We start from the raw sequence: 135,017 nt of genomic DNA, 5'->3' as shown, positions 1-135,017 counted from the left end.
TCTCAGCTGTCCACCGGGCTGTCCAGGCAGGACCACTGAGAAATTCCCAGTTCCTCATTACTATTTCTTACAACAGAAGATCAGCTTCTAAAACCCAGGCATCAGCAAAGTGACAGCAGTGCTATCAGAGGTTTTAACAGGAGGTGAGCATTCATGGTGAATGGTTGAAATACCAGTACATGCAATAGGAAATTCTGAGATTTTCTGAGCAATTACAGACTGCACTTGTAGACTTAATTTGGCTCTCTGCAATGTACACGTTGCTCTACAAGCCTGGTTAGGTTAGATGGTTATGTGCATCCCCTTCACTCTGCTGTATCCAGACCGGAGAGTGTTGAGTGAATGAGGAAGAAATGGAGCATTTACTTTGAAATGATTCAAACAGGAGGAGAAATAAATGGGGAAAAGGAGGAAATGTTGTTTATTTCTATTGCACTTGAGGTAGCTGATGCTATTCCTGATGTCTTAACGATTTTACAAGTTTTTTGTCACATTAAAGTAAGATCAGAGAGGGAGATAAAATTATACTATATAACTTTAACTGGTGTATTTTCTTTAAGGAGAGGAGAGAGTTGTGGTGAAAATGTCAAGGGCCTCCAGACTGGCCATAAACCAAGTGACTTGAATGTGGCATTTTTCTCCGCTTCAGGTATATAGCTCCTACCCTCTTATGTTAGATTCAATGTTGTTAGAGTGATTCCCTTTACCTGTTACAAATATGGCGAATGTCAGATTTTAATAGTCTGAATCTTGTCTTTTAAGCTTTATTTCAATTATTGCTATGTCAAAGTAGCCTTTATAGCACCTACACTTTATGAATCTCATTATAGCAAATCTGTTTCAAATAATCATCCTTTACAATCCAGTATTCTTCCCATGAAAACAAATTCAATGTTCTCCCCATCTAGGTTTAGCATAGGCTTTTTAAAGAGTTACAGTTATCTAGATGCACAGTATATCTCTGCATTTCAGCTGACATGAGACTGACCATTTTTCCTGTACCTGTCACAGATGCTGCCAGTAACTTTACACAGGTTGCCACTGTGTAATACAGGCAGGACAGCTTTCAGTTGTTCTTTGATTACTAGCAAAATAATTGCATTTGTTCAAATACACTGTTCGTAGAGTAACATCTTTTAAACGTAACTGAAGTAAATGCACTCAGTATGTTTATTAAATCATATATTAATATAAATGCAGATAATATATGTGAATATAGCATAGAGCAGTCACTGAAATAAATACTCCGAGGGCCAGATCCTCAGCTAGTATACTGGTATCCATTCACCCATACTGTGCTCTTTTTCATTAGGTTCCACTCTTTTTCAACACAAAGGAATGAGGCCACAAAAAATAGTTTATTTCAATATTGTCACTACAGTATAGGGTTATATATGCAGTACTGCTAAGGCAGTATGTGACTAGATACATACAGCTTTATGTGCATTTTTAATACTCTAAAATGAAAAAAGCACATCAGATAATCTAGTCTGACTTTAACCAGAAGGCTGCTTGTCATAAATTAATGGTTAATGCAGGAAATAAGCCTGAAAGGGACCCTCTGGACCTTCTAATGTAAACATTTGCTGCCACATGCAACTCAAGTAACTAAATACAGAAGTATTTATCCATTTCTTAAAGGTTTCTTGCTGGTATTAACTGCACTGAAAAACAGTCCCAAAATGTCATTACTTGAAAGGGTAGAAGGCTTAATTATTTATAAATTTTCAAGTAATTTCTTTTATTAATTTTATTCTTATTGTAGGATTATTTATACCGATTTGTGTCTGGTCAGGGCTGCCCATGAGTTTAAATAGTTTTTGTTCTTTGTGATGTCCACCCATCATTTGTTGTACCCTGTCCAGCCGTTTTATTTTACTGTTGCTACTAGTTTCCTTTCATAAGATTGGAAATGCTTACTGTTCTCCTGATTATCCCACTTAGCTATTTGTGCATATGTTAGTTTGAATTCACCCTTGTTAAACATGGGTGACTAGTTAGTACACTCACTTCAGGTCTTGTACAGGGTCTTTAATAGAAATGTATGGCCCTGACACATCCTAGGATTGCATTTGATTATTTTTTTTTCATGTACAAATCAAATTAATAGCCTCAAATCAGTTTGTCATCAGTTAATATCCCGTATGTCCCTTGTTGCTTCTTATTAATGAAGCCGTCATTGACAGCAAGAGTTCTTGGTTCCCCCAAACTGAATGTAAGTTCTTTGAGCTTTGCTTCAATCTACTTTGATACAGGATTTTCATTCATACACCATTTTATTGAAGAAGGTCATTTCCACTAATCAGCTTTACCCCATGTTGGACATGTTTCATAGCTCTGTTCCAGCCCTCAGACTGCCATGGCCCTGAGCACATTACCCCTTTGCAGAAGTTTAGTTGGCAGAGTCCAAGGTCAGCTCTTTCACTGATAAGAGCAGTTGTGAAAAAAAGCTAGTAGTGAGGGCCTGCCTCTCCCTTCCTTTGAGAGCCACTTACAAGCTGAGGCTTTGCACTGGCCCCTGCCTGTGCCACCATGCAGCTGCGCAGCAGCCCTATTTGTACTGTCTTGCATCTCTGCAAGCCTGCCCCTGATCCAGACTCGCTGACTTGGCATTCTGGCTTGGCCCAGAACCTGCCTTGTCACTGTAGGCCTGCTGGGTAACCACTGGAACGTGTCTGACCCTGACCACTGTCTCTCAACCAAGCCTTGACTCTGGCTTGCTGCTCCACATCCTGGCTCTTTGTGGGTGAGGTGACTGCTTTCACCTGCCTTGGCATTGTGCTTATCTCTTGGCACACCTTCTGTTGCAGAGCAGCCACCACTTGCTGCTCTCTAACACCCCACGCCACCCCCCCCACCAAACACAGAACCCTCCTAATTCCCTCATAATTTCTATATAATGTGTGCTTTTGGGTGGGCAAGCTTGAAGAGAATGGTAGAGCAGATTAGGTCAGGACACCTCAATGAAGTAAGTGTAGCAAAGTGAAGTAAGAGAAAAATTACAGACTGTGTACCTAACATCTCTCTGAATCTCATGTTGCTTGTGTGCAAGTTTTTGTTGTTTGTCTCCATGGCATGTTCATTGTAATAGTAAACACTTTTCAAGAAGCGCTTTCCTATGTATTTGTATATGTTCTTGCACATTGGCAAAGAGATGTAATACAAATACTTTTTATAATTATGCCCTCCAATTCTTTACTATTTTTTAAGTTTATATTTGTAGGAGGCCAACAAACCACTAGATGGCAAACAATTTCAGCGGGATAATCGACAGATATTCACCCAATATTCTGTCATCAGCTTCATCATTGAGGCCACAGAGTGTAGTCCCATGGCAATTTATAGAAACCTGGGGTGAAGCTGACATGGTCCTTCTATTCCCTGCCTTTCCCTTCCTTTTGCTGTTTTAGTGTTCATGAACCAGGTGTGGGGTGGATTCATACAGGTCATCTGTGGAAAAACTAACTGGGAAGGGGCAGGGGGGGGGATGGGGGGAGAGAGGAAAAAGAAGAAAGTAAGTGGTTTCCAGCCATTTCAGTTCCATGAACCAGCCTATAGACCCCCAGTGCAAAACAAGTATTCTGGGAAAACAACAATCCTGTCTTGGATTGTTTTATGGTACTGTGTAAAGGTACTACATATTCTTCTATTTGGAATAAAATTCCAACGTTCAGGATGATGAAAACATTACATATATATACACCAATCATCAGCAGATGATTTCTGTAAGTTACTACAGATAATCTCTCCGAGTCCTGGTTTTCTATCTACAAGAGATATGGCATGGAAGCATATTTACAAAATGCAAATCCAGATGTTTTACAGTTTTTCAAAATAACAAATCTACCAATTAATCAGGCTTATACCAGACTGTATATGATTACCTTTTTTGGTCATTATCAAAGTTTTGTGTGAATATGTGTTTTAACCTGGATTTTCTTGGAAGTAGAATTCTGTCAAATTATCCCTTTCAGTTGAAATGCTCAAGGAGATCCAGAGAAAGGAAAGGATCCATGTGGATCTTTGTTTTTTGTATACCATCTCCTGCTAACCAGCATGGGAGCAGAACCATCTCATCAAAGTTTCTTCTCTAACGTAGTATGATTTGTGATACCCTAGGATTCCCTACTCTTTTTTGGCATGAGTCTTTCGGTTCAGTTCTCTGACTACAGTTTCTCTATGATTACAAGAGTGCAACTAAGACCTCACAAAAAACCACGGGAGAGCAGCAGGTTGCATTACTGCACCTTGGCAACCTTCATGTGACTGTGGGCAGGAGCTGTCATGTGAACTGCTGACACAGAACATTTTCTCCCTGCTTTTTTCTGCAAGCTATGCCACCTCCAACCTGATTTTTCTGAGACCCATGTAAAAGACAGAGGTCTTCACCTGTCCCTGACAGTTTAGTAGCACAGACCTTCATCTAATGTTCAGCAATCAAACTTAAATAAAATGTAGTCATTAATCATAGGAAGATCCAGCCAGTAAGAAACTGGTGGAGATTCAATCTATAGCTGAGCAAGAGGGACACGCAGGTCGGGCACTTTGTTGTTACCTTCAGCCCAGAGGCACAGGGTTTGAGAGCAGTCAGGTATGAAGTAACCTGTGCTTGAAATAAGGCAGGAATGTGAAAGAGAAGTCATCAAACATGAAGGATTAATGGATATGTAAAATACTCATGGGGTGGTTGTTTTTATTTGGGGAACTAAAGTGGTTTGTAAGTCTTTCTGTAAAAGGCAGGTCATCTGAATACCATCAAAGTGTGTGTGTGGCTGCCAAGTGATTCTGCAGCTAAAGGGGGATTTGGGAACTTTGGGACTTTGTTGGTGAGTATCTGGTAGCTGCAGTGTAGCAGGACAGGAAGGTCTTTATTTGCAATTGCTTCGTCTTTGCTGGTTTCACTGTAGCACCTGAAATACAGTGGGAAACAGATGGAAATGTTTGGGGTTTTGTCACTCAAAAAGGTGGTGCTTTGGAAATAAGCCAGAGCCTGGTGATACCCACTCAGAGAGGAAAGCTTAAGAAGGGGATCTGTCTTATGACAGGAAGGTGAATAACTGCCATGGAATTCTGCTAAACCATAAATGATTTGTTGCTTCGAAGGCATGGTTCTGTCATACATAAGGGACTGCAAAATCTGTGTGAGAATTTGCATCTCTGAGTAGGAGATTTTAAAGTTAGTTGTCTAGAAGTCTTTATACTCTGTAATAGAAAGGTACGCGAGGTTTTCCACAGGAAAACTTTTCTTACTCTTCTGAATTTCTGAAATTCTTCTACTTCATGTTATGCATAGCATTTCATAGCAACAGCTCCTTCCGATGATAAGCTGGAAAAGTGCATGGACAGTTTAATGTGGAATTTTGAAAACAAAACAGAATTTGTCATCACTGAGTTAGAGCCAGATTTCCATTGTGAATATTTGTCTCCATCAACAGGGGATCTTAAAGTGTGTTCAAAATACAACTGTACAATGTCATGAAATGGAAATCCACTGCAGACTATTAAATACAAAGATACCATGTCCAGCTCATGGCTGAAGTCCTTGATCTGCAAGTTTTTGGAAGATGGGCAGATATTCTGGGAAAGTTAGTGCTGGTGCCATTCTCACATTTTTTCCCATATGTCAACTTCCACACTTGCTGGAGCCAAAATACTGAGCTTGAGGGATCTTTGGTCTAACATGAAATGGACTTTTCTTTGGTCTCATTCCTTCCTAATTTTCATGCATATAATAACACCCTGAAGTTGAAGTTGTGGAGTTCTTATTGGTGGAGAGGAGCTGAGGACCAAAATCCACCACACCTTTCCTAGTATATTTGGGCTGGGGCAATCTTTTTCACTACTACCAGTGTCCCAACTCCTGAGCAACACAGCAATTAGTCGCCAATTAAACTAAAAAGCCATTTTCCTACCGCTCAAGATTTGTGCTGACAATGAATTACAGCCTGATACCCACTCCTGTTGCCTACTGGTGCCCACTTCTCTTCTCTGGATAATGCTGATATGAATTTTCAGTAACACATTTTTACTCTCTTCCCAGGAATCTTCCAGTTGTTCTCTAAAAAAACATGCAACAAAGTGTAAGCAAAATCTCCCCATTAAGCAAAGATGTTAATTGCTGTAGAAGTTGAAAGTCCTGCTGTCCTGTCAGTGGCAAGTGTGAGTGATGTATGAGATCCAGCATGCTGGTTGTTACTACCTTTGGAAAATACATCTTCGTATAGCCCACTGGGAATGAATGCATTTACTTTTAGTGGTAGCCTATTGGTTTGTAATGAGAAGCAGCACATGAGAAAGGCCTTAGTATAAGATTTTTAGCGAAAGTGTGATGCACAAAGGTAGCATACCAAGGCAGGAGGTTTGTGTGTCCACCAGGAGGCATAGCAAGCTAGGGCTCCATCTTGCTCAGGCCCCAACACGCTGCACGTACCGGCAAGTGAACGGAGGAAAAAGCTTTCACCTATTTCTAGAATAAGAATAAAAAGTGGAGAACTGGCAAGAAGTAATAAAATGCGTAGATGTCAAAATGTCCTCTTGTAAAAGGCTATAATTTCAAATAAATTTTGTTGATGTTGTTCAGAGTCATTGGAAGTCATACTTGATATGACTGAAAATAAAAATGCTAATCAGCATACAAAGAAATACTGGGGCTCAGCTTCTTAAGGTATACATCAGCAGTTGTTTAAGAGGCCAAATTAGATACCTCCATGTACATATGGAAAAGGACAACGTTTTAATTCTGCAAACATTTATGCATGTCAGTGATCATATCTGTTGTATCTTAACAATATAAAAGAGATTAAAAAACAGCCAGAGGCTTACCAATAAGTACTTGCATATTTGGGACTCCATGGGAATTCAGGCTGTAATAAGCTTATTGGTTATGCATGTCCTCTGACAGCGTAACTGGAGTTAGAAACAATGATCTTTCTCTTTGACACCCCAGGAGCAGGTAGATCACTCTCTCTCTATATATATATCATATATACATATATATATATATATCACTCTACATAAACTATATATGTTTTTAATGTGAACAGTGGTGTTTTAAAAGCTGCTAAATTTTGTAAATTCTGAAGTATTGGAATCAAAGCCTTCTTTTCTGTCATGTCAAAATTAGGTAGTCAGCTAGGAATTTAAAATCTAAACCCAAGCAAACAAAAAGTTATCTTCCCACGCTTGAAGACAAACCTGAATATAAGAGCACAAAAAGGAAATAAAGAGAGCCCCAAACTATTATTAAGGCCTCATGAGTTTTGGGTTTTTTTTAATGCCAGTCTCATGACTTTCTGGGAACTAATTTATTGAAAGCCTTGCTTTGGCAATTCTGTGCTTGGCTAGCTTGGGCTTGACCCAAGTCCCCTTTCTTCTTGGCAGCACTTAAAACAGTTGAGATGTAGCCTATGCTCCTTCATAATCCAAGATTGCTGTGTGCAGTCAAGAACCCTTAAGCATGGGAAATGAAAAAAGTGACCCAAAGCCATGGGACCCAGCTGGTAGTGTGGGCTGTGGGGCTGAGGTGAGGAGCCAAGGGCCCACTCTGCCTCCCTGGGACCAGCTTCTACATGGGTTTAGTGCAGCTGACAGACTCTGACTGGTGTAGAAATTCTGGTTTACTTTTACATTTTGCTAGTTTAGCTGGCAATAATCCAGCTGCTGGAAACTCAGCTGTGTAGAGAGAACGCATCTGACATTTCCAGTTTTTCAGCATTTACACACGCTGCTGCTGCACACCAAACAGACACAGTGCGCGGCCATCTCCGGCAGCAGGTCATGTCCTGCTGGAACAGTGCAGCACCAGCGCCAGGCATTTTTGTGACTGTTCAGCACTTTCAGCAGTAAGGCAGCAATAAAACAATGCTTCCAATGTATTGCACTGGCTTTGTGTGTCGGCTCTTATTTCAAGGCAGAGCACTCTGCTGGTGTATATATATCATATAGTACATTTCTCTTGCACTGCTCCTAGGACTCTTAGCCAAACTACTGGCACAAGGCTGGAGTTAGTAACCCACAGTAGAACCACGGTCGTTCCAAACTGCTGAGGTAGCGCTCTACACTATTGCTTTTTTTTTAATGCACTTCTGTTTTCTGTATAGAAACAAGGGAAACAGAATCATGCAGCTCTCAAGTCTTAAAACAGGCCAAATTCTTTGTTTTAAACTGGCACAGCTGTGAAGTTAGCAGAGTCCTGCTGCATTACACCAGCACAGAGCTGGGCTGTCACTGTGCAGAGGCCTGTGCAAAGACAACTAAATGAATGTCTAGCTCCAGTGTTTATGCCCTATGTGATTAAGCATGATACTTCTTTTAGAAACCTTGAAAGCAAATGTCTTTTAAAGTGTCCTTGTAACATCATGGTCTCACTGACTTGCCTGCAGTTGGGATTTCAGGGCTGGTATTTGTTGTGCTTGACGGCTTTTATCTGTAGGCTGGTGTCTTACTAAGGTGGAAGAAACTTGAACTATTCAGTTATATAACAGAAAAGCAAATGCTTTTCCAGAAATTACTGTTTGTTTATCAAGGGAGGATGGGGGTGTGGGGGCTGTTTCCTGAGCCACCATTGTTGCAGTCCTTGCAGACCTGCTTGTGTCTTTGCCATTTGCTAGCTGGGACATCCAATTAATTAGACTGAACTTGTTTCCTTTTGTATCTACCCATCCTGGGTTAATAGTTTAGAGAATGTGTATAAAAGACTGAAGTTCCTGGCACTGCAAACATATGAATAGTTTTATTCAAAAGACTAGTCTCACTGTGTGAAAGACCAAGATGTCATCACACAGCAGCTAAAGCAAAAACACTTGACTTTTTACATCTGTATTATTACAAAATGCTCATATTTTACTGAAGCAAAAATACTCCAGTTAAAACACAAGGTCAAAGAGTTCCATGCTTTTATTTGAGTGTATTATTTTTTAATAGATGTACAACAGAAGTTAGTAGTTGTAACAGCATGCCATTATATTCCAGAGCACAACCTGTGTCAGGGTGTGCCTGTCCCTCATGCAGATGTCAGCCTTTCAAGCAGCCCATGTGACACCTGCAGAAATGCTAACAGGCAGCCCATGGGCATCCTGTCTTTATACTGATGTAGTGTGGTGCCCAAAACTGAGCTGTACTTACTGTAAACCAGCCTCTGAGGTGTGCTTAGTTGCTCTCAGATCCCCATGCTCTAGCAGGTGGCTTGATGTTGCACAGCTAGGTTTATGCTTGACAGAGTGCATCTATTCTAGAGGAAGAGTGTGGAGCATCCCTTGGAAAGCAGCTGAGATACACCCACTTAGACCAAATACGAAATCAGGATTACCCACATCTTTCTCTGCAGTATCAATGTCTCAAGCACATCTTCCTCTGCTTCACAAGAAAAAAATCTGGGGGAAATCCTGTTTTCTCTTTTCCTAGATTTTTCTTAGAGCTCTGACATCTTGTGTGAAGATGTATAATGGTCCCAGCTTAATTTAGGCTAAACAGTATCTTGTAATCCATCTTTGTTTGATATGCTATATCATCTTTCTTGTCCCATGGATTTGTTAGTGGCCTTGCCTACTGTATAGGAAAAATACCAGGCCAGTGGTTTAGATTTCACTGAATCTGGAAAAAGTTAGCTTGCCAGTTCTGCAAACTAAAATGCATATGAGAAGTTCTTTGACTAAGATGATCAAGACTACTAATGAGACTCATAGGTCTTGTGAGACTGACTTTACTCTGTATTTCAACTTACTGCAATAGAATGTACTAAGCCTTTGAGTAAATAGATTATGTTAGGTACTACACAAATAGTTTTGTAACTGATTTCTGAATATATTAAGAAGCAGATTAGCAGGTAGAGTGTCTTAAACTGATGAAGAAAAATGTTAGCAATTAAAAATCTCTTTCATAGGTTTTTAAAACCTGATGAGAAGCAAATGTCATCTGGTTATACTAACATCTTGAAGAAGGCCTGAACTTTCTATATAGCATTGCTCTGAAGGCTCTAGTTTTGATGAAGAAATTTCAGCAGCAGTTCTCATGTGGCAAGGTGAAGAAGTGAACACAGAATGCACCTACATCACTGTGCAGGTGGCAATGCAGTTGCTGGTTTTACTCAAAATATCTGAATTAAAAGCCCCTATGCAGACTTCGGGTATATCTTGATTTTTCTTGTAAAACCACCTTAACAATACAGCCTCCCTTGCTGTGTTTTCCAGGATGTGGTGTTTCAGTGTTATCATAAAACTACTAATGAAAAAGACACACAAGCAAAAATGTATTCTGCTCTACTCTGCTATTGAAAGGTAAGCAGGTTCCAGTGAGAGCTGGATTCTCTTCTTCCATACAGAGTTGCATAGTGGGACTACTGCCATCAGATTTTGTATATGTGTGAGAATGAATATCAAAACAAGCCTTTGCAAATACAGTGAACTTTAAAGAATCTTGGGTGGAACCGTGACAGACCCTTCCATAGGGAATGGTAGCGCTTCCGAGGATCTTAACAGTTGGCAATTGCATTTTAAGTTAGAAATTTTAATTGCTAAGCAGAGGTATAAACAGGAATCTAACTCACCATTTTCATGGTGTGTTGCATTTGTGAAGAAGGGTTTCAGAGCCCCAGCAGTTGTGCAGTAACATCTGAAATGGATCTCTGCATAAATGAATTTACTTAAAGCCTAAGTTGCCTAGAACAACTGACTTCCTACAGTAACAAAGGATTTTCTGAACAGTTGTGTAACATGTATTTCTTACATTCTCATAAAGAGAACTAAAAATTGACCTTTCAAAAAGAGGGAGTTTGGAGCAATCGCTTGCTTTTCTGTAGTCTCTTTGAAACTTTCCTTTACAGAATTAAACCTTAGAGATTCCTTCCCCTGTTTTTCCTCAAGGCATGTGTAGTTTGATCACTGACATGCTCTCTCTGTGGGCTAAACCTAGTTTTATTTCTAAGAAAATGTTGAGCTCACTGGAGCATATAACGTGCCATAATGCATTATGTTCATTTAGCCCAGTTGTGTATATATAACTGTTGTTGATTCCCCATGCTTCTGAGAAGATGCAAAACCAAAACAAACCCAAACATATTTTCGACAGAATTGGGGTGATGAAGACTTCATCCTAATTACTAACTTGTTTAAATTCTGTGTTTCAAGCTGTTTTTTTCTTTTAATACCTCTTATATAAATAACAAGAATATCCAGAAATACAGTAATTGAGGACAAGAGAATATTGCCCTCCCTCTTATACTCTTTTGGCGTGTTTTGACTTCAATAACATTCTGGAGCAGTGAGTTTCACAGTCTATTTTGTTCTTTGATGAAAAGACAACACTTGGTTCCAAATATGTGAGTTGTCAGCTACACAGTCTGCCTCCTCTTGTACTGCAAGACGGAGAAAATGAAAGCTAACAAACCACATTCTCTATTCTACTTTTATGTTTGCAAGCCTTTTGCTAGATCTTGACCCAGAATTTCTAGGGAATATTTACTAAAAAGTGACCTAAATAATACTGTACTTCCCATTTACAAACAGCTTAAGAAAACAGAACTTAGAAAGGAGGAAAGTAAAGGAAGGGAAATGGGACAGCAACTACACTTTTCCTAAAGGACAGTAGTTATAATTTAGAGTTGTCCTCTGATTTCTTAGGGCAGGTGACAGATACTTACCTCCTTAGGCAGTACTGTATTCACTGGTACTTAGTGTCAAATCCAGTGGACTGACCACTTGCCTCAGTTTAGGCTGCTGAATGCTGCAGTGTCACCATCTAATTTGGGTTAGTCAGTCCCAATCACCTGCTGTTCTTCCCTACTGACCATCCTGCTGGCTGGTTTTTTTGTTAGTCACTCCTTAGTGATGCTGTGCTTTTTCATAGGAGATCACATATAAAAAGGCAAGTAATCCTCATTGCCCCAGGAAGATTGTTTTTTTTACAGAGCTTTTTGTTTCCCTTCTAGGAGCTGCTGCAACCCCAGGCTGAAAAGGAAGTTTTAGATTAGGGTGACTGCTAGAGCTGAGCACATTTATGCTGAGTTAGTTTGCCCAGACTTTTCTCATATTATTGTAATTACATCACTGTTTCAAATTTATGCTATGCTTTTTCTCAGTGGCTGACTTGTTAACAAAAATACAACGAAGCATGAACTTCCAACAGAAAGTTTCAAGCCTGCCCATTTCTGTCCAGCTCCTTTTCTATCAACAAGATGCCAATGGAGCACTGACCCCTGCTTGGTTTTTTTTCCTCTATAATGCTCAGGAAAGGGCTGTTGGTTTGGGTTTTTTTCCCCCCTCCTAAGCCTCAGGCTTACATATTTGAATCTCTTCTTGTTTATTTCATTTTTTAGGCAAAAAGTTCTAATTCAGTTAGAGGCCTTTTTTTCATGCCCCTTCAGTGTCTCCAAATGTCTCTTAATTCTGTAGTCTTTTAGGCTGCAACAATCAGAACTGTACACAGATTTCAGCTGAAATTGTATGATCTGTACATAAATGAATCTTAAAACATTTTGTTGAACATAGCCACATACTGTACTGTCTACATTGACAGCTCTGTCTTTTTCTGGAAACAGCATTGCTAACATATAATATGCCAGATAAATTTTTTACTTTCTCTACCTTATGCAAACTTCATTTGCCATTGTGCTCCCTGTACACCAACACTGATGAAATTCCCCTGGTCTTTTGTAAGTTGAAAATAGAAATGCAGTTTGCAGGGCTCAGCTGAAGCAATGAGGAAAAATATTCTCAGCTGTACTTACACGATAGGAAATTATGTAAATAAGCAAGAAAGGGCAGATCTTCAAGCTCTGTTTCCATGCAAAGCCTCAGTGGTTTTGTCTGGCTCCATGTAGAAGAAACTCCATACGGAAGATGATGAGCAATCAGCAGGACAACCAGAGTAATCCTCCTCTTGATCTGTTAAGTGGGAGCAAGGAACATACTTTGTTTAAAAAAAAACAAAAAATGATTAAATCAGAGGTCTTAGCAGAAAGAATGCTTCGTCCCATCTAACTAAACTCAGAAGATGAGCTATGGAGATGCACGCAGTAGACAGATGTTCAAACTACTCCCAGAATTCATCAACTTCAGGACGTAACAAAATTTTGAACTTTCAGATGGAAAAAGTAGTAAGCAAACCTGCTGGCTTCAGCGTAGGCTGTGAGTAGCATTTAATGCCAAATGTTGAACTTAAAAATGCAGTCTGCAGTGTAATCTGAACATTACTTCAGGTTATAGGAAAAAAAAATTGTTTAACAAGATAAATAACTTGGACTGCTACTTCTGCTTTAATAGTGGTACACAGTTTTATAACTATTTTCAGCCCAGCTTTTGTCATCAAACTAGGTCCCTCTGCAAGTTTTCTTGGTAACTTTAAAACCTATTAGCCAACTTCCACCAAATGCAACAAAAATAGAAGCCTTGGAAGAAAATAATATCCTACAAATTTCATGTAAGTAGCCATCAGGAAAGAAGAAAAAAAAAACCTGAGGCATCCCCAGCTGGGAAAGATTAACTGAGTGATCTAACTTCTTGGTTAATAGGGAATCCACACCAGGCAGAGCTCTCAAGTTAGCCTCAGTCACGGGAAAGAATTACAGCTACACCAAGGCAGGCAGTTACAGGGCTCTGTTTCCAAGCACACATAACCTCAGTCAATCTAGTTCCATGAAGTATTTTGTAATTTCATCTTCAACAGCATCTGAAATATTAAGACTGTCTTTATATGCCATCCTTCCAATCTCTGTTCACCAGTGAACTTCATGAATGGCATGTAATACAAAACCATTAACAGAATTTAGGCCCTTAAGGGGACTAACTCAAACTAATTTCCCATTTCAATTTAATCATATTTCACTGTTTTGGTACTCTTGTATATTCTATCCCACCTTGTTCAACTGCCTTTGAGGTATCCTTACGGGTAGCCAGACTGTGTCTTTTTAAGTATTTTTTCTAAAAGGAAATAAATAGTCTCAAATCTTTCAGACCTTCTTCATACACAGTGAAATGAAAAAGGAGCAGCCTTTAAAAATATACTTGGAGACATAGCACACTGAAGTTCTTAGCATCCTAGAATTATCTTGCCTTTCTCCCTTTCCTGCCTTACATTTCTCTTTGCTGAGCTTTAATGGAGGGTGACTTGTTCTGATAAGGTTCATATTGCAGCATATTAACTGCTACAGAAGCCTTTCAGGGCTAAATTACCTACCAGACTCAAATTTGCATCTTTCTATCTATGTGTACTGATGATAAAGCCTTGATATTAATCTAGTTCTGTAAATGAAGTGCCTTAATACATTCCTCGCTTGCTATGTTTGAGATGAAAAAAAAAAAAAAAAAGAATCTGTGGGGGTATCCACTTCAGCAATAGAGCTGTAGCTGGCTTTAATGACACATGCTTTTGCTACTACCAGCTCAGCCTTTTTGTTCTTAAATTCCTTCAGAACCCCAGTCTATGTGACTTATGACCTTGTACTCAGTACTAGCAGATTAACTCTGAAACGAGCCAGTGATTTCAGTGGAGGCACAACATTTAAAATCAGAAAGCAACTGTATCCAGTCTCTACCTCTTTACAGAATGTTAATGCTGGGACAATTTTTTTCCCTATTTTTCCAGTAGTTTCATGATTAAGGGCTACACAGGATTTAGCTTAAAACAACTTTGCCAAAAATTGCCATCAGTTTTCTTCTAACTAAAACATTTTCTTAATAAAAGTCGGTTGGGGAGACTGCTGTAGAATACCCCTTTAAAGAGGTGATGGGGCGTTTCCTTTGGGTCTGCAGGCATTTTTTCACCTTTTGTGATGCTGCTGGCATGCTATCAAAAATGTCCCATACCTGAAAAACACAAAACTGAACAGTCTACTTCAATCAATTTTCACTCTTTTTTTTCCTAAATATATACAAATATTCCAGGAAATTCCCCTGTTAAAAAAAGGAGTCTTAGCCACCCTATTTGGCTAGAGTTCAGGGGGAAGGCAGATTTCTGTTTTGAGGTTTTGACATGTCCATTTTGGTAGAACAGGGAGATGACACAAAGTCTTGAGAATATATTTTGCCTGAAAAGTTGTAACTCTTCCTTCCACAGTTTTCCTGGTTGTTAATAAGGAAGCAAGTAAATGCAGTAAAATTAGAGGGAGTCAGGACCTAAAAATATTTCAGTGACTGATTCCTAGTAAAAAGCTCTACTTTTTAATATGATTTTGTTTATTCATGAAGTTGTATGGCTGAATCTCAGAAGAGTGTATATGTGCCTTATGAAAAAAAAAACAACCCAAAGCATTTGCTTTCGCTTTAACAGTTGTATATATTTTTCAAGCTTGCAAACACTTGTATCCAATTCTTTGGTAACCATATTCCTTCCCCGCCCCCCACCCCCCGAAATAGTTTCATAAAAAAAGTTGTCTGGATTGGTACCTTTAACTCTGCCTAGTACCTTACATCCTATTTTATTTTATTATAAATACTTAACAGTATTTCGCTGAAGTGAATGCCTCCATGATTATCAATGACTTTGATTTCCAGTGCCGTGGACATGACCCAGCCACAGCCACATGAAAACTAAGATAAATGCGGTCACTAAAGAAACAAGGCTGTCACTGTGGAACAACTCGCACTTGCCATAATAATTATAACTATGAATGAGATAAAAACATTAAGTGGCCAGAAGCCAAAACTGCAGCTAAATGTCAGCTGTTACATGACAACCTTATGTATTAGTGAAGGCACGTTAGGGTGACATGACACAAGAGCAGTGACATGAGCAGGTATGTCCTATCTTGGGTACAGGAAATCAGATAGCTTGCCCCAGCCTTAATTGCAAAGTAGCTTGATTTGTTCACTTGCCCCTTGTGTAATTACCAACAGTTACAAAAATAATCATAAAATGATAACGGTGGTTGAAGTAATAGATGGAACATAAGGACTACATAATAAATAGTGTACAAAAATTAAATTGGTGAATTATTACCACAGAGATGCAAATACTGATTCACTTAGCCTGAATTGTTAAGAACCATATTTCACACTGCTAAATAACCACACTCCTCTACAAGTGATTTTGCTACTTCCCACGCTGAGCAGAAAAGGTATTAAAATTTGGCCCTGGGAACAGCTGACACCACTGTGGTATCTTTGCTGTAGTACCAGAGACTAAACACCTAAGAGAAAAACAAAGATGTGTCATTGCACGAGGTCATCATGTGTGAGAGATGGTTAGCGGTAAAGCCTTCAGGCCTGTCCCTCACCCAGGCCCTAGGCCAGTGTGACATGTTTGCTTCTGGTGGGCACAGTCACCAAAAGGAGCAATATTGTCCTTAAGTCTTTCACCAGGAATTCATTTGGCCTCAGGGCAAAACTTTTGCAAAGAACCTTACAGATAGTGAAGGTGTCTCCTGGCCAGCCAAGTTTCAATTGTCAGTGTTTGAGGCTAAGCCTCTTCAGCTAGGTTACTAAAACAAAAGCTAGAATGGCCTGACAGCAAGCCAGCTGCCAACACAGCAGTTCATTAGCAGATTATCCTGACTGCTGTTTTTCAGATGTTTTGATCAGGCTTTTGGGTGCTGATTTATCCTTTCTGTTTCCTGCATGTTCCTGAAGAGAAGGGAGAATCCCCCTTCCATACAATCTTTTGCAGGCTGGGTCTGTCCTCCCTCATCACAACGCTTGTGCAGGGGAATATCCAGCTGAAGAATCCTGGACCTGGACTCCCTGACATCTTCCCTGGAGCTGAGGCTTGTGGAAGTGCTGCCAATTGCAGGATCATGGCACTGAAGGACACCCAAGTGAGCTTCACAGAACTACGGTATTTCAGAACAGAAAAGGACAAATCCGTGCAGTGTTGTACCATATTTTGCCTTTTGAACTTAATCAAAGCTGAGACTACATAAAACCTGTTACTTTAGACGCTTATTGTAATTTCACCAAATATTTAAAATATCTGTGAACTGGATTCATCTAACGACCACAAAATTCTTTCAATTCCATTTGTTTCTAGCGAAGGCTTTAAAAGGCAATCTAACATACTTGTTGGAAAAATCAATGTGATTAGTGTTCATTAAGGCAACTTATCCTATTATTGTTATTTAAATACTAACAAAAGAACAAACTATTTGGTTTTAGACCATATAATTATTAATAGTAAGATTACCCTGCAATAATTTTAGACTATGTGAGGTCTGCTTCTGTAAACATATTAATAGATTATATGTCTGTGTTGAGTCATATGCATAAATATTCCCAGGCAGAGTGGCTAGCTTCCAGGCTTGTAGACTAACTCCATCTATAATTCTTCATATTAAGGGCATGGTATAGGCACGACTACACTTCTATCCTAGCTGATGGCATCCATCTTCATTGAATTACAGGATAAAGTAAAGGTATGTTACACATCATTTAAGATGCCGAAAAAACCAGAAATTCCTCAAGGTTGTTTTTTGGTTTTTTTTTTTAGTTCTCCTTTCCAAAACGTTTTCTCCAGTAAATGCCTCTTGGATTGTACACTTAGCTTTAATAAAAGTGGGTGCTAACCCACAACTGGGTCTTCACTGGCTAATACTTTATGCCTTTGCAGGTGCACTGAAAAAGAAGAGAAGCATTGGCCCAGAATTCTTTACTTTCAAAAGCAAATCTAGGATGGATTCCTCAGATTGGGGAATGAAAGTTTAAAAATCTGTATTTTAATGAAGAGCTGTATTTCGGCATTACTGCAGGAAGACAAACTTCTATATCTTGCAGTTACGGTATTCTTATCATTAACTTTATCTTTATAATCTACCTCTTAAAGAACTGTGTAATTCAAGTTGATATGGCTATCTGAAAGCTCTCTTTATTGCCTCTAAGTTCCTTCTGTAGTTTCAGTTTCACAGCTGAAAAGAAAATGATCTCTTAACTACACTTTTGTTTTTACTGCCCTGTTTTATCAGACAAACTGCCATTTTACTCCTTGTTAAGGAAGCAAGGTGAGAAGAAAAACACATTATACTGTTGACAAGGAAGATAAGACTATTATTTACCTTGACATTTTTAAGCAATAATATTTTTCATGTAACAGGGTAAGAGATAAAGCATATCCTGACAGTGATAATGCACAAATTGAAAGGAACTTTCTTCCACACACTATCAACACAAACTATGCCCTAGTACAATAATCCTATATTTGAACCAGTTCACAATGGACTATTCGGGAAGAAAAGCGAGACTCTAATTCAGTCAGTCAACTGAAGTAAACACATTTTATCTGTGTGGTGCACTGATAGGTAGACAATTTATTTAGGTGACTGAATGAAACGGGGTTTGATTTTCCGTGGCTGGTTTTTTGTTTTGTTTTTCATTTCCCTTGGATCTTACTGTGATCTGCAGGAAAAAGCTGCCTGAACAGGGAAGAGCATGTTGCAATACTCATGGCAGCTGGTCAGTGGGACTATGTTATCTGCAGAGACTGCAAGACACTTCAGAAGTTTAATGTACTGCAAAATACCCTGTTTCAAGCCAGAATGGAGAGGAAGAATTAGGTGCCATCACTTTTTCCTTGGAGCAAAATGTTATAAACAAAGCTGGAACTCAAGTTTTAGACCATGGGAGAAAACTGAATGTACTTTTAACAGACTGAGATGTTCAGGTTCTGTGGTGATGACTGCGAGAGAGATGCCTCTTTGAAACATACAATGCAATGCATAAAATCATCACAGATTAAACTCATTAAATGCCTCTAGAAGCAGCAATTAAACTCAAGCTTGTACAATTCAATTTAATTTCTTCATAGTTTGTCTTATGTAGTCATCTACTTTATTGGAATATTCTTTAAGTTTTGTCCAAACAAATTAAAAAAGATTTAGTCATTAAGGCTCCCACAGATTCTCTGGGACATGATTCCTTGTTGTTTGCCAGGCTGCTCTCCTCTTCCTCCCCTTCTCCCTACCTCTGATTCATCCTAAAATGTTCTTATTATTCTTTTTGAAGCAGCTTTAATTGAAAATTCCTCTTAGCTTTTCCCCCAACCTTTCTTTCTTTATCAGACAGCCAGAGGGCGAGGTGTATTAATAGCAGCTGCATGACTCAGAGGGTAGCTCAAGTGGATCCCTTTGCACCGAGCTTCGCTGCTTGACCTCCTTGGCTATGGTGCCACCAAGCTCAGGGTGCACCTTCACTTTCTTGCAAACAAAAATAAACTGCAAAAGCGCACGGGGGGCTGGGACTGCCTCAAGGCTTCTGTCCTTAGCAGGATTCTCTCTACTGCTGTCTTGTCCATTCCTGTTGGGATTGTATGCGAAAAAAAGAAAAGAAGGGTGATCTCATCCCCCAGTGTGACTCCTTCCTCCACCCGAGGGATGAAAAAGGAGCGAGGGTCCCATCCCTGCAGCGAGATGAACGAGGGGCACGGGGTCCGCGCTCTGCACTCGAGCTGCATTCTGCGCTGCTTCCCTGCCTGAGGGGCCCCGCCCCGAGCCCCGCTCCCGCCCGCCGCGGCCGCTGGCGCCGCCGGCCCCGTGCCACCCGCCTGCCTTCCCGGGCACCCGGGCTCCCCCGCACCACGCGCCTGCCGCCTCCTCCCCAGCGCGACGGGCTTCCTCGCGGGGCTTCGAACGGGAGACATCCACGCTGCCCGCCGCGCGCTGCCCGCCTCACTGGCGTTTTCCGTCCCCGGCCGCCCAGCTGGAAGCGCTCGCTCTCTGCTCATCTTCCCCTCGCTTACTCCAGCGGAGTTTCAGGAGGGCGGCTTTACCGCTAAGCGCCCGTTAGGAGCAACCGCGCGGGCAGAGCCGGGCTCGGGCGGTGTCCGCGGGGCACTCGCGTCTCCCGGAGCCGGCTGAGCCCCAGCCCGCAGGGCGCCGCGGAGTCCCCGCAGAGAAGCCGCAGCGCGGTAGCGGCCCTCGGGGCAGCCTCACGGGGTGGGTGCTCGCCACCATCCCCTCACGGGAGCTACAACTCTCGCCCCCGCCGTCCCCCCCGTGACCGCCCCAGCCCCTCGCCCTCCCCGTTCCGGCAGCGGGAGCCCCGGCCGGCACCGCCTCACCGCGGCCACGCACGGCTCCTTCCGCGCCCGGGGGCCGCCCGCGCACCCCCAGCCCCCGCGCCCCTCCGCCAGCCCCGGCACTACGGGCAGCGGCTTCGCGCCGCCTGTTGCGCATGCCCGGCCGCGCCGCGCATGCCCAGAGCGGGCGCAGGAGCAACATCTGATAGGGGGGAAAATCCGAACGGCGGCGGCCTCCGCCATATTGCGGAGCTGTCAGCGGCGGCCGCGCTTGGCACCTCGTCCCCGGCGGCGCCGCGAGCAGCGCGGGGCGGCCCCGCAGCGCCTCCTGCCCCGCTGCCAGCGGGGGACTGCGCGGTGGCGGGGGGGACACACACCGCCCTGCCCCGCGAGGAGCGGACACCGCCGCGCCCAGCGCCCTACCCCGGGGTCCCGTTCCCCCCCTCCGCCCGGCACCGGGAGCGCGGGGGAGCGGAGCCGCAGGTGAGGCGGGGGAGCGGGCCGGGCCGCGCCGGCCCCGCGGGGCGCTGAGGCGAGGGGAGCGCGGGCGGCTGTCAGCCGGCGCGGGGGCGGGGTCTCCCCTGCCCGGGAGGGCAGTGCGGGGGCGGCAGGCCGCGGCCGTGGGGGCCGGTTCCCCCGCCGGGCTCTGAGGCGGGAGCCCGCCCGCAGCCCGGGGCCGGGGTGGCGGGGGGCACCGGCGCGCAGCGGGGCGACTTGTTGCGGCGGCACTGCAACGCGCCGCTCGTGTGCGGGGCGCCGCCGCCGCCCGGGGGGCCCGGCTCGCCCACCCCGCTGCCGCTGAGGGGGCGGCGGGCGCTTTGTTGGGGAAGCCCCGGGAGCGCGCCCTCGGCGTGCCCGTGCCGCGCAGCCCCCTCTGCATTATTCATGTCCCCCGGCGCCGCGGCTCTTGAGGTTACCGTAGACATGTGGCAGTCGGGTCGGCCAGCTGACTGTGGCGGTGTGGAAGAATAATAAGGAATTACTTCATAAACGAGTGCTGTGAAGCATCTGTTGCTGTCTATTGTTTTCAACAAACGCACATTTTGAGAGTCCTTAAATACTGAGCGACGTAATGGGCACAGCGGCCCTGAATGAGCCTTTGTGCATTGTTTCTTTTTTGAATGGGTTAATGTTTTGTGCAAGTCGTGGGCATTTGTGATTAACCTTGCTGCTTAACGTCGAGCTCAGATAAGGAGGTTTTAGTTTCAACTTTTTGGAATTCGTGTCTCTTGTCAGTTTTCTTAAGTTGAACGTGAAAAAAAAGCCCAACTCTTTGGACTCTAGGCCAACGCAACTAATCACATTAGTTGTAAGGTGCTATTAAGCTGTATTTTGCAGTCAGTGTAACACCCTAGACAAGTATTTCATGTTCTTTCTGGTGCAGGCTTTTAAAAGATTCCATTTTTTTTAACCGAGTTATGGGAGTGGCAGTTCTGAGTTTTAATTAATTCTGCCTTTGTGCCTGGTTTTTGTCAGGCCTCAGACATCTGCCTGCATCTTTTACCCTGTTTTGTTTTCATCAGGGATGCTTGTCATCGTGTATATGTCGCAGAAGCGTTTTGAGAGCTCATCTGCCTGCACAGCACTTCGCATATTCAGAAGATCATAGAAATACTGTTGTTGCTGTCAGTTCTTATATAGTGCATTGGCACAATGCTGCTGGGCAGCGTGTGTTGAGAGGGAAGACATGGAGCTGGTATATAGTAACATTATGGCTACTGCGATGAGGTAGTTTTTTGATCGTTAAAGATAAGAGACAGGTAGTAACTGTGTGTTAGATTATAAGACTTACCTCTATTGATTTATCGATTTAGCATAAGATGGGCTGTGAGAAAAATAAACTACAAGCCTGTGCAATGTTCCCAGATAAGCAGCCTTCCAGCAAATGGCAATTGCAAGGCAGTGGCGCATTTCCAAGCTTTGTGCCAAAGTGACACTGCTCTTCTATCGGGGAGGGAGACTAGAGAGCAAAAGTGCAACAAACAGCTTTAGAAAACACATGGAAAATGACATAATGTGACATGTCAGGAGCTGTCCAGAGACTTTTCCTTCAGTGCTGACTGAAAGAAACAGTGTAAAAGTGTTCGTAGAGGTGACAAAAAGAATTCTGGTCTGACTATTTCTGCCATTGCAGTAGAGAGCATTGCGGGGCTTGATGATAATAGAACTGCCGGAAAAATGTTGGTTCACGGAAAATCAGGTAAAGCCATAAAGAGAGTGAGAATATGGATCCATCTACAAGATGCAGAATTAAGGGGGTAAGAAGTGCAGAGGTTATGATACTAGAAGGCAGTTCTTGGTAAAGAAAGTTACTTTAGCTGTTGCCAGAATAGGTATATGGCCTTTCTTCTTCGACAGTCTTGCCCTGATTTTTGAGAGAGGGTACTTCTGTTGGCAAAGGTGAAGAAGGAAGTTGTTGAAGGTATTACTTTATTCTATGGGATGTGTTAAATACATCAAAGCTGTCTTGTCTCTTTGTATTGCATTTAGAAGTCTGTGGGAGTAGAGGAAGGGGAGGATTTTCAAGTCTGTAAATGTAAACAAAGCTTTATACAAACTTCTGAAGAAAGTCCTGATTGTTGAAAGATATTGATCTATTAAAGCAGCACTCAATGTATCTTGCATGCTCAGCGAGTTTACTCCAGAGCTGAAGGGGCCTAGGTAAACTCTTTCCTTTCAACACTGAAGGACTGCATCTGGGGGCTAGCTTTACCAGTAGACTGATTCCCAGCTGTGCTTTGAATTTAAACAACCTTTTTTCCTTTCTGCTTTAGACATTTATCAATCACTCTGTGAAATGAAACTTTCAAGTCACATAGTATAAGGAAAACCAAGTATTACGTTGGCCCAAAAAGGGATTTAATAATCTTTACTCTGGAACATTTCAATTTAAGAACCCTAGGTAGTGTGTATGGAGACTGATGCAAGTGGCTGGTTCATATTCATAAGTTTATTTTATGGAACTCATTCTAAAAGACTTAACAGCATCATTCAAAAAATATAATACCTGGTTTTGAAATAGGATATACCCAGAATTTCAGTTATGTTATAATTCTTGCTAACTGTATTTCTAGAGAAGGGTTTATTTCACTTTGAAACAACAGAGTACCTGCATCAGTCACGCTTCTTAAATTCCATTTTTGCTGGTACGTCAGATGTACATGGGAAGACTAGCCACCCTGGCAGAGTAGTCCAGGATCTTCAAAATCTTCACGTTATTTCAAATAGTGCAGTTGTGAGTACTTTGAAGCTAAATTTTGAAGTTAAGGTTACTAAACTATTAACTGTACATAAATTACATAATACACCTATAGCATACCAGTTTATTAACTGTCAAACTGCAAGTATTGCACGAGTATTCTTTGGCTGGTCTGTGTTGCTTTTTATTTAACTACTGTCTTGGCAACTGCCAAGTTTTCATTTGTACTTTTGGAGTTCTCGGGAACTGCAGTTTAGAAGAAACACTTCACTCTTCAAAATATATTGAATTGTAAATACATTTAATGCATAACGATTGTGCTGGTTATATTGCAATTATTTTTCATGGCGGCAGCAAGCCCATCTCAAGTATTTCAGGGAAGGTAGGGTTGGGGAAAGTGGTGGTTTTAAGAAGGTAAAGATACAGTACTAAAATAAAAAAAGTTGGTATATAAAACTCTGCATGTGATACCTAGTGCTGGTCAAGTCTCAATTATTACTTTGGCTGTAGAATTCAGCTCTTTATTTTTCTTACTTGCCTTTTCTTGTGAGATAGATGGTTTGTTTTGTTTTCCCCCTTGGCTTGCTTACATCGCAGACAGTTGTGTAATGACTTCTCTGTCTGTCTGAAAAAGATGTATGCAGAAGTAAAGTCTGTGGCGAATGAACTTCTTTATTGGACTGCAGCAAGTGTGTCGTTAGGGAGCTGTTAGTGGAAAAGATTACCTGCCCTGCAGGCATTCACAAGCTGCTTTGGAGTAGGGAGGTGTTTCTGTAGAAAGCTGAGACCAGTTAGTCAGGTACCGTGGCCTGTAAGTTCCCTGTTGCTGCCTCCCCAAAGATGTAAAACTTTTAGGTATCACAAAAAATGGAACGGAGTAAGACTTTGAAAAGAAAAAAGGTATGTAAATTTTAAGTAAGTTCCTGTGAATAAGTGAGTTAATTATATTGCTGTGGCTAAAGCTCTGTGGTCCTTGCCATCTGTATGTAGGAAAACAGATGGTGAACCTCTTGCTAGAGCTTAGGCGGCACACTGCTGAAGAGACTGCTTCTGAGAGAGGGTCCTAAGCTGTCAGATAAGGTCCTGCTTTTGAGGGCTAGTTCTCTGACAGCCAGGCGTCCTGCTCAAGCCTTCTGCCTCCTATCCCATCCTCACCTGACCTCAGACCCATGGCTGTATGTATGAATGTTTCTTTTGAAAGCAGCTGCTGCATGAATTATTTGACAGAATTTTGGCATCAAGCATTTTGTGCACCATCATTTTCTGAAGAACGCTTTCTTTGTCATCTTTCAACAATTGCTTTATTTGTTGGTTTCTGTGGCATAACTGGAAACATGGATGATACTGATTTAAAAATACTAACTGCTTTGTTGTGAAATTAATTGAAATCACAGCTCTTCGTTTCAAGAGAATTCTTGAAGTTTTGGACGATTTTTTTGCTTGTTTATGGTGTGGAGCCTGCTGATACTTTGGTGGTTTAGTCCAGGGTCCAGATTACTGTGTATGCTGTGAAGGTCTTGAGCGTTGGATGTTGTAGCAGTAGAAGCTCTGCAAAGTTACAGCGCTGCTAATACTGACTTGAAAGAAGCACCTTTGTGAATTGGAATGCCAAAGTGATGAGCCTTTATGTCCAGTAGGTCACAAGCTCATTTCAGAATGCAGGAAATGACAGGAATATATCATTCCCAATCCCAGGTGGCTAGTTTTTTTCCTCTTATTTGCAATTCCATGTCACATGAGTGTTAAGATAAAACCACATAGAAGTAATCAGTTGTTTCAAAGATAAAGATTTAGTAAAACTGATAATAATTGCATCCACTAAATGTAAATTCATTGGAAACTCCTAAGCAGCACAAGTGTATTACCACTCCAGTAATAATAGTAGAATATTTTGCCTGGCAGTGATTTTTGGTTTCTTTTGGCCAAATATTTTCCTTGTATTTAATTTGGTTTTAATGTTATATGGTGCCAATAATTGGGAAAGATAGGGTGATATTTTCCTGTTCAGTGTTTATTTGATTTTATTTTTTGCAGTTTTAAGATCTATGAACTTCTTTATTTTTACATATGTATAATATTTAGTTGCAATGCTTTTGTGTCAACAAACTGATTTGAAATGATATGATATTGAGTATGAAAGTATAGACACAGGCTGTTTTTTGCATTTGTGTATAAAATGGAAACAATGGTCCATGAATTTAAGTTGTAGACCCTATCACTCAAGTTTGATTATTCCCTTCCCCCCTTATTATATGGCACAAGTCTTTATGATCTGAAATAGAAACAAGTCCAGCATAGTTGGCTGTAAATTTATTAAATTTCATTCTTTTTTTTTTTTTAAGAAATGATAGATTATTTTTTTTACTCTAGTAAAAGATACTACAGCAAACACTTCAACAAAAAATACCTGGGTGTTATTTGTTTTGCATAGATTATTTTTTTTTTCTGCTGCGTGTGTATTGTGAAAGTCAGGCCCATGAGATCTGTGACTCTTGACAGTGAGACTTCATTTGTATTGAGTTTTGCGCAAGAGCTTTCTGATAGCTTTGTTTTCTTGCGTGTGAACAATAAATGTTAATTCTGTAAACTCACTTAAATTGCATGTCTACTAATTGTGATTTGATGACATAGAATTATCCTCAAAAACTTTGTAGTCATGTTTCCGATTTTAAAAATTACATTGAGATTTTCAAATATGTTTCCAAAGAAGTAATTTAGAAAAATGTTTGGGTAAAACCAAAAGCAAAAAGTCAGGACGTGTTTATGTTTATGGCAGAATTTGCAATGATAAAATGTGTGAGGGTATGACAGTCATTTCAGGTGATAGACATGGTCTCTCTTAGCAAGACCTCTTGATAGAAAGTTGATAACGCAGATCTCGGCCTCTTGCCATGTGTTCTCATTTGTCTCCTGGAGACTGGACTTATCAGTCATCTTACCATACTCCTCCTTTTCAATGCTAATGTAATGATAGGCACATAAAAATGGTTGTGCTACTTTCTATTACTTTTAGTACTGTTGAGTTGGCACGCTTATAAAATGGTAGATGAGAATCTAATTTAGTTTTTGCATTGTTAATTAACTGAGTTTAGGGCTTCTGTCTACCTTCAGTTTTGCAAGCAATGAGCCTCTGCAGGCAGGAAGGTGAACACAAGTATTAGTACACCTTGGAATCCTGCCTACTGTTAGCAGGTCTTAGAGCCAAGCTTATTTTGCTTTTTGCTACTCTTGAATTTTTCTGAGGAGTATATTGGGGAAAGGGGGGAAGAAGACAAGGTAATCTCTTCTGTGAACTGGAAGCATGCTGTTGAATTTTATCAAAAGCCAGTGCTGTAAGCACCCAAAACCCCATTTTATTTTATTTTTCCTCTGAAAGCTTTTGTGGCTAAAAGAAAAGGGGTGTGTGTGTGTGTAGGAAATTGTGTAAAAGTATATTCATTCTTTTCAGGAATATATTGAATAATATCTTAGAACATTAGTCTTACTGATACTGCCTAATACTTCATAATATTCTCTGCGATTAAAAAAAAATAAATCTACTGGAATGTAATTGTCTTTATGCTAGGTAAATGTAGTATTATACATTTATAGCTGTGCTACATTAATTATATCATAATGAATATAACTTAAAGATTCTGTTTTAATTTTGCCAAACAAAATTTGCTCCATATCTGCATTATACCATTAGATCCCTCTTTCTGTAATCGTTAGTCTTGAGATTAACTTTTCTTTACCAGCTATCAACATTGATGCTTCTTGAATCCTGTTTTCATCCTTTATCTCTCTTTCCAGTCCCACTTTTGAAACGTATCTCCAGAGATTAGAAAAAGAAATAAAAATGAACTGCTGGTGCACCTTAGGTTGCTGTTCAAATGTTTCTAGTATTTACTGTATTTTTTTATTGCCAAGAGGCAAGAAAAAGATACGTTTTTATAAATATATGTAACAGCACTTTATATTTGCCTTTTCTGTTTATGAATGAAAAATCATTTATGCAAAAGATTGTTTTTGATAAATTAATTACTCCAAACATTTTGGGTTTTTTCCTTGGTGTTTTTTTTTTTAGCACTTCTGAAAATTTTGTTCTTCTGATGCAGGCATGGAGTTATAATACTGGAATCTTGAATTATTCTGAGTAGTATGTCACTTTCACTTTTATTAGTGTAAATGTAATTCCAGTTAATATTATTTTTGAAGGCAGTGCCATCTTCGGTACTCTTTGGAGACCAGCAGCAGGACTGATTCATGGAAGTCATTACTTTAAATGTGTGTGAGAAGGTGACTAGCTGCTTGATCATTCTGAGTTAGAATGAATCGAAAAGGCTGCAGGATGCTGTCTACAAATAACATTGCAAGTATTTTTTTCAAGGCATAAAAACTTTTTTTGAACAGAACACAATAGTGAATACTTTCATTACCACATAGTCATAACTTACAGCCTTTCTGCTTAAAGTAAAAAAAGCCCTTTTTTAAGCAGAGCAGATTTTCTTCCTTTTTTTACTGTGGTGGTATACTTGCATTTCATTTCTTGTGGGAAAAATGACCATGTCATTCCTTCACTGAGAGAAATGGATGCTGTTATAGAGATGAAATGGAGTTTTGATGCTTTAAAATTATGTTAGTTTGTTTTTTCATGGTGTTTCAAGTTTGACGAGAGTTGACAGATTAAATTGCAGCTTTGGAGTTCCTTGTACAAATTCTACTTCCTCGTAAATAATGTTAAAGCTTTTAATACTAGAAGGTGTCTGATATCAAAAATTTTAAAAAGAATTTGTAGCACTCATGGAGCTGTTGTCTCTTTATTCTAACATTAGTGGATTAACATTCTACAAAAACTGGAAAAGAGGTTACTACTTAGAGACCTGTAGATTCTGGTTCCGGCTAACTTAATTGCTTTTTATTTTTATAAACTATTGAAAAGTGTATTTTGTATGTGTAGAGCACTTGTTTACCTGCTTTGGAATTTGTACTATTTGCTGTGACATACATGAGCTCTGTTTTGATTAATTAAAAAACAACCCCTTTAATTTTGTTGTTGACAGGAGAGAAAGAGTTTGTAGAAGATCTAAGTGAACAGGAGACTAAAGAAAACAAGAAAAATGCCAAAACCAGTAAGTAGCTGTTTTCTTACTCATCTAAAATCCAATAGGGTTTTCACGTTTGAGTGGTGGTCTTGTAACAGTTCTAGCTGTTTTGACTCTGCTCTTTCTAGATTTCCTAAGATCTGATAATGTGCCATTGGAGTTGAGATAGTTTAATAACAACAGGAAAAAAGATCAAGAAAGCTCGGTACTGCAAGTTGCATGAAGCATGCTTGGAGATTGGGTCAGTACTTAGAAACCACAATGAACTTAAGAGTCCATTTGGCTGGCAGGAGGAATGACTTCTCAGGAATTGTTGACTTTGGGATGAGATGACATACAGTAGTTAATGGAGGCATAATTTGAGCCTTGTCCGATGTCTGAGAATCTGTGGAAGGATTTGCTGCAGGTTTTGGCAGGGAAGACAGAAAATGTGTCTGTGACAGCAACAGCGCTAGGTTAGGTGGTAGTTTTACCATGGTAGAGGATATAACCTAGAAAGGTAAGCGTTGAAGGGAGGGAAGAAGCAATGTTTGTTGTCTCCTATTCATCTTGGCTCAGCTGAGAAAAGGGTTCATCCATTTTCTGTCCAGGGGAAAAGAAAAAATCTCCAACTTTAGTTTCGATAATAGTTCTAGAATTCTTTGAGGAGATAATTATTCAGCAGCTTGATTCTTTTGCTACTGATGTAAAAGTAGTTGCTTAGGATTTCCTCCGCCTTGTGTTAAATGACTTTTGGTTGTCTCTTCCCCTTATATCCAGTGAGCAAAGCATTCATAAAGGGAGCTGAATTGTCAGGGGAGATTATTTCTATTAAACTCAATTGGTTTATGTAATAGCCTTCAGGCTTGCTTTGTTTACTGATATTTTCATTGAAGTAGTAGATTAGGAGCAGGGCAGATACATTACTAAGAATAAATATGTCTGTGTGCATGCATGTACATATATACATACCTATACATAGATCTATGAAAGGTTTTTGCTATTTATCAGAAGTTACCAGTGTAAACAGTCTATATTGCATGCCAGTATTTGGAACTGGTACAACTTAATGAATAGTGTGAGCGTGGGAATGTCCAAGGGCTAGAAGTTCTGTTCTGAGCTTTGCTGTTGGTCTAATGACCAACTGGCCATATCATATTATTTCTGTAATTTCTTCTTTTCCTTGCTGTGGATTGGGGATTGTATTTTAGCACTTTCTGAAGTTGAAAGTTGTTACTCGTATCCTACCCCTTTCTTACAAGAAAGCTGCACTATTATAGGCTGGAAAATGAATTAGTAGCATACTGTTTTCTGACCTTTGTGAGTCCTGGCTGTGATAATGTAGTAGTGTGTTGACAGAGTTCTCAATTGGAAAACTGTATTTTAAGAATGAGACAAAAAGTCACTGTGAGCTCATGTGGTTCCTGAGACCCCCAACTCCATGCAGCTACAGAGGAATGAAGTCATAGAAGTGATGACTACAAAAAAAAAGACAGCCTGAGTGAGTGGTATTGGAACCATGAAATTTAGGCAGGCTGGGTTCCCACTATTTTAAGGGCCTGAGAAAATTGTAGGAAATACAGTTACAGGGTTGTTCACAAGAAAAGCAGTATCTTTAGAACTGAGATTGCAGAGGTGTTAGAAGAGCTCGCTATCCACCCTAGGAATGGAAATCAGCTAGCAGATCTTAGGAAAGAAGCTGGACTCATGCCAAAGATGAGATATTTTTTTTTTTTTTCCCCTTTGATAAGGGGATTTATATAAAGAGTTCTCATATGCTGGGATATTCTCTTTGGTCTCCTGACGATGCAGGCACATGTGAGATCTTAGAAGGAAGCCAAGTGAGAGGAGCTGTTCAGAAATGAAATGAAATTTATTAGATTTCTTGAAAAATGTCTTATGGATTTCTTCCTGTGAACTCTAGGTTGCTGTAATTGTAATTAGTAATCAGTGGATGAAGAAGTAGCACACATGCCAAAGATTAAGTAATTTTACCTATAAAAATCAGACCTCAGATTTTGCCCTGGTTGCTGCTTAAGTGATAGATTGCTTTGGAGCGCTTCATGTTTTTTCTTCTTCTTCCCTTTCCCTCCCGCCGCCCCCCCCCCCCCCCCCCCCCCCCCCCCCCTTCTTCTTTGGAGACTATAAGAGCCTGATCATTGGTTATGTTTAATGAATACGACATTGTTCTTTGAAGAGTCTTGCTGTTCAGCTAGGGTTTGATAGTACTGGACTGTAGAAGGTCCCTTGCTCTGAACATTCACTGTAGCTCTTACCAGTTGTCTTTTAAAGACAATCCACAATAATCAAATGTACTTCTAGCCTGCAAACTATTTGTGCTTCAACTCCTTGTTCTTTATTTTTGACAGTTGTTGCAGTAAGACTGTCAGTGTTCAGTAGTTTTATTATTGGAGGTCTTTTAACCTGACAACTAATGAAATAATCATGGATAAAACTAAGAAATCCAGTTAACATAATCGGTGAGAATGAAAAATGTTGACGGTGTTATTTTATAGCTCTCTTCTCTGTATTATTGTGACCTATTTAGGCATATTTTTATTTCCAGATTCTGCTGTAGTGATCCAATTGATACTTTTCAGAAAACCTGGTCATCTTCTAAATATGTGAACCAGTGCAGTACAAGTAAATTTTCTCCATGTTTTCTGAATGAATTACATTTTTTTCTTAGGTATAACAAATAATTAAGCTATAGATTTGTTTAAATGCAATCAGTAAACACTAAATCACAGAAAATACAATGGAATAGATTTCAGTTTCACTTCTGCTTTCACGTTGAAAAGTTTCGTAGTATTCCAGGCAAAATTAAGTAAATGAAAACCAGTGACTGGTCTTGGCATAATTGAATTTCAAAGCAACGATCTTTCATTTTTCCTGGAAGTCTCAGTGTAAAATAAGGTTCGTGCCACTGTGAATGATCTTCTTACATGTGGTAGTAAAAGGTCATTGTTCTTAGGCGTTTGGGATTTTCTGTCTTGGGCTACTAGGTTAAATAGCTTGAGTGAAAAGGCTACTTTGACTTTAATATAATGTCCTGAGGTATGAAGGCAATATGTGTCTGGAAAATACACATTATTGAAACACTTCCTTGTTTGATTGCTTCTCTGTTCACTTTGTAACAAAGTGGCTTTCCATTCTTTCAAGTAGTTTACTCGGGATCTCCTCTACTTTTAAAACAAAATAGTTCTGAGACTTAATATTCTCAGTTCTGCCTAGCAGTGAAAAATTAAGTTTCACTTAGCTTCTGTTGTGATCCATCTAAAAAAAAGAAATGTGAGTGACTTCATTTAATTAGGTCTTTGCTGCTGTAATCAAAATTGGAGCTGTTAATAGGCTGTTTTCAGCGTGCTTAGTTCTCTTGCTTACTAAAGAACAGAATATTTGTTGAATCTTATTTTCAGTGCTTTCTTCCTAAAGGAACAGATTCAAAATGTTTCTCAGATTCTCCCAGATCTTTACCAAAAATAGAAACATAGAAACTAAAATTAGACATCATTAGTTACATAACTGTTAATCATTTCATAGGCTAAGAAGATTAGATTTAATTGACTGAAATATTAGTTTCATGTATCGGGTGTAAGAGGAATTAAAACTATCAGCTTTTTTTTGTTGGTACTTTGCAGCATTTCTATATAAGACTATCTTTGTCTTTCTGTACAAGACAAGGCATGAAGGAGAAAGCATGCTAGATAGGAATGGGGTAGATGTCAAAATTACTAAGATTAAAAAAAGAATTGTTTTTTTAAACTTCAACATTTTACAATATTGTGTATTCAAAAGGAGTAGATAACAGATTCTGGAATAATATGGATGTTTAGAATTTGAATATTTATAAGATCAAGTTAATTTCTGCAAAATGGTTGAATGGAAATAGTCTATAAATTCATTGTTGACTGGAGTGTTCTTTTACAGGAAAATCTTTGAGATGTCTAGTGCAGTATTTTAATTATGGTTTGAATATGTGATTTATTTCTGGAGCAGAAATAGGTAACTGATATCAGTTTGGGGGACTGCTTTCTTTTTATTTGTCTGTTAGTAAAATCTATTTACCATTTTTTCTGTACCCTCCTGTTCCTAATGCTGTTTAACTCTTACCTTTTTACCTTATTCATCTTGCATCTCTTCCTGTGTCTGCTTTGAGGTTGATATGGAGAGTGTGCTGTGTATATTTGTAGTGGGACTAATACTGCTATTCCTTAACACAAATAATTTAATATGCAAACTTAATACAGTAATTGACCAAACTAGTGTGAAAAAAACGTTTTTACTATATGCAATATTCTTTATTTGTAAGATTTGAACTGATTTCTTGGCTTTTACATGTGATTAATTCATATTGCATTTATTAAAACAAAGCAAAACTATTGCAGCCTTTTTAATGTAATTTTAAATGGCTTTCTTGCTAAATATTGGTACCTACTCAGTTTCGGTTCCTGATGAAAGCTGAAGTGCTACGACTAATTATCTGTAAACGATGGCTCAAGTACAGTAATAAGAAGTATTAAGACTATTAAGCTGACAAGTGTTGTGCATATTCTGTGGACAGTCCGTGTTTGAGGAGAGGTCCAAAGATTAATGTGGTAACTGTAATATCCCAATAAACTGTGGAGGATTGAGGTGAGATACTACAAAGGAAGTATAGAAAAATATTTGCTGTGTCCTTAAAGTAGTGAAGGAATACAACAACAAATGTAATTCCCATATGAAATGCATGCTTTTAATATGTGCACATGGGTGTTCCAGGTATGTTCATTGACTGTGTTCTGTATTGGTTTTGATAAATTCTTTCATATACGTATTGCTTTAGATTGCCACAGCTTGCAAAATAGTTCTTATAAAAAGCAATTCTCTTCATAACCCATTAGCAACACTTGTATCTATTGTATGTATCTATATGTTCTTACCTTTCCCTTGACTGTTTAATTCATTTTGGAGCCCGTCTGGTAAAATACGGATGAACTAGTCTGCTAGTTCTGGTGCCAAGGACCTGCACAAGCTCAAGAAGTGGGCCCATGTGAACCTCATGAAGTTCAACCAGGCCGAGTGCAGGGTCCTGCACCTGGGCTGGGTCAACCCCTGGTATCAACACAGGCTGGGGACGAAGGGCTTGAGAGCAGCTCTGCAGAGAAGGACCTGGGGGTACCGGTGGATGAAAAGCTGGACGTGACCAGGCAATGTGTGCTTGCAGCCCAGAAAGCCAACCGTGTCCTGGGCTGCATCAAAAGAAGTGTGGCCAGCAGGTCGAGGGAGGGGATTCTGCTCCTCTACTCCACTCTGGTGAGACCCCACCTGGAGTGCTGCATCCAGCTCTGGAGTCCCCAGCACAGGAAAGATGTAGACCTGTTGGAGCAGCTCCAGAGCAGGGCCACAGGAATGATCAGAGAGCTGGAGCAGCTCTCCGATGAAGAAAGGCAGAGAGAGTTGGGGTGGTTCAGTGTGGAGAAGAGAAGGTTCCGGGGAGACCTTGTTGCAGCCTTTTGGTACCTAAAGGGGGCTTACAGGAAAGATGGGGACAGACTTTTTAGTAGGGCCTGTTGTGATAGAACAAGGAGTAATGGTTTTAAATTTGAAGAGTGTAGATTTAGACTAGATCTAAGGAAGACATTTTTTACAGTGAGGGTGGTGAACCACTGGCACGGGTTGCCCGGAGAGCTGGTAGATGCCCCATCCCTGGAAACATTGAAGTTGAGGTTGGACAGGGCTCTGAGCAGCCTGATCTAGTTGAAGACGTTCCTGCTCATTGTGGGGCTGGGGGATTGGAGGCGATGACTGTTAATGGTGCCTTCCAACCCCAACTATTCTATGATTCTATGAAGTGAAGAAGGTGACTTCTACAGTGCATGGTTGGAAGCATTTTTATCTGAGAAAAGTTTACAAATAAATTAAAAAGCTATGTAGGTGCACCCAGATATTGGGACAAAGGGGTTTTGTCAGAAATGAGGAAAACCCGTAGTTTATGTAGCAGTGTTCCCTAAATGTTTGGTGATCCTTTTATGGTAGAAGGTTTCTGTCCCTGGCTACCATACATAAATCAGTCAAGCTAAATAATCACTTTAAATGCTGTGAGGTAGGTTTTGGTATTCTACACAGAGATTTGGTGCTCTAGAATAGAGCTTTTGCAGTGGCATTTTCCTAAATGTCCAGCATACTTTTTTCTGTGCTATGCTAAACTTCACTGTGTTCTTTATACCCTCTTACAGCAGCTTTATTTATAAAATGCACTCCTAAAGGTAGCCAGATGAAGAAAACTTTGTGCTAAGCATATTCTTCCTCTTAGACTTCTTAAAAAAAATTCAAATAACTGATTAACCTGCCATTGTATCTTGTCCATTATGGCATTTTATATACAGGCTGTGCTTATCTAGATGCTTGGCTTATGTACTTTAATGTACAGTTGCATAAAGGCAACATATTCAGGATGAAATTCTGCCAGAAAGAAGCGAGCCCTAAAGGTGTTTGCATTTTGCCTATAGGTTGTGAGTTTCCTTTTTAAATGCCACCTTCTTTCCAGCATATGAGTGCCCTTGTCCTGGTTTTACTGGATGAACATCAGTATAGGCATATATCTAAATTGGGACCTGAGAAGCTGTCCTATGTCCCCTGCATGAAAACCTCCTATAGCTCTGTGGGTTAGGTGTTGGAAGCATTGGAGGTTTTTTTTTGGTTGGTTGTTGAGGGGTTTTTGGTGGTATGTTGTTTTGGTTTGGTTGGTTGGTTTTTTTACTGTGTACATTGCAGTGGCCTAAGTCGGTGATTTCTGGTGTTGATGTGTGGGGGCTGGTCTAGGAGTGCTGTATTGCTGAGTGTCAATTCTGTCATCGCAGAGCTGCCATTCAGGTATGATGGTGCCTGATCTGTGGAGGAGGAGGGGGGGAGTATCTTTCACCACATGGATCTTGCCACAAAGTCTTCAGTTACCCAGTTGCTAAGACTAGAATAACATTTTTTAAGTATTTCCCAGACATGACCACCATGATATTTTAGTATTTGGTATTTGTGTGGAGATCTCAGAGTCAGTAATAAGTGATATAAATTATGGCACCAAAAATAATGTTTGTGTATAGAGGCTTTTTAACCTTTTTTTTTTTTAAAAAAAAAAAAATGTTTGCTAAGGCATACTCCTGTGAATTGCAGAACCACCTAGAGAGTTCCTTGGTTAGTTTACTGGAGTAGGATCCTTAGAAAGCATCTACTCAGAGTTCAGTCAAAATCACATATGAACAAACCAAAATAGACTTGCCGTAGCTCTTACCCTGAGCCTGTGCACAGCAGAACAGGATTTGTCTAAGTCTCACAACTGAGCAGCTGAAGTAATTGGTTAAGTCTTGTGTAGTGCTTTGTCATAGGTTCTGAAGTTTGCAGGAAGAGGTGTAATCCTGGTGAGGGCAAGACTGAAAAGCAGGCATTCAATGGGTCCTGTGGTATGAGTAGTGAGTGGTTGCCTTCCAACACTTGCTGCAGGAAACCTTCATACATTTCTCTTGTCACCATTGCCAGAGCTCCTTCCTGTTTCTGTGTTTCTGTGGCAAAGTCAGTTCAGAGTAATTTTGTTCAGATTAGTGTCTGTCTTCATAATTTGTGGTTCATGTAATTTTCCTCTGTCACCAGTGCCTTGTTATGAGTGTTGCTTCAAAGTAGCTGGATTCCCAACAGCAGATGACGTGAGTGGAAGTCTGTTGTTGAGTTTACTGGGCCTTCTTTCTCTGCCTGTGTTTTCCCAGTGTTATTTAAAATGTGGAAACTTCCCCCATGACTCTTCTTAATGTGTTGGTTAGCTGTGTTTTACAGACAATGCAACTGACACCAGAGGTTTGATTTTTGTTGAGAGCATGCTGTGTGGCGGAGGTTTGGATTAGATACGTAAACCTTCTAGGCTCAGTCTCAGGTTTTGCCAAAAGTAACATTATTTTCCATGCCTAGAAATAACTGAAGCTGTGAAACAGTGTTATAAGCTTGGTACTTGTATGCCAAAAATCTAAGTCAGTTCAAATGCCTTCAGAGGTAAAATGATCAAGTGTAGTGTTAGCTTTGAAAGTCTGAAGTATCGTATATCATAAAAGGTAACATTTTAATATTACTATAATTTTCAACTTCTAGTAGAACTGAAAGTGTAAATTTTAATTAGCAGTTGAGTGATCTGATAATCAGAAATTCAGAGAAAAAGAAAACTTCTGAAGACTTAAATGGTTACTGTAATGCATGTAGGTGACCAGGTACTCCTAATGTGTGTTTGTATTTATCACAGATGTAGCAGCTGTGTACTCCTAGAGCACTTAGGTTTTATTTGAGGTGGTAACATCTAGATGCGAACAGAATCTGTCAGCTGTGTTGAGTTTGCCTCTGTGTTACATCTACTATTTTACTATTTGAGTATTTTAGTTCTTGTGAGGGATATAGACTTTCAGGTAGTAATTCTTGCATTTGTAGTAGATGACATTTGTTACAAGGATATTTATGTAAGAAGTTTCTGCTGCAACTCTTTAAGTCTGCTGCAATTAGCTGAACTTGCTGTGCTTTGTAGATCTTCTGTGACACTTCTTGCCTTGGCAGTGCTGCTGTTACATAACAGAGTGCTGTGGCATTTAATAAAGTTGCATTTTAGCTTTTACATTTATCCTTTGTAACTTGCTTACTTGGAGCTGCCCTGAAGCAGCCTTCATTTTCAAAACTGAAGAACTGCTTTAAAAAATTAACTTCTGCTTAAGGGTCAACCCCTCACACTTAAACCACTGCAACTGGCAGTGAGTTAGAGCTACCATTTAAAATGGGTTGTTCTGTTGGAGAATAAGCAATTATTTTTTTTTTCCTTTTGAAACAGGCAGAGTGGTGCAATATACAGAAAACACCTCTTCTTTTCCCTCCTCTTGACACACACCCTCTGAATTTTTTTCAGTAAAAACTTACTATCTTTTACTCCAAAGCTTTCAACTCTTGTTTTTTATCAGTGCTTGCACACACAAAAAAGTGTGCTAACCCCTTGATACCTTCCTTGTTTGCAGGACTATAGCCTAGAGGTCTTCAAACTCCCACTACTGGCTACTGTTGTCTTGTGTATCCAGCTCGTGCCTAAAGTTGTTTACCGTGACACTAAAGAAAGGAGTGAACAAGCTTTATCTGTTGTATGGGGACAAACTTTATCCACTTTTCTCTTTCACACTTTAGATCTCCCTTTTGTGTTGTCTTGAGGAGACTTTTTCCAGGCTCTTACTTCTCAAAGTATTCCACCTGGTGGCAAAATCAGGGAAATAGTTAATGGAAATGGTTTACACAGGCACAGATCAAGTAGTGCAAGAACCTGTAATACAAGTCCTAAGTTATTCCTGTTCCATATTTTATGGTAGAGAGAGAAAAATTAGAATATATTTGTGTGCCTTAAGTTTCATGTTTCTGGATTTTGCATTTCTAGTGAAGATGATTTGATTTAACACTTTATATTTGTATTCACTAAAGATAAATAAAATGTGATCCTCTGGCAGGGCAGTAGGAATGGAGGACATTCTAACAATGAGAGGACAGTACTGTGCATATAGTACTTCATTCTGTTTCATGAAAATTTTCACTTCTCTGTGTACCAGTCAAAGAGAAATTGAGACACTGTTGTACTTCCAAGTAAGGTAGGCTTCCAGATATTTTCTGGAATATTTGACTGCTTGTTTTAGAACAAATGAAAACAGTGACTGTCAGGAGTCATCTGGAAAATGGCCCTCTCTTTCAGGGGAAGGAAGAAGTTCATAATAGTGATTTTCGGTCTTGTAGTAAGGGAATTGAATGGGATCATTCAATTATTAAGTGTTAAGGGAATCTAACTTCTATTGTTCCTCCTTCCATTGATGAAAACTCTGCTATTAGTCTGTCCTGAGGCGCACAAGCTCTAGTCCTATATACTTTAAGACTGCCAATTCTCTTAATTTTAGAAATTGCAAGGCAGGAGACTGCTTGTCTTTTTATATTGCCAAGTATAAATACCTTTAAATGATATGTCTATGACTAGGAACTTACTCTTTCATACGCATTTGGGAAGCCCTCTGAATGATAATGCCCAGTAGCTGAATGTCCCAGTGTTCTTTGAGTGTTCAGTAGTCAGTCAGCTATCACGTTAAATTGATTTTGCGCTTTCTTCCCTGGTTTGACTTTCAAACCTAGTCTTAAATATTATCCTGAATACGCTTTTTATACTAAATGAAAGATCAGATTTTTATGATTCAAGTTTTCCATTTTTATATCTTCTGTGTTCTCTGTGTATACAACATGATTAAAATTGCTGAATTTACTTACCATATATTGTTTCTTACAGGCTAATCACAGAATATAGAAGCGTGACACTATTACAGTATGATTTAAATGATGCTTTATTTTCTGTAGATCAATGTCAGAGTAACCACAATGGATGCAGAGTTGGAATTTGCCATCCAGCCCAATACAACAGGCAAGCAGCTCTTTGATCAGGTAACTTATATATATTTCTGTGTATGTATGTGTACAGACACATAAAACTATTCTGGTTATTAAGGCATAGTTTAAGAAAGTGGAAGTATTCTTCTGTATAGATTATGTTTTTCCTTATGTTACCTAAACTGTGGTCTCAGTTTAAACTTCCTCATTACTTCTCATGGAATGTATTAAATTCAAAGACTACTCTGTGTAAACAGATTAACAGTGAGGCTTCAACTGAATGGTGAATAGAACTGCTTTGAAATTAATTTTTTTTTATGTCTAATGTTACAGTTGTAGCTGCAATATAATAGAACTATGCATATAAGAAATTTATATAGCCTTTACTATTGAATAATGAATGTAACAATTAAAGTTTAAGGAAAACTAACATATTTTCTTTTTTTCCAAGAACAGAAGCTGTAGATACTTTTTTCACTTCCCAAATATTAGAAAAGTAATGTTTTCCTATGATTCAGTTTGAAATTTAAGTTAAAAAACTCCGTAAGTGGAAAAGTTAAAACGATGGCTTTAATGTGCTTATGGATTGCAGACCCATCAGAACTACAGATTCTCACTTGTCTGTTGTACACCAAATGGGCTAAATGAATGATTTCTTAAAAAGGACTGTTCTCATATTTATTTCATGTGATGTTAGCCATCAGAATCTTGAAAACAATTTTTTGATCTAGGTTGTGGTGTTTTGTAGAAAATGTTAAGAATAGGAGCTTGTTAATGTGCTTTTTTGTTTTTTCTCAAGAAACCAATAAATATATATCTAAATCCAAGATGTAAGCATTTAGATAAAAATGCAGATGTATTTGAATTACTCTTCAAAAACACTTTAACTGTATCAGCAGTTATGTCTGGTAGAACTGTTGTGTCTGTCCACTATAGATGCATAAAGTATGTAATGATTGGGTATTAAGAGAAAGTAATGCATTGAAAGAGTTTTTCAAGAACTCCTTAAAACTTTTAATTGACCTTTAAGAGTCTATTAAATGTGTTAGTATATAAGTTGAAAGGAGGATAACGTTTATTGGTTTGTAACACTGAGCTTTTTCTTTTAGATAATTTGCTGGTTTTGTTTGAAATGACTGACTGACCTTCAGTGCTTTTACCTCTTGCCCAGTTCTCTTAACATCGGTAGCAATGTATCTTCAGTTTCTACATAGGAATAGACTTAATGATTCTTAAAAACTTAGAGAGGGGCTGTCCTGCTTTTTGCCTAACCCATACTATCATCAAATAAAAAGTCCAGTATTCTGTGGCACAGAAACCTGAAGCTGTTAACTTGTCTTTTGCCAACCTTTGCTATCATCTGCCATGCAGTATTGGGTGGGGTGACATTCTGCTGTGTAACCTCTTGTGCCCAGGTAATCGGGTTCTTGGACATTCACAAACGGGGAACAAAGATACAGGTCAGAACGCTTTTTCATGCTCTCTTCAGCTTTGTTCCTCAGTTCACTGTGTCGCGTTTGACCGATCTCACCAGCTCTTGCAATCAGCTTCTGCAAGTTTAAATTGAAGAATTGTTAGATCATGCAAAATCAACCAGCATAGTTGTGTGCGAAGGATTTTGAGCATGATGTTAGAATCATATGTGAGTTTGATAGAGTAATGTCAAGAGCTGAACTGTATTGCAAAATCAGCGTTAAATTTTTGGACAAAAGTTATGCTGTTCCTCTGTAGAAAGAGGATTGAATAGCACTGTTATTGAGGGGATTTGTCTTCAAAGTTTATGCAGAAATGGTGGACGTGACAGCAGACTACTTGATTATTGCTCTCAGAAAATAACCTCTCTGTGAATTTAGCTGTTGTCTAGTGTTCCCCTATGGTTTTGGTGAACAACTTGTCCTTTTTTTCTGTCAGTGGTTCTTTCAAGCTTTTAATTGGTGTTTTCTGGAGTTGTTGATTTGTTTCCCATTCCGTAAGTATATTTTCATCATCTTCATCGGCTAGCAGACATGAATTCAGGATATGACATCTATGGCGTTCCCTTTTGCTGTTGTGAAAGTCGGTAAAGTTCTTACTAATTGCATAAACCCTTTTTTTTAACTACTCGTATTTCAGAAGGTGTCTTAACATACTTATCATTAGTCCTTCTGTCTATCCTGTCAGTGGTTAGAATAGGCAAGAGGAGATCTATCCTCTTTTAGTCAACCAATTTAGCACCTCTAACTTTCCTAGGAGAGGAGGAACCCTGAGGTATGTTTCCACACACGGCTGTTAACGGTGGGGGTTGTTTTGTTTTGTTTTCAATAAGATGTTAGCACTGAGCATCAGTGCCTCTGGTTTACTGTAGTTGCCATTCAGAAAGAATGAGAAGGTTGTCTCCTATTTCGGGTTGTACTCCACTGTCCTTTCCAGGTATCTCAGAAGCCTCCCTTATGATCTTCAGAAGCTGACTCAATGAAATTCTTGCTACGTTGTCTTTGTGTGTCTGTTTTAATTTGCCAAAACACGTCTATTTCTCTAGTTGCTTTTCTTCTCCAAGAAGTTTTTATTGACTTATATAGTCAAATTGTAGGATGTGATGGTGGATAAATCTGGTTTACAAATGCAATGAAGACTTGCCTTAAGCCGCTTAATGAAGAGTCAGAATCAAACTCATAAGTTTCTCATTCTGTACTTAACTTTTCATGTCATGCTACTGCAGCACATAAGTGCTTATATTATCTTGGTATAAAGTTGCAGAGAATTTGTTTCCGTTGAGCTGAGAGGCGGTGATAGATTATACTCTTTCCTTATTTGTGGAGTCTGAAGTAAAAAAGGCTAATGTATAAGCTGGTTTTAGTGTTGATTTGCAAGCATGTGTAACTGCATTGCAGTAGACAAGTTGTCTGTATTGAATGTGCAGTGTGCTTCTCAGTGGAAGGGCTGTAGTTAGCAGGTGAGAGCAAAATGTTCTGACGTGAGCATAAGCACTTGTCTCCTTGTGCCTTATGGGCAGAGTTGTTGAGCATCTGCAGTTCTTACTACTTTTGCATCTTGGAGAGCTGATGAGGTACAAAGGCTCAGCTTGCACAGCTGCAAAGTAAAGAGCATTCTCAATCTGATAAAGCCATAAGTAGTTTGATCAGCATTGTATGGATTGTGCCAAAAGTAGTAGCAGGTCTGAAGTTTCTGTGTTGGGACACCAAATTCAATGTTACTCAGGTCTATACTATAACATAAACTTGTTTTGAACATTTCTGATGTTCTAAGGTAAATGATGTAGGAATTCTAGAGAAGATAACTGAGGTCACTAAAGGAATCAGGTTAGATCAATGAACATTCTTCATTCTGTGCTTTGGAGCTGGAAAGGTGAAAGGGTAGAGGAAGAAAAAAAGGTGCACTCTTGAATGATTGTTAAATAATAATACAAATGCAAGGCAACAGAAGTAAGTTTGCACAGCTATCTTGTGACATTTTCTAATTTTCAAAATCTTAATTTTGCAACCCGATAGTACTACTTTAAAATGGAGGAGGATCTATGTGTAAAATTCTATTTACTTCACATGCATCTGAATGCTTCCATAAAACAGCCTTCAGTAAACCAACTTGCCAGCATGGTCCAACCTGAGAACATATGTAAGTACTCCCATACTGGATCTTTTGGAGCCAGCGTTTAGTTATTTAATAATCTTTGCTGGACCTTTCTGATTGATTGCTTATTGAATGAACGTGTACTTTTACTATGCAAAAGGCTTGTAAGGTAGTTCCAAAGCTTCATTAATACTCTGTGTAGTAAAAGTGCTTCTTTTTGTTTGCTTTCAACCTGCTATTGAATGATTTCTGTTGATTCTCTTAAGTCTTAAATTATAAGGAAATAATGAATGTTATTCTCCATTTTTCTTCTACATGCCATGCAGGTTTTATAGACCTGTATTGTATTTTTCCTTTCTTCATTTCTCTGTCAGTAGCCTTAGTTCTCATCTCATCATGCAGAAAATGTTCCATGTCAATGATCATTCTTTTCAACATTTCTGAAACATTTTCAGTGCTGCAGCATCCCGTTTTAAGTTGATGTGACCAGTCCATATGTAGTATCAGAGATTTGGGAATAGAATCATAGAATCATTTAGATTAGAAAAGACCCTTGAGATCATAAAGTCCAACCATTAACCCAGGACTGCCAAGTCCATCACTAAACCATGTCCCTAAGCATTGCATCTATGTGTTTAAATTTTAAACATCTCCAAGGAATACCATAGACATGTATGGTAATATAACAGCTTTGTTGCTTTTTTCCTTTATAATAAGAGCTTTGCATAATTAAAATTGTTGTCTTTTACATACAGTATTTTGTTTTTATTAAATACCGTCTTTTATTGAGGTTCATCTTCCTTTTTACTGCTCATACACAGATCTTTATGGAAAGTTTTCTACAGCAGATTTTGTCATGTCAGTTTCATTCTTTTTTTTGCAGATTACATATGAAGTCCTGGAGGACTTCCCTAGTGGTTACTCTACAAGTCTGTTGTGAAAAGAGTTTGTTTTTTTTTTTTTTCTCTCCAACTAGTATGTCCATAAGAAGACCTTCCCTCTATTCAGGGAAAATTTTGTTTCTTTAGTAGCCTTTGGTGATAGACTGATCAGAAATCTTACAGGAAATCCACGTATGATTTATCAGCCAAATCATCCTTATTCCTTTTATCGTTAACTCTTCTAAGATATCAGAAATACTTTGAGAAAGCAATTCATCCTCATTACCTCATACTTGTCCACAAGTATTACCTGTTATTACTGTTTCACCAGTTGTCTTCTGTTGAGGTGGACTTGTCTGTAGGTCTGCAGATGACTTCCCATATGTGCTGTCAAATATCAGAGTCCTGTTTACTACGTTGTGTTCCTCAGGTGCTGAGTTTGATGTATGCAGTAAGCTGCACACTCCAGTTGGTAGTTTGGCAACACTGTGTTCGAGTTTTAGAGCTCTGAGAGGTGAATGCTTCCCTGAACTTGATATTTTGCTACTATTTTCATTTTTTTTGTTCTTGTAAAACCTGATTACATTTCAATTTGAGATGGTTTCTGTATCTTAGTTACCATTAACAAAGTGCTGATGGTTATGGATCATTTTATCTTCAGGTGGTGAAAACTGTTGGTCTACGTGAGGTCTGGTTTTTTGGGCTACAGTATGTGGACAGCAAAGGCTACTCAACTTGGCTGAAGCTAAATAAAAAGGTAACAATTCCCTAATATTTAGGCAAGTCTATGGTTTGTGATATACTTTTATAAGGCTTGCTGCTTTAATGTTGTAGGTGAGATGTAGCTGACTTCAAATTTAGTTGACAAGTTGCTTTTTATTTGCTTTAAATGACAAAATACATTGTTTGGTTAGTTATACAAGAATATGCAAAGCTGTATCAACATTTAATTTGAGAAGGAGATACCATTTCCTGTATTTCCAGTACCATGGTGATACATGCATGAGGAAAACTTAAATTCATACGATAGTCCTGTTTTCATGTAGTAAAATGTAATAGAATGTTTTACAGTGGGGGACGGGTGTGTGTGAAGTATTTGAGCTTTGGGAATTTGCATGAATACAGCTATAGATCTTTAAACGAGGCACCAATAATAGGCTCCTAAAGTTCTATTTAGGTACCTATCTAATAAGTAGATTGTAGGATAATTTATGTTTTGTTTTTTCCCATCAGCTCTGAGCACCTTGTATCTCTCAGCTTTTGGCAACCAGGCCATTTGACTTGGAATTCTATTTATGAATTTGAATGGTCACTTTTCATTTTAAAATTGGCTGTCATGTTATTAATGGAACTATATAGAATAAAGAGACTTTTGAGTTCAACTTAATCAAGAGTACCTTTTTTGTCTTCAGTATTTTGGGGGTAAATTGAGAGGTTTTTAGGAGCAAGTCCCACTGCCTGCATTTATATAATCTTTCCTTCTCCTCTGTGGTAAATCCAGCAAGTTAAACCTGCTAACCACCAAAGCTGTCTCCTAGAATTTCATGTGTGTCTTGTTTCATATGCAATATACATTGTAGTGCTACAAATATTTTGTAAGCCTAAAGAGAGGCTTGCCTCCAGTGGTTGGAGACTTACAGGATTTAGCACATTCACTTATGAAAAACACAGAAGACGTTGCTCTATGAAAGCCTTTAGCAACTTAAGTTGCTGGTGCAGTTCAGGAGCAACAAGAGTGTGCTAATTTCTTTAGTTTTGACTAAGGCAAGTTTTTTGGGTTTTTTGTGGTTTTTTTTAAAAAGCTTGTAACATTTCATTAAGTGCATCATAAACTGGCTCTAACTTGTAAATATTTGTGGTAAATACAGGTAAGATCCGATAAATCACAGAATAGATGTGGAAATAAGGTTTTATTATGGCAACAGCACAACTAATTGTTCATTGGTGAGATTAAATTGAATGCTGTGTATGTAAATCAGAGGCAGATGGACAATAATGAAAAGCAAGCAAAACTTAAAATTGACATATGAAATGTTGAATATAATACTTACGCTGCCTTATTTATGTGTTTAAATGGCTGCATTATATTTACAATTTTTGCTGTTTCCTACGAGTCAAGCAAACGGATCATTTCATGCATAGTGAAGAAGTTCTAGAGGGACTACTAAGTGCGCATAAAATTAAATATGTAATAAAGTGCTTGAGGAATTGGGATTTATGAGATTTACTATGAATGTACTTTTAAATAATAATTTTATTTGATGTTAAATTTAGTTTCATTGTGAATGTTTTTGCTTTAGTCATAATCAGGGCTGAAAGCTGAGCCCAAATGAAATGGAAAATTCTACATAAAAATGAGGTTTTGTTGAAATTTGAAGTAGACATTTACTTAAGATGACCACATCGGATTTCTTCACAGAAATCATGATTATAAGGCTTATGCATTCTAGGAAAAAAATGTGATTAATGCAGGTATGATTTTTGCATAGGAACAGAGCACATGTATTTAGTTCAATAGTTCAAAGACTTTTAAAAGAATCCACTTTACACTTAATGTACTGTAGTTCCAGCTAAAGAAATCTTGTTAGACTCTAGTTTGTTACTTCCTGCAGTTCATCCTTGGATATAGTTTTGATTTAAAAAAATTGTGTTACAACTTCTTTTTTTTCCCAGATCTTTACTGTGATAAATACAAATTCACATAAGCCCACAAAAAACCTCTTAAACCAGCCTTTGAGTAATATTTAAAAATTGTCTGATTTATCCAAATTGGTGTACTTGATTCAGTGCCACATGAGCATTTAGTGAGTTCCACCGTGGGCTTGTCAGGAAGCATTGGATTTCAGAGTAGAGGAGCTAAAGAGTTCATTACTAGAGTTAATTATATATTAATATACCATTTAGTGCTCTTTTTATTTTTCTTTATTCCTCTCTATCAGGTAACACAGCAAGATGTAAGGAAAGAAAACCCTTTGCAGTTTAAATTCAGGGCCAAGTTTTTTCCAGAGGATGTATCTGAAGAGTTAATTCAGGAAATAACTCAGAGACTTTTCTTCCTGCAAGTCAAAGAAGCGATCTTAAATGATGAAATATATTGCCCACCAGAAACCGCAGTTCTTCTGGCTTCTTATGCTGTCCAGTCCAAGTATGGAGATTACAGTAAGGAGATACATAAACTAGGCTACCTAGCGAATGACAGACTTCTCCCTCAGCGGTGAGTGAAACAGTTTTTGCATCATCTGCTTATATAAACTTGATTACAGCACATTTTTTGATAATTTAAATATTAAGTGATGATGTGCATTTAATGGTAGCTTCCTTAAGAGTGCATGTCTTGCTAGTAGAATTTAGAGATCCTAATTTAGACTCTTAAATAACAAAGAAGCATCTCAACCATGTGGTTCTTGAGACCTGTTTCCTGTCCCATCCACAACCATCTGCATGGATATTTAGTTGAAGAAATTTTCAAATTAGTACAAAATTATCTAATGTTCCTGGAGGCTTGCTTCTGCTAAATTACAATAAAAATAATCTAATATAGAAGTCAATAAGATTCATTTGATACTCCTTTTCTTCAGTTCTTGATGGTTTTGTACATTAAATTATAATAATTTCCTGAAAATAATTATAAAGTGCATTGCAAATAAAATATATTGCATAAAAATGCTAGCCTGGACAGAGAAGTTAGAAACTAAATTGTTGCCACTGTTGTTGAGTATAAACTTATTTTGTGTCAGCTGATTATCTAATTGGTTAGGAAAAGTAAGCACTGAGATTATAGTTCTGTTTCTTTATGCAACTGAAACCATGCTCCTGGCGTGTTTTGGCAGCAAGAGAAGTATTGCAACAAAAATGTATAGAGTTAGACAATTTTTTTATGTGTGTAGATGAATCCATAGTGATGTATCGTGGACAAATGTGTGATTAATAAATGCATAACATTAATGCATCTTCAAAGAAATGAGAGCCATGGAAGAAATCGAGGTTTCTTTAAAAAATCATATGCTTTGTCTCCTTGGTTTGAAAACTAAAAGTGGAAACTCAATCATTAGTGTAACTAAGCTTGAGAATTTTCTAGCAAGCAAAAAAGCCTTTTGAAGGATTGTGGTAAAGTACTGAAAAAAATATTTCTGAAAATGCTTGAGATTTTAAAAAATCCTGGCTAAGAATTTGTTTTTGGCTGTGTACTGCCTTCTTGTGATGGTGAAGTCTATACCACTTTCGAGAAAAGTACTCTTTGTTAGGAAAGCAGGGAGATGCAGAACCAGTAAAACTGTCATTACTGAATATGTTAGTTCACAAATCTTGGGTTTTGCTCAGTTATGATGACAACCTGTCAACACTGGAGTACTTGTGTACAACACAAATTCAAATACTTAAGATGCTCCTTTTCAGTAGACAAATGTTCAGATGATCTCCGAGCATATGCTTTCAACCAGTCGTGTGCCAGTCTGTACTGAGTGAGCATGTTGCTTTTGTATTCATTCTAACGCAACTATTCATGTTTTGTGTCCTGTTACCATGAGATTTCCAGAAAACCAGCAAGTGCATCATAAAAATACTTCAGAACAATATTATGTCAAAAATACTTGTTTCCCAAAGTAGACTAGCTTTCAAAATTTTACTGAAAAGGGTGAGAAGATTTGCAGTTCCCATTAATTGTAGAGTCATAATGTTCACTTGTCAAACTACTCCGTATTTCTTGGCTCAAAACTGAGCTGGGTAGCACAAGGCATCAAGTCCTTGCTGAGTTACTCTGTTGCAATAGTCCTGGCATATCTGCTAGTGATGTTTCATCAATAGCATGTGAAGAGGGGATGGAGGGAACCAAATGACAACGTGGCTATTGCCAAAGATACTGCCAGCTATGAGGATATCATAGGAACACAGAATCATTTGAGGTTGGAAGGGGAGCTCTGAAGATCATCTAGTCCAGTGCGCCTCCTCAAAGTTAGTCACCTAGAGAGGTGATCGATGCTCCATACGGTTAGTGTTTAAGAGGCGTTTGGACAGTGCCCTTAATAATATGCTTTAACTTTGGGTCAGCCCTGAATTGGTCAGGCAGTTGGACTAGATAATCAGTATAGGTCCCTTCCAACTGAAATAGTCTATTCTAATTACAGCAGGTTGTTCAAGGCCTTTTCCAGTTGGGTTTTGAATATTTCCAAGGATGCTGCTGCCTCTCTGGGCAACCTGTTGTAGCGTTTGACCACCTTCGCAGTAAAAAAATAAAACACTGTGTGCATGTGTATTTCACCTGTAGGCATTGTCTTGTGTCTTTCAACTCAAACTCAATTCTAAAAGAGGAAAGTGCATAGAATTTCTGTAAAGTAGATACTTTTTTGGAAATTTTGGAAATTTTAATTTGGAAAGCTCAATTCACCATGAGGGTGACTGAGTAGCTGGCACAGGTTGCCTGGAGAGCTTGTGGAGTCTCCCTCCTTAGAGATATCCAAAAGCTGTATAGACATGGTCCTGGGCAACTGGCTGTGCGTGACTGCTTGAGCAGAGGGGTGGACAAAGTGGACAGAGGTCACTTCCAACCTCAACCATTCTGTGATTCTGTGAAGAAGAGCTTGGGAGCAGGGCTTTTATTTTCAGGTGGGCACTTGTGGGGCATAGTGCTGGGATAGTGTACTTTGCAATATCCTGTTTTGTCCCTTTTTTTTTTTTTTTTGTTAACTTTATGCTATACCACTGTGAAAGCTTTTGAACATTTTGTGAATGTCTGCTGGAGGAGTAGAAGAAATAATGGTGGAAAGCAGCTCGTAGTGTAGATACCACAATGTAAAAATCAGGCCTCATTTAATTACAGAAATTCTTTAATAAATTAACATTGTCCTAGAAGACTTGGAATTAATTTTTTTATGTAATAAAACTTGTAAAAGATTGCCAGGATGCTTTTTGGTTATTACAGACAGAGCAAGTTGTTCTTTGTGTATTCTGTAACAGGCTTCCGTAAGTATTAAATTTAGGGCTTATACTTACATGCAAGGCTAAAGATGAGAAAAGAAACAAAAGGTATGTCCTGTCATTGCATGTTCTTGTGTCATTTATCTGTGAACATGTAAACTTGGTGCAGGTACAAAACCTAAAACACCTGCCTCAGTTTTGAGGAGGAGAGCCTTGACAGGCATGCACACTAGGCAAATCAAAATGTGATAATGGCTACCAGTGAAAAGTGCACTTCACTAGATATGGGGCAAAGTAGGAAATAGAGTGGCAGAAAGATGCTATAACAGATGAAATACTGCATTAGTATCTTCTGCATCACTTAGTCTATTCCTTATTGTACTTTGCTAAAAAGTGCAGGGAGAAGTAGTAAATCCTTACTTTCATGAGTAAAGAAAAAGGAAGGAAAACAACTGTTCTGACTTTTAGAATAAGATTATCTTGTAGTCTTTCTTTTTTTTTAAATTGTCATTTAAAACAGTTTTTCTAGGAATGCTTGAAATGCTAGGTGCATGGAATAAAAGCATAATAAAGTTGTCATATGCATTTGATTTCTTACTGTAGTACTACATTGAAAGTTCTAGTCAGTCAAAATACAATTCCATCATTGCAGCCTGCCGAGTGTAAACTTCAAATAGTTTTCTGAAACTGCTTCGCTATTGATTTTATTTATTAAAAACCGAATCCAAACTGTAAACTCAACAAACTAGTCTGCTAACTTGTCTTGATATGTTACTTTATCTTTCAAGCTTGAGTGTATCTATGCATACCTAGAGATTAATATGCACCATTGTCTTATAAGGATTTTATAGGCCTGCATTTTCAGGTGTTCCAAACATACTAGATTTCATGACTTTACTGAGAGTTGAGATACACCATGGTATGACTTCTACATTACAAAGAGTTCAGAATACCATGAAAAAAGAAGTGATTTCACACAATTGTAAGAGCGTATTTGTTGATATTCAAAGTTTCTGTGTTTGTCTGGGTTAAAAAGATGAGCAGCATATAGGAAGACATGTTCAAGTTTATTCCATTAAAGCATGTGTTATGCTGCATAACCAAACTTCTTTTTGTAACTTTAAGATACTAAATTTGTTGTCATTGTCATTTACTAGCAACAACTTCTATTCACAGGGTGTTAGAACAGCACAAACTGACAAAAGAACAGTGGGAAGAAAGGATACAAAACTGGCACGAAGAGCACAGAGGAATGTTAAGGTAATTATGTAAAAAATGTTCCAAGACCTTTAAGGGTTTTTATTATTATTGGGATGTATTTGGGGAGGTGGCATATTTTATTTGGCAACTGCTTGCTTTTACTTTGACCGGGGTAGGCGGTTATCAAAAACTTCCATGAAAGCTTCAGTGAGGTTTGAGATTCCAGTTAGGTTATTGGCTTACTTACATGATTTCTGGTAAGGTTGTCAAGTGCCTTTGACCACAGTTGTCTGCCTTTTAAAACATATTTAGTATTTCCTTTGCTCACAAGGTGAAAAGACAAAGTGTGATGATTGGACTGTACTTTGGTATTACACTGTAGAGCTCTATAAGTAGCTTGAGTCAATGTACGTGTGAATTTCAAAGAGAGATGTAATTACAAACCAAATTTTACACTAGTTATTCTGCAGTACCCTTATTCCTGCAATGTACTTTTGATTTTTCTACACTATGCCATTTTTTTCTTCTTTCATCAGGGAAGATTCTATGATGGAATACCTTAAGATAGCACAAGACTTGGAAATGTATGGAGTCAACTATTTTGAAATAAAGAATAAAAAAGGAACTGAATTGTGGCTAGGAGTTGATGCTTTGGGTCTGAATATTTATGAGCATGATGATAAGTAAGTGGCTAATACTAATTTTGCAGTTCTGTCCTAGGAGGTTCTATCTGAGATTACAGAAAAACCACCCTATTGTGTGTTAAATAACATCTAGCAAAACAGATTCTCAAAGACCTTCTAATCTACGTAAAAAATACAAAAAGATATAGATGTTAACTGCCAGAGTATTTGAATCTTGAACATTAAATACAGATGCAAAAGAAGGGAAAGGAAGAGCAGTTCTGTGTAAACTGAATTTTATGTTGCTTAATATGGCTATATGGTAGCTAGACCATCTTTATATGGCTTCTTTCTGTACCTTTCCTTCCCTCAAGACTTTCTTTTCAGTCACGATGAAAAGGACATTGAGAAGCTGAGCAACATATTTAATGAGAAACATTTTGTAAAAGCAGTAAATAGGTTTTCATGCTCTAACAGCTATAACTCTATGAGGTGAAAGCTTTTAGACATCAAAGAAAATAGATTAATCTTGTGTCCTGATAAAGAGATCAAACATTCTGTGCTACTTGAAGAGAGGTAAAGGTGAAATGTACAAAATCTGAAGAATCTGAGAACAGAACAACAAACTTATTCTTTTGTTTCTTTCCAAACACTTGTTAATAACATCTGATATCAACAGTCCTTTCACAGTGATTTGAAGTTAAAACATGATATGTCAAAACCCAGATAACACCTGTCAACTGAACTGAAACTTAATGTTCTTCAATGTATATATACTCTGTAACAAAATTCTCTAAGCCTTAATTGCCATTAGATGGCAATATAACTCCTGAAAAAAGGAAATATTCAGAAAGCATTCAGATCAGATGAACAATCAACCAATTTTAGTATTCTTTAACTCCTGATAGTTAGCAATTAAATGCTTAAACTTTCCCTAATGCTTGCAATTAAGATAATATGAATTGAAAAAACTTTCTGTGCTCATAGAGAGAAATATTTACAGTTACGCAGTTGTTGTGTAACACTGTAATAGTTTCCGAACTGAATTTATTTTATTTGAGATGCAGGGGAAACACATTTAACTTGAACTTTAGAAATGTAATAACACATATCTTGCATCTGAGTTTAAATAAAGTACAACATTGCTGAAGGCTAATTTAATTTAGTCTTTGAAATGTTGTAACTTTTCTCAAATTTAAATATTCTTTTAATTGAAAATAGAATTATCAATAGCTTATAAAGAATCAGTACATGATTATGATGTTTTGCATCTATTAAATGGTAGTAAAATAAGTCACAAATAAAAGTTTCTTCTGTTACAGTGCCATGTAGTTTATATTTGTTTGATGGAATAAGGTGTAAAAAAACCAAGAAAAAAGTCTAGCAAAATATGCTTGAATGGTTGTTAAGTTTTGTAAATGTAACTGAGGGTGATAGTGAAAATGGTGCAGAGTTAAGATTTAGTAGATGTAAATAAAATGCATATCTTCAGTGCTTCTAATGAGAACTTTTTCTCTTTGAAGGCTGACACCCAAGATTGGTTTCCCTTGGAGTGAAATAAGAAACATCTCTTTTAACGACAAAAAATTTGTCATAAAGCCAATTGACAAAAAGGCCCCTGTAAGTAGTGTGTAGAATAGTATGCCTTAGTATATGAAAAGATTTAAGCCTGCAGGGACTTGCTCTGGTATTATGGCATGAGTATATTTTTTTTGTGCCATTTATTATTCTAATTGGTAGAATAGTCAGAAAGCAAAAGGATATTTTTATTTTCGAAGTATTGTCATGTCATGTTTATTTTCTGTCTTCATTCTGGTTGATACTTTTAAGATTGCTGCTTTTTTTTAAAATTTAAGTCAATTAATATTTCGTGTTGTGTTGAAAAGATGCTAAATTCTCTGGCCTCCCACCTATATTTTTCTTTTTTTTGTATTACAGGGGCACATTTCATGAGACTTTCTAGGTCAAAACTCTTCAGAAGTAAGAGTAGAGAACAGTCTTACTTTTTCAGAAGTGTAGCTAGTTTACAAAAGATAATTTTTATTTAACCTCCACAAGGAGGCATCCAGGTGTAATTTTGAATTTATCTTGCAAGTTCCTGACAGTAACTAGATGTATAGATTATGGTGTTGGATTGCTCAGAGGATGAATGTCAAAATACTTTTAAGTTTAAATTTAAAAAATGCAAGCATGCAGTAATGGTTTGAATCTTGTCACAACTGTATTTTTAGATTAATGGATTTGCTGAAATTATTTTTGCTAGGATTTTGTTTTTTATGCACCCCGACTGAGAATTAACAAGCGAATTTTGGCACTGTGTATGGGAAATCATGAATTGTACATGAGGAGGAGGAAACCTGATACAATTGAAGTGCAACAGATGAAGGCCCAAGCTAGAGAGGAGAAACATCAGAAACAATTGGAAAGGTAATTAAAAAACTTCCGTGAAAGAGAAAAAAATTCTTCTACCCTTTTAAGAAAACTAAGTCATAGAATATCAGACATCTTGGCATTCTAGAAAAAAGAGCTGCTTTTCTTTCTGTAATATGTGAGCAGGCTTGTGGAGTGGCTTGGCTCACCTGTCTTAATAGAAAGCAGTATCGGTTTTGAGCTTTCAGCATAGTAATAGTAGCTGTACCCTTGTTTCTCATGTTTTTGTGAAACAGGCTTAACTCTGTTGCTTGATCCTTAGGGACATTTATACTCTACGGGTGAACGTTTAAAGCAAGTTCAGAATGTCATGGCTTACCTTTTGTATATTTTAAAAAATACTGTTACCATTTCTAGTCCAGATGGAACATCATGTCTAAAATGCAGGTGTAATTGTGGATTTACCTGGTCGAACCATAACCAATGTTGCTAATCAATTCTGTTCATAAATTGGTTTTATGCAAAGTATTTTGAAGCAGAAATTTGGTGGTTCTTGCATTGTAAACAGAATTTGAAACACTTAAAATAACGTGCTTCTGCTGTAGTTGAGTAAACTGAAAAACAGGCTACTAGCATCCTTAGGCTAGAATTTAATCTGAGGTTAGAAAAACTTTTACTATTTTTTTTTTCAGGGCACAATTAGAAAATGAGAAGAAAAAGAGGGAGATGGCAGAAAAAGAAAAGGAAAGAATAGAGCGTGAAAAGGAAGAATTAATGGAACGCTTAAGACAAATCGAGGAACAAACAATGAAAGCTCAGAAAGGTGAGCTCTTGCTGGTCCTGGATTTCTTATATCTGATAACAATATTTAGTTCAGTTCCACAGTTCTGCTGGTATGTGTGGGTTTTTGTTGCTTTTTGTGTTTTATTTATTTATTTTACTAATAATAACAAGAATTTAGTGGTGTATTATTTGAGAGATTATTTTTCAGTGTTAAGAGTTATGAGATGGTATGCATGTATATGTGTGTATATTAGGAATTGGTTTTATATTACAAATATAGCAAAAGTTTCACTCTAATAAAAAGGAAATGAATGTTTACACAGTTCAACTCAGAATTATGAAGTGCTTGAAGTGCTGAAAACCTGGAGCTGGAGGGAACAGGGAAATTGGAGAGGAAAATTCAAAGTATTTCCTTTTAGGATTTTGTTGAATTTAACTTTTCATTTGGGTTGTTCCTTCATTTTCCTATTCCCTTATAAGTCTTGAGAATTTTAAAACTAAAATCTTGTCAGTTTTTAGTGAATTAATGTGGTTTCACCAATCACAGCTCTGTGTTGAACCACCCCATAGAGTCCCTGCTGCTGCTCCTTCCCAGTTGCTCCTCTCCATGTTCTTGTTTTGCTTCAGGTTGGGTTCACCTTCATAAAAGTTTTTTTCCTCTCATGTTCATAACTGTTGGCTTCAGGCATTATAGAGAGAATTACTGACTAAACCTGTGCACATAAATAACATGTGCCTGGCACTATTCTCCAGCTCTGCCCCTGCATTTTTCAGTCTTTCAGTGCAGAACAGGTTGGACACATCCAGACAGGTAACACGTGAACTGTGCCTTGGAATTGTTTAAGTGAGAGCTATTTAGTTCAGCACAAAACAGTGTCAGGGTGATTCTAAAGGTTTAACGATATATATGCTTTCTCATAACTTCTGTAAGCGATATAGCGTAACTTCTGATTCAATATATAATGTTTATGTGTTGCTGGTCTTTTTAGCTTTCTATTCACATATGGAAAAGGGTTTATATAAATGATGTCTGCATTCTTTAGTTGACTTGGTAGTTACGTGTTCTCCATCTTCACAGAAAGATTTTGAGTAGCATTTTTAAACATTTATGCATTTTATTTCATTTGCTAAGTACTGCTTTAGTACAACTCCACATACTTGTAATACCGTTCGTTTAATTTTGTAACTGAAGTCATAGACCTCAGAAACAAATGGAAGAATATTGATTACACGAGACGTACTTAAAACTACAAGTGTAAAGATTAAGCATGTGTCAGCATACCTGGGGAGGAGCTTTTATGGTATTAAAGCCTGTGGTGAAGGGTAAATGGATCGTTCCATTAACTGAGCAGTTGTTTAGGTTTTCTGGTGAAGGAATCTATGGCAGCTGTGCCTAGACAAAAACATAGTGGAAAATTTGTCATTAAAGTCAGCAAGGAACTTCAGGAGGAGTTTTTTTCATAGTCACTTCATTTTGCACATCAGAGGAATGTATTTTGCCTGTGCAAATCTTACCTTGCAGAACTGGTAGATTATTACTACGTCCTATTTCACTCAAGGTTGTTCTGCCCTTTAGATTGCAGTATTTTGCTAACCAGGCAGCTAGACAAATATTATCGCTCCCTTGATCTGAAATTTTCCTGTTTGCATCTTTTTGGCTCTGTTCTACAGAGTTTTTCTGACCCTTCCAATGGGTCTTAGACCATTGTGCTGGAGGCACGTGCCTAAATTGCCTAAGTTGCATTAAGGAGTCTTTGTCAGGCATTTCAATAGAATAGAAGAGGGGCTTGCTCTTTTACTGAAAGAGTATGATTCAATGTATATAAAGTCTCCTTAGTAGTAAGAGTGAGGGCGTATGTGCATATACGTACAAATACATGTACATGTATTTGGGTGTTTACTTTTATCAGTGAGGTGATTAATTTTCTGAAATGCTGGGCTGTGATAACTGTCAGGTGAGATGAAGTATATCCAAAGTATGTCTTGCTGGGGATGGAGGGAATCAAGCACAGAGCATAGCTTCAGGTAACATGCTCAACAGCTCTTCATAGCTTGAGGCAGCCTTGTAAGTCTTTGTCATCTTTCTACGTTATTTTAAGTGTGTTACAGTTGTTATCTGTGTTATGTATGAGGAAGAGCTAGGTAGTAATACCTTATCTGCAAACGTTCCTTTTGGCAGAGCTAGAGGAGCAGACTAGGAGAGCTCTAGAACTGGATCAAGAACGAAAGCGTGCAAAAGAGGAAGCAGAGCGGCTGGAAAAAGAGCGTCGAGCAGCTGAGGAAGCTAAAGCTGCTCTAGCCAAGCAGGCAGCTGATCAGATGAAGAACCAGGAGCAGCTAGTAAGAAGCTTTAACCCTATTTAAACCTTTTGAAACAAGTTGGAAAAGATAATTGAGAATTTAGCCTTTATTCTTGATTATATCTGTTTTGTCAAATGGCTAAGCATATTGAAACACATGTAAAAGTATGGAAAATACTGTTATGGATTGTCATGAGAACTTTTTTAGAAAACTGCATTGGATTTGCCAGTTTTTGCAAGTAAAAAATAGAACCCCAGAGCTGTAGGAAATTAAATGAAGTGGACATTTCAGAGTGACAACACTTATTACATTCTCCTTCTAATAGTGTCAGGCTTATTCAGCTAAGAACAAGAGTAGCTTCCTTCTGCAGTCCACTGGGAAGCCTGTTCTCTGAGGCAGGTCTGTTCTGAAGCGTGGTGGTGGTGGTGAGTTGGTGGCACTGTAGTTTGGGGTTTTGAAGGGTTTTTTGGGGGGTCAGTGGGTGGGGTTTTTTGCCTCTGTTTCCAGCATTTACAGTATCTTCTCAAATTCTGTGCTAGACTACTTCTAAATCAAGATTTGCATGTAATAACTGAGAAAGGCATGAAAATAGAACAAATGATTTCTCAACTGTAAAACAGCTTTCGATTTTCTGTAAACGTAGGACACAATTCTGAAGGCAAGATTTAGCTTAATAATACTGAGAATGTGGTCCAGAATTATAATCTTATTGGTGGAACTATTAATATTGTATTAAACTGAAATAGCCCTAAATGCTGGTTTGTAACTACAGCTTGCTCTTTTCCACCAGGCTTTGGAAGTGCAAAGACAATTTTTTTTTTTTTTTTGGACTTATTTCCATCTGGCAAGAGTATAGACTCATTCCCTCTGTCATGTATGCTTAAAATTTTGGTTTTTAGCAGAGAAGTGATGGATGGTACTCTTTTCAAGTCGGATCACAGCAAAGGCTCTGCTTTCTTCCACTGCACAACCAAAATGATGCCAAATTAAAACTTCTATTTGATTTGTTTGTTTCAGGCAGCAGAACTTGCTGAATTCACTGCCAAGATTGCACTTCTAGAGGAGGCCAAGAAAAAAAAAGAAGAGGAAGCCTCAGAATGGCAGCACAAAGTAATGAGCTCATGCTGTGTGAAGTCAGAACTTCAAAGAAACTAAGGGAAATGAGCATGGAAATCCCACTGGAAGTCCATGGGGTTGAATCTCTCCCTTTCCCCGTAGGCTTCAGAGAAGCCTTTCTTAAAGGTTTTTGTTCTCCAGTCTACTGAAGCCAGCCTATACTTCTATTTAGCTAATTTCTTCATATTAAATAGTCATGATGGGGGGAAATTCTCATCAAAGGTATGGTCAAAGATTTGAAATGGTTTCCTTATGTATGGCGATGAAATCGGTTGGAGCTTTGTGTTGGAAAAGAAAACACCTCAGGGGGGAGGTGTATAAAATCATGAGTCGTGGTGAAAAGACAAACCAGAACAGTAACAAAGGCACATCAAAGGCAACTGGACAACAGTTTAAAGCAAAATAGTATTTTTTTCTCAAAATCTGCAATTAGCTGTGGGATGTGAATACTGCTTGTGTGGACAGATTTAAAAAGTGATGAACAAATTCTGGTTGAATATGAAATTTGGAGACATTACCTTTGATTTAGGAAGTCCCTGAGCCTCAAATTTCAGGAGGCTAGGAGAGCTCTAAAGCAATCAGTATAACTGCCCTACTCTCTCATCCTTCTCTTGTCTACTGCTGGAAATAGCTGGGCAGTACAGCTGGTTTTGAGTCATGTCTTTTTTTACCCTGCATTCCTATTTAAAAATTTTCAGTGCTTAAGCTTGTAGTGTCATTTATAAAGGACAGTTTCTGTGTGTCAGAAAACATCATTTTTCTGAAAATTCATAAACAATTTTTTAAAATGCTAAATACTCTTTACTATATTTAGGCTTTTGCAGCACAAGAGGACTTGGAAAAAACCAAAGAAGAACTGAAATCTGTGATGTCTGCTCCTCCTCCACCTCCTCCCCCGCCAGTTATTCCTCCAACAGAGAATGAACATGATGAACATGATGAGAACAATGCTGAAGCCAGTGCAGAACTGTCTTCTGATGGTGTCATGAATCACAGGAGTGAGGAAGAACGGGTAACAGAAACACAGAAAAATGAACGTGTTAAGAAACAGCTCCAGGTAATGAAGATTCATAGCTGTATCCACGTAATTCAGGCTTTGGGTTTTCATTCATTATTTGTCAAAAGTCTCATTGAAATTACAGTGTGCCAAGGGAACATCCTTTTTGTAATTTACTAGGTTTATTACTAATTTACCAACGAATATCATTCATAGTGTTCTAGAAGCAGAACAGATAAAAAGATTGGATGTAAGATTGTGCTTTACAGCTTAAAAGTACTAGAATGTTGTCACATTGGACAGTAAACATTTCTAATAATTATTTAATGTCCAGGACACTAAATGTTAACACATAATGCCTTCCTTTCTCAATACTGAACTTCGTGAAGTGGTATGAACAGGTGCTTGCTTAATAATAGTATTTGTTGTGTTTGCAATCATTCACAACTGTTGTAAATGCAAAAACTGAATTATGCCCATTTTGGATTAATCTCATTTCCTTGAAACAGAGCATTTCCTCCTAGACTAGTCTTACCCCTCAAAGTATAATAATCTATGTTAGTTGCAACCCTTTGCTTTGTTATGAAATGTCTGTTTGGGAAGGAATAAAAGAAATGGAAAGCTGCTTCTTTTTCTGGCAGCAATATCTTAGTAGTGGGTATGTGTAATATCCTTTTTGCTAAGTCAGTTGCTGAACAGGATAAGGGAGATAAACAAGAGCTGTCTTTACTCAAGCAGAAATTGAAAAACAAGGTCATTCTCCTGCTTTATCCTGCTAGTCCCTTTCTTCTTGGATGTTATGGCATGAGGCCGTTTTTTTCTTAGTTTGATGCCCACACTTGCGTAAGGAAAGAATCCTGTTTTCTCTTTCCCTCTGCAGTCTTTCTGATACACCTCACAACTTGAGTTACTGAACAGCACAACAAGCATTTCATAGGTTGGCATTCAAGAAATCCTTATCCAAGTTGCAGAACAGTTGTTATCAGAAATTCCAGAACCATTAGAAGATTAGTCAAAGCACTTAAATGTAAATATTTTATTCAACAGGCTTTAAGTTCTGAGTTGGCTCAAGCCAGAGATGAAACCAAGAAAACACAAAATGATGTCCTTCATGCTGAGAATGTTAAAGCAGGCCGTGATAAGTACAAGACTCTTCGACAAATCCGACAAGGCAATACAAAGCAGCGTATTGATGAGTTTGAAGCAATGTGAGAGCTGTTACTTTGCATATATGTTCCTCGTAAAGCTGAACCACCAACAGAGAAAAAAGCAGGCCTTTGCAGATTTGATGGATTGCACCCCATTTTGCCAAAGCACTTAATACCAGTTTGACTACAGTGGCTAGAAGACAAATTTAGGGAAAGCTATTCAACCACAAGGCAGTCTGTCATCCCTAGGTTTCTTGGGGGGGAGGAGGGTGTGGAGAATGATAGCAGTTTTTTCCCAATCATGTTTTCAGTTTCATTGTTTCCTTTTTTTTTCTTTTTTTCCCTTTGGAAACTGATGTGAAGTATATAATGACTGACAAGTGTATATATTGCTTAAAAATTAAGAAATAGAAGAATGGAACTGAACCTAAACTGGATAGGTGCTATTTTAGTATGAAGTTTAAAACTACATTTTTCGATGTAGCTACACCATTAAGAGTTTGATATTGCTGACTTTTAGGTTTGGTGGTTTTGTGGGTTATGGTTTTTTTCCTCCCAAGTGAAATTCTTTGGTGTTTCATGTCCTGTCATCATTGATGGTTTTCTTTGCCTGCCTGTTCACAAAGGTCTGGATGGCAGGTGGTAGTTCCAGGAAATATTTTTAAATGGAACACTACCTGTGGGCAGCGCATGGCTGCCGATAGGCTTGAATAAGTATTGCTTTTCCTAGGTGATCCTTTACAGATGTGCAAAACGTTCTAATGCAGCAAAGGAAAACAAAAATGCAAAACTTCATGTGCTATTTGCTTGTAATTATTTTATTTGCAGTAGAGAGACCTGGACCTTTCTGGCAAGGGAGCATATGAAAACATCAGTCCCAGGGAGGGGACAGTATCCTACCTCACTACTATGTACATGATGACTGGTCCTTCAAACACCATGAAAAAAACTGTTTGAAATTGACTTATCGCTACACAGTGATATCATAGAATGCTAGGAGCCTTTATTCCTAGGATTTTGTTTTACTTTAAGATGGATTTATAGTGCTAAATACTGTCTTAACTGCCTTATGAATTTAAATTGTAAAAGCATCTTTTGTGTTTTAAAGCTGTAATGTGTCACTGGTATACTATCTCCTGGGAGGGGTGCAGATGTGGATGTCAGTTAATTTGGTTTCAAGTTTCCAAATACAAAATGAAAGTTCCCAGAATTGAAGTAAAAGTGTTCATAGCTTCAGTTTTCAGTGAAGCTAGTATTGTAATTGTCATAATGATATCAGATCATTGTTTAATAAGTCCTTTCCCTCTTGGAAAAAAAAAAAATACTTTTTTGAGAAACTTAACTTAGAAATTGAACTTTAGATTTACAGTTAACGTGGACTGCAGTTATTACTTTTGTTACAGTACTCTAGTAAATGTCTACAGTGGAAGAACCCTGCTTTCTCTGAGGATGGTTCAGCTCTCTTCTGTTTGATATTATGCACTCATAAATTTACACTTATCTATTAAAATTTGCCATTTTATTAAACATTTTTTTCATGCACAATAGGTTTAAATTTCTTATGAACAATTCAACTGAGTTTTTTTTTTATTTTGCAGAGTTAAAGATTGGCTATGTGGGGTGACATCATGAAAATAAAATAAAGATACGTTAATATATTTTTGGTTTGTGGGGCTAAACATATCTGGTTGACCTTGAAGACTGATGTGCGGATGGTGTGCACATGCTTCAAAATGCTGCTTGGTGGAAGCTAGTGTTTCTACTTGCAGTGCATTGTAAGAACAGGTTTTGTTTCATAGGCTTCATACACTGAAGCTTAAGCAAATTTCTAAAGTATTTGAACAGTTTGCCATGGCAGGTGAAATACTGTGCTTCCAGTGAGTTTTCATTTTTCCCTGGAAAGTGTGCACTAACACTGATACATCAGTTTCAGTGTTGGGAAAAAATAGCAGTAAAGTTTGTTGTTCATAAATCTACAATATCTAGATTAGGGCTAAATGGATTAGATCCATTTATAAAGCTGTGTGATTTTTTTTTTTTTTTCTAAACAACCAGGAACAACCATTTGTAATATGGATTTTCATGATGAACAAAGTGGTAATAGCTGCTGTCACCAGCTGTTGGGAACACTTACTGGTGCAGAAATACTAAGAATACATTTAATGATTACTTGGTGAAGTAATTTTCCACATGCTTTTTCCTTTAGCATCATGTTTTGTGTTGTACAATTAAGCTACAATTACATCTACTATTTTGGATAACATTCATTGGTTAACAATAAAGAGATACAGTTAATTTCTCTGAGGTCCATTGTTGTTATTTAATGCCCTTTATTTCTGACAGCTTTACTAAACACACTGTAATAGCCTTTTTCCAGAGCAGTATACACAAATTTTGATCATCTTTTGTTTCATGCTCTGGTCAGAATGAAATAAAAAAAAATACTCAAATTGTATCCCTAGAGGTGGTACTCTGCTTAAGAAATTACCACATACAGCTGGGAGGAAGCACTGGTGATTGATTGTTGATTCAAAACAGGATGTGAATCATCAGAGCAAATTGTCTCTCGAGAACAGAGGGTAATTCAGCCATGTAAGGGCTCTATTGGTAATGTAAGAACTTTCAATCACTTGCTACATATTGCTTAGCCCCTGGTTAAGTGAAGTTTAGTTTAACAGGTCAATGTCTAAAGCATCGAGAAACCTTGACATGTTTTTTTGATGCTGCACGTTATAGTGGGTCGTGCTGTCAAATACATGCATGGCCGTATGTTTTAGGTAATGGCAAGTTTATGGGCTTTTTCACCTGTCTAGTACACTTGGAGAAGGCAGGAACAGTCCTGTGTAAGTAGGTATACAAACTAATGTGCTAAGCAGCTCTCAGAAATTAGATCTCCTCTCAGGTGACATTCCATTCTGTCTTGTATTTGTTTGGCCTTTCACTCAATACAAGCACATGACTCTTTTTGTTACTCCATATGGCAGAATTGCTATGATGCATCGTTAAAAGTATCAAGTACATGTTTTAATTCATATTTCTAGTTTATACTTTCTTGGAGTCCCTCCTGCTGAAGCAGTAGATTTGAGGTTTCTCACTTGTTAGAGAGCGTCTGTGTAGGTATGTAATTTCAGAATATTGTGCTTAAAAGGCGAGGTAAGTGCTTTTGAAAGGTTTATATAAAATGTGCTCTTGAGGTGGAGAGAAAAGGATGCAAAATAATTCCGGCTTGTAAACAGGGGCACTAATATCATCACCCAACATGCCTCGATGTGAAACAAGATGTTCTGTCTCACTGAAGTAGTCCCCTCTGCACATCAAAACCTACATTTTTCTGTTGGTTGTACTCTTCGAGTATGTTTCTTGTATACTGAGATTATTTTTTCCAAAATGGAAAGAAATTAATGTCTGACTTTTTAAACGCAGTTTGGAAAGCATTATTGTGCTTTTTGCCTCTTTCTTAAAACATGTTCTCTAGGGCTGTTCCTGCTTAAGCACCTCTGAGGAAAAAGGAGGTTTGTTCTAAATGAAACATTTTAAACTTATAATTGAGGTACTTTCTCCATAGGTTTTCTTAAGTTTTTAAAAGAACTAATCATTTAGATCTATATTTTAAAACCTTTTGTTTTTGTAAAGGAACTTTATGCAAGCATTTTCTATATCTGTTTCCACGTGGATAATCTAAAAAGTTGTTCTCCAAGACATCAGATTAGTTTCAAGAATTGGGGATTGTAACAAAGATGTATCTCAGTGGGATGAGGTTGTTGATGCCAGTGCTTATAAATGTACTGAGTAAAAATATCAACAGAAGAAATTTGAAAGCTTCCTTGCCAAAGAGCAAAGTTCACTTACTAATAGAAGTTGTCTCATACACACAACTTAATGTATCTTGGCCGGGTGATAAGATTTTCGTGGAAAATGTAGTAAGTGTCAATGGATCAGCATACAAGCTGGGGCAATTTCTTTGTCCCCCTCAGAGCACGTTCCGTTGTTTGTGCTTAGAGATGGAGAGTACCTGCCTCCCAGCTGAAATCCCAGGCTGCCTGGTCAGCTGTGTGGGTGGCTAGGAGATGGCTCTGGCTGGCCACCGTGGGCATCTGCCAGGTGGTGTGTCCCTCTGCTCTGCTGAGCAGGCCAGTGCCAATTCTTGCCTCAACCAACTGGTCTGCAAGCATGTGAGTTTTACGTGACAGGTCCTTTTCCCAGGTTGGGGACCCAGTCAGCAGCAAGAAGGGGCTCAGGGCTGAAAGGGATGGCGTAATGGTGAAAAGTAATGGTAGAAGGCTGTAAGGAGGAAGAAAAAAACCCCAAACCCAAGCAAAACAAAACCAAAACACAGATGTGGTAAGCTAGAATCCTTAACTGGCCTATTTACTCACTTGTGTTGAGAACTCCTGTTCAGTGTACTATTGCAGCATCCGTAAATTCACCGTGTGTGACCAGTAATTCGTTCAGCAAATTGAGCAGTCAGTTTGCTGGAGGGAGTTGCGCTTTTCATTTCACAGAGGTGAGCCCTGTTTTATAGGCGTAGGCCAGTTACCCGATTTTGGTTTGATTCACGGTGTCTGTCACTTGTGTTCACTTTACTACCTGCAGACTCCGAGCTGATAAACTGCTCCTTTGGAGTGCAGTTAAAGAAACTTCAACTTGTTTTGCTTTTTCCCCCTTCCATGCGAAGAGGCTGCTGACATGTCAAATGTATGTGTTTCGTTTATGTGAATAAATTGGACTCACCAAAGCCCAAAGAGCCTGCCTGCTCTGCTGCCCCCCAACCTCCAGTCCCAAACCATCACATTTATTCACAAGAAGGGACCGCTATATTTGCAGCAGTGGCTGCAATACTCTATAGGTACTCAGGAAGAGATAGATTATGCCCACACGGCTCATAGTTCAGGGAAAGACAAAGTTTAAGTTAGTGAAGGGAAACGGAGCATTTCGAATTGTTGGGATTCCTCCATTAGTTGTTTTTATTGGCTTTTGTAAATAACGTGTCAAAGAGTTTCTGTTCGCAGCAGTAGGCTTTAGGCAGCGGAAGAAATGAGGGGAGATGGAAATGCACATCAAAGGAGGCGGCCTGGTTGGTGCAAATATTCCTAATGCACATGTGTGTAAGAGTTAATGTTCCCTGTGCTCTGGATAAGTGGGTCAGGCGAAAAGAGATCGAGGTCAGAGGTAGGACAATTGCATTGCTGCTTCTTTTCTTTTTTTTTTTTTTTTTTTTTTTGCCTGTTTGTTTAGGGTTTTTTTTTTGTTTTGTTTGCTTTTAAACTCTTATTTATGCAAGAGGAGTTGCTACTATCTGAATATTTAGCTGAAGGCTTTTAGAAAGCCTGCTGCTCAATAGTGAAAGGTCTTGGAGTTCTTAAGGCCATGTGGACCCAGCCTGGCCTCTGTATACTAAACTCTTATTAAACTTCAGCAGAAGACATCCTCTGGAGTCTGATAGTTTTGCCCAAGAGCATCTCTGCATTGATGAGTTGTGTACAGGCGAGGTTCTAGCTGCCGGCTGCTTGTTCCAGCAACGCGAAACCCATGTGAAACAGTAACTGCATAGAGGGCTCCATGACCACGTACACTGAACTCCGCTGGATCTCTTATCAAGTCTGCAGCTCCCCGCAGCCTCAGCTTTCATGCTTCTTATTCACCCTTGACTTCTTCGTTAAACTTGATACGGTATTTAACTTCTTAACCTATAACTTCAGTAATATTCTGCTAAACCGAGCTTCCAGTACATGGTTAACTACCGTCTCAAATGTTTTCTTAGAATACATTGTGCTGATGAGTTGAAATAATTGCACTTTACCTTTATTTAAGCAGCACTTCTGATTAATTAATTATCTCTATGAATATGGTAATTACAGTTGTATTGCCAGAAATAGATTCATTTGCATCGGGTCTGAGGCTGAAAACTTTTCTGCTGAGTGCACTTAGGTCTTTAGCAAAGTAAGTTGAGAAGGCGTAGGGTTACATCCAGAATACACAGACCAGTTGATGCTGCCGCTGCTGCCTTTATTGCTGGGAACAAATTTGTTTACATTTGAGTGAGCAGGTTCAGCGTTTCGGGACTTGAGACAGGACAGCAAGCTTGTTCACACATCAGAAAAATCTCTAAAAATACTAAGAAATCTTTGTATCATTAATTGGCACTTCTGGTGCATGTTTCCTATCCTTGATAGTTCTTCAATTTAATTCACGTTTTGAATTCTTGAATCTCTTCTCTTGCAAACAGAGTTTTGGGCATCCATCTTGTGGCTCAGTGCCGCTTGTTGTATTTCTCTGAACCATGTGAAAACACAGCTGCTCTTCTTTCTTCTTTTGCGTTTGGGATCTTACATTGTTGTTTTCAGCAAAGCCAGCTAACTGACCATATTTAAATTTAGAATGATTACTGCTACTTTTTAGAATAATCTTTGGATTAATTTTGGCTACACGCTTTCTTATCGGGCATGCATAGTATATGCCAGCTTATAGAGGAAATAACTGTATTTAGCAGTTAATAATTGCTATGAGCATTCTGGAGGACAGGAAATGTCAGAAAGCAGATCTGTTAATGCATGCAGGAAACTGGGGGAGATCTGAATCAGCGTTTACACCCACGAGGTTCAACTTTGAGCCTAGCCCGGGTCACACACCCATGGAAGCACGTGGGAGAGAAATTCTGCACTTTCATTGTGCAGCTTGTCTGTCTGCCTGGACTATGCAAGAGAAAGCGCTGGATCGGGGTGGTTACGCCTGCTCAGACGGCAGAGCAGCTGAGCACCACTGCATGGTGCTATGGCTTTGCTCTTCTGCACAGCAGTTGTCCTGGATGTACAAGTACTGAAAAGAAGAAAAACCATGAAATAGTTGACTTTTTCATGTGGACTCTTACTTAAGAGTTACGGTTATATTTCTGCCTGGCTTTGAACCTTGTCTGCAGATCACCCTGGCAGAAGCTTAACTCCTCCATAGCGTAATCGCAGGTATCTTGAAGGAGTTAGGTATCCAGTGGCTCTTCAGCTCATCCGGACTTCGAGAAGCAGGTGTGAGGGGGGAAAAGATCTCATATCAGTCTCTGTTCATACACAGCCATGAAAAGAAAGTCTGCAGAATCTTCTTTCTAGCAGCGGCTTCTGTATGCTTTGGGTGGCCCTTTTCATACATGTTTTTCCCAGTCTCTGAACGCGTTCTTACGTCTCACCTTGCTTTACTGCTGCTGGCGTTTTTTTGCTTTTGGTTTTTGTTTGGGCTTTTTTTGTCCTTGCCTAGTGTGTCATGCCATGTATTTAATCTGAAAAATAGATTTCAGCTTAGATCGCTGAGAGCTTTAATGCAATTAAATAACTTTGTTTCAGTATGAGAATGCAAATTAACACAAGGAAGGAAGATGTTGCATAATTATTAGTTTTAAAACATTGTAGGGAAAAAAGTCTAAGCCTTAAGACTTACCAAAAGAAATAGGTTGCATTAGTGGACTACTTAAGACTACAGGGTGAAAACAAGAGGCAGGCAGCTACGTATGGCAACGCAGGCTTTTGCTCAAAGTAAATTTATGGTAGCAAAGTACTTTGGTAAAATTCACCAGGCTTTTCATTATTTATTGACTGACATTTGCTGGATTCTTTAGCGACCACTGGAGAAGAGAATACTGTGTATTTCTTTGTTCAGTCGTGTTTCCTTGAATTACTTCTGTTGTGGCTTATTCTGTCAATTTAAGGGTTAAAATGCCTTTTTTTTTTTTCTCCCCAGTGATTTTGTAAAATTATGTTTTGCCTGTGACACTGCAACTAGCTTTGCAGTCTGGAGTTTAGTGGATGAAACTGTTTTCTGAGGGGAAAAGTATTATAATTAGCCTTGCATTTAACTGAGCTTGGTAATTGATATACGTATATACACACATGTGTATATAAAAACGTTCTTATATAGCATGGGTAAACTGGAGATTTCTAATACAGTATGTGGCATTGGGTCTTGCAATGGCTGTATTAAAGCAAAATGCACAAGTCACTACTTGTTTTTATATAAACTTTGACATTGAATATTTTTTTAGAAATAAGGCCTTTGAAAGCTAACTGCGTTTAAAATTTTTTAAAAAAAATATTACAGCATGCACAGTAAGTATGATTCAGTTTTGTCCTTGATATCAAAATTGGATCTATTTACCTGCATGTTTGCTTTTATCCTCCTGCAAACTTATTTTGGGGATCTCTCAGTACCAGGAAGCATTTTACTGGTTTCAGTGGTACCTTCCCAGTCTACAGCTTTACTTGCTGCCAGAAGCCTGTTTTTCCTCCCCGCCCCTGGCCTGGAATTGCTGTCAGACTTTTAAGACATGAGTGGGTTTAAGTGCTCCTAAATCTTAACCACACGGCTTATTTGGTTACGCTCAAGCCCTGGCAATTCCTACTGACTCTCTGTGCCAGAAAATGATTTGTGTGGGTCACGGGCTGTGGTATAAAATTTGACTTAGTGTTCCTATGTGTGACGGGCTGTAGCTGCACTCCTAAACGTAAAAAAGTGCTGTTGAGGGCTTGTTTCTTTCAAATGGGAACTAATTCCCTATGCTTATTGAATGACAAAGAGAATCTGGTTATTAAGTCTTTTTCCTGTTTCCTTTTGAATAAAATTCTGATTTATTAATACTGACAGCTGAAGTGTTTCTCTAAAACAATCGGAATGAGAGAGGTTCACACCGTAGGAAGGCTGAATTTAAAATACTGATTATTTTTTGCCTATTCAAAATATATTTAAGGAAGTAATTCTGCAAAAGGAAAATATTTTTCAAGCCACTTCAACAATGAATTTTCATAAAAATCAACATGGAAAATACGGATTTTTGAAACATATTTTCACCGAAGTAAATTTTGACTCATTGTTAAAACTTCCACCAGAGAACTTTAAACTTTAGGAGATAGATAAATTTTAGAGAGATTCTTTGTGCTGTCCTCACCTTTTTCTCCAAAAGGCTCATGCAAGGCAACAAACTGAATAAATTAACCCCCAGAGCTTAATACAGCAATCGGCACATGTGCTGTGCTAAAAAGAAGAGCTGGCTGAAGTCATATTGGCTGTGATTGAATGTTCTACAAATACGTCCTATATTGTTTGTATTTATGCACAAGACATCTTCTTTCAGCCACCTTTGGGAGCAGTTTTAACGCAGTCTTACCAGTGTCGTACTTGGCTGTGGTTTACGTTGTCTGCATTAGCAAATTAGTCCTTTAAAATTACTCCCTGGGTGGATTGTAGGTTAGGTTCTTTATAATGATAAAATTTAGCATCACAACTGTACTGGTATGTGCAAGAATTTGACTCTGGGATAGAAGAGTAGTTAAAGAGAGTTGGACCTGCTCTTCAAGCTGTAAGACAATGGAGATGGGTTCTGGGTGTCCTTGGAGGCCTTGTCCACAAGAACCACATGTTTCTTAAATCGTTCTTTTTCTCACGCTCCCTCATTCTGCCAACGTCTTAGGAATGAAATTCAGTCAGAAATGAAATTCAGAGTAGTTACAGGGAGTGAAGTGTAGCTCTCATGATGTTGCTGCATATTTCTATTTATTGTTTCTGTGTAGTATCCTTTTGCTAAATCTACTTGATCTCTCTGTGTCTTTTTGTGCAGGTTACAAAAGTACGATCTCTTGCAGCCCTTAGGATAGGAACAAGGTAAAGATCAGCAGAAGACCTGGGGTCTGCCAAGGCCTGCTATTGCGCTTCTGTAAATCTGGACAGTTTACAGTGCTTTAAATTAGGTGCTGCCTGGTCCGCGAAGAGTTTTTTGGAAGGACCAGGAAGTGCCGTTACAACATTTTGTTAATGTTTCGTTCTGTCATGGTCTCTCTAAATCATTCCTCTGTTGTCTTTCCCCAGGAGAAAATTAGCTTTTTTGAAGTGTTTGAGCTGTTGTTCTTCTCAGAAAAAACAGGAAATAATACTAATATGTTAATCTTTAACACGTAATGGGATGTGCTAGAGTGAAAGGTGGTGTGACTCTTCAAAGTGCTTGGGGATCTTGCAGACTTTGGCCTGAAATGATGTGGTGTGGGAAGCCTGACTCTATATCCAGCCTGGGTAAAGTGAAGTAAGAGTAGATACTTTCCAAGTTTTATTGGTTTTCTACACAATTTCTAATAGCTTTGATGATACATGAATAGTGTCAGATAATTTTCTAATGTAAAACTCCCAATTTAATGTCTGTACATACATTTCGAGTGTAAGCACCCGTTGCTACTTGCCTTTTTGTATGCTATTGGGATGTGCATACTGTGTATACGTAACTGCATTGAGTTGTGCACCCTGCACAAAAGCCTGAATAAATGGGTTTTAACGTTAATCCAAAGAATCACTATTCATTTGATGATCAGTGTTGCTTGTTGCTAGTGAAATAGCTTTTCACTTCTCTGAGAAGTTCATTATGTGGCACCAATCCAAAGGGGAGTTTCCAGGTAAACGTCTTGTGCTGTGATCAGATAAGCCATGGGAGGCTTTATTTGCAAAGAATGGATCGCTCTTCAAGGAAAAGATGGGAGATGGTAATTAAGGAATCTGGTACTTGAGTAGATGGGCACCTGAATTATTCCCAAATTCAGCTAGCATCCCATGGGAATATACCAAACCTTGGAAACACTTGTGTCCCTTGCGGTGCCTTCTTGCACGATGGCCTCCTGCATTGGGAACTGTGCAGGCAGATCAGTCAGAGGACTTAGATGTGAAGCAACGGCTGCCGAAGCGTTATGAGCAGAATCGTTAGCTGCTAACTGCTGGGTGAGGGAGCTGCCTCAGGGCTCCACAAGCCTCCCATTGAACCGGGATGCTGCCTGAGTGCTCGCTGCTGGGCCTCCTGCCCTGGTGGGGAACAGCCCTCCACCTGGGCTGGTGGAGGAGGGGCTGTGGGCTTTCCATCCTGCCAGGGTTTGGATCCTTCAGGACTGCAGGTGGGCAGGGCGGGCTGTGGGTCATGGCCAGCCTCCTGCTGAAGGCCCCCGGCTCTGCAGGGCTTGTGCAGAAGGAAGCCTCCCCTGCCTCTAGCTGGTGGTGGGTTACACTAGGGCACCACCAGTTGAAGCGAGACCCTGGCTCAGCCCCTGGTGGATGAGGTTTTGGGTTCCAGATGCTCAAGAGGAACACAAAATCCAGAGCTGTGGGATTTCAGGGGCTGTTTTGCCTTTGCGTGTCTGGGCCAGCACCGGGACTGGGGGACTGGCTTGCTCAGCATTTGAGTGATTCTTCTAAAACAGTTTCTGCAGGCCTCCTCTCCCTGACCCGTGTGGTGGGTTAGAGATGTTCCTGGTGCTCAGGGGAGCCAAGGCATTGTGATCTCTGTGAATTTTACTTCTAGCCAGATTTTAAAAGTGTTTCTGCAATAACTGCCACTTGAAGCAGCCTTCTCTAAGTTTGTGTTTGCTTCAGGTACTAACAGTGGAAGGTAGTAAGACCCTTTCATGGAAATCCACGTTCAGTGCAACTGTGAAATGTTCCCCAGGATTTTATTTACTGTTTGGTGCCTTTGCTAATATCTGCCTGTGATGTGTTTTGGCTTCTCTTGTCAGTGTCAAAGTTCTCTGGAGGATGCCCTGCAGAGGGGGAATTGGGCAAGATGAAGTGTGATGGAGCTTAGCAGCCAGATTTAAAAACAAAAACATAACAGAAAGTGATTTTGATGCCATGAAAGCTTTGGGCTCTTTCTTGCTGCTTGATCGTAGCTTTGTTCAAACTGTAGCTGCTCCCACCCAGCTATAGCACCCCATCATTATAACAGCTGCTCGTTAGCTGGAAGGGGCAGGTTCACCCCACTGCTGGTCCCTGGCCTGAGCTGGCCCAGGAGGGGGTGGCAGGTCCCCACCGGTGGCTGCAGCAGGACCCAGCCCAGGGCCATTGCCTCATCCACTGCAGCAGCTGCTTTCTGTAAGCCTTGATGGCTGAAAATTGTCACTGTCTTCCACACGGGGTGGCAATCGTGCCTCTGGGATGACCACAGGAGGTTTCTCAGTCAGTCACCTTGGGGCGGGGGGCTGGATTTTGCTCTGGTGAGGATGATGATGTTGTGGAAATAGCAGCCTGGTATTTACCCGTAGGTGAAGTATTGTTGCAGCAGAGTTGTATGATGAAAAACGCTGTCCTGCAGGGAAGGAAAGCGTGAATTCAATCATGCCTGTGAATACACAGAGTGAAAGAGCAGTGCCAGGTCTGTAAGGCAGAAAGCAACTTGGTCACCACTTGAAGTGGTTTTTTCCTTCCTTGTCCCTGCCACCTCCATGCTATTTTCATACTTGGTGGCTGGCCACTGGTTTTGCTGGTCCTTGCAGAAGTTCATCATGGGTCTTTCCGCTAATTTCACAAGTGCTCTTCACATTTGCGGCGGCAGCAGGGTCTGGGTGTGAAGCAGCCGGGCTGCAGCCAGCCGGGCTGGGCAGGTGGGCATGTGGTGGCTGGGGTGTGTGCAGCCCCAGCTGCAGGGGGCAAGAGCAGGAGCCTACACACGGTTTACATTTTTTTGCCCCCTTTCTGCAGTGGCATGACTCAAGTTCTGCTACCACTTTGTTTTCCATAGTGGATGTGCACTGGCAAGTTGGTGGATGACAGCCTGCGTGCCTCCCCAGCCCTGGCAGCTCCTGCGGTGGTGCTTGCCGGGAGGGGGTTGTCCCACTGCATTAAAGGTCAAAAGGAAAGGGGGGGGGTGAACAAGTTAACTTTCATGGAGTCTGATCCAGGTTTAGAATAGGGTAGCAGCCCCATTTCCTGGCAGCACGTGGCACGCTAACACTTCCCATTTTTACCGTGCTGACGTTTTCCTTTCTCTGAAACAATTGTATAGATGCAGCCCATGCCAACCGTGAGCAGCTCTGCTGTGTCCCCTGTGCGTGGCGTTTCAGTGTTAATTAAATGACTTTGTAGCAGAAGGCACCAAGAGAAATTGATTTCCTCTTGTATACAATAAATGGATAAACAAACACGACATCATGCCTCTCTGCAGTTCCTGGAGCATCTGGCTCTCAGCCGTGGTGGCCATGACGAGACCATGCAGAGGCTCAGCCCGTGGATGCTGGAGCAGGTCAGTGCTGAGAATCACCGTGGTCTGCACCCTCCCAAAAAAAACATTTCACTGGGGCTTACCCCAGCAGGTCAGTGGTTGTAGGCACTCTGTGTGGCTCATGCCAGAGTCACCGACATCTGCTGGAGCAGCCAGAGGTGCTGCTGTGGTCCGTGAGGTGGCTCTAGCAGCAGGGCAGCTAAGAAAGCACACTGCCCCAGACGGGGAGTTTTCCTGCTGAAACAGCATTTCTAATTTCTGAAATTAGCAAAATACAGATTAAAATCAGTTTAAAATTAAAGTTAGGGCAGTGAAGCTGGGGAAGGGGCTGGGGCACAAGTCCTGTGAGGAGCAGCTGAGGGAGCTGGGGGTGTTCAGCCTGGAGAGGAGGAGGCTGAGGGGAGACCTTATCGCTCTCTGCAGCTGCCTGACAGGGGGGTGTAGGCAGGGGGTGTGTGTTGGTCTCTTCTCCCAAGTAACAAGTGACAGGACAAGAGGAAATGGTGTCAAGTTATGCCAGGGCAGATTTAGATTGGATGTTAGGAAAAATTTCTTCACAGAAAGGGTGGTGAAGCACTGGAACAGGCTGCCCAGCGAGGGGGTGGAATCACCATCCCTGGAGGTGTTTGAAAAACATGTAGATGCAGTGGTTAGGGACGTGGTTTAGTGATGGACCTGGCAGTGCTGGCAGGTTAACGGTTGGTTCTGATTATCTCAAAGTTCTTTTCCAACCTAAATGATTCTGTAATTTTAAATCCAGGTTTGTGCATGCCTGAATGCTTTGTATAGGTGGATGAAAACCAATTTCCTTCTCCCTGCCTCCCAAGCACCCCTGGCAAGACCCCAACGCAATTTTCCCCTTATCAGGCTGTTGGCCGAGGGGCGGAATATCCAGTCACCAAAGCTGCAGCTCCAGTTCCAGGGTGCAGTCGGGGATCTCTGTAAGGTGAGTCCACCTGACATAAGGAACCTGCCTGGCGAACATCCATCACCAGCTCCTCATCCCCCATGCTCCTCTGGCTTATGCTTTGCCCAGCTCATGTAAATTAATAGTGGCTTTTAATTTCCATCGTACCTACCAGCTGCTCTTGGGAAGTTCAACTGGGGGGGGGAGGGGGGGAGTGGGGCAAGAAAAAAAACAACCCACAACACCAACTCTTACTATGGAGGCCATTAAACAGAGGGATACCAGGAACATCTGCAGACCTACACACACGGGGTGCACACATGTATGTCCCAGCACCTGGCTGTTGGCTGTGGTGAGAGTGGGGCACCCCTGCCCCTCAACCCACCCCTCTGCAGGGCAGAACTCCCATGAGAACTGGTCTCCTGGGTCTCCTACAAGCTGGTTTTAGGCAAGTCCTCCTGAGCCTGGAGCCTCTTCCAAGCTCTCCTCGGAGGGGCAGGAATTTCACACCCCCAGGGATGGGCAGAGAAATGCAGGGCAGCAACTCCTCCCTGGTGGTGGCTGAAGGACTCCGGGAGCTGCCGTGTGGTTGGGAAGGCATGGTGAAACAGGCTGTGTGACAAACCTGCTCAGCAGAGGAAATTTGAATCATTTTCAACACTTCTGCTGCTCCTTCTGCCATGCTGGGTGTCTCAGGAGTGGGTGCTGGGGTTACCGAGCACAGGTCCTCTGTTGTTGCACTGAGAGCAGGATGATGGTGGCATTTAATGCATGTGCTCTTGATGTGCCCAGCTCCTTGCCAGCTTTTTCTCTACAGTCACAGCAAACCTTTGGAGTGAAGGGGACAGTTCGTGCACTGGAGCAGAAAAACTCTCATCCCTTTCTTCAGTGCAGAATGAGCTCAAAGATCCTGTGAGGCTGAAGGACGGTGCCCAGACCAGCCAAAGAGATGCTTTGTCCTGCTCAGAAATGGTCTAGCAAGGAGCCTCCCTGTGCGGTTGTACAGCAGCCTCTCTTGTAGCTCCTCTAGACAAGGTCATGCAGGTTGTCTAGTTCAGGTTTCAGCTCCAGGATGACTGACAGAAGCCCTTCACCTCTGAGGTAACAACGCATCAACCTGCATCAGGAGCTGCTGTGATGCCTGTCAGGCTCACATGGAAGCAGTTTCAAGAGACATTTGTAACCTGATAATGACTCAACTCGCCAAGCCTGTCTTGTATGATGCAGGCAAGCAGGTCCTCATGGGACTAGAAGACTTGACTGAACTGGGGAAACTCACTTTCCTTGATCAGCCCAAAGGAGAACTCAGAGCTGTGCAGAGGCTTGGGCAGTGGTGCAACTGCCATCCGAAGAGACCAAACCAGACAACATAAGCACCATTGGTGTCTTGAGCAGAAAAAGGCTGGGTTTGGTTGGCATTCTTGAAGCAATATCACAAAATGAAATCCAACCTGAGCCGGCAAACCACTGAAGAAACCAAGGTGTCCAGGGACATCCCAAATCACACTTGCCTCTTTGCAACTCCTCTGAATCATCCAGCATACCGGTTTCCTCAAAAAAATAAAGAATAAGCATGACTGTGGTAGCGGCTGTGAGGTCTCGCTAAACAAGGAGTTACAGCTGGGGGTACTGTTTAAACCAGTTCCTCAGTCAGGATCAGCTTCAGCACTTCTACTGTGCTTCCCTCAGTGTTTAATGTGGCCAGGGACATGCTGTATGCACTGTATGGGACAGAGCAGGTGGATCTGCACTTTTGTGTGCTGCAGTGAGCTGCGTGCAGCATCACAACCACAAACATAAGCCAATGAGTTCAGTAATGAAGTAATTTTTAGGGCACTTGTGGCTGAAAGCTGGCTGCCAGTGGGGCTCTGGGGGTGCTTGGCCCCCTCAAGGGAGAGAAGAGCAGGATGGTCACCCGGCATCCCCCACCAGGTACCATCCCGCAGCTTAAGACCAAGAGCTGGAGCATCCTACGGTCGGGAGTCAAATAGGGAAGCAAGCAATGCAACCAGGGAAGCAGCAACTATTTTTTTTTTTTACAAGAACCAACTTCAGTGTACTAAACAACTAAATAACAGAGAAAAGTTATAACCTGTTAATTAGATCTTGTACTGGGCTTACAACCTGTGCTCTGGATGTGCCCCAGGCCCCGTTACTCTTACTCTTTGCAGGGACAACAAGCTGATGCTTGTGGCAGGGCCTTGGGCATCTGCTCAACCCCACCTTCTGCTCCTCAGCTCTCTGGATTTACAGCTCTCAGCTTTGGAGCAGCATAGCATCAACATGTCTCCCACCTGCGGTTTGCTTCTGCATCTAAAATTCATGAAACGTGTTTTTTCTCTGCCCTTGTCCTAAGCAACGCTTTCCAGAGAACAGCAATTTGCAAGAAAAGCAACCTGTCATCTTAACTCATCTGGGTGGAGGCTGCAGGTCAAGCAGAGCAGGACAGGGTCTTCAGCCAGCCCTATTCAGCCTGATAAATACAGCAGAAGTAATTCGCACCTCTGAGACCATGAAGTGAGTCCGTCCTTTATGTGTGCTTTGGGGGATGGAGCCTCTGCCCTCCAAAATTGCATTTTCTTGCCAGGTGAATTATATGATACTGTTTTGAAAAGTGTGCAAATGATGCTATTTAATTTCCTCATCTACTAAAAATAGAAGATTTCTGGATCTGTCATGTGGAAACACAATGTAAATGCTTTAGAGAGACTTTCAGCAGCTGCTAGAGAAACCAACAGCGCTGCACTGTGCAGAGCAGCAGCCAAAGAAATCTCGGCTCTGGTCATCGATCCATTTTTTCTTTCTGGAGACGTGCTCACCCACCCCGAGTCCTCCCCCTGTTTACATACATGCTTTTTGCTCAAGCTCCAAGCATTGATTTACTGAAAAGCAGTTGCCACAGTTCAAACAGCACTTCAGAAAAAATGATGTATTTCCACGCAGCAAGTGTGAAGGCTCAGCTGAGCTGATGGCAATGGGCGCACCTGGGCCAGCAGTAGCACTGCCTGACCTCTGATGAGGCACGAGGGGGCCGAGTCCAGTAGCAGATCAGAAAAATGCAATGCACGCAGAAAATGGTGTGTTACAGACCAGGAAGCCTCATGCTGGAGCTTGCAAAGGAGCCACCACCCGGCACCGAACAGCGTATCAGCAGCGGCACGGGCAGCACCGGTATTTCCTGGGATGGGAAGCACCTGCTGCCCCTCACATCACACGCACGCAGCCTCCCGTCACTCCTCCGCTCTGCTGCCCTGTGCGCGGCCGTGGCTCATGCACACCACGATGACTTTTGGGGTCAGCATCCCTGGAGGTACACTGCTGTAATATTTCCACCCAGCTGCTGGGGAGGGACCTTTCCGTTTCACTCCAGCGCCTCTGTTCGCCCTGGAAGGAGGCACAGTCATATGATACGCTCATGCTGGACACACTAAAACAGCACATGCTCACAGCTGTGCGAAACATACGCATGAAGCAAATCACCAGTGGTCACAACTGATGAAGGGCAACGCTACGCTAGGTTGTTTTTTTCTTTAGGCCAACTGCTCATTCCATCTGCATTTGTATCGCTCTGCACTGCAGGGCTGGCAGGCTGCTCTCGCACCTGCACACGGGGCTACGGGGGGAAAGAAAAGGGGTCCCAGCAAGTCTGGCACGCTGGCCCTAGAAGGTGATGCAATTGTGCAAAAATACAATTCAACAGCTCCATGTATTCCAAACAGTCGTTTTATCACAGCTTATAGCAGCTTCTGCTGTATCCTTGCACTCTATCTCTATTCTATTGCATAGGTTTCTATCTATTCTGAATTCTGTTCTATTTACCCTACAATATTCTGAGCTAGGCCACTCATAATTGTGTGATGGAAGACGAACAGATGTGTAGCAGTACTTGAAAGGAGACCAGGTCCATTGGCACAAAGTCTAAATCCAAATTCTGCTACTACATGACTGATGCGGCTATTCAACCCCAGAGTTTTAGTTTTCTTAGTAAGCAAAATGAGGGGAAAGAGCCTATTAAATATGAATTACTACATTACAAATTAACTGACAATCTATCATTGTTTATAGGTTTTAAACTCTGTTTAAATTTGCTCAAAGTGAGCAGTTTTGTCATGCAGGTTGCAACACAGAGCTGTCTATAACTCACTGCTAACTGCTCTTGAGACTTTTTTCTTTTTTTCATGAAACAAAAGCAGCCCATCAATGAGGAAAATGAATCTTTATTTTTTTTCTCTAAAAGCAGAATCCATGTACATGGTTTTTTGTATGGTTTAGAAGGTGGTTTTAAGATGTGAATAGTCACATCACAGAAATAATACAGAACAACCAGTGAAGGAATGAAGAGCCAGTTTGACAATTGCTTTATCAAGTAGCCCAAACATTATTAACTAATTGTTTTGGGGTTTTTTGCCAGAAAGGACTTCAGGACAGCATTAAAATCTCACCTACTCAACACAAGTACAGAGATAATGAGGGGAAAAAGAACTACAAAACACAATTATTGCTGCTGTATCTGCAATTCTGTTTCCTTGCAGGATGTTCTGTAATACTCCGGTAAAACATTTTTTAAATACCAGTTTCATTAAGAATGTCATGCAGATAAAAAAAAGTAACCAACCAGCCAACCTAATGTAGTAAATTAGACTTCATCTGAGACCAAAAGAAAAAAGCTACAAAAAGCGGAGAGGTTTTGTTTTACAAGGTGAAGAGTAGATTGGAACACCAAGGATGGATGTGCTTAAGCATCCAAGTAGATTTGGTTTGTAGGTGTTCTCAAGGACCACAAAATGCAATCCTGGCCAAAAGACCTGCCAGCACCAGTGAGATCTCACCTCCGTCTGGGAGCAAGTTATGCCAACCCTTTAAGACCTGAAAATGGAAGCTGGAAAATTATTTATAGCATACGCATGACCATGAGCAACACGCTGTATTTGATATAGTGCCTTTATAAACATCTACTGTGTACTTCATGTGTACTAGTGTATTACCTTGTAATGCACTGCAAGGAAAACCCAGCACACGGTACGATCATTCACATGCAAACAGACATTTAATGTGTGATCAGGTGACTAGATCACCAGTTTCTGACAAAGCGTTAAGATATATGAAATGTATTCTAGAACATGTAAAGATGAAGTCTAAACATCTCATGTTACCTAGCAAAAGGTTAGCTGGAACAATCATTTAACACAGATGATTTTAGGATTAGTTACACGGTTAGTCTAAACAATGTGCACATACATATTTAATTTGAACAAAATTCTTAAACTATGCTTCTCTAAAGTTTACAAAGTATATAAAATGCATGATTTCACATTTATAAAACCACAGCCCTTTTCTAAAAAACTAAACAAGGCTATAGACTTTTGTTTTAAGTTTAAACGTACTGTTTTTTCTTTTCAGCAGTTTTAGTTCCTATGATAAATAAAAAATATAAATGGCACTCCACCACGGCCTTATAATGCATGGAATAAATTATCAAGAGTCACACTGTAAATCAAAATAAATAATTTCTAAATTATTTTTATTTTAAAAAATGGTCTCTTTTTAATTGCACAGTATTTTAAATTTTCAGTAGCAATGAAAAGTCAGTTGGGTATTTTTCTAAATGCTCCAGAGAGTATGAAAGCATTGTGTCTCATTTTTCAAGCTTTACACATCAAAAACACCTTGGTCAAACCATCAACTGATGAAACTGATAGATGTTTCAGTAGTCTCTTACTGCAGCAAGATGCTGTGCTCTCTCTCACCCTAGGCGTTCAGTCCTCTGGTGCTCACCTTACCGGGGCGAGCGCCCCCAGCTTTCCATTCCAAGTGAGGTACTCTGGTTTACACTGATAGCTTTGATATTTTTGGAAAAGTGTTAGCTATGACTTTCACAGCAGAAGATCATCAACAGCTCAACAACAGTCCACATACTCCAAGGCTACAAAAGTCTCCTTCCTTCAAGGGCTTCCCCAGAGTGGCACGCCTTCTTTTTGGGGCATCACATGAACACATCAGGCTTTTGGCTCTCCCCAGAGCTATTCTGCAGTGGAGAACCCGGCTACAATTCAGACGTACCAAAGAAAACAGGACACCTGAGAAGATACCTATCTTACCTCAGACTATTAACAGTAGTCTTAAACCCACTTGCCAAGTACCTGTGAGTGTGATACACGCACATGTACACGTTTTTTGTTTGTTTTTGTTTTTTTGGGGTTTTTTTGGTTTGGTTTTTGGTTTTTTTTTTTTTTAAAAAAGAGACAACGAAGTCATTAATACTGTCATAGCCCGGGAATATTTAGCTCCAAGTTAGGTATCCATGGGACATATTTTAGAACTCTAAATATCGGCAACACATTGTGTACAAAACATTTGTAGACAGATGCCTAATGTGAATGTGCATTCAAAATACTGTGTATCTATATACTATTACTGATGTAGCTGTAATAGCTTGAGACTGTATCTAAAAATAGGGAGTTTCTGCTAAGTATCAAACCAACTCTCAAGTACCGAAGAAAAGGGAAAGTGTTGCCCTCTTCTTAGTGTTGGGACAGGCCTAACTTGAAGGTACTTCATCCTTCGCTGCAATTCTAGCACTCAGCTGGGGCAAAGACAGTATCACTGAACCACCTCTATTGTTTAAGTAACACGGGATGTTACTGTTCACTTATTTGCATCAATGCAATTACGTTGACAAATGTAGTATTTGACCAGTATCATTGCGTTCATGTTTATTACTGGTGCCCTCTCCAAAGCCTGTTAAATACATAGACTGATCTCTTCACCGTGTGGAGGAGCTCACAAACAACTCCTCATTCTCTCTATTATCACAGCAAAACCAAAGGAAATACCAACACCAATGTTTTGTCCACAGTAAATTTGCTTTACCCAACATAACAGAGTCTAAGAGGAACTAGCATATCATTGCACAACATCAAAACCCACCAATTTACTTCTACTTTTAAAGCATTTTCAGTGCTTGAGTACAAAGCACAGAACCTATTACAAGAATTCTCTAGCAATCACCACACTTTCAGGGATTCAATACTGCATTAAACGTATGTGGAGGCAATCAGTGCCATGATAACCCAGGCCTGGCCACTGCAGCACACAGCCCCACACGTCTCCTCACACCGTTTTAACAACGTGGCTAAGCCTGCTGAGCCAACACTCTAGGCCAGACAGCTTCATGTACATGGTAGGAAGCATTCTGATGCTCATGCGATAGGGAAAAAGACAAAATGCCTCTATTACATACACGTTTCTGTTCATGCTTAAAGGAATTCAACTTTCGGCAGAAGTAAATTCCTACATAAAAAATAAATGTAGAAACCCATTAAAAAACACAAATATAATACTTGCATTATTAAAACAGATGCATCTACACTATGGTGTAGTACTTGAGTGTAATTCAATTTAAAAAAATCTTAGTGTACAACTAAGATGAGACCCATTTCCCAGTCCAAACCTCAGCATCAGCGCTGCATCGACCTCTACATTAAAACACGCTCTACAGATCACGACCATCCAAATCCAGGGAAAAACTGTTGCGACAGGTGAAGAGGTCCTCTCCCTAAACAGGTAAAGCAGGACAGATGGCATAGAGCCCCTCTGGTACCGCCGCTGGGACAGGCAATGGCAGATCCCGCAGCACATCAGCAGTGGAAGCTGCACGAACACTACGTCCTGAATTGGTTTGCTGAACATGGTTCAGATTATTGGATATGTCTATAAGCACAATGCTCTTTAGAAGCATTTACTGTATACCCAAACCCTACTCGCTGCAACACACAGTGTCACACAAGTAGTGAAAACATCTTCGTATTCAAAGGTGCTTGGACATCATTTTCAGGCAGCATTTTACCTTTATTTTAGTGAGTTCCCACTACAAAGATTTTAGAGGGAGGAAGAAGATGCCAATAGTTTCTTTTTTCTTTTTAATATGTGAAATTGAGACAGACAGCTATCTACTTTTACTTGCCTAAGTCTACTCTATGTCTGAAATCTCTAATTTTTAAATAAGGGATAAAATGTTGCCCAAAAGACTAGTTATAGTTATACATTTGTGTTTCTACTACATCTACAAATCAAAATAGTTCTCAGTTAAAAAGATACAATTTGTATCAACAGTAAAAGGTACTTTCTGGTTCTTCAGGGCCTTACTTTAAATTCCAGCAAGTGTACCAAAATTATCAGCAGTAATAGTGTAAACTTGTGATTTTTTTTTTTTTTAATGCTGAACATCATTACAATGGATGGAAACCTAAAACTGTCGGCAAGTATATCTGACATCAATTGCAAAATCTATTTCTATTATATGTATATATATATATATATATAAAAGCTTACGAGGTGCTAGTAAAACCCATGACTTAAAACCAGAAATATCCCTTACTAATACTAAAACAGACTTGGTTTGTCTGTTTCTAAAACTACACTATTTGTGGCAAGAATCAGGCCTAAATGATGCAACAGACCAAAAACTAACTTCAGGAACACATAACAGTATCTTCTCTCTCTGCAACCCTCCCCTCCCCAGGCAAAACAGAAAGAAAAAAAAAGTTTAAGTTATTATTTTGAGCTACAATATCATTACCATAGTGCAGTTAATAATGTTGCATATCCTCAACACACAAAACCTTTTCAGGCCAGCCTTGATAAATAGCAAGAAAAATCAAAACAGTATCTTAAATACAAAATTGCATTGAGATAATTAAATTCATTTAAAAACAGGTAAATATTTTATGAAAAGCATATTTTATCCAGTACACTTGTGCAGCAATACAAAGAAAAACCCCCACATAAAACAGCTAAGCAGGACCCTACAATTTCAGGCCCCCTTCTACTGACCAGAAATACACACAGCTTGGTAACAACACACGGGAACTGAAACAGGGTGGCCTGGTTTGGGGAGGTTCTGAGCATCTGCAGCTTCTCTTCAGTTCAACAGGCGCTGCAAATTCTCAGCACCTCTGAAAATCAGGCAATAAGGCTTTTCTCTTACCCATAAATTAGTGAAAAAAAAAATTTTTTTCCTTGTCTGATTGCATTTGATTTTACTAATCGAATGCATCAACAATACAATTAACTATTTAAACAAAACAAAGCAAGCAATGAAAAGTGCCATACTATAAATTACCAATATATTGTTACCCATTTCACTGTTTAACTGGTAACTCAATTATTTGTTTAAAAAAAAAATGAAGTCAGTGCTGTAGTAAATCTTTGTTTCCTATAAAAAGATGATTATAGCACAAAAAAGCTCACAAAAACCAAACATACACACGGTGTTGTAAAAAGTTCAAAAACTTGGCTTGAAAAATTGCGTGCCAGAAATAGCAAAATCCTCTTTCTGCAGGTTGTTTTAATACCACGCAGCCCAAGGACAAAGACCCAGCAAGTTAAAAACGAAAACAAAAATCCCAACATGTAACAAGGATAGAAAGTGCTGCATATAAACCCCTGATGCACCAAAGATTATAACCAGAGACCACATTTTTTTTTTTTATATATATATATATATAAATTTAAACTGGAACATTCTCCAGCTGTGAAAATAGCCATTTAAAAATTTTCAGACTAGAACACAAAACATATCTGGTACTTCTGATGCATGGGGCTATACACACAGACTCCATGATACAGTATTTCACATAAACGGATTACTATATAACCTCCTTGCTGAGAAGGAGATCCCAAATGCTATTGTAGCAAACCTCCCTCAGCGTTAGAGCTGAGCTGAAAACTACTAGACACCACAAAGATGCATCATCTCTCAATAACCTAGCTGAGATTTTTCCACTAAGATAGCTGCAGCGAGCTGCTGAGCGTCCATCACGTGAGGGTTCTTCTTCATAACGATCCTCACAAGATCAGGGGGGAAGATGTTGCAGAGGTTAATGTAAACCTTCTCCCGGGTGTCTTGGTGCCTTGGAGGGTCTTGAGGAATTCCACAGTAAGGTACGCGCCAGGTCTGGTCCTGCTGTTCAGGTAAGCTTTGGAAGGCAAACTGCTCGTAACACGGCTGTGTGGGGTTACTCGGCAAGGAGTAGGTCTGGCGGTAGCCATATGCATCCAGCCCATAACTCTGCCTATCCCAACTTCCAAGCCCGTCTTGGCCAGAATAAGGCTTTCTGTGTCTTAATGGAGAATTATCATATAAACGCGAGTCTGAAATGCTGTCTATTCTCGTGGACACGAGGGCTCTCCCCAGATGCATGGTCTTTGAATGTGATGAACTCTGAGACGTAGAGTAGTCATTTGGACAACTAGAACGAGCACCAACTGTGGGATGCTGTAGATGCACAGCCATGTATGGAACTGGAGGTTTGTGGTGATGCTTTGGTTCTTCGTGACTATAGCTTTGCACTCGTGTGAGAGGTTCGTGGTAGCTCTGTAGGAAGGGCTGAGTGTTAAGGCGGCCATGGGAGTGCATATGTTGGCACTTCAAATTCTCATCTAGCTGCGGGTCCGGCGAACTCATGTAAGAGCGATCACTGTAACCCACGTACGAATCACTACTGCCACAGCTAATGCTCCCTTCGCTGCTGCAATCAGAAGCTACAGAGCTAATCCTATAATCTGTGTCCAGGGAGAAGCGCCTTTCAGGACTACGCGGACCAGATATACTTAGATTTGAATACGCACTCAGCATAGAGTAATAACCTACGTCCACAGGAGACTCACATTTTGGATACTGGTCATAAGGCATTGGCGTTCCATGATTTTTGGTTGCCATCATCACTGCAGGATACTGTCCCTGTGGTCTTTGATCCTGAGGTGGAAAGTGAACTCCAGATGGAAGGCCGTTAGTTAAAGGTGCAGTACTTTGGGATTTTGCAGCAGAGGAACTTGGTATACTAACTAAAGAAGGTACAGACCTGGTTTCCAATTTGTTTTTGGTGGGAAGCTTTTCCTCTAAGTCTTGATAGACTTGAGTCCTTATACTAGGATCAGATTGCCTCTTTGGAGCAGCACGCTTCAGCTCAGAAGTGCCGTCATTTTTAGTGCTACAGGGAACACTATTGCTTTTTACCAGTCCTCCTTCACTTGTAGTTTTGGCAGCTGTGTTTCTAGACATGGCACGAAGTTCATCAGCTACAGACCGCTGAGGCTGATTTCCTCTTTCTGGATGATAGTATTTGCATTTGTGCCCATAGGTACATTTCTTCCCTATGAATACAAACATAATCAGATAAAAAAACCTTCAACCAAACTCTGTTAATCATCAAACAATGGAAACGCTCCTCATTTAAAGTTTTACTGATGATTTGAAAAATCTTGCAAATGGTTTTGTGTGACAGGGTGAGATCTAAGATCTCCTCTTGTATTGTGGAGAAAAGGAGGCAGTGGCAGTGTGCTGCAGGTCGTACTCTAGGAATGCAGACCAACACTATCAGCCACGTTTTGAGCTGAATGTGACGCTGTCAGCATGTCTGTACACACCTGCTCTACTGGGCCAAGGAGATATAGAGCAGAAAACTTAATAGGAAAGTCCCACAGAGTCGTAACACCAGCAGGTTTCAGCTCAGTCAAGACGGTGGTGTTCCCATAGGGATACTCAATAGCTAAACTTGAGACAGCTCCATCAATTTTTTGGAAGAAAACTTGGATGTCTTATGACCAAATCACATTAGAAAAGGGTTTTCTGAAGCCTGCAGAATTTAGGTGCTGGTTTGGATCTATTCCTATGAATGATTAATAGAGTTGTTCCTTTAGTTCAACTAGTAGATAGAAATTTCTCTAACTAGCACATGAATAAAATCGCTTCAGTTTCCATCATCAGCTCAGCATTTCAACCATTCTCAGACTAACACAACAATGTAAAAACCTCTGTGAAAAAGCTTTTATTTTTGGCAGTATTAAAGTAAAGCAGGAGCTTGGTCTCCAGTCCCAGCAGTACAGAAAACTGGTAAATTAAACCAAATTACCGTATGGACATGGTTGCTTCTTGTGTTCTGGTACAATAGGCTTCTTCCTAAGAAAATTGTCCAGACTTGGACCATGGCGGCCAAGAGGATCATCAGGAGGCATAAATCTATAGAGCATAAAACAAACAAACAAAAAGTATTATGGAAGCAAATGAGCCTCTTCATATTCCTCATGCAATGAGCAAGAACCTCATGACTGTGTTCTACACCATAACCTGCCATGCTGACATTTTTGAGCCCGAGTAGTTTGAGAGCTGTTTTGAAAGGCCACCTTTCTGCTGCAGGTACTGCCTGAGAGATGAGTCATAGAAATAGACTGTGTGGACACCCCTAGTCTGCTTCAGACACCTTTACTCGAGCTCAGCTGACCGCTCTGTGGCAAAGCAGAGCTACACACCACCAATTCCTAAATCAAAGTAAGGGCAGCAATTTCTCAAAACGCCACAACTAACTTTGCAAAATCATGATTGTCTGGGACTTTTGCATCAGTATTTAGGCACTCAAATACAAGTGTCTACTTGGCAGAGTACTAAGTCTTTCCCAATAAAAGAAGCCACTAATAGTAATTGCAGTTGGTACGTATGCCAGGGTATGAAGATACTATGGATGGATCGAAGCAGACAGCTGAACCACAGACCTCTTGAGGTTCATTCTGGCATGGGTTTTCTATGACTCTAGGATTTTAGGGGTCTAACCACGGGCACTCAAAAATGCTGGTGGAGTATATAAAGAGAACTGGAATATTATACCATAGCATACATCAAATATACATTGGCATACACCAACACAGGAGAAAAAGAGCATAAAAAGATATAAAGATATTGTTACAAAAAAGCACTAGCAAAAACCAGAGTTTGAGTACTTTTAATTAGAAGACCAAATCTATGACTGACTATTCCTCCTGTTTTCCTACAGGTACCTAATGATTTGGGTGTAAGGTAAGAAATTCACGCAAGTGTTCAAACTGTCCTTTCCTCAATTATTTTAGTGGCATGTATAAAGAAAGAATGACTTACTTGTCATTAACAAATGAATACATCAGCAAGCGTTCATCTATGAACTTCTTCCATTCAGGCTTTTCATTGGCTAGATCCCTGTAGTTATCATTAGAAACAATAATGCCATCTGACTCAAAGGCCAACTTCACTATGAATCGGTCATCATAGCACACCACCCTTCTCCCTTGCACTCGGCGGGATGGTGTGAACACAAGAATCTTCTCCTTTTCTAATTTACGCAAGATTTCTTGATCTACAAGGAACAAGAATTGAAAGTTAAAAAAGAAAAAGACAGAAAAGAAAAAGACAAAAAAGACAGAAAAGAAAAAGATGTTTGTTTAATCTCCAAATACATTAGATTTGATGAAGAAAATCCAAGCATATAGGACTAAACATATCTTAAATGGTTACAGTCCAGCAGAAAGCATTTGATGAAGTCACAGTCAGCAGTCAACTAGCAATACTTTTTAAAAAAAACCCCACAAACAAAACAAAACCTCCTGCTCCACACCATTTCTCTAAGACTAACACAGGAGACCTTGTTCACGTTGCTGTGGTTCAAAAGAAACACTACTTATCAAAATGTCTATGAAAAAAACTCCTCCAGTTGAAAGGGTGGTTTTAAACATTAATGAATGTTTCAGTCTAGGAGGGCTACACCCAAGTATAGTCAAGGGTTTCCTGTAACTGAGCTCCTTGGTAAAAACAGACCTCTTCCATCTCTTTGTGGTACCCAGCAAGAACTGAAATAATTTCGGTAGCTCATGTTAATGGAACCATCTCATTAAAGTCTCTGGCTACAAAGGGAAGGCGTTACTGTTAGTACCCACAAGGACCAGAAAACCCATGTTCTATACAAACACTCAGGCTCTTCACAAACATTAACAGCACCCCCAAAAAGACCTCTGATGTCATCCTATAACCAAGAGCAAATGTGGTTTTGGTGTTCTTTTACCTACAGTAATAGTTCAGAATGTATCTTTCCTTGAAAAGTTTACAAATTTATATATAAGGTCTCATCAAATCCAAACAGATTTTTCTTTAATCCGGCTAAGTAAGCACTTAATGTTCTATGTAATTCCTTCTTGTCCTACACAGTCTACCAATCACCTATCCAAAAGCATTTTCTCTTTCTCTGTGTGGAAACTGGACATCTCAAAGAGCTTTGAAAGATGCGCTCAGGCTACTAAGGCGGTTGTACAGAGCACTGGGGCACATACCCCTTGTGTTGATTCTCCAAACTATCACTCTCCTCAGAGCAGACAAGCTATGGAAGAAAAATAAACAAAAAGCTAGGCAACATCTAGAATGGCGCAAGATTCTTGCACAACGAATGAGTCATGGCTCTTAATAATGGTTGAGATCTCAAATAACTGTTTTGTAGCACAAGAAACTTGACAGGGAACATGTTCCATCTAGGAAAAAAAAAAAAAAAAAGACTCCAACATGAAGAAATACAGAATTAACATTACATATAAGCAATATACTTGATACAAACATTTATCTGCTTAATAGAAAAAGCACAAGATTTTACATGAAATCCAGCCTTCTGGTTCACCCCCTGTCTCCTGTCATATGGTAAATGATGAATAAGAGTGTGATGGAAGGTGATTTTTTTCCCCCACTAAAAAAGAATAAAAAAATCTGCCATGTGATGATTGGCAGGTAATAATAAGAAAGATGCAGCTGTTGTTTAGTCCAAGAAGCTTCTGATAGTCCAAGAATACTGACAGTCTAGAACCATTCTCATGTTAGTCATCTAAGACTTTTTCAAAATTCCAGGTGGCGGCGTATTTCAGGTGCATGTGTCTGGAAAGGGAGTGTCAGTGCAATATAATTCACCAGACTGGTAGCAAAGAGGCTCCCTGCATGCTGGTAAGAAAACTGAAGAACCTCTGCTTTACAGAAGATACTTGCTTTGATCTTCCCCCCATTTTCAGGGTCTGTGATGACCCGTGGCAAACAGATTCTTCATTGCTAGACACCTGGTCAATTCTAAGTCTTGCTACTTTCTTGAAACTCCTTTTGGGGCTTCTAGCCCTATCCACAGCTCTAGTAGATGTCACAATCTATATGTAAATAGCCAAATCTTTATTACTTAGCCCATGCTCTTCTCATACCTCAAATACTAGTACAGTGAAAGAGAATGGCATCAAGAGAAAGGCTTCACGCTGCCTGTGATGAGGGGACGATAACAACTTTCCAAACATTTTCCTGCATCAACATGATAGATTCTAGTAGCAACGAAGCAAATGAAATTAAGTGTTGTGAAGATCTTTCCAGATTTGAAAATGCACATGGTAATCAAAACATGTTTCCATATTATTTTACAAACTATAGCTACTACTCTCAAAAGCTTCCCCCCCTTTTAAAGGTAGCCATGTTAAAAAAAAACCCCAAACAAACAAAACAAAACACCAAACCAATATGCAAACAAACCCCCCCCCCCCAAAACTCAATCCCCCCTCTCCCCTAAATTCTAGAGGTTTTTTTAACTCCAAATTCTCCTCTGCTTCAACTTTAGGGCACAGGGAGGATGACTCTCCAGCCTTCACACAGAATCAATTAGTCCAATCAAGAAATAAATAACTCTACACCAGATTCTTCTTCTAGATAAACACCTTCAGAATTAAATTTTTTGAAAGCTGTCTCACTTGTCCATAGTAATGATGCAAAGAGGAACTGTTTCCTCTCTGTCAGGATAATTCACATAACCCCAAGTGTGGCACTGACTCACCACAGCTGACCGGCAGAACCTGCTTACTGCAAGAAAGATCACCCAGAAAATCAGTAATTTCAAACCTCTTTGCTGCCAATACTACATGAATGTAATAGATTTTAAAAACAGCAATTAGATGCTTCAAGAAGTTAAGTAGCAACGTTAATGGAAAACTTATCAGGGAAACAGAAAAGGATGATGGGGAGAGGGCATCGCTTTGTCTGCTTCCCTCTGGAAGACCATAATGAAGTCATTACGCCAAATATACTTTCTATAATAGTGTTTTATTTCTAAAGATTTGTTCATCTGAGCAGTAGCACTCATACTGTGCAAAGCATCAAACCAACCAGCGAAGGTGGAACAGAGCTTACCTGTGATAAGCGCATCAGGTCTCGACTGTTCTTTCCTCCATGCTGGCACAAACACAGTAACATCCTTGTGGCCTCTTTCCAAAAACCAGTCTACTGCCAATTTGATTCCTCGACAAGAAAACACTTCTTTGTTCCCGTGGCTGAAACACACATTAAAATTCCTTATTATATGACTATGCTTTTCTATGACTATAAACTGAGCACAGTAAAATGCAGTTCTCAAAGCTGTGCTCTTGGCTTCTAAAGGCAGCTGCGAGTCAGACTGAGCCTTGCCCAAACACTGCCATCACTTGCAAAATGGTGTGGGAGAGGGATACTAAATCTTCCAAACATCTTTAGCATCTGTACACAGATTCAACAAGAAAGGGAAAAAATCTAAGTAGGGAGTGTTAAATACCCTCATAACCCAACCAAAATTATGGGGTGTAACAGGCACCACAGAGACCTGATGAGGGAAAGCAGGAGGCCTGAAATACCAACATGAAAGAGTGCTGTGTGTTTAGGAACGGCTGCAGATGAGTACTGAGCACCAGTGTGCACGGCAGCAGGGGAAGAGACAGCAAATTCCCGCTGCAGGAGCTCTGTGAGGTCCCATCTGAACAAAGAGAGAAGGTCTCCAAGCCCAAGGGGATGGCAGGCACTCTGCAGGACAGATTAGGCAAACCAGAGAGACTGTCCAAAATCAACACAACAAAACTAAGAATTTGCTTAGTACTGCACTTCAGAAGGAGAAATACATTGCGTATTAAAAAAGCTGTGGAGAGGGTTTAAGCAGAAACTGATCAGACATAAAGCAAAACAAAAGATGTGCGTCTGTTGGGCAATTACTGTCTGAGGTAAAGCAAGAGACGCAATTATGTCATGTTTTACAGGCAGATGAGTCCTCAGCCAACTTCTACATCCAGTTTCGGGTATGATGGATTACAAAAGACACTGATGAACTGGAAAGAATCCAAAAGAAAGTGAACCAAAACCTATGGGGAAAGGCTGAAGGAAGTGCATTTAGTTCATCTGGAGAAAAAAGGCAGCCTGTAGAAGAAGAAAACAATCTTCAGTATACAGGTGGTAATTAAAAAAAGAGGACAGTGATCAACCATTGGGTGTCTAAGGAAAAGTTTTGGTAACAAAGGGCTGCAGGGTGACCTCCATGAGAAGAGGTCAGGGGCCACCCCATGCCCGGCATGCCCAGCTCTAGCCAGCTCCACAGCAGAGGAGAAAGGAATGAGGGAACATCAAGGCTAGAGAAGAAGGTGTTCCAGGAGGAGCAGGTACACCCCCACAGCAACCAGCAGCTGGTGGAGAACAGGAAAAGTGCAAGAAGGAAGGAGCAGCAGAGAAAAACTGTGCCATCCCGACCCCAACACCCCACACTGCTCACTGCATCTCTGAAGGGACTGAGTGCCACTTGCAGCCATGACAAGGGACGGGTGTCTGGAGTGATGCTGTGGCAGGGAGGACAGGTGTTTGGAGCAAAGCAAGACTGGAGAAAGGCAAGATATTTTTTCCCCTAAGTATTTTAATGTTTGTCTTTTTTGTTATCCAATACCTGAATCAGTAATTAAGTATTTATGTTAATTGGTTATAAGTTAAGTTAAATTCCCCTAGCTGAGTGTTTGGCATGCAACAGTACTGGTGAACGATATCGCTGTTATCTTGACCCATGAGTTTTCTTGCTCCTGTTCCTCCTGTTCTGCTGGTGAGGCAAGCTGCGGCTGACCCACCATAGTCCTACTGGGTAAGGACAGAAAAGTCTTTAACTAGCGTAAGGAACAGTTAAGCTATGTTAGAAAAAACTTTCTAACTGATCAATGGGACAGTCTGCCCATGGGTTTTGGGACCTCCTCACCAGACACTTGGCAAAACAAGTCAGATGGCTCCTCTGGGACAGTCTGGGTTCTCCATGCACAGGAGACCACCAACTCTTGCAAGGTCTCTTGCAACCCTACAGCTCTGTGTAGCGGAAGAAACAACAGCAGCATGGCAGCAAGCCATTACCTGTCACTTGTTGTATATAGCAGGTATGCCACAATCTGCTTTCCAGAAAAGTAAAAGACAATTCTTTCACTGTGGAGTGATTTGTGAAGGGAACAATATGATAATGGATATTCATGGGGATCCTCCTACTTAACTAACATGCTTTTGAGGCAAATAAAACCACCAGAAATTAAAAATTTTTTTTTTCATTCAGTAGGACCTTTTTAAAGTACCTACTATTTCCAGCTTTCTAAAACATAGCACTGTTTTATGGTCCTTTGTATTTTGAAGGAGTTTGAGTAATTGTGCAATGGATGAAGTGCCACAGTAAAAGTGAGAAAAGTTTTGGAACAATGTCCAGATTCCAGAAGCCTGCAAAGGGGGTGGTGTAAGCCTTCACCTGTGTCTAGGTGTCAAGAGAGAATGAGTCATGGCTAATACCTCTCACAAAGCATCATCCTCAGAGGCTGTGTTGAAGGTCACAGGCCCCTAACAAAAGAAAATGAGGAAAAAAAGGAAAAAGCGAGGGGGGGGGGGGGGGGGGGGGAAGAGGGAAAGAAAGAAGAAAAAGAAAAGGGGGAAATGAGCCCACTACTATCATCTGGATTTAAGTGAGGAACCGTACTACTGCTTCTAATGGTGCTGGAGACAGGACCTGGAAACAATCATATACTAAAGATATTGCAATTGTTGCTGGCCATGATAACCAAAGTTTGTAGATTTCAGCACACATGAGGTACTCCAAGGATAGCTTAAGTCCATCCTCTGTGCCTATAGGGCTATATTAGGAACACTGTCAGGAGAAAGACATCTATGTATTTCAATATGCTATTTAGCTATGGTTATAGGCCTCTGCAATAATACATTCCCTGTTTTGTTTGATAATATGTAATACACTATTACATTGTAATAACACCATAATAATAAAACACATAGCAGTATTTTTTCCAGGCTTTGTTTTACACAATTTTTCTTGTGCTTGTTTGGCTGAAAAAGCAGTATCTTTGTGGATTTCATAACTTCCCAGCAATGGGAACTGAAACCACACACCGATATCTCACACTGAAATGCACACATGCATAGAAGAAAAGCCCAACAGCATTTCCAGCCGTGGCAAGTCTAATTACATCTCCCTGTAACAACAAAAAACCAGGACTCCTGGTGTGCATTTAGGACCCTGTGGGCAGCCATGAGGCCTCCTTTGCAAAGCCTGATACAAGAAGTTACTGTTCATGCTATCAGCAGGTCACGTGCAGCCATATTGCAATCCCTTTCAAAACAATCGGGAAGGGTTGTTTCAGCTACTAAATTCCACTGAAATCACTGTAGTGTTATTACTCTAAACAATCTCCATGGTTTCAAATGGATAACACCACTTCTCACTCCTGACAGCGAACAAGCGTTTTGTTAAGACATTTTAATAACAGTATGTTTCTTCCCCTAAGTCTGAGAAATCATTTCTGGAATGAAATCCTGGCCTCTCTGAAAGAAATGGATGTTCCTGCCTATCTCTTTCCATCAGGTTGGAATTCAAGTCACACTTTGAAAGGCAGAGGGAAGACCAGGCAGTTCAGCTCCTTAGTTTGCTCTTGCCTAATACAGACTATTAAAGTTCTTTCATCCAGAACATAAATTTTAAATATATTTAAACTCTACAAAACAGAAATCGGAAATGCATTACAATGCATACTAGCTTTTCTGCATTGCTGAGCAAGTGGATTTACAGCTCGTATAAATCTTCACTTTTTTTCCGCTCCTTTTCAGACACATGCCTAAGCTTCTATCTGAGTGGATACAAATTACAAGAAATTTAAATGACTAGTGAGAAAGTCTGTGAAAAAGATGTGCAATTAAAATTTGTTCTTTTCTTCTGTTTTGTTGTCATGCAGATTGGATGCTCTCCTTTTTGTGATCTTTGTGCTTTATCAGCTTTATGATACATCATATGGTGAAAAGACTGAAATCATGCTGCTGCTTCTGACTTTCTTCCCCTCTGATTAGTTGTAAAAAAGAGGGTAACTGTTTGTATTTCTTTGTCAAGAAACTTTCTTTTAAAAATCTCTTCCCAATTATCAGAAGTATGTGAAAGCTCAGAGCAGTCAGGATGACAGCTGTAGCCCTGGGTGAGACATTGTATACTGCTTTGGTTCTGCTTGCTGACTATGTTTAATCTACAGTCCTTTAGTTGAAGGAAAATAAAGTATATTCCTTAACAAGCACCTATTTCTCTTTTATACCATGCATGAACGATCCTTTTAATCACCACTTTAATATTAGGCCTGTTGATAGCTGTGGTTTTATTTTTAAATGAATGAAAAAGAAAAAAGGCAGTATAACACTTCCTGAGCAAAAAAATCAATCAAGAATTTTCTAGGCTAGGACAGTTAGCAGAAAGTGATAAAACATCTGATGAGAACATTTTCATTTTCTGTTACCTTCCTAGCCCCCAAACTAGATTTTCAACTGACTGTCTTGAAAAGAGTTGTTGTACACACTCCTAAAACACTGACTACATACAATCGTTGCAAGACTTCTGGCATGCTCTAATGCAATACTCAAACCAACACAGAGCACTACAGAAAACACACACAGTGATGACAATACACATTATTAGCTGACATCTACAGTGTGTGTTGCGATACACATACAGGTTTTTATACATATATAAACTGAAAACTGGACGCATCAAGGTACTTCCCACGTAAAAGTATATTGATTGAAAGCAAGAACAGAACTAAACCACAGATCTGCTTGGTAAATTTAGAGTTACAAAACAATTTTCTTCTATCATGTCATAGGAGGAAAACAGTGTTCAGTCCATAGCATAGAAAGATAAGAATTTCCACCCTGTATCATATTAGTGACTCATTAGCCTGGCAGCCTGATTTTGTCACTAGTCTCATCGCTTGTTTGGTTTTTTTTTTATTTGTTTAAAGCTCTATTAATTTCCTAATCACAGAAACAATTTGTCCCAAACTATTTCTCAGTAACCTGGGCCTTCTATCAGTCCTGTATTTCTTCCTTTTATATATATATATACACACGTATGTATATTTTGGTGCTGACACAAAGCCGATGAAACAGTTCCCAAACATTTTTTTTTCCATTAGCCCATGACAAATTACTCCAGTGCTTTGTGGTCTTTGAAGGAAGAAGTTCCTTGGAAACTATAATATCTTTCAAAACATCTTTTGCCTGTAGGACTTCCAGTGCTGGGGCACTCTGTGGACTACAGCAAGTGCAAGTCACCAGACACACACTCAGCAGTCAAGAGGTCAAAAACAGGCAAAGAGAAGTTACACTCAAAGCTGCCAGTGATTAGCTCCTATCCACATCACTGTTACTTGCTGGAAAAATATTTTTATCTATTCCTTAAAGTGATTTCTCAAAATAATCTCAGAAACTAGGCAGCCGGTGCCACTGAAAGACAGATGTCTGAATCAAGGTGCCCAGATACAATCATGCCTACCAAGTGCAACAACACACAATCTGAGAAGAGGCTAATGCAGCTAAACTGTTTGTTAAAATACATATGCCATTAAATTACCATATGAAAACTACGTATGGCATAGATAAGACAACCAAACCATCTTTTGGTTGACAGTTGTGCAAAAACTTGTATGCAGACCGGGTATCCGCAAACCTTTTACTATGGCCAGATGACCTGCCTCATGGTTAACGCACTGGGACAAGACTCAGCTGCCTGCCCAGAAATGTCTAACGCTGGTTAGGCACCTTCGAGTATCTCGCACCTCCTCCAGCTGAATGCCACTCCTGAATGGCACTGTGGTCTCTGTCACATCTGCCAGGCCTGGCCGTTTCTGATGCCACCAAGCACCTAAAACATCTGCAGCTGGAGGGATGGCTGGGCATGAAAGCTGTAAGAAACTTGTAAAGCACCTGTCTTTGTGTGCCAACTTTTAACTAAACATTTAACTAAAAAACAACCCCCCCAAAATCAGCATCTACCTCTTACAAATAAAAATTAAGTATGCAATGGTTATCTCGTATGGTGTTTTCCCTTGTGCAATGAAGTACCAACAAGCATCATTGAAATATACAGGTCAAGGTTTTCCAAAAGGGGAAACTGAAGTGCATCACCTCTGTGGCCTGGGGATCCTAAGGGTGACATTTGCAGAAGAATCTAATTGCTCAAAACAAGGTTAATTGATTTCAACCTGCAAACCCAGATGACACATGATCAAAATACTTCAGTTCTTCTGTCTATGTAATTCTGAAAGCGGTTGTCTTAATAGTTATAATACAGCAAGTAAAATACCTGATTATTTGCTTATCAGTGTCATCTTCATGTTGCACTCTCTGTAAGCACAGCAGACTTCTTTTTTGCCTACATGTTTTCAACAAAGTTTTGTATACATCTAAAATTTAGAACCCATTCTTTTCACTGTTAGCAAAGTCTGAAGGCACCCAGGGTAGCCAGGGAAAACTAACAAATATGGAACAAAAGCAAATGAATAAAATAGTTAAACAGCTAAAGTTTTCCCCTTGTCTTTGTGACTAACAACTCTGTTCCTCATTCCTTACTTCTTGGTGGCAAAAGACTGACTTTGATTACAGCAAACAGAAGTATCACAACAATAACCAGTTTTAGGCAATTTTCAGCAACCCAACTTTGAAAAGGACAAGCAAAGGAAAAGGACTGTACAAATACGCTGCAGTGCGTTTCTCTCTTCAGAATGACTTCCCTCTTTCTCAACCTCAGCAGTGAATGGAAGTCTTAAGACAAAGGGCCAAAAGAGAACCTCAAAACCTTGCCTCTGCTGCCTTGTGGAGAAATCGGACCTTCTCCCCTCCATCTCAAACTGCAGTGGCTCAGCTGAGGAAGCTGGGAATGCATGAAGAGCAGATCCAAGAACACACTGGAGAACAGACAGATGTAGGGATGAAAGTTGACAATTTGCTGTTTCTGGATGGGCAGAGATCACCTTTTGCCCACCTCAGTGATGTTACGAGAAAATTTAGGATAGCTTAAATCATCACACAGGGATACAGAACCACTATTGACTGAAATGTGTTACCTGTCTAGTATCTGTGTCATGCAGTTTACGCTAGATAAGGTCCTGAATGCATTTTTATGTCAACAGACAAATGCCTTTGTCACTCACGTGGACTAAGGTTCTAAATGAAGATTTTTGCATTACAACATCATTACCTACGTGCAAGAAACCCCCAGCCTTATGAAGAAGGGTTAGAGCTACACAGTTCTCTGGAAAGCCAACATAGGTACAGCACGACTGAATCCCAGGTCCTATCCCTTAGTCCAGCCTCACTCTCAGCTGTGGGAAGTGTCTATCAAGAGCTTCACAGCTGCCTTAGGGGATTATCTAATTTGCTGTTCAGCTCATATTTTAAGTTTACACACACACACACACATATGCATGCACAGGAAAATCAGTCTCATCTGTAAAAGCGTTCTCACAATAGATTTTGTGTGTGTTAGGCTTAAACATGTAGTCATCTTTGCTCTTCTGGAAAAGGATTAAGTCAACACCATGAAACCTAGAAGAGCAAAAGAACAAGATCAGATTTGAAGTATCCCATAGAAACTAAATAGCAATTCTTCAAATCATACCCTACAAAAGCCACCTTTCTCCTATCCAGTTGAAAAACAGGGTTTGCTTGGTTTTAAAACTTGAACAAATTCATATTCTTCAACCAATATCAAAGCTTTACACTTGAAGTACACAAGATACATATGATCAATCACTTTCAGCAATGCCATTTTAAAGTACAAGGAAAGCTTACCAAGCATTACCAAATGGCAGAAAAAATGAGAGTTGTTTTGCTTTGGGTTTTTGGGGGGGTTTTTTGGTGGTTTTAACTACAATTTGCTAAAGCAGCTTGTCTGGAACAGTAATCACCAGACCAGACCAGTATACATGCTGGCTAGAGTAAACTACTCCAGTCCAAGCCTCCTTTTGTTCTGCCCTCAAGGAACTCACAAATCCACCCATCATCAGTTGACTAGATGCACCAGATACACAAACATGAACATCCAGTCACATAATCAGACACATCATTCCTCCTTTGTGTCAGACTTAGCCTAGCTGTTCTCCCAACCACAAAAACACTGGGTTTCGTTTACAGGTCTAATGGAAAAATAACCCTTTCTGACTTTCCCCCCCCCCCCCCAAGATTAGGAAGCTGAATCAACTCCTTTTGCAGCTGTGCAGCCACTAGATGACATGCAGGTAGGAAAGCATCCCTGGCAGCGAGATAGATGTGTGGCTGAGAGTAAGTCACTCTGTCACTCAGATGTTTTGTGAAACCACATCCTTAATTAGTCATGCAATGGAAAGACAGGGCACCATTCAGTGTTTGATCCTTCCAGAGAAGGACAGCTGTCTCATCCTACTTGTAATATTGGACATCACTCACCTCAACCTTCTCCACAAAACTTCTGCCTGCCCCCCCCCCATCAAATACATCCTTTAAAGGAAAATTAGCAGTTATTATCTAGAATAATTCCAACAGTAAATGGTATCATCAAGTAAGTGCATTACAGCAACATGGGAGTAAGAATACAGATCACAGTCTACCCATTTCTGCGAGAATATGAGAGTTCCCAAGAATATCCCTGAAAAGACTATCTACAGTCTTGCTTAGGGAATAGGCGCGTATCCCTTTAGCAACTCCAAAGTGAACTCACTGGTCACAGCTTAGAAATGCAAAGAGGAAAGAAAAGGATGGACTGGGCCAATATAGGTTAGTTAGTTGTAATTTAGATATTTAGACACAGAAATCTGAACAAGATTGCCTAAACTGCAGGTGAATTCCTGTGTCTCTCCCACTGCTTTGACCCCTGTTCTGAAATCTTTCCTTTTAAGTATTTAAAGTGCTTATTTACTATTACCTATTTTCTCGAAGGGGAAAGGACAGATCCTGTCAGTGAACAACTGGTTGCACAGCTGGCATCAGCAATAGGGGCTCATCTTTTGCAAACGTGGGAACAGCTTTGGCAACCAAGGACTGATTTCTAGGAAAAGGTGGGATCCACTTGACCAAGCAGAACAAAAGCATCTTTGCCAACAGGCTGGCCAACACAGCAAGGCGTGAGCAATCCAGGAGGTTTCTGGAGTGCATTGATGGTAACTTCTTTTAACATGGGTAAGGACCCAGCATACTGAGGACCCAACGAGGGAACCTGCTGGACCTCGTACTTACAAACAAGGAAGAACTGGTCAGAGATGTGAAGGTTAGGGTCAGGGTCACAGGCAGCCTGGGCTGCTGACCACGAGTGGTGGAATTTGGGAAGTGAAGAAGGAGCAAGGCAAAAAGCAGGATCACAACCCCAGACTTCAAGAGAGCAGATATTGGCCTGTTCAGGAGAATCCTGTGTGACATGACCCTGGAGAGAAGAGGGGCACAGGAGAGCTGGCTGATTTTCAAGGATCACCTCCACCCAGGTTGGTCCACCCTGATGTGCAAGAAGTTGGGCAGAAGTGACAGGATAAGACTTTCCTTCAGCAAAGGTTAGGGAACACTGAAATGGGACAATCCCAGGCTGCTGGGTGTCGATGGAATGCACTCAAGGGTGTTGAGGTAGTTGGCTAATGTCATTGCAAGGGCAATCCTGGTAACCTTTGAAAGGCAGTGGTGACTGGGTATGTTCCTAAGGGCTAAAAGAGAGCAAATACCCCTTCTGTCTTCAAGGGAGGCAAGGACGATAATTCAGGAACCTACAGGCTGGTCAGCCTCATCTTGATCCCTGTAAATGTGATGAAGCAAATGGTCCTGGAAGCCCTTTCCCAACAAATTATGTAAATTGGGTGATTTGGAACAGTCAGTTCCAAATCCAACAGTCATGGATTTACGAAGGGAAAATACAACTGACCAACCTCATAGCCTCCTAATACTCTATTGTGGCTTTAACAAGTCTTTTGACACTGTCTCTTACAACATCCTCACTGACAAACTAATGACATATGGGCAAAATAAGGAGACAGAGAGGCGGACTGAATTCTGGCTGAACTGCTGCACTCAAAAAGGATTGTCAGTGACATAAGGTCCACCTGGAAGCCAGTCAGTATTGCTGTACCTCAGGGATGGCTACTGGGCCAAGCATTGCTTAACATCTTCATTAATGACTTAGATAACAGGACAGAGTACACCCTCAGCAAGTTTGCAGAGCACCCAAAGCTGGGAGGAGTACACCAGGTGGGTGTATCGAGATTCAGAGGGATCCCAGCAGCGTAGAGAAATGGGCCAACAGGCACCCTCCAGCAAGTTCAACAGAGCGAAATGCCAATCCTGCACCTGGGGAGGACTATCACCAGGCATCTGTACAGGCTGGGGGCCAACCCACTGAAGGCAATTCTGAAGAGAAGGTTCTTGGGCTTCTGGTGAACACGAAGCTGACCATGAGCCAGAAAGGTGCATTTGCAGCAGAGAAGGTCAACAGCCTCCTGGGCTGCATTGGGAAAAGTGTTGCCAGTAGGTCAAAGGAGCTGATCCTTCCCCTCTGCTCAGCCTTGGACACATCTGGAGAGCTGGGTTCAGTTCTAGGCTCCCCACTGTAAGACAGGCATGGGCAATACAGAAGAGAATCCACTGAAGGACAACAAAATTATCAAGGGACTGGAGCACCTGTCACACAAGGTGGGGCCGAGAGAGCTGGGACTGGAGAAGAGAAGGTTCAGGGGGATCTTATTCATGTGTATAAATATCCATTGTGAGGGAATAAAGAGGACAGAAACTGACTTGTCATTGGTGTCCAGTGATAGGACAAGATGCAATGGGCACAAACTGGAATATAAGAAATGTCATCTAAACAGAAAAAAAATAAAACTTTCTTACAGTGAGGGCATTCAAACACTGGCCCAGAGAATATGTCGGGTCTCCATCCGTGGAGACATTCAAAACCCAACTTGACATGGCCTTGAATTGACACTCCTCTGTGCAGGGGATTGGACTAGAAGATCTCCAGAGGTCCCTTCCAAACGGAATGATTCTGTGATTAAATTTGGCAGAAAACACATGAAGAACTGTTAATCTGATTCTTGGGTACAGAAAGACTGTTATATTAATAGATTTAATCTAAGGCCCTGTAGCATGCTTCCCCATTTGGCTCATTTTCTGTAGGTGGTCAAGAAAGCAAACTGAGCATAGGGAGGCAGCTCCTAAATATTTATGCTAATAGCTGAATAAACATTAAGGAAAAGTGACTGATCTGGAGCTACTTCTGGAATGTGCTCAGTGCAGTTTGTGGGAGAAGTTGAACCTAAGTCCACCCACCAAGTCTGAGCTGTGCTAACTAGCTAACACTTACACAACTGTTTCAGATTTACGTGAAATACAATCCAAACCCATTTTAGAAGTCTCTGGATAGCTTCTTGTTTGAGTACCAGAATAGTGTTTGTTCAAATAGACATACTTCCTTTACAGGTCAAGTTGAACAAAAAGATTAGGAATGACACATCAGGTAGAAGGAACTCACAGGAATACCCCATTAACAAAGTAGTAATATCCTTGCTTTATGAGCTAACACATTTACTTAAACAAAACCTATCATTTTGGCGTAAATAAGAGCTGTATTTGAGATTAGTTTTAAAGAGACTCATTTAAAGGTAACTGACTTGATTAGGAGCTAAAAAACCTAGGCCTTTAGCCCAGAAATGTCTTGCATGAACTTTTATTACTAAGCTAATGAAAACCACATCAAGCTGTCAGAAAACTAAAATTGACCTTCTCAACCATGGTGCTAGTAATCAGATAATCCTTATGAATTACCCAATTAGTTACTAATCAATTTGTCACTTAATCATTTACAGAGCCACAAACCCCCCATCTCTCAGCATGTGCCTGCCATTTCCTTCTCTCTCTCTCATCACTGATGAAGCGTGAACCCCTCACCTCCCCACAGACAAGTTTCTTGCTATGCACCTAGATGACTGGGGTCAGGATGAGTGAATGCTGTAGGTAAATGTATATCTATGGGCATTTAAAGTGAAAATCTAAAGCACAGTAACCTCAGGAACTGATGGCAATAAAACCTAACTCCAAATCTGATAACCAAGACCAATTTTACAGACAGAGTAGTTATTATAAAATAGCCTACCAAAAAGTATCCCTTAAACCACTTAATTCTAAATCGCTGTTTCATAACCCTGGAGAATCTTACATTTGCTTTAACATCCTCTATCTAACTGGATAGAGCGATTACCCATAGCAATGGTGCCTACCAAAAATGAATTAAACACTAGATCGGCAATGGGAAAGAGATTTGATAGCTGCCTACAAGAGGAGACTGACATTAACCTATAGTTGTTCTAACAGTGAGTACAAATCACTGAACTCTTACAGACCTCTAGTCTGATTAAAAGATTGCCGTACTGTGTGGTTGATGAAGATGCTTGCAAGGGAACCAGCATACAGTCTTCAGCAATTATACCAAACAGCAGTGCTTGAACAGGACACAATCTTTTGGTTTCCACCTAAACATAAAAGCAAAAGCTTCATGATCACATACCTCATTGCAACATTGCTGCCATCAATAACTATTGGCCTCAGGTTGTCACCATCCTCCGTCACATCCTCCTGCAGTGGAGATTCTGACCTCTGAGACTCTATGGAAGACGCTTCACGCATTACACTAGTGTTAGCATTAGTTACAGTCTGATCAGTCTCAGTTTTATTCCCAAGTTTGACAAGTTCTCCCAAAATATCATTTATTAAAGCATCAGTACCAAGTTTATTTAGTACAAGTTGAACCTGCTCTTCAGAGTAACCCAACTTAAGTGCAAACTCCAGTTTGGTTTGATATTCTTTCACCACATCAGGGGGCTTTTTTACTTCCTTAGGTACTATCTGAGCCTCTTCTATCCTAAAGTCTTGCAAGATTTCATTTCGTTTTAGTATGTGAGGCTCTAAGCAAGGAGACCGGCACAGCTGTCGGTGAGTCTTAGGCAGTAAATGCGATTCTGATGCAGAATTATTCAGTCTCTCTGAATCATTGTCAGAATTTGTGCTTTCTTCAGAGTCACAACTAGAGCTTCCAGAAGTCTCTTCAGATACCTCTTTGTCTACATCTTCTTTCCTAGAATTAACCTTATCCATCGTTGGCTTCTCTGCCATTGACCAAGGTTCAATTGCATTTATTTGTGTGCCAGTGCTCCCCACATAAAGGTGGCCTAAGTCATGCCCCAGATGATCCTTCAAGCCCATGAAGCTGCTGCATGTACTTGACTCCACTTTGTTGTTTTTCTTGTATTCTTGAATATAAAGTGTTCCGTATTCCTAAAGAAAGAACAAAAATGTTGCAACTGGTTATACATATTATTTGTTTTCTATTTTCTTGCTGCTTCCTCAGAACTGCATTTATTCTCCCCCCGGAGAGAAAAAGGACTTTTTTGTTGGGTTTTTTTTTAAACACTGAAAACTTTTTTGGGCAAAACTTTTCCTAAGGAACACCCATAACTAAGCAGATAAACCACTGATCATCTCTTTTTGGAGTGTATAAAATGCTTTTACTTAAGAATTTCTAAAAACGGGTTTATGAAAGAGTAGAAACCACACTGCAAGTATACCTACTGTAATGCAGAGACAGCTGTCAATATTTAAAGGAATAGAGATATTTCTTCTAGCTTAAGACAGTATTGTGACAATAAAAAAAAACAACCAACCCAAAACAGGTATAAAATACAAGTGCTAGGAAAGCTTTTTAAACTAAATACTTTAAACTCTCCGTTGAATAGAAAGAAATTAGCATAATACTAGATTATCTGGCTTATTATGCAAATATAAGACATCATAACACAAAATGAATTAGTAACAGAAAACATGATTCAGTAAAAACTTATTGGCCCTAAGACACACCATCAGTTCAACTGAATACACTCAAACTATTTCTGAATTCCCTTTTACAGTGATAGTTAAGTCAAGAAAGACTAATTGCTCTCAACAGAGTGCTGCATTACTAACACACACAGCATTTAGAGACACGGATTGATCTCACAGCCAATAAAGCCAATGGACGTCTTTGCACTGATTGCAACAGACCATTCATCAAGCCAACGAGGCAATAAAATTAAAAGCTGATTTCAACCCTTGGACTAACGCAAACCTTTTCCTGAATCAAAGCTATATATAGATAGAAGCAACATAGGAAGAACAGAAGAAGAAATGCTGCTGTTTTCTGGACTTCATACAGTTGCCACATAGGTTTTTCTGGACAAATTTTGCATAACAGTACTTAGAACTTAACTACCCATTTCAACACCAGGATTACTTCCACAATCTACATTTAAAGGCAAGATTGCTACCTCCTTCACTTATTTTATTCTTTTAAACAGGAATCTTTGCTAACTGCTTCAATAAAGTAAAAGATAAATTATTTCTCATAGATAAAAATGGACCATATGGACCAATTGTACTCAAGGTTACCATGAAAAAGAAGAATTTACATTAAGGGAAGACTATGAAACAAAGAGTTCTTTCACACTTCCATCTTGCAAGGCAGAACATAAAAGCCAGATACAGAGGCAAAGGACTTCACTTGAACTTGACAGATACATTACAGACACAAATCTCATCAGGGAGGATACACTGAGAAAAAAAACATTACATCAAACAATCTCTTGATCTATACTAGCACAAATTACAGCTCTATCTCATGAGCAGCCAAAATCGTTGTCAGCAAATACATTAACTCTCCCGTCCCCTTACAGGTTAGCATTTAAGAACGACCCAGTGTTTTTAGATTTAAGAACAACTCAGTGTTTTTAGAATACGGTATACTTTCCTCTTCTTGGGATAAAGATCTGAGAGTGCACACAAGAAAAATTCATCCAGTCTTAAGATTAGAGAGAATCAAGCAAAAAAATCCAATCCGTGGTTCAGTAAAAGCAGACTCTGTAGGCACTGAGAGGCAAGACATCACCACTGCTGTGGAGCTTTTTGGTTACGGGGCACAAAAACTTGCTTTACCTACGCATTTCTAGTTCAAATAAATAAATCTATCATCAGCATTTTCATGTCCAACACCTTAATCCAGGCAAGACTGACAGGAAAGAAAATACTCTACAGAGTTTTATTTAGATCTGATCTTGTTACAAGGCAGTAGGGCTGTAATTCTCAGGCAGCGTATCAATGAATATTACTCTCTCAACTCAAAAGCTTTAGGTTTTCAAGCAACGCCACAGATGAAACACAACGAGAATTTAGGAAATGAACCTTTTCACACTGTGATTTATTTACTAAGGTAATGCACTTGATAGCGCAGTGCTAGCAACAAATCACAAGGATAAAAAAAAAACAAACACTGTGGCCTTCACAGAACTGACACCAAAAAACAAAAAAGACAAAAAACCAACAAAAAAAACCCCAAACCAACAAAAACCCCACCACCACACCCACCCTCAAACAAGAAACCCCTATTGGAAGTGAGGCTGCTTAGCAACCAGCCTGTAGTTGCTAGGATGCGCTCCTTTAACATACCATCATGAATACTAGCACAGCCAAAGAATAATTTGGTATGAACAAAAGCCCATGAAAGAGAGTGGGACTGAAGTGCGTCTGGTTTCCCCTTGGAGAACAATGCAGCTGCCAAACCGATCTGGAAGCCCCGACATCATTGTTCCACCAAGCCCACAATCTGCTCTGACTCGAGGAAGTCTAGTTAATGGGCAACACTTTTAAGCTGGACTGAAAAGTTGAGCTGGCTCATGTACTGCCACCACAGCATACAGGGAGATAATGGGTCACTGCCTAAATCCGTGTACTGTGAAATGTCATTTTAGTATTGAACTAAAAGCAGAGGGAGGTTTTTTTCTGGGAGGGGGGAAGAGGAGATTGCATATTAACAACGTGGCATAAACAAAGCTTGAAGTGCATGCCTAGATCAGAAAGAGGATTATTTTTTTTTGGTAATATTAGTTAAAATAATACTTAAGTCATTCTCCAATCACTTCTTCCTTGAAGTTTAAGTGCTTTACAGCAGCTGCAATCGTAACACCCTCCAGTGGGATTCAAAGAAGTCAGCAGCATATGAACGTGTCTGAAGATCGGGTATTACATGAGACATACTTCAGACGATCTGCACATCAACTGCATATGAAAAATGACCATAAACTGAGCTTTGTCTGTTCTTGGGAATGTATACATAATCAGCCTCGCATCTATCTGCTTTAAGTCTCCTGCCAATCTCCATCTTGCTCCAATATGTAATTGGGTTTTTTTTGCATAGAACTCTAGTCTAGTTTGTCAGAAACTATTTAAAGATTAGAGTAATAAGAGCAGCAGCTTTCAAATCTACACCAGATAACATACAGTCACCATACTTTTACTTTAAAAGGGTAGTTAAATTATGTTTACACTGTAAATCCAAAGCTAAAGATTTCTCTGGCTTCCTGCATAAGCAGTACACTATTCCTGGCATTTGGCATTAACCCCTGCATGCAAACTGCATTCATTTTCACACAAATTTTTACAATGTCTGTGAACTTTGTACACTGTATTTGTGGTCAGCAGCACCTCTCAGAAACACAACACTTTGGAGCTCCCAACATGATGTCCTTTATGAGATTCATTGATTAGAACCATGAAAATCAGATGTCACTGTTGAATGCTGCTTGAATTGATTATTTTATCTTGATTTGGTCAGTGAAGAGCAACATGCCAGTCAGCCTATTTGAATGAATTTGTATTCCAAATAAACACTAGCGTACCTATATATAGGACAGTGAAGCTCATGAAAACCTGAAAAGGTCACATTTATCCAAGGAGTAACATCAGCAAAGAACAACTCCTTGCACTCTTTATTTACAACAAACCCTCATTACACAATACGGTTTTAAAGTATGCTTACTGATACAATGCAATATAGCTAAGAAAAATATCCGCTATGAATTCTGACTCAACTGAGAACCAACGAAACAAAAAATCAGCCAAAAAATTCTTGTCAAGAAAGTATTCAGCTTTTGGTTACGCTCACCGCAGCTGAGTAACTGAATTTGTATTTATGAAAAGGTTATTAAAATGGGTAACGCCCAATTTGGACATACTACACCGTAGAGTTTTAAACTACAGCCTGTTTAAAGCTACAGTATCTCACACTATGTTCACTGTTAAAGGCCTAAAATACTGTACTACTGAGTCAAAGACATTTATCAAGTATAAATGTAATATAGATGAGCACTGTGCTACTACACTGTAGAAGTGTAATCTTTTCCCATTTCTTAGAAGTCACCACTGTTTTCCACTAACCATTAACAATAATCAGCCCATTATTTCACCTTCACACAAAACAGAAATATTTCTCAAAGGGATGTGGGCAAGTAGATCATCTAATCTTTCAATGTGTATCCAGAATACTTTCCACTTACAACTGAGCATAAGAAAAGCAATTAATGCAAATTTAATTCACAGAGGAAAATAACAAGGAGTAAAATAGTGTCATGTAGGCACAGTATAACAGAAATGGTGTATTCTCAAAAGACTGTCAAAAGTTTCTGAAGAGACATTCTACAGTGAAATAGCTGCGTGTTTTCACACAGGCAGACTTTTTTTAAGTCTTCTAAACACAAAATGGAAAATATTGAAATCACAGTTTGTTGAAACACTGTCATTACTTGTCACAAACAGAAGTGCAGAACTGATCAGAAAAGAAAAAAATGAACGGATCTATTATCCAAATGATAAAGATACAGCAACAATGCAAATAAAATAATGAATATGTAATAAATACCTACTGCTGTAGTTTCTATGTATTTAATTACCATTGTATTTCAGTGAGTGCTGTTGTCTGCATCACTCTATCCAACAAAGGAAGGATGTCCCATTGAACAGATTGGTTAATGCTCTGGGGCAACAGATGTCTACTGGAACTGCAGGAGACCAGCAACTGGTGGCCTGCCCATCTTCTGAAAACTTTCAATAGACTCATGCATATGTTCACACAATAGAGCATGTGGTAGAAATGCAAACCTCTTTTTAACCCTTTTATATGCCCTCTTTCCCTCCCAACTGATATATGAAGGTCTTTGTTTTGGTTTTTTTTTTCTTTACAGGATCCTTGGAACACAGGCTCATGGAGTACACAGTGTTTGTTCTTCAGCCTAACATTCGAACTCAAAACATAAAACAAAACAGATTAGAAAGTTTATAAAAATAGCCAGGCTAGATCTGACACACTCATGAATAGCTTTCAAAGCACAAAACCTTTGACTGGAACATGTCCCCATCTGACAGCATCTGAATGCTCTATCTTGCGCTACGGCATCTTCATATAGCCCACAATGGAGCTCTTCCTATTTTCACAAACACAGGAAATATCACCCATTGTATGGTATAATAGAAAAAGGTGTTTGTTTCTTTTTTTCTCTTAAAAGCTCTTTCTACCAGTCACAAATTAAAGTAAATAATCCCTTATTTGCAAAAAAAAGGGTAAATACCTATAACTTAAAGTTGAAACCTCCCCCCCAGGGGGCTAGAGGAGAATTTGTTCTGTTGATGGCTACTGCCTACCATTTTCAAATTCTGGGAAACACACCATTACCGATGCTTTTGAAAGTTCCTTAATAGAATGCACTGGGTGAGATCATTGCTCTTTAATATACTTGGTCTTCAGACAAACTGTTTTTCTTTCCCGCTTTTTCCAAGAGACACCCAAAGCGTGCAAATCTCAGCCGATACATGCACCCACTAGCTATGCTGTCCAAACGCAAACTGATATGCTGAAACACCAGACAGGTGAAATGTCCCATTTCTGCAGAGAGAAGCCCATATACTTACGATAGCTGGAAAACACACAGACATTGGTTTCTTGTAGCTGTTCCAGAAGCAACTCCTTAACACGATTTCAGCTGCAGACTTCAGGCAAGCAAGCAGAACAATGAATGGACGAACAGATGGACCCGCGATGTCTTTGCTTAACCTATTACTGAGCGGCCGCAGAGCCAATCACGACCCGTAGAGCTCACAATTAGCACGCCGGGCAGATGCAAGGCAACCTCCCCACCCTGCATCAGGTTCGGAGGTTTCTAAGATAAGCAAGTTGATGTCATTCTCAGGGTCTGCCCCGGGCAGCATGTGTATTAACGAGGGGTGTGCAGCAACAATAGGCCATACAAAAGAGACTAGCAGGCAGCTGCTGTATGAGAGCCAGAGTCATTAGGGAGCAGGCTGCCAACAAGAAACACCTGGCTTGGGCAGACTTCAGCTTCTCCTCATTGTTTCTAATTCATGAAACAAAGAAAGGAATTATTTTTAAGTAGTAAAAGTTGTGAGTTCCTATTAAAATACATCAGTCTTAAGGAATATAATCCCTTCTATTATGGAAACAAAAAGTTCTTTGTGAGGAAAAATATTAAAGAGAAATAAATCTATCAGTAGCTATTGTAGTCCCCTATTCTTGTTAGCAAAATTAATCATATTGGTATAAAGTGCAAGAAGGTATGAAAGGAGCCCACGCTAAACACTGAAATGTATTCAGAAACCCCTTTCTGAATTTCCCGACACTTTTGTACATCAGTCAATAAATGTAATAAACTTGCATTTACACACAACACTAACAGTGTACTTGTGGATAATTTGAATGGAAGGTGAAACTGATTACACTAAACCCATGTAATATTAATATGTGGAATAATGGATATTTTTAAGCACTGGCATTGAAACATTAGGGCACTTGATAGAAAGGAACTAACAACCACTCTTTTGTTCTGGAGTCACTCATATTTGTTTGCAACAGAACTTCTTTCCCTTTTATTTCACAGATCTGTTCTAGATGCCAAGATCTTCCTGTCTCTTTGCAGTAACAAAATATTTGAACAAAAGTCAGGAGCTAGGCCATAGCCAGCTTTTTATTGTTTATATTTTTATTGAAGTAAGCCACATGGAAACATTAACTGTAGTCCACACCCTCCCGTCCCTTCCCCTTCCATGCCCAACACTTCCAATATCATCAAGCCCTGTAACACATACATTTAGTGATGCAGTAGTAGCAGCAAGGTTTGATGCTTGATAAAAAAGGTGGAGTAATGTAGACTTTCAAATAAGAAGTTGCTACTGCTGGCAACTTCAGTGAAGACAGCCCAGCACAGAGGAGGGGATTCTACGTTTGCAAGTGTTCATTTGAATGACTACTAGAAAAGAGTATTTACTGAACTTCAGCATCATTACATAACTAAAAGCAATACTGAGAACTACAGAGGCAGCTGTCCTATGCTTTGAGAGGACAGGCAATCTGCTGGGAAACACCTACTGTGATTTAAAAGAAGAAAAGAATTAGAATAGGTTTGTTAGAGCTGTTTTGAGTAATTTCCCAAGCTTTATGTGGATATTAAAGTGATTCAAGATAGAAAACGAAATCACATACCGTCTATTCACAATAAATCACAATGTTATTACACTGATGCATTTATCATATATCCAGATATTAAGCTGCAAACCAAAAACCCCAGCTATAGTCTCTCTGCACTGTCCATTAAACATGCCTCAGAACAACTACTAACACCACTATTTCGGAGCTTTTAAGTCAGAGGCAGGAGGAGACTCCTCACTAATTTCTGCCACTGTGAACACAAAGAGTGAGAGAAAGCTACCCACGAGCACAGTGGGACGCCTGATCTCCAGCACTGGATTAAGCCTCTTTGCAAACAGCGAATAAAAGCAGTGATCTGAAAAAGCTAATCAGACCCTGCTGTGGTATTTAGAGTACCTCAGTTGCCGGTATTGGATAATGTTAAGCATATTAAAACTTCTGTAGGCAAAATAGGAAGCCAGTCCAACTCACCTATGCCCAAAAACTGCAGTTAAATGCAAGCAGGATCACTTGGCTAGTCAGTTGTTGAATATCAGGCACTTCTTTTGCAATACCAGAAACACTTGTTTTGCAAAGGACATGTATGACACTTTATGCACAGCTGTAACAAATCGAGAACTCCATAGCACAGAAGTGGCGTACTTCAGGCTCTACAAGCACAACCAGGGCAAGTGTATGATCTGCCTTAAAAATAAGGCTTTAAGAAATTTACTCGCAAATACCTGCCACCCCAATGCCTTCTACAGTAACAGTAATAATACCCCACACCTCCAAACCAACTCTCCATACTTCAAGTGCATGTCTTCAGGAAACCAGGTCTACTTGCAGATTAATGTTCATGCTAATGCCATGCTGCAGCTGACTATGACCAAAGTTGGAACAGATACAATCTGAAGACTTATGTTATATTATTTAATGTACAGAAAATATTCTAGCAAAGCTGTAGTTGCATGAATTAAGAAGACATTTTCTAATTCTACCTTGTGGACCATGTCAGTTACTGAAACCAGCTGTTCTGGAAACATCTTCTCAGTTCTTCTGTAAAAGTTGGGCTGTCCATGGTTTAAAAGGTGTCAGATCATCCTATTAAATCACACTTGCGATGACAGAAAAGCATTTGTATTAAGGTTTAACCAGTACACGAGGCTTCCTTGTGGGAACGATGAGCTCAGCAAAGAAACCTTAGCAAGAAACACTATGGCTCTCCCATCACATCTGTGAGAGGCTGTAACAGCATCACTAGAAGGTACACAGCATAAATGGGCAAAGCAAGCTCTACTTATGCTCATCCTTCCAAATCCAATAACCTGACCAGTTTAGTAGTCTCCTATTAACAGATCTAAAAAGACAAGATGTCAGTAAGTTAAATCCAGTCACCAAAATACAGCAAACTTAGCAGTGCTTCAAATTTCTGGTCTTGCAAGATCAGTAAGCTGTGAAAACCTAGTTTTGTGGCTCCTAGAGACTGGACATTGTGTGCAGGGCTCACTGGGTCCCTAATGCCACTTCATTAAACAGCAGGCCAGCACAAAATCCTGAACTGGCTGGAAATGATGGGCTCAGGGACTCCATGGTGGAAGAAGATTTCCAAATGGCACACAGCAAGGGGACGGGGCACTGCAGAGGGACGGGAGCCAGGGTGAATCTCTCAGCTGGGCAAGGGGTGGGAACGGAGAATGTGTTTCCCCCCATGCCCCCGCCCATGCCCCCCCCCTGCTGCCCAGTTTGGTATGAAAAGCACACATGGCAGGATCAGAAAGACCAAAGGAGGGAGAGCTGGAGCAGCTGGGAAATTCAGACAGTGTAGGCTGAAGATATTAGGGAAACACTACTCTATGGAAGGGGGAGGGGGGGGGAACCCACCCTAAAATAAAAAGCTGCTAGTTCCAGCCAACTCCTGTTGTTTCAAACACATTGGAAACAAAGCCCTACTTAACAAGATATTATTTTATGCAAGCATACAAAATGGTCATTCTGTAACTTAAGTGGTATTATTGCAGCAATTAGAAAGACAACTTGTCCCATTAAAGTATTTAATTATCTTTTATCGTAGACCTTTATGCTAAGCCTCCAGTAACAAATGATGCATTTGTAAGAATACAGTACACAAGTTAAATCAACCACATATTTATGAATTAGAAATGAAAGTTTATGCTACAGACAAAACTCACTGCTGTACCATTGCAAAATATTCTACGTTTACTGTTGGAATTGGGAGTTGCAAGGGAGACGCTTATCTTTAAAATTATGAGGTGGCAATACAACAGAAATTCTTCTTTTCCAGTTAGTATGTTAAGAGATGCAAACTATCTTAAGGAGACCACTTTAAAAAAAGTCTATTTAGTTTTGAGGAATAGTAAGTGGTGCTCTAAACTGTATCTACACACAGTCATAAAAACAAAGACCACCATTCTACAGTCACACAGAGTGAATTAAATGACCGGTAAAAAGTGCTTAGAATTCAGAAAAACACAAATGGTACACTGATAAATATGAGTAATGCTTTGGCTAGAGAATAACTAGCCTTTAAAAATAACATTTAAAAAGGCTCAACTATTTTTAAATGCAACATAATTTCTCTGTAGAAAAACATGCACTTTCAAATGCACTAAAACAAAGTAGCAGAGTTCTTTCACTCTTTGAAAAAAAGACTCATTTGACTGCACTTACCCTTAAAATTTAAAAAAGCAGAGATGCATTTTCCAGCGTCTTAAAAGAAGGTTAGGAGGTCTACAGGCTCTAGTATAATCCCAGTAGATTGTCAGTATTGACTGCATGGAAGACTTGAGCAAACCACTGCAACATTTATCATGATATCCTCTAATACCTTTCGAAGAGAAGAGGGCAAGTTTTACCACAAGTAGTGATTACTTTTTTGCTAACCTTGGGTATAAACAGATCCAGTCTTTCCTTGTCTGTGGGTAGACGAAGGCTGTGACCATGAGATGACAAGATGCCTGCCTGTAGCTGCACCTAACTGCACAGTCTGCCTACATGAGGAGCCCAACAGGCATGAGCCATACCAGCAAGCCACACAGAAGGCATAAAGCTGCATTCTGCAACAGCAGAAACACTGGTATCACCCATCAGTACCACACTGAGAAGTTGCTCCTAAAATGAGACATTCTCTGAAGCAAAGACTTTGATTTTGAAAGTGAATAGTTTTGATTATGCTTACCTAAGAGGATAATTAAAAAGCAGCTGCCTCAGCACCGTAACTTCAGATATCCATTGTAGGCATGGATCCCTAAGCAATGCTCCTGCCATAGTATCACAGAACCACTGAGGTTAGAAGAAACCTCTGGAAGTCAGGCATGGATCCCTAAGCAATGCTCCTGCCATAGTATCACAGAACCACTGAGGTTAGAAGAAACCTCTGGAAGTCAGCTGGTCCAACCTCCCTGCTCAAGCAGGGCCACCTACAGCTAGTTGCTCATGACCCTGTCCAGACAGCATCCAAGTATCTCCAAAGACAGAGACTCCACCACCTCCCGGGCAACCTGTGCCAGTGCTCAGTCACCCTCACAGTAAAAAAACCCAAAACATTTCCCGGTGAGAAGAGGGAACCTCTCCTGTTTCTGTCTGTGCTCACTGCCTCTTGCCCTGTCCCTGGGCACCACTGAAAAGAGCCTGCCTCTGCCCTCATTGCACCCTCCCTTTGGCTATTTATACGCATTGGTAAGATCCCCCTCAGCCTTCTCTTCTCCAGGTTGAACAGTTCCAGCTCTCTCAGCCTTTCCTCACAGGAGAGATGCTCCCTTAATCATCTTTGTGGCCCTTTGTTAGACTCACTCGAGTATGTCCAGGTCTCTCTTGTACTGGAGAGCCCAGCACTGGACACAACACTCCAGGTGTGCCTCACCAGTGCGGAGCAGAGGGGAAGGATCCCCCCTCACATGCTGCACAACTCCACATAATGCAGCCCAGGACACTGCTGGCTTTCTCTGCCACAAGGACACACCACAGGCTCAAGGATTCTTCCCATCTTTAAGTGGAAGCTCCAACTCAAGTGTGGTTAAAACCTGGCACAAAAGATGAGTCACTAACCGTACCAGCACAAGGGCGTGTGCACACAGACAACATGATCACAGAAGCCTGGCTTCCAAGGGCAGTATTTCTTGGGTTTTTGGGGGAACAGACACCCAAGAGCATTCCACCAAATGTGCAGGGGAAATGTTTTTCTTCACATAAGCAATGTGACCATTTCCACAGTTTGGCCAGTTAAGGTTCAATTTTGCAACAATGACTGTGCTCATAAGGGTAGATCCCTTTACTCCCTGCTGTGATATAGCCATGTGTAAGAACCACCCCATTCTGTGAGTCTTTCTTTAGGACAAGGCCTCAGTTACCGTTTCCTGTCTGAAAAAAAAATAAAATCTTTTTATTTAAAAATGCAAATGTAAGGGAAAAGCACAACATCTGCCACTAGCACCAAAACATAAGTCTAAAAGTCTTTAGTTTTCTTTAAAACTGCACTTAACATCTTGTACTTCTTTCTGCCCTTTTTGGGGATGCAAGAGCATAAAACACTTAAGCTTTTAAGAAAATTACCCAGATTAAAAATCCTTAAACAGAAAAGGCAAAAAACCCCAAATCAATCACCTGCCACTGGTTTTCAGATTCCAATCTACAGACACCGAAGGGTCTATCCTATTTTTACACACTTTGCCAAAGAAACCCAAGAAAATCCAACCTGCAGTTCAGCTACATCAATGCTGGGCCTTTCAGCTTTACTGGAAAAATTTCAGGGGGTTGCAAGCCAGAAAACATTGAAAGCCCTTGCCATGCACTAAGATGGCTGTCGAGCAACTACTCCTATCAACACCAGGGCAGTGTGGAACATGCTGCTGATTTCTGCAACAAATGGGGTAACAGTGTTTATTTTAAGATTATTGCTGGAGGGCATTCTGCTTAATTTCTTTCTTAATTTTATTACTTATGAATTGAAGCAGAGACACTGAGGTACAAAGGACTTTAGGGAAAAGTTTCCAGCAATACATGTTAGATTTGATCTCTTTCCACTTCCAGAATGAGTCACACTGTCTGGATGCTTTCTGAGCATAAAAATTTGAACTAATTAACTTTCCCTGTGACAATATTGGGCAGCCAGACAATGCCTACAACTGTACAAAGTGTACGCCGTCATGCTTAGCAAAGTACTTTTATTCAAATTTGTTCTGTCAGAAGAAAATCCTCTAACAAAACTAACATGGTTATGTTAAATAAAAAAGTATTCTCTTCATTTAAATACAAATTTAAGAGACTTAGCCAGTCAACCTAACATCTTTTATCTGTGCCACAGACTATTATTAAGAGTTTGAAAGGCTCGTCAGGGGAAAATAGGCCTCTCAAACTGTCTACTGACATGGCCAGGTTGTGTTTCAGGTCATGCTGTTGGCAACAGAGCTCCATAATCTCCAGGGTTCCTGGATGAAGTTCAAGGTGTTAGTTGGACTCTGCATCACCCTAAATGGCTTCACAGGGTTATGCTTATTTGAGAGACAATTCCTGTGCCTGTACCACAGGGCTGCAGTTGTCATTTTGGACTGGAGCCTTCTGTGAGAGAGCTGCCAGCAGCAGATTTTCTGCAAGACTTTCGGCCTTGCTATTTACTCTCTATTGGAATGAAAGAGCCAGAGAGTATCTTACGGTCCAGTTTTTTTGTCCAGATTTAGTAAGTTAAAAATCAGGGAAGACAGAGATGGTCATGTGGTTTGTCAAGACACACTTAGTATATAATTATTTCTTACTTTGTGGGGAAGCTTTTACTAGAGCTGACATGTAGCAACAATAGCCAGATCTTATAGAAAGTGGGCTACTGTAGCTGCAAAGACAAGTTAAAAAATAAATAGAAAATAACTACACATAAACTCTACCTGTCATTTAGGTATGGCTGTTCTTCAGATTTATTGTATCCCTGAATTCAGGGCAAACCACCAGGAAGTCCCCATACTGAACTATGTACACCAGGCCTTGAAATCCTAGTATTTTATACGTTAATAAAACAGCTTGCTCACTTTTGTTTAATAAACTAACATATCAAAAAGAGACAATCTGCTAGTGATTTCACATAATTTTAGGGGGTCTTCAGAGTTTCAGAGTCTTTCCATTCTGAGCTCAGACATTTCAACTTCTAAAGCAGAAATTAATATTGCAGACCAAACTTCCTTATGTTTAGTCTCCACTTTATGAAGCTTCCCCCTCCTCTTTTTTTTTTAAGTTAGACAGGCAACTAGATTTTAGTCCTATGAAACTTGCATAGATTCCTTCATTAAAAGTTAGTATTTCAAGCCCTTTTTGGCCTCCAGAGCTCACACTTTGCTTTTCAGAGTCTTACCACATCATTGAGTTAGATCTAACAACAACAGATGCAAATATGAAGATTTAATTCAGAACTGGTGATACTATTTAACATTTATAATTAAATAATTGAGTTTGGAAGGGATCTCTGGAGGTCAGCTAGTCCAACAAACTCACACTCAACACAGGGTCAACCACAGTAGGTTGTTCAGTGCATTTCCCAAATCAACTTCTGAGCATCTCCAAGGCTGGAGATTCTACAACCTGTCCAGGCACCTGTTCCAGTGTTTATCTTCATGGTGACATTTTTCCTAATATCCAATCTAAACCTCCCTTGGTGCAACACTTCAGGCCATTTCATCTCATTCTATGACTTGTTACCTGGGAAAAAAAGACAGACACCCACCTCGCTGCAACCACCTTTCAGGCAGTTGTAGAGAGCAGTAATGTCTCCCCTCAGCCTCCCTTTTCAAGGCTAAACAACCCCAGGTTCCTCAACTGCTTCTCATAAGACTTGTCTTCTACACCCATCACCAGCTTCGTTGCCTTTCTTGGGACACGCTACAGCACCTCAACATCCTTCTTGCAGTCCTTCTTGCTCACAGAAATATGCAGAGCACAGCAAGAAAAGATCAGCCTTAAGAGAGTGATGCTTGTTTTCACACTAATGAGCTTGCTTATCTGAGGTCTCTCTTGTGACAGCTGTATACATTAAAAGGCAATTGATCTGTAACATACTAATGTCTGAAATTAATAAGGTGTCCTGTGCAAACTAAAGACTGCTAACACTGCCTTAGAAAATCTGGAGCTGCCAGTTTTATGAAACAAATCAGACAGAAGACCATCACCAAATACTGAACAAAAACTTATGGAGAGACCATGCATGGAACCAACATAGTTAAACTTATCAAAGTCAAAGAGCAATTATTTTGAGTCTTGAAAACAAGACTGGTTGTGTAATTCCACAATGCAAAGACATGCTTAATCTCTGCGAAGACTGGTAGTTTAATTTCTCCTAATTCATCAGGCAAGTGTGGTTTACCAAGTTCCACTTGTAACAAGTGATGGTCAATTCAGAGAAGGAAGAAGAGAGCTCACAAGAAAGTCGCAAGACTGAATGAATCTTGGTAATGAGGTCAAACTCGACCTTGTGGGCATCACCTAAACACATTTATGGGCCACGCAGTCTTTTGCTGGAACCAGATGAAAGTCACATCAATGTATGCATGATACCAGATGTTATTTTCCTCCACACAAACAACTACAATAAAAAAAGCTATTAACAGGCAAGTGAACAAGCGGCTGGGGAAATGGCAGCTGAAGCAGAAAACTCTTGACTTCAATCTTTCAGCAGTAAGCATGGGCTGTAGCTCAGCAACAACTTCAAGAAACCCAGACTGTAATCCCAACAGTGACAGTTCCAGAAACACTAATGAGTCCAACTCACAGCTCGGCAAGAGCAGCAAAAGCCCAGTTGGCAGCCCAGCAAGAATGGCAGCAGCAACCCCAGAAGCAGCTGCTACAGAGACTCATGAACCCAGGTGCACAGCCCTGGGCGCTTGTACATCATAGTCCTTCCCAAGCCAGAACAAACCATTTCCAGAGGTGTATCTGGCATTACAAATAGTACGTATTGGAATTATTGCTGAAGGAGAAATCATCTAAGGTTTTCAAATCAGTTGAATGCTTTAAGGTGGAAAGGCCTTAGGGGATGTTGCTGCAAATTATGAGGCTCTCAGACCCTCCACTTCGATAAAGTAGAGATCTCCATGAAAGTGTTGATGGAACTTTTTATAAGAGAAGTGCTTCTTATCAAGGACGAGGCCATGCATTGATGCTAGAAAGATTAGATAACTCTGTGATTCAAACATCAGCTTTACAGATGATGAAGGATTGAAGAGATCTGCCCAGAGTCAGGGCACCAATGGTAACAGTGACTAGGAAAGCAAAGAGATGAGGGTTTATAGGTACCAGCTACTTACATTAACAGTTTGAAGAACAAAAGGAGACTAGCAAAGTAGCTTCTGTTAAAGGAAATGTAATCTGTCCCTTTTCCAGCCAATCTCTGTCAAACTACTAAATTTCATTAGTCCTAAAATAAAAGGTCTAAAGTCACAACACAATAAAAATTTTCAGTCACGGCAAAACGTCAAAGTTTGATGGGACTGATTCACTGATTTTGCAACTTAACACATTACTTTTTACAGCTCACAGGAGAGGATGGCTCACACAAACAGTCATTCAGGAATTATCATGACACTTTTTGCAAATTAGTAAAGGACTCCAGGACTTAAGACTCTTCCCAGCCTCTGAGCTTTACCTGCTCACAGCAAGCAGACCGCTTTTAAGGAATTTTCAGTAACTTGCATCACATTTACTGCTGAACACCTCCAGCTTCACTGACTTCCCCAATCTCTGGCACTCCTCTGCAACTTTCAACCACCTCCCAAGACATTCCTTTCATACCAAAATAAATTACTGTATTTCTTCCATTGGGACGATTATTAACGTCCATTAAACTCTCTACTCCCAGCCACTGTCTTGCTTTGCCTCTCCCTCTTCTCTCCCCACTCTTTTCTCAAAATACCAACTTCCTATTAAGTAAAATCCTTACTCCTGGTCGTAACTTCAATTTCCTCACTATTTACCCTCAACAAAACTATAATTTTAAGACAGAATACATTTAAAATACTTTGTATAATCTTGCAGAAGTTTTATGCTAAGGACGTATTTATCCTGAAAAGATTCAGAACTAAATCACTTTGGTCTAAAATAAGAGGTACTGGGTGCTGTATTTGTGAGCACATAGGCGCCTCCTACATTTAAAGGACCGCAGATCCTGGGATGGTCTTGCATTCCATTCTGCATCTATCTACCTATACACACACATATACAGGTACATATATACACGTAAACAGACATTCCACTCCCAGGGAGAAAGAGGACGTATGTCATATTTTGAAGTGTTACACTGGTATTGTAAATTATGAAAATACAACCTTAAAATGGCCAGGCAGTCAGAAAAGGTAGTCTGGCACACACTGTGAGGTAAGCCTGGAAGAACGATGAATCTTGCAATTGCAGAGAGTGAGCTTCGTTACTCCCCAGGGCAAACTTTGAAAAGGTCTTGTCCAGACCTTTCCAGTCGGGACAGCATAAGTACGAGTCTTACAATTAAAATACTCTTTCAAAACATTCTTATTCTGCAGCTATGATTCAAGAATGAATGGAGTTTGAGTTTACCAAAAAACTAAAGTAATTCCTTAACTGGGGGACAGAATATCCTTGCAGAATGAGAAAGTCAGTGTCAAGTGATAAGCCCAGCACCTCATACTAAGCAAAATACAGTTTGGATTTTTGGTAGTGCACGCTCAGCCTTTTACACAAGAAATGTGATCTAGCCTGAAGTAATCAATCCTGATAGGTAAAAGAGAAATGCCTCGTTCATCTAAGCAGATAGCCCCAAGGTTATGAAAACCTCCCTCAGTTTCTGCTCATCAGTAAACAACATGGTAAGGAACATGCTTTTTGACAGAGCCTCAAGCAGTTACACAAAAACATTTAAAGATGCAGAGCTTTACAGTGAAAAATATCTGTACAGTATTTTTCTCTTCTGACTCTGGAGAGCTGCCTATTCCATAAGACATGCAGAGGAAAAAAATATGGAGAGAGAGGGGAAAAAAATTTAAAAAGGGAGGAAGAAGAAGAAAAAGAAGGGGGTGGGAAAAGAAATGCCTCATAACTCTACCAGGAAGGCAATTATGAGCAGATTACAATTGATTTTCTATCTATGTCTAACTGGAAATGACTACAGTTTGAGACAAAGAGGTAAGAAAAATGACTCTGCTTCTCGTTACACCATCTCACCTCTGCTTTTGTTATATTCTACCTTTAACATGTAATTTAGTAACTAAAATGAATTAAGTGTCAATTCTTTCAAGCATAAAAATCGGGCTTGTTCAATTAATGGGTTTCTCGCTTCAAACACAGGGTAGAAGTAGCATGTTTATTGTAAATATTGAGCAAGCCTGAAGACAGGAGGCATTTTAAACATAACTACGCATAATAAGAGCGATAAAGCATCACTATACATTAACTTCAATCTGAGGACAGAAACATTTTAGTCTCTTCACAGAAACAACTCATTGCAGTCTTTGTACAACATCTGTTTCTTACAGTTTCCAGTACCACACAACAAAAAATGAAATGTAACCACCTTGATCACTAATAAGGCCGCTGGCTAGCTGCCATAGCAACAAACACTACGGAAATGAGTGAACAATGACGACTCTCTTGACTAACTTAAAAAACCCTTATCCATGACTTCCTAACTACACCTGGGACAGTGCTTCACAGAACAGCAAAAGCAGCAGAAGAGTAACAGAAAAAAGTTCTACACCATAACCTTAGGCATCACACATTTTCCAACCTTCCTCTTCGATACTCTAACACCCCTTTCTTATTACTATCACTTTCTTTCAAGCACTGAAGTTTTTAAGAATTATTTAAAATACAGACTATGAAGACATCCATGACTGGCAGCTGAAGCTAGCAAAATTCAGATTAGGAGCAGTTTTAATTTAAAAAGTGCAATCAGTGAAAAAACTACACACACTTAAGTTTTCAAGGGCAGATTTTTTTTCGTTTTCTTAAATTACTGGTTCAAGCTCAAAGTTACGGATCCAATGCAGAAAATACCAAACAAGATTTTATGGCTTCTGTAATTAAAGAAGTCAAACGAAATCACACATCTCTTTTCTACCAAACATGGAATTGCTTAGCCATAGCCATTTCCTAGTACAACAAAAACTGACCTGAGCCAAGCAAGTTCCTCATTTCACTTCATGCTAAGTTTGAATTGTCTTTTTTCAGCTCACTTAAAAAGTATTTTCCACTGTACGTAGGATGTATAAGATCTCACAGAAGAAAATCTCATACAGTTTTCAACTTACCTATGTAAAATTGAACAGCAAATAGATTTCTTCAAAAATCAAACTGAATCTCTGGCCTTTTCAAGTCTCATCGACTGCAAGCCTGGTGTTTTGGGTTTTTTTCCTCAAAGAAATAAACAGCTCTGGAACACCCATAGTGTTTTTAAAGGTTGGTACAACCCAGAGAAACAGGCAGTGAAATCACTCCAGTGGACTGTTGCTCAGCTCAGCTTGAAATGCACAATCTACATAGATGAGGCAAGTCTGGATAATCCCTTCATGCTCTGTCAGGTTGAGAGTATGGGATTTGTTGTTAAATTGCATACCTTTAATAAACTCCACTTCTCTTTGCATTTACATTACAAGATGACTTTTTTTAAAGCATGTTTTGATTTGCAGATGCTTAAAAAGTTAGTGGAGCTCTATCAGGACCTCATAAATAATAACTGCCTTTCTAAAAGGATCACAAATGGTAATGGCAATTATAAGACCAGAGTGACTGCTGCCCTATAAGTCTAGTGTAGTAACAAAGGTGTAATAACTACGTTGGACTAAAACCATAAATACAGCAAGGTTTGTGCAGAAATGAAATACCTTGAATTGGTTCAACTACCTCCATTAGGAAAAAAAGACCCCAAACCTTTTGAATTCTCAAGACTAATTGGTCTAATTAATAAAAAAGAAGGGGGAGAGGGAAGAGAGAAAACAAAAACCACACCTTTCCCTATTTTCCTAAAAGAGTTGCAAATGTGTTTTATACTGACATAACAAATTGTCTTTAAAATGACAACATGCTTAAATTTTGATCCATTCACTACAGTACACTCTGTTGAAGTGCAATCTCACCCCAGAGCATAACCAGAAAAAAAAATATAGTTAATTAAGATTTATCTAATACAGCACTGGAAAAAATGTTACTGTGAAGTCACTGGGTCGCTAAATGCGAAGTGGCAAGGAGGCAGTGGAAGAGGAAGTACCCTCTTACTTTGAAAACCCCGACATGCTTGAATGCTTTCTTTCCAAATGAAAAGACTAGGCTACCGCTATCTTAAGTAGGGTTATGCAGTTAATAACATAAGAGCCGCAATTATGATTTATGCCTCTGTTGTGCAAACACAGACCAAGAGAAGACACAGTAAACAACACGTTTCACTACATCTGCTGTTAAAGAAACGTGGTTTGCCGTGCAGCTGGAAGAGCTTACCGAGCCCAGTTGTCGACAACACCATGGCAGAAGGGCTATCTGGCCCCATCAAAGCCACCAAACCGGACCGTGGCACGGGAGCACCAGGCTGGACGGGGCCAGCTGCCGGCGGTGCTGTTCAGACACAGCCCGGCGGAGTTTCCTCCCCGGGGGCATCGTGGAATAACGTCACCGCTCCACAAATACAGCCGCACATGCCCGGCGCTACCCAGGCACGCCTGCAGAATTCGGTCCAAAACACACAGGTGAATGAAAATTAATTTTTAAGAAAAACCTGAAACATAAAAGCCACAAGTACATCTGAGAATGGCGCAGCCAGCAATTTTAGAGGCTTCTGCCCGTTACGGTTCGACTACACAGAGCAAGCCAACTTAGGCAGCCGGTTCCCTTACCCAAAGGGCGGTGAATAAATCTCGCACCGTTCTCACGGAATTATTAAAAAAAACCAAACACACACACCCCAAAGCCCCCAAACAGCCCGAAAGTTACAAGCAACGGACGGCACGGCTGGTAGAGTACCTGAAATAACTTTTCGGCTCCTTCTCAGACGGGCGGCACCCGCGGGTACGCGCGTCCCCCGGGCCGGCGGCAGCGGCGAGCAGCCGCGGGTCGGGCCCCGGGCGCAGCCCACCGGGCGGGCCAGCCCGGCGCTGCGGGGAGGAGCGGCCGCTCCGGCTCGGCCCGCGGCTCCCGCCGGGGTCGGCGGCGGCCAGGCCGGGGGAAACTTTCCGCAGGGACGGGGCCTGCCGAGGCGCCGGCCCCCCGGAGCGGCGGGGCAGAGGGACGGGGCTGTCTTCTACCTCCCCGGGAAGCGCCGAGCGGCAGCGGCGGCTCCTCCCAGCCGCACCGCGGCCTCCGCCGCCCGGGCGACCTCGGGGAGGCGCCGGGGGCAGGGCCGGCGCCGCGGCCCCGTGTTGACACGCGCCGGCTCGGCCCCGGCAATGGGCGGTGCCGGGCCGGGAGCGCGGAGCGGGGCAGCGGCCGCCGGGCCCGGCGCGGCGCTCCCCGCGCCGCCATCGCCGGGAGCAGCCGCGCACCCCGCCCCGTCCGGGGCTGGGTCTCCCGCGCCCCCGCAGCTACCCACCTGCAGCCTCCCAGCAGCCGCATGCCGAAGGGAGGGCGGCCTGGCCCGGCCCGCCCCGCCGCTGCGGGCGGGAGAGGCGGCGGCAAGGTCGCCTTCACCTCGCCCGCCGCCGCGCCGCCTCCCGCCTCATGCCCGCGGTGCTGCGGCAGGCGCTCCGCGGGCCCCTCGCCGCCACCCCCTCCCCGCCTCCCGCCGCGCCGCTGGCGGCCGGGCCGGGGCGCGCAGGCCGGGCCGAGCGGGCGGCACCTGCTGCCGGGGCGCGACGGAGCCTGGCGGGGAACCGCCCGCCCGCGGCTGCTCGGCGCCGCGCCATGAGGGCCCGGCCCGGCCCCCGTGGTGCGCCGCTGAGGGACGTGGGTCACCCCCCCGTCTCCCGGCTTCCCGCCGCGGGGGGCGAAGGCCGCCGTAGTTACACCCCCTGCCCCCACCCCCGAAACGTTACCGGCTGGGGCGAGTTAGGCGGGAGGCAGTGGGCCGAAGTGGTCTGGCCGGTCGGGGCAGCGGATCCTCCTGGCCTGGCACGGATCCTGCCGCCACCCGAAGGAACCTCCGGTGCTTAGGGCCGCTTACTGTGCGGGTCCCCCGGGCCTCGCTGCCCCTGCCCGGGCAGGCGGCTCAGGGGAGGCGGGAGACCTTTCCGCCAAGGATAACAAACTCGCTCTGTGGCGGAGTTGGTAGAAACCTGGATTTCTGTCCCGTGTTCTAATTATGAGATGTTTCCTCCCACCCCGCAGTTACTTTTATGCAGATGAAGCAAACTACCTCTCACGGTCCCACCCTGCCTCCCGCCGGGGCGGTCGGGGCCGTGGATGAAGCTCCGCCGAGGGGACGGCGGCTGGCGAGCGCCGGGCATCGCACACAAGGCACGGCACACGGCGGTCCTTACTCACCGGCTGGAAACGTGTGTGTGCAATTGTTATCCGCTCCTATTCTACTACTGAAGTTCATAAAAAAAACCCCTCTTCCGGTACCCAGTAGAAAATGGGCTAATTTTTTTCAAGTTTTTCATCGAATCTATGCAAATCGTACACAGAAATACTTGCCTGAAGGGCTGCTTCGCAAGGTTTATTTTTCCAAGAAAATGTCATAGGATCTGCCTGGACAAAAGATTGTAGAGGAACGGGGCTATGCTGCTTTCCTACATATGTTTCACTAAACCCTCCCTCTCGGAGCTGACATCATCTCTAAGAGCGACGGCATGATTTTGTCCATTCAGCTCATTCAGTACAATCTCCCAGTGTATCTCATCCCCAGGCATGAGTTTGGAGGGTTCAGCTCATGGTGCAAGAGGCTGGCTCTCTGGTCTGGTTAGTTACTTAGCTGTGCAGAAGGAGTTTGAAAGCTCTACTAAAAAAAAAAAAAACCAACCCCCAAAACCCCAAACCAAACACAACACCCAAAGTTGTTCCCTTGGTTCCAGACATACTGATGCTGTTCCAGAGTCAGAGTGGTGTCCAAATGGGACTATGAATATTAATTTAATAGAGGAAATGGATGAAAGCAAGACTAAAGAATTAGCCACATGACGGTACTACTTTGCTGCTTATTATGGAAGCCTTTGCTAGTGATTGAGGAGCATATGAGTCAGTTAAAAGCACTGCAGTGCCGGAGAAAATGATTCTCAATTATCAGAATAAGACAGAACAGAATAATATGGAGTGGAATTGATTTTGAAACTACTTAAAGTCACAAGAGTTTCACATTAACATTTTTTTCCTTAATATACTCTAGTTCCTGCTGAGTTTGTCTAAAAGATCTTTTTGACCTCATCTCCTCTTTAGAAGAGATTGCGATTCTTTAAACCTACAGTACCTTTGTAATTGATTAAAACATGGTCTTTACAAGTACGAGTTAAGTCTGTTCAAATGTGAGGTTTACTCGAAGTGAGCTGCTTGAAGTCACTGCACTGCTCATTGGTAAAACCTCATTTCCTCTCTATTGCCTTGGGAAGCGAGACAATTAAAACAGACCTTTGGGAGTCAGATTCCGGGACTTTCCTGTCCTGTGACTACAAACCGCAAATACAGCAGTAGGACCTTGGAAAGGGGCTTGTAGAGTGTTGAAAGTTTTTCTTTCTCTGGGTAGGACAGTCAGAGGCTGCGGATTCACATGCCTGCAGAAATTTTGACATCTCTCATCCTCTGAGTTTGGTTCCCCATTGTATGTTAGCAGTCCCACATCACTGTTCTTCAGGTTGTGCCGAAACTCAGGATTTCCGTAGCTTCTCTGGGACTTTCACACATTGCACAATGCTTTCCTGGTCAGCAAATGAAGGAAAATGTTAATAAATGAGAATGCACTCATGGGATTAATCAGTACTTAGAAGCAGGAAGAGGGGAAACAGGGTCAGCTGCCCCATTCTGAAAGAGAACTGCCTTCATTTCCAGAATCTGTATTTGTTTAACTACAATGTAACAATACAGAATAGCAAAAGTTTATAAACCATACTTTTCTATAAAACTGGCCCCCTGAAGCTCTGGTTTCCCTTCTGTCTTCTTCATGAATCTCTGTCAAGTCAGACTTGCTTTAGCAACTTTGCATCACAGTCACCTCTTCTTTTAATTAAAAAAATGCACATTCATATTTTCAAAATTTCTTTACCTTCTCACTTACGTTGTGCATTTAATCTGCCATTTCTGCCCTCCTCTTATGAACTACAGCTGTTTTCCATGACTTGAATATTTTCTGCCTGTGACATAGAGAATGCCTGTTTTATTCCTGCAGTTGTCCTACGAGCTGGCCAGCCCCTGTAATTGAGCCTACTCGGCCTGGGAAACTCGCTCTTCGTGCCTCCATCCACAACAGCCCACTTCTCAGGTAACTCCTGCCCAAAACTCACTTGATCCAGCTTGTTCTTGACATTAGCAGATATGCCAGAGCAGATAACTGATTTCAGCAGCACATTGTCACTGTTAGCACCTGTTGCTTTTGTCTTCTTAAATAATTGCTGCTTGACTTGAAGATCCTAAACATTAAGTCAGCTTCTTGCTGGCTTTCTGCTTGTCATTTGAGTACCTTTTGCAGGTAGACCCTCATCCTTTCCTTCCACTTAAGCACAGTTACGGTCCCTCGTTCCAAACTGACTTCCTTGAAATGTCTAGATGATTTATCAGTTCTTTGTTTAGCCTCCACCTGGCATTATTTTCCCTTTTCAGCCACTGCATTTTGTCCAGATACTTTTTAATCTCAGAACCTTGTGCTGCTTCTGCCATTATTTGCGTAGAAAAGCCTACATACTTCATATGACAAAGCTGCTACAACAACGTACATTTTGTTAATTTATGTTACCACAGCAACTGAGTCATGCGAAAATGTAATGTGGCATTGTTTGGTATTGTACCTTGGTATTCTGATAAAAAGCTAGGGAAATGTAGTCTGCCTGGAGCGGCTGTGGATCTGGGGTTTAACTAGGTAGAGAACTGTGCCTACAGAGGAGGTATCAATTGCTGGTGTCTAAATGGGTTTACCACGTAGGAATCCCCTAGGAATCTAAATCCAGTTCTTTTCAGTTCTGGGAGGAATTGCAGGCATGTTGGAGGAGGGAATTAGGATCTTGACAAATACAGAACTGATCTAGTAAACATAAGGCACAGGCTGGGGGGACAAAAGCAAGCTGCTGAGCCTAGGCAGGAATAAAAAAATAGCAGAAATTCGGGAAAAAAAAACAATTGGTGGAAGAGCTATCTTCCAGAAAGGAATCTGGAGCTGGAGTCTACTGTAAGTCACGAGCTGAACATGAGTCAGCAATGTGTTTTCATGACAAAACCAGTAAACATCCCAGGAAGATGTGTGCGTGGGAAGTGATCCGTGGGCTCTATGCAGTCAGTATTGGTAGGACCTCAGTGGAAGGGCTAGTTTTATGCACCATAGCTCAAGAAGTATGTGAACCAACAGGAGACGGGGCAGGTGGCAACAAGAATAACAGTGGACTGGGAATACTAAAGGAGCTGGAGTTGTTCAGGCTAAAGAAAAGAAGGCAGAAGAAAGACATGCTAAGAATCTTCATATTCTTAAAAGGCCATTGCAAAGAGTAAAAGAATAATCTTGGTAGGTAGGATAAGATGTAATGGACTTAAATTGCATCAAGGAGGAAAAGCTTTTTTAGTGGTAACATTAGTGAGGCACAGCTTTATATTACAGAGGGTGTAATAGTGTTTCCATTACTAGAGGTCATACGTACATACTGGACAAATAGTAAGTACTATTGATCTGGCACTGGAATTGGAGGATGGACTAGGTGACTAATCAAGGTCCATTCCAGACCTATTTCTCTGTGATTACGTATAATCTGAGTCTTCTTATTAATCATCATTCCTTTATCCAGTCCCATTGTACATTCTGTTTTCTTTTCAACTAGGATCCCTAGTTATTCCTGTGTCCCTTGGAGGACAAAAAATGTTTTGTCCCATTTTTCTCTGAGTGTATTCGAATACCAAAGCCTTTCTCGTTTTCCTGGCAGCCTGCAATAGACACAGACTGGTGAGTTGTACTGCACTGAGCTGCTGAGATAACTATGATAATTTCATGGGAGTCAAACATGCAGTAAAAATTATTTAGATGACTGTTGCCAGTCCATTCAAACACATTCTACATAAACTCTACATAATGTTAACATAAATCTGAGATGCGTTAGACAAATACTAGATAAAATTGCTCAATTCATAAAATATTTTTTTATTATATTAGACCTACCTAATGCACACAATCCTCAGTTCTCCAGTCTTCACTGCCAGGAACCCATAGAAGTTTTTAATGTGAACTGTACCATGTTACTTATTTTCTAGGCATGATTTGTTTTGCATGATTTAATATACAAAGTCTTGTATATTAAAGAAAAAAAAAGTAGTTTAGTATTTACTTCTGCATTTCCATTTAAAATAAATAGCTTATACCAAGAACAATTGACATTTGTTTACTTGGCAGATTGGATCAACAGACAGCACTCCTGATAGGTTTTCTATTTTTCCAACCATGTTATCTGCTCTAATTAGGTATTACTTTTATACTTTAGGTATTATATATATATATATATTATAATTATAATACTTTAGGTATTATAATTAGGTATAACACAAACTTTTGCTGTTATAGCCTTAAATCAACATGTTTGTGAGAGCAAAACCATGCATGTTTTGGGCATCTTAGAATAAAAAAAAGCTACTGCAATAATTGCCAGTGCTGAATACATTATTTACTGATCTTTTAAGGCAGTGTCCATCAGGAGTTTAAGGCTACTCTTTTCCCCCTTAGGGACAACTTTGAAAACTTGTATAGTCGTTTTATCCTTTTTGAGAATGAGGTATTTTGTCCTGTACTGATTTCTTGTTAAGGATAAATAAAGTGCTACACAGAACACGGATTGCCCATGTACCTGCGCCGATCAACATGCTCACAGGTGATGTGGAAGAGGTGGGGAATAAAGTGGCAAAATTTCATGGTTATATTTTGTTTCTCAGGGTCATAAAAACTAACATTCAACAATGAAGAATCATCGACTTCATGTAAAGTTAAGGACATTGGAGCTGTAATGACAATGTCAGCATTCAGCCATGGCTGAAAGAAATAGATATTAAGAAAAGAATAGGAAACAGAAAGCATCATTGTGCCACTGTTTATGGTGCTCCAGTTTTTTTGAATGCTGCAAGCAGCTCTTGCCTTCACATCTCAAAAGAGATACAATAGAACTAGAAAAGAGTGATATGGATGATTAGGGATATAGGACAGCTCCTCCATGAGGTGTGCCTGAATAGACACTTTTCAGCCTGAGAAGGACACAGCCAAGACAGGGTATGAGAATGATCTGTAAACCACAGATGGCACAAACCCCATAAATAAAGTACCTGTCTTTCTTAATGTAGGAATTAGGGAGCATCAGATAAAGTTGTCAGATGTCAGATTTCAGAGAGGCAAAAGCAGAAGTTCCCTGAAACTACCAATGTTTTCAGAAAGCAAGTGAGTATGTTTATGGAATAAAAATCCATCTAGAGCCGTTAAAAACCAAAGCATAGAGAACTCTGTTTCAGCAGGTCCCCAAGAAAGGCAGCCCCAAGCCCCAGGTTCCAGCCCTGCTGGAGCCTTTATACATTTGTTTAGTTCTTGTGTTTGGCAGAGGACGTCTTTTGCTGGCCGCTGTCAGGGAGAGGTCTGGGACTGGACAGAGACACGTGTCCCAGTGTGAGCATTCTTACTTTGTAGTTTATTAGCCTGCTCACTGAGAAAGCTCTGAAATCCTTTGACTTGTCTGGGGCTGTGCTTCTGCAAGCTTGCAGCACTGCGGGAGACAATTAGCCTGGGAAGTGATCAAAAGAATAAGCAGGAGGCAGAAATCTGCCCTTGATAAGTCAGAGCTTTTTAAAATTTTATTTTCTTTTAGTTAGAAAAAAAGATTGCCTCCACATCCATGGACACAGACAAGCGTGGACAGATGCCTGACTCCATTATCACCTTCTCCTTCATCATGAAACAGCCAAGCAAAATCCTAAGGCACTTTAAGGCCACAATATGGGTCAATAATGTTGGGGGTGGGGGAAACAGTGAGGAACATTTCCTTGCTGAGCCTGCTGGAGAATGAATCTAGCGAATGCAAACCTACTTTCTGCAGCTGGGAGACATCACCTGGGGGATCCCTGAAGTGGGTCAGGGCAGGGGTCATGCTTGCTGTTCTCAAAATTTCCAGAGCATCAGCAAGAAGGAGAATTATCCACTGTCAACATATCCAGAGGTATGACTGAAAACTAGCACGGGAATTTTCTTCACTGCAGAGCACAAGAAAGCAAGAATTTGATGTTTGATCAAGTCTGACTGACAGGAATATTAAACAGGCTTTCACTTAGCAGGATGCATACATGTTGGCTTCTGCAGGCCAGGAAGGATAGAAGTCACCTCAAACATGCTGCATCTGTCTGGAGAACTGAGACACTGTATAGCCAGAGGAAGAAGGTCAGTGCTGAGAGATTGTTCATACCTATGATCTCCTTTAGGCTGGGGAGAGTTCTGGGAGAAGGTGATTGAGAAACCCAATGTTAGCATAAGAAAAAGAACCCTGTCCCTGTTTTAGGAAGGTTGTTATTACCCCACACATTAATCTATTGCTACTGTCATGCGGTGGTTTAATGACTAAGGGAGAGAAGGATATGGAATGTAAAATGTCTTCATCCCATTTATTTACTATTGGGTTTTTGCATTTTGAAACAATGAAAATTCAAGCAAAAGTAGTTGCTACAGCGTTCCAAATTTTGAGTAAAAAATGTTAAAACACTGAGCACTTTTGCATGCATAAACTTTACAGAATTTTCTTTAAGTAAAATAATTTATGTTTCCATCCTTAGTTGGTTTTTTTGATACCTTGATTTGAAAGAAATTTTCAGTCTGAAATTTCCTTTAGTTTGTCTGAAAATACTTTAAATGCCAAAAATTAAAATGAAAGAGCACTGTGGTGATAATTTTCTGAAAATCAAATGTTGACCTTAGCTCTTTTATTTTCTTCATAGCTGTCAAAAATTGGCAGAGCACTACACAGGAACAAGCTCTCTTCTGTCCTTCTGCAGCCAATATGACTTTTAGTCATATTCTGCTGTATCACCTGAAAGGATTTTTTATTACAAGTTTTAGAGCTACACTGTGGGTAGTTGGTGCTTCTGTAAGGTGAAGTGTTACTATTTTATTTCCTTTGTTTTGGTAAAGTCTGTTCTTACTGATGCAAAAAAAGAATCAATGCTTGTGCTTTTTTTCCTGGGTGGGGGTTGTGTTATTTCATGTGTCGTTCTGCTTCGTGATGGCTCAGAAGCGAACACAACACAACAGTTAGCACAAATGAACAAAATGGCTTTCAGCTGCAGTGAGAATTCATTTTTTCAGGAACTGTGCAACTTGGCCCAAAGCTGGTATGCATCGGTATGCTACCATTTTCTTAGTGGTTTTGCATATCATTAATAAGATAGCAGTAATATATTCTCTCCTAATGATTGCTGTTCTTTATACCTCATCTCCTGGGAGATCAGAATCTCTACTTTCTTTATTCCCCACATTTATGTAATTTTTCTGTCCCCTTTTTTTGAGCAAAACCCTGAAATCAAACAAGTATTAAATCATCTCAGTATTTATTTATTCATTGTATTTTAGATAACCATACTGTGATAGTTGGAACTGAGCATCCATGTTCTCAGCTTTTGGTTCACTTTAATTTCTTTTTCAAGTGTTGAATTAACAGAACAGTTTCCAGTGTCTATATTTTAGTCAGGAGCAATAACAACTTTATACACCCACTTTTTAATTTGCTTTGGTCTTTGCACCTCTTGGGGTCTATTTCCCCCATTCTTGGCCACCCTTGTACATCGTTATAAGCAGAATCATATAAACCACAGAAAATAGTATGAAAAGAGACATATTTTGGCCCATCATTATAGTCCACAGCAGGTTAATCTCCACCTAAATTAGTCCTGAAGGAGTCTGTCCTACTTCTTGAGAATTCCTGGTGATGGAGACACCATATACTTTGTAGGCAAAATGCTCCAGCACTGACTGGTCTGTACTATTTGAATAATTTCCCTGGGAACTGTCTTTCAAATAATCATCATGCAATTAATTCTCTATGTGTAGATGTCTACAGGTATACATCTACAAATACTGCAGGTTTCTAAGTTTCTGCTGGAAGATGTGGAGATCTGGATCTTGATTCATTTGTCTACAGATAGGTGTTCAGAGCCATCTGAGATGGAAAGAGCACCGCTGATGTCTCACCTATACTTAAAGCCATTTCACTCTGTCTCATCAATAGGACAGGTGTGGAGTGTGCAATTTATTCCTTTCCTCTTTGTTGTACCCATTACACTTACTTATCATGTTGCCTGTCATATTCGATAGGCTAAACCAGTTCACTCTTTCTTTAAACACTGTTTATTCTCACATCATCTGTTTTTGTTCCTCTTTGGACTCTTTCCAGCTGGTTCACGTAGTCCTCATAATAAGGAACTCAAAACTAAACGTGGTGGAAGAGAGACCATGTGGTATTAAATGTATACTGCGTGAACCCCAGTTTATCTTTTAGGACAGTGAATGGGGAACTTAATCAGAGGAAAAGCTCCCTTTCATTACATCACCACTGAAGCAAAAGCAGTACATGCAGCTGTGTAGTGCTCGATTCAGGCTGTACTTACTGTAAAGCTGGGTGCTGGATACCAGTGAGCCACAAGGCCCGATAGGAGAGTATTGAAATCAGCAAACATCACGTCAGCAAAAGCGTGATGGCTGTTTCTTAATGATGTATGTCTACAATGCTTTGAAAAAGATGCTCACAAGAACAAGATCGTAGAATCATATAATTATAGCATGGGTTGGGTTGGAAGAGACCTTATAGATCATCTAGTTCCAGAATCTAGATCAGCTAGATGCCAGAAGTGCTCTTAACTTTATTATCTTGATTGCTAGTTTAAGAAGATATTGCCTTCATTCTTGAAGTTGTGGAGTAGATTTTCAAGTTCATGTGTGGAGGAGGAATGCTGACAGGATTTTTTTTGCATATATCTAAAAAGCATGTTGATCTAAAAATACGCTCCATTGTAGCTCATTGTTCAGAAATATTACTCTTTTCAGTTCTATTTTTATAAACAGCTTAAATGATTTATAATGGTTCCTTAAAAAAATTCCTTATTACTATAGTACATCTTATGATGGAGGATAATTGTTCCTGAATCTTCTAACTGTTCACGTGTCAATCAATTTATAAGAAGCTCAGAACAGTTTTGTGAGAATAATGGAACAAATTTAAAGTGGAGAGAGTTGTCTGAGGTCAAAGGAAATACAGAGAAAATACAAATTACCAGACTGATAGTGGGGCTGTGGGAGAATGCATGAGTATCTGCAAAGAGCAGTTGTGGTAAATCCACACCACTTTGATCATACCTTGATTTTAATTGCATTATGAAACTAATAATGACTATAATGAACCTGGGATTCTAAATTTCACATGAATACCATTGGTTTAAAGAAATCATCACAGTTTGAAAGATAGAAACCAAGATAGAAGATAGAAAATTTACTTCATACGCTGTTGCCACTGGTTGCTCATATAGAAACATTATATTTAGCTCCTTCTGCTTTGATGTTCTGGGTTCAAAATCATCTGAGAGGAGAGCCAGGACATCATCTTCTCTGTGGAGACAGAGATGAACAGTTTTTGCTTCTCCAGATCTTCAGGACAGAGCCCACGAGAGGCTTGCAGTGGGCTTTTTGATCAGTTGTTTTGATGCAGTCAATATCCTGGGTGAGTCCGAGCTACGGCATGTGACCTGACACATGGACTGAAGGCTTTTACATTAAAAACCTTGTGAGAATTCGTTGGGTTTGTGATTCTGAAATTGGAGACCATCAACATCTTGATTGGATACCCTCTGCTTTATGATGTTGTCCAATAATATGTAAGATTTTCCACTTGCACCACATATTGCAAAGTGCTTTGAATTCATATTGTTATCCATTAATAAATCTCTCCTGCAGTATTCTCTTACTATCATTGCAGCTACTTGATATAGTTTTAAAATTAAGTTATTGGTAAATCAGAATCAGTTTATTGTGATGCACCTACTAACTGCTTCTAAGTTTCTCCATGGTCTTTTGGGTATGAGTTTTATCTTTATAAATCTTTACATTGTTCAGGACTTGCTGACATAAAGGACAACCAGCTTCTTCCAGTTATTCAATTATTATTTATTTGTTGTATTATTATTACACTTAAGGGCTTATTATTAGTAGACCAAGGATTTGTTCTAGACGTTATGCAAACACAGAATGAAAGAGGAACTCTGTCCCCTCCATAGTACCTAACCTAGGACAAGAGAAGATAGATGCCACAGTCAGAGACATGTGGTCTGAACAACCGTTGTTTTTGGATGTATGAAATGAGATACTTCAAGATTTATGTGCAGGAGATGATATTTTTCTCATTTGAAAGTGATTTTCTACTGAAACTGTACGGTGGAGAAATAAAAATCATCAAAACTGAATTGAAATCTCCTTTTAAATGCAAGTTGTTTTTTTTTTCAATTGACATGAACACTTCTTACCCTGATTTGGGGTGGAGAACTTTTCTCAGTTCTTGAAAATTTTCCCCAGGTGGGAAAACAATTTCCCATCTACCTCTTCCCCAGAGGACAGTGGGATGAGGGACAGCTCTTCGGGTCTTGTGGCACAGCCTGCACAAACACAAGGATGCACACAGCTCACTTGCCATCAACATCAAGAAGTTTTACAGTCAATCTCCCTGATTTTGACTTCAAGTAAAACTTAATGGTAATTACTAAGCATGCCACCTAGTGATTTTTCAAAATCTGGAGTTAACCATGTTGTAGGCGAGCTGTGTCAAAGTGCAGCTTCCCTCTAGAAGCACCATGAGAAGCAACGTGATTAACAAAATGAAACCATGGCCCACTGCTGAACATGTGAGAGGTAGGGTATGGAAAAGGCCCCGGCATTGGTTCTCTTTTTCTCTCATCAAATGTCAGGTTAGTTTTAGTTACCACTCTTGCTTTTACTTGGTGTTTGTTCTGTCTGTAGTTGGTCTGAATTTGCTTGAGCGTTGCAGACTATTGAACTTAAGGCAGAGTGATATTAAGTGGGGTTGATTCTGTGTTAGCAGATGTGTTATTGTTTAGACACACTTGCAGAGTGAAATCTCACCATCTATTTAAAAGTGACAGTGTGAAAAGTTTAACATGTTAGAGAGGCCTAATGATTTCCGATTTGATATTTTAATATGTCCTGCTGCAAAATTTGTGGGCTTGATTGCTGTGTGTGCTATTTGCCAAAATTACTTATGCAAAAAACGTTCTGAAAGG

The 135,017-nt window shown here is 40.3% G+C and overlaps 2 protein-coding genes and 1 long non-coding RNA gene across 5 annotated transcripts; 2 read left to right on the top strand and 1 right to left on the bottom strand.

The window, feature by feature from the left end:
* Positions 1-20,285: 20,285 nt before the first annotated feature.
* RDX (radixin) lies at positions 20,286-61,798 on the top strand. Its single transcript, XM_056329804.1, has 14 exons — positions 20,286-20,415; positions 28,174-28,242; positions 38,575-38,658; positions 43,714-43,809; positions 45,992-46,266; positions 50,142-50,225; positions 50,702-50,848; positions 52,312-52,408; positions 53,052-53,215; positions 53,851-53,981; positions 56,121-56,281; positions 57,260-57,352; positions 58,173-58,415; positions 59,403-61,798. The coding sequence occupies exons 2-14, from the start codon at positions 28,231-28,233 to the stop codon at positions 59,565-59,567; spliced, it is 1,752 nt and encodes a 583-aa protein (XP_056185779.1). The 5' UTR covers positions 20,286-20,415; positions 28,174-28,230; the 3' UTR covers positions 59,568-61,798.
* Positions 61,799-64,756: 2,958 nt separating this feature from the next.
* Positions 64,757-69,807, top strand: LOC130145203 (uncharacterized). Its single transcript, XR_008820405.1, has 2 exons — positions 64,757-65,173; positions 69,099-69,807. It is a non-coding gene; the product is annotated as an uncharacterized LOC130145203 (long non-coding RNA).
* Positions 69,808-77,610: 7,803 nt separating this feature from the next.
* On the bottom strand, positions 77,611-124,415 carry ZC3H12C (zinc finger CCCH-type containing 12C). 3 transcript variants are annotated; one of them, XM_056328574.1, is made up of 6 exons: positions 123,629-124,415; positions 101,877-102,643; positions 89,414-89,553; positions 86,342-86,576; positions 85,326-85,432; positions 77,611-84,567 (listed from the first exon to the last, which is right to left on the bottom strand). In XM_056328574.1, exons 2-6 carry the CDS (start codon positions 102,569-102,571, stop codon positions 83,171-83,173), a joined length of 2,574 nt encoding a protein of 857 aa, XP_056184549.1. In that variant the 5' UTR covers positions 102,572-102,643; positions 123,629-124,415; the 3' UTR covers positions 77,611-83,170. The 3 variants fall into 3 exon arrangements, with proteins under 3 accessions (XP_056184549.1, XP_056184548.1, XP_056184547.1); XM_056328573.1 differs by lacking the exon at positions 123,629-124,415 and adding an exon at positions 123,187-123,615; XM_056328572.1 differs by lacking the exon at positions 123,629-124,415 and adding an exon at positions 122,622-123,122.
* Between the last annotated feature and the right edge of the window lie 10,602 nt (positions 124,416-135,017).

The sequence above is a fragment of the Falco biarmicus genome, chromosome 2 (genome assembly GCF_023638135.1).
Source record: "Falco biarmicus isolate bFalBia1 chromosome 2, bFalBia1.pri, whole genome shotgun sequence".
In the NCBI taxonomy this organism is placed as follows: Eukaryota; Metazoa; Chordata; class Aves; order Falconiformes; family Falconidae; genus Falco; species Falco biarmicus.
Note: the sequence above shows the minus strand (reverse complement) of the source record. Positions and strands in the feature narration are given on the sequence as shown.

Coding starts and splice junctions, on each gene's coding strand:
- RDX (XM_056329804.1), top strand. Junction 43,810..45,991: donor GGCTGAAGCTAAATAAAAAG/GTAACAATTCCC, acceptor CCTCTCTATCAG/GTAACACAGCAAGATGTAAG. Junction 52,409..53,051: donor CAATTGACAAAAAGGCCCCT/GTAAGTAGTGTG, acceptor TATTTTTGCTAG/GATTTTGTTTTTTATGCACC.
- ZC3H12C (XM_056328574.1), bottom strand. CDS start 102,571: ATGGGCTTGAAGGATCATCTGGGGCATGACTTAGGCCACCTTTATGTG. Junction 89,554..101,876: donor GGCAGCAATGTTGCAATGAG/GTATGTGATCAT, acceptor TGTGTGTTTCAG/CCACGGGAACAAAGAAGTGT. Junction 86,577..89,413: donor ACCTGATGCGCTTATCACAG/GTAAGCTCTGTT, acceptor TGTTCCTTGTAG/ATCAAGAAATCTTGCGTAAA.